General features: G+C 49.8%; 1 protein-coding gene across 1 annotated transcript; it reads left to right on the top strand.

Moving 5' to 3' along the window:
• Positions 1–36,366: 36,366 nt before the first annotated feature.
• On the top strand, positions 36,367–142,449 carry PRKCH (protein kinase C eta). Its single transcript, XM_077323920.1, has 14 exons — positions 36,367–37,340; positions 74,173–74,236; positions 85,943–86,093; positions 88,151–88,185; positions 88,955–89,043; positions 94,635–94,764; positions 96,015–96,142; positions 100,853–100,996; positions 102,576–102,749; positions 111,066–111,220; positions 132,832–132,970; positions 134,050–134,238; positions 140,135–140,278; positions 141,257–142,449. Exons 1-14 carry the CDS (start codon positions 36,993–36,995, stop codon positions 141,401–141,403), a joined length of 2,037 nt encoding a protein of 678 aa, XP_077180035.1. The 5' UTR covers positions 36,367–36,992; the 3' UTR covers positions 141,404–142,449.
• The last annotated feature ends 973 nt before the right edge of the window (positions 142,450–143,422 follow it).

The raw sequence follows: 143,422 nt of genomic DNA, 5'->3' as shown, positions 1-143,422 counted from the left end.
TTAATTCCAGCTAGACAGCCTCAGCTGACAACACCAGGTACCGCTGTGGCCTCAACCATACGAGAAGTGCGGGCTTCTGGAGATCCCGAAATGAGGGCATAAATAAGTCTTGGGAGGGAAGTCTTCCAACTGGGAACCAGGCAGTCTTTGAACTGACTCCCTGGCCAATCAGGGAAGACTGCTTGCCATCTCAGCGTTGGAGGCACAGAGCAGGAAGTTAATCCGGGAAAATTCAGAAGATCTACACTTATACTGAGGGCTTTAAAAGCCGGGTCTTCAAATGTAGTGACTTACATCCGCCCCTGGATATTGCGGGGGGAAGGTAGGGTCACCGCGGATCAATCATGGATGTTGCAGAGGGAAAATCTGAAGGGCCCAAAATCAAAATGGAAATTGAATACAGTGCAGAGGGGAGGGGTTTATTCGGGCTGGGCGAGGATAAAAAGCAAAGTGCAGACTCGACCCAGTTGTCATTCCAGGAGATTCCCCAAATGCCACCAGAAGGCCAGCAATGCTAAGTAGGTGTGTCATGCCCGAGGACATGAGACTCGAATACATGATGGGTTTCCTCCATCCAAACATTGTGCACTTATGTCCCGGATCTCAAGTTGTTGGCCTTGCTTCATGGCTGCCAGTAATAGGGCTGAACTTAGGTTTAGGAAATGCCGGGAGACTTTGAGGGTGGAGGCAGGAGTGGCTGACATTCGGGGCAGGGCGGGACCTCAGTGGAATATAATGCTGTGGAGTCCCTCCTCCATTTTCTTTAGGTGAATTGATCTCTTTAGTTTGGAGAGGAGATATAATTCCAGGGAATCTCCAGGTCTCACCTGGGGACTGGCATCCCTAAGTAGCACCTCACGTTCAGGAGTCACTGCAGTTTTTCAGAAGTGACAAACATGGCTAATCATCTCGATCTATCTCCATATGAACAGCGCAAAATGGAATGCAGTGCACTCCTGTCCTGACAGTGTGAAAGATTGAAACCATAGATTTTCTAGTGATTCCTACAGCTACGTATTGTCACTTCTTCTTCTTCTTTTTTTTTTTTTTTACAGAAAGTGACAACTGGATGCTTGCTCTTTTGTTCTTGTGGACAAAGACAAGTCCATCGACTTCAGTATTGTCTGCTCTGACTTGGTAGATGCTCTCTAGGACCTCAGATCTCCTTCGACGCTAGCTACTCCAGATCCTTCTATGGCAAATGTCTGGGTTCGAACCCAGAATCTTCGGCTTGCAAAACAAAGGACCTACCGTGGACCCACGACCACAAGAATGGAATGGAACTTTTTGTAAAATAAATACAACATAAAGATGATCTTCCATTGTGTTGGATTGGGTTTTTAGCTGGAATCAAGACCCTTTTGGGTCTGGTTTTATCTAAGCTGCTCTGAGATTCCTTTCAGTAGGGAAAAGTGGGGTATAAAAACCAATTCTTATTCTATCCCTGACAATCAGGATACAATCTAAACTAGGAGTCCCCAACCTTTTAAAGCCCCTCAGGCCGTTCAGAATTCTGACCCAGTGTGGTGGGCACAGTCTCAAAATGGCTGCTGCAGGAGACAGAGCCAGCCACAAAATGGCTGCTGCAGGAGACAGAGTCAGGCACAAAATTGCTGCTGCAGGAGACGGAGACAGCCACAAAATGGCTGCTGCAGGAGACAGAGCCAGCCACAAAATGGCTGCTGTAGGAGACGGAGACAGCCACAAAATGGCTGCTGCAGGAGACGGAGCCAGCCACAAAATGGCTGACTCAGGAGACGGAGCCAGCCACAAAATGGCTGCTGCAGGAGATGGAGCCAGCTACAAAATGGCTGCCACAGCTTACATTCATTCGCTCAGGGAAGATGCTTGCCATGTGGTGGCAGCTGTTGCCAAAGTAACATTAAAAGAAATCTGTACAATCAGGTCTCTCACAGCTGATCAGAAGCCCCACCAGGGCTTCCCATGTTCTGAAATATTTCGTGGGCTCCAGGGAAGGTGTCGGCGGGACCCCTGATTTAAACATATAATTTAAAAAGTTGGGAGGGGGGTTGACCTTCACTTCTGTCGAACCTGTGTGGGTGCGGATGTGGATGTACATCCATAGAATCATAGAGCTGGAAGGTACCCCCAGGGTCATCTAGTCCAACCCCAAGCACTATGCAGGAACTCACAACTACCTGCCCACCCACAGTGACCCCAATTTCATTCCCAATGGATCCCCCCCCCCACTAAAAAACAAAACAGAACAAAATCCAGTCTGGCCTGGAGGGAACTCACCTACCATCCCTCACTGGTGACCAGCAATTCCCTGGGTATGCAAGGAGAAGCCACTAGAGACAAAACAGGCACCCTGTGGGGTGGGTGAGGCTGAGAGAGCCCTGACATTACTGCTTGGTCAGAAGAGCTTTATCAGTGCCGTGGCGAGCCCAAGGTCACCCAGCTGGCTGCATGTGGAGGAGGAGTGGGGAATCAATCCCGCGTCACCAGATTAGAAGTCCGCGATCCTAACCAGGACCCCAAGCTTCATGCCCTCCAAATGACAATTAAAAATACTGACCTACTGATCTGCTGTCAAGCAGTGTGGCCATCTGAACTTGGGTCTTCCATTAAGGTTGCGAACTCTGGGTTGGAAAATACCTGGAGATTTTGGGGTAGAGCGTACAGTGGGTGAGGTTTGGGGTGAGGAGGGTAGAATGCCATAAACTTCACCTTCCAAAGCAGCCAGGGGGACTGATCTATTGAGATCAGTTCTCATTCCTGATCTCCAGGTCTCATCTGGAGGTTGGCAACCCTGTCTGTTGTGCTAACCATTTTACACACACACACACACACACACACCTCCCCACACACACATTACATCAATGGAAGTGCCTTTCCCTCATGTTGTGGGATTCCTAGAAAAAACTACATTACCTGACAGCCCATAGATCAGGAACGGAAGGGCTAATTTTTCTTCCTTTTGTAGAAAACAGCTCAATGCTGCTAAGGCTCTCACAGATTTATGGTGGAAAAAAACATCTGATTTCAGAGCCTTCTCGAACAAACTGGGCTATTTGTCTTGTTTTTAATGGCTACGTTTTTGAGCCGGGCAGGAGGAGAAGTGAGTCCCAGGGCGAGGTTTCTTTCCCCTCCAAGCTTTGATTAAATATCCGTGGATGTTTCCCGATGAGCGGTTTGCCGTTTTTGCAAAATGGAAATCCGTTTGGGATGAAAAAGGGCGATGCAGAGGGAGAATTGGCAGGGGACGGCTTCCGTCGGCAAAACAACAACACGCCTTTGAAGAGACTTCATGGCTCGGGTCAGAATTTGGGCTGAACGTATGTTAAAGAGAAATAAACAGAAATAAAGTCTCCAAAACGCCGGCTGGACTCTAATCCAGAGGCTTTCAGTTGCATTTGAAGACGAGCTGGGGGTTGTGTCCCCAACATTTTACTATCCGAAGGAGTCTCCAATTGACTTACAGTTGCCTTCCTCTTTTCTCAGCAGACAAGCTGCGAGGCAGTTGAGGCAGAGAGAGCTCTGGCAGAACTGTTCTGTGAGAACAGTTCTAACAGGACTGTGACTGGCCCAAGATCAACCAGCTGGCTGCATGTGGAGGAGGAGCGGGGAATCAAACCCAGCTCCCCAGATTAGAAGCCGATGCTCTCAACCACTACACCTCTCTCTCTCTTTCTCTCTCTCTCTCACACACACACACGCAGGGTGGGAGGGGGAAAGTGAAAGAGAGAGAGAGAGAGAGAGAGAGAGAGAGAGAGAGAGAGAGAGAGAGAGAGAGAGAATAACCTATTCTTCCTAGAAGAAGAAGAAGAAGAAGAAGAAGAAGAAGAAGAAGAAGAGTTGGTTCTTATATGCCACTTTTCTCTACCCAAAGGAGTCTCAAAGCGGCTTACAGTCGCCTTCCCTTTCCTCTCCCCACAACAGACACCCTGTGAGGTGGGTGAGGCTGAGAGAGCCCTGAGATTACTGCTCGGTCAGAACAGTTTTATCAGTACTGTGGCGAGCCCAAGGCCACCCATCTGGCTGCATGCGGGGAAGCACATGATCGAACCCGGCATGCCAGATTAGAAGTCCGCACTCCTAACCACTACACCAAGCTGGCCACGCAGAGGTAGGCAAATATAAACCACTTCTGAATGCGTCGAAAACCTGGATGACCCAGGCTAGCCTGATCTTGCAGATCTCAGGAAGTTAGCAAGGTCATCAGTGGCTCATTGGATAAGGGACTATCAAGGCAATCCAGGGTTGCTACACAGAGGCAGGCCGAGGCAAACCAACTCTGTCTGTCCTGACTTGGAGGGCGCCAGGTTAGCCTGATCCTGTCCAATGTGAGAAGCTAAGGAGGGTCAGGACTGGTTAGGACTTGGATGGGAGACCCCCCAAAAGCCCAGGGTTCCTATGCAGAGGGAGTCAACGGCAAGTTACCTGTTTTTCTCTGTCCTGACCTGGATGGCCCTGGCTACTGTGATCTTGTCCAATGTCAGAAGTTAAGGAGGGTTGGCCCTGGTTAGGACTTGGATGGGAGACCTGCAAAAAAGCCCAGGGCTGCTACCACAGAGGTGTTGTTGTTGTTGTTAGGTGCGAAGTCGTGTCCGACCCATCGCGACCCCATGGACAATGATCCTCCAGGCCTTCCTGTCCTCTACCATTCCCCGGAGTCCATTTAAGTTTGCACCGACTGCTTCAGTGACTCCATCCAGCCACCTCATTCTCTGTCATCCCCTTCTTCTTTTGCCCTCGATCGCTCCCATCATTAGGCTCTTCTCCAGGGAGTTCTTCCTTCTCATGAGGTGGCCAAAGTATTTGAGTTTCATCTTCAGGATCTGGCCTTCTAAGGAGCAGGCAGGGCTGATCTCCTCTAGGACTGACCGGTTTGTTCGCCTTGCAGTCCAAGGGACTTGCAAGAGTCTTCTCCAGCACCAGAGTTCAAAAGCCTCAATTCTTTGACGCTCGGCCTTCCTTATGGTCCAAATTTCACAGCCATACATTGCAACTGGGAAGACCATAGCCTTGACTAAACGCACTTTTGTTGGCAGGATGATGTCTCTGCTACGTAGAGATAGTCAATGACAAAATATCTCTCTGTATGTCTCTCACCTTGAACACCCTACAGGGCTGACATAAATCGCTACAGCTTGATGGGGGGGAGGGGAAGGTGTTAAAGGGGTTCACAGACTGGCAACTCATTGTCAACTAATTACCTTTAAGGGGGTGTCACCGCCACATCTTAATCACCGAGTAATCGCTGGGGGAGGGCTGGGGGAAGGCTGGGTTTTCCCCAAAACCATTAATTTCTGGAGGCGGCCTCTTGCCTCCTCCTCCTCCCTCGTCCCCCCCCCCTGCCGCCAGTCCCCAAATCAGTTCATTAACAGAAACCACCCCTCCGATGCTGAACTCTGGGCACATAAAGCTTTTTAAGGCACTTTCATCTTTTTTCAAAAGGGCAGGAGCGGAGGGCCGTGGACAATAAACTGGTAGCCTGGTTAGCCACAGGGGGCGGCTTAAGACACGGTGGGTGGCGGAGAAGTACGAGATCCAGATGGAAAAGCTTCGGGGAGGACGGCCCTTGCTGTTTACCGACAAACGAAGTGGGCCGGGGGGGCCGGCCGGCCGTTAAAAAGACATTGTCCAGTGTTTGCAGGCGAAAGCCGTGACAGCAGCGAGAGGCCAGGCCGTGGCAGAAATTGGCCACCACGGGGAGAAGAACATTGGGAAGGGAATTCTGTAGTTGATTCTGGAGCTTCAAGAACTGTGGGGCGGATCGAGGGAGGCGGTTTTTTAGTGGAACAGGCTTCCTCGGGAGGTGGTGGGTTCTCCATCTTTGGAGATTTTTAAACAGAGGCTGGAGAGCCATCTGACGGAGAGGCTGATTCTGAGAAGGTTCAACGGGGAGGCAGGTAACAGTGGGTGAGTGAGAGGGTTGGGAGTGTCCTGCATAGTGCAGGGGGGTTGGACTAGATGACCCATGAGGTCCCTTCCCACTCTATGGTTCTATTCTATGATTCTGAGGGCTTCTGGCATTCAATCTCCGCTGGCAGACCTCCTGAGGGCCCTTGAGTTTGGGCCCCTGTGGGACACGGAGCATTGGCCTGGATGGGCCATTGGCCGGATCCAGCATGGCTCCCGTCACGTTCTTTATGCTGAGTTCCCTTTTCTCCCCAAACTCCATCCTCCTCCAACACCACCCCCAATCCTGCAGGAATTTGCCAGGCTGGCTTTGGCAGCTCTCCCCACCCACCGTCAGCCTCTTGCCACGATGGAGAGGATCCGTTCCCAGCTGCTCCCGAATTTCGAGTATTATTCTGGGAAACTCCTTAGCATAAAAGTTAATCGTCCTTCCCTAGAACAACATGTTACTTTGCAACAAGAATGTCGCCAACCCGACAGAGAGGGAGGAGGGCAGACAAAAAGGATGCCTCCCTCACCTTCCCTTTGCAGAGCTCTGCACGCTGCCGTGAGCCTTTTGCTGGCCGCGCAGGAGGCCCGTTCCTCTGTTTTGGAGCTGACCTCTAAACTTTACAGCCCTTTTGTGGTGCATCGGGACTCAATGCAATGCATTCACAGCCGCTTAAGTGTTCGGGGAACTTGGCCCCCTTTGCTTGCATAACGGTACGGCCTGCCCTCTGTAAAATTTATATTTACAGTCTAAAGAGCCGTGTTATTACCTCTACATGGAGGGGAATGTTCCCCTAGGCTTTTTACGAAGCCCTAATAATTGATTACTGGGCCGTTGTGTTTGCGCGAGTCGTTAAAGAAGGGGGTGTGCTCGTCTGGATATACAACTGTATGCGGCTGCGTCCACAAAAGCTATAGCACCAAATGTTCCGCTGACGATTCCCAAGGGCCTAGAGGAAAACAATCAAGTCCTGTCCCTTTAATAAGAGCTTCACGGGGTGTGATTTATCTCCGTGCCAGGAAAAGCTACCCTTTCCCACACTTCAATGACGTCCGTGGTCAAGGATCTCCTTCCTCCAGGGTCCTGGACAGAGGGCTGAAATAGGAGAGGGCGCATCCAACCGTCATGAGCTCACATGTGGAGTCCCACAAGGAGCGGTCCTCTCTCCTATTTTATTTAGAAGAAGAAGAAGGAGAAGAAGAAGGAGAAGGAGAAGGAGAAGGAGAAGGAGAAGGAGAAGGAGAAGGAGAAGGAGAAGGAGAAGGAGAAGACGAAGACGAAGACGAAGACGAAGACGAAGACGAAGACGAAGACGAAGACGAAGACGAAGACGAAGACGAAGACGAAGACGAAGACGAAGACGAAGACGAAGACGAAGACGAAGACGAAGACGAAGACGAAGACGAAGACGAAGACGAAGACGAAGACGAAGAAGAAGAAGAGTTGGTTCTTATATGCCGCTTTTCCCTACCCGAAGGAGGCTCAAAGCGGCTTACAGTCGCCTTCCCTTTCCTCTCCCCACAACAGACACCCTGTGGGGTGGGTGAGGCTGAGAGAGCCCTGATATTACTGCTCAGTCAGAACAGTTTTATCAGTGCCGTGGTGAGCCCAAGGCCACCCAGCTGGCTGCATGTGGGGGAGTGCAGAATTGAACCCGGCATGCCAGATTAGAAGTCTGCACTCCTAACCACTGCACCAAACTGGCTCTAATTTAACATCTGCTTGTGCCCTCTTGCTCAGTTGGTGCGGAAGTTTGGGCTGGGTTGCCACCAATATGCACATGACACCCAGCTCTTCCTCCTGATGGATGACCGCTCTGATTCTCCCCCCCCCCCCCAAATGCCTGGAAGCAGTGACAGAATGGCTCAAACAGTCAGCTGAAGCTCAACCCTTCAAAGACGGAGGTCCTGTGGTTGGGCAGGAAGGGACCAAGTGAGGAAGCGCATCTTCCCATCCTGGACAGAGTACGGCTAACAGAGTAACTCTGCCAGAAACCTGGGGGTGATCCTCGACCCCTCCCTCTCCATGGAGGCGCAGGTCATGAGAGTACCATGGCAGGCCTTCTACCACCTACGCCAAGCTACTAGCGCCCTACTTGGCTCCAGAACATCTAGCCACAGTGATCCATGTGACAGTCATCTCTAGACTGGACTTCTGCAACTTGCTCTATGAAGGCCTCCCCTTATCCTTGATCTGGAAACTACAACTGGTGCAGAACGCAGCAGGCAGGATACTCACCAATACACTGTGGAGATCTCAAATCCGACCTATACTTCAACAACTCAGTTGGCTCCCTATTGAATTCCAGATCAGGCTTAAGGTTTTGGTTCTGACCTTCAAAGCCATACACGGTCTGGGCCCAGTGTACCTAAGAGACCGTCTCTCTGCCTATACCCCCAAAAGAGTATTGCGCCTGAACTCCCACAATTTCGCAGGGACTGCAAACGGGAGCTCCTCCACCAGGCACTTGCCTGAGACTGACCAAACCCAAATAACATCCACAGATCCTCCTCAGAGAATCCCCTCCATGGCCTGAACCAGCCTGACCTCTCTGAGGGCCTTAGCTAAGTTACTGTTATATTGTTGTTGTTTAAGACCACTGAAATTGTGTTATTCAGAACCACTGTTAGATTATTGTTGTTATATTTGACTATGTTATATATTAGGTCGTCCCATGTATCCCCCCTGATGTTATATGGGTAAGTTCCGCCGCCACTTGGGTCAGGGTTTGATTTTAGGCTTAACTTTTATTGTATAAGGGGTTTTTATTGGGGTTTTTATGTGTTGTAACCCACCACGAGCCTTGTGGGCTATAATAATAATAATAATAATAATAATAATAATAATAATAATAATATATGTAAACAGCCCTGGAAGGGTGGAATAAAAATCTAATAAATAATAAACAAACAACGATGACAGTAATAATCTTCGGATGTGCTCGGTGGGCCAGACTTATGGGTGACTTCCGTTTCACCAAGTGTGCCAGAAGATGTGTTCCACATCAATAATAATTATGAGGATGATGATTTCTGGTGAGCTGCAGAATAGCTCCTGGCCCAGACTTTTGGGCTAGGTCAAGAAACCTGGCCCTGTTAAAATTTATAAGGCAATGCTGCCCTCTGGTGGAATCATGGGGGAAGGTCAGCTGTTGAGGCGGGCCGTTCTGCTCCATGACCTGGAGATGTTACAAAAACGAAACCAGCAATTCAATTTCACCAGCTTTCTCTGCAGTGCCAATGTGGTGTCAAACACCTGATATAACTGTCTTGCCAAGGTGTGCAAAAGTCAGAGCATAAAGCATTTTTAGCTTCAAGTGGGTAGCCGTGTTGGTCAGAAGTAGCACAACGAAATTTGAATCCAATGGCACGTTTAAGACCAACAAAGATTTATTCAAGGCGTGAGCTTTCGAGTGCAAACACTCTTCCTCAGACAATGGAAGTGTAAATATAGAAGTGAAAGGTTTCGCATACTTTCAGCATGGCTGGCATTCAGGTTGCGGATGACACCCCCACTCAATTCATTGACTTGCTTGGGCAATGTGTGCCCCTGTATTGCACAACCTGGGCAGGTCATAGGGCGATAAAATCAATCTCCGTATTCAGAGGTAATAAATAAGTAATAAATAAGTCCCGGAGTCATCATGAAGCAACATCAGGGGAAGGCCTCGGCCTCTCTGCCCTGATTTGTCGTCCCTCCAGAGGACCTGGCTGGCCACTGGACTAGAGGGATTCCTCTAGGATGCTGGAGGGACCCCTGGTCTGATCCAGCAGGGCTCTCCTGATGTTCTTAGGAAGGCCTCGGCCTCTCTGCCCTGTTGCTGGCCCTCCAGAGGAACTGGCTGGCCCCTGTGTGAGACAGGAGGCTGGACTGCATGGACCCCTGGTCTGACCCAGCAGGGCTCTCCTGATGGTCTTAGGAAGGCCTCGGCCTCTCTGCCCTGTTGCTGGCCCTCCAGAGGAACTGGCTGGCCCCTGTGTGAGACAGGAGGATGGACTGGAGGGACCCCTGGTCTGATCCAGCAGGGCTCTCCTGAGGTTCTTAGGAAGGCCTCGGCCTCTCTGCCCTGTTGCTGGCCCTCCAGAGGAACTGGCTGGCCCCTGTGTGAGACAGGAGGATGGACTGGAGGGACCCCTGGTCTGATCCAGCAGGGCTCTCCTGATGTCCTTAGGAAGGCCTCGGCCTCTCTGCCCTGTTGCTGGCCCTCCAGAGGAACTGGCTGGCCCCTGTGTGAGACAGGAGGATGGACTGGAGGGACCCCTGGTCTGATCCAGCAGAGCTCTCCTCATGTCCTTAGGAAGGCCTCGGCCTCTCTGCCCTGTTGCTGGCCCTCCAGAGGAACTGGCCGGCCCCTGTGTGAGACAGGAGGATGGACTGGATGGACCCCTGGTCTGACCCAGCAGGGCTCTCCTGATGGTCTTAGGAAGGCCTCGGCCTCTCTGCCCTGTTGGTGGCCCTCCAGAGGAACTGGCTGGCCCCTGTGTGAGACAGGAGGATGGACTGGAGGGACCCCTGGTCTGATCCAGCAGGGCTCTCCTGATGTCCTTAGGAAGGCCTCGGCCTCTCTGCCCTGTTGCTGGCCCTCCAGAGGAACTGGCCGGCCCCTGTATGAGACAGGAGGATGGACTGGATGGACCCCTGGTCTGACCCAGCAGGGCTCTCCTGATGGTCTTAGGAAGGCCTCGGCCTCTCTGCCCTGTTGCTGGCCCTCCAGAGGAACTGGCTGGCCCCTGTGTGAGAGAGGAGGCTGTACTGGATGGACCCCTGGTCTAATCCAGCAGGGCTTATCTTCTGGAACAGCACATGGAGGCCTCTCCTCTCCTACCTGTAGAGATCCTTTATGGGATCCAAGCCACTTGATACAATGAATCACAAAACTCTTGGCTTTCATTGTAAGGCTGGGGAAGTACAATGGTCCAGGCGGGGATTGTTGAGAGAAGGTGCAGATAGAGTCCTCTTTTCTCCCTGGCAGGAGAAAAACAAGGAATCCACCTCAGATGTCTGGAGAAGATTTCGCCTTGATACCCAGTGTGGTGTCCTGCTTAAAGAGTGGCGGCCTCTAATCTGGAAACTGGTTAGATTCCCCACTCCTCCACGTGCAGCCAGCTGGGTGACCTTGGACCAGTCACAGTTCTTGAAGAGCAGTTCACTCAGAGCTTTCTCAACCCCGCCTACCTCATGGAGTCTGTTGTGGGGAGTTGAAGGGAAAGGAATTTGTGACGGACAGCACATTCAAGTCAGAGCTGGTTTCTGGCAACCTGATAGCAGTGGCAGGGGCTCATGGGAATTGTAGTCCATGGACATCTGGAGAGCCACAGTTTGGCCCCCTCCCTGCCATTGCCTGCCTCTGCACCGTAACCCCGGACTTCCTTCTTGGTCTCCCATTCCAAGGACTCCCCAGACAGACCCTGCTTAGCTTCTGAGATCAGGCTAGGCTGGGCCATCCAGGTCAAGGGATTTCCTTCTTGCCGAACCTGGCCTACAATCTCCCGGATAAACATCAATCACACTGCAGGTAATCTTATCTGAGGATGAAACTCAACTTAGTAGGACTCAAGCAAAGGAAAGAAACGAGCACCATTGAAGAAGAAGAAGAGTTGGTTCTTATATGCCGCTTTCCCCTACCTGAAGGAGGCTCAAAGCGGCTTCCATTCGATTCCCTTCCTCTCCCCACAACAGACACCCTGTGAGGGAGGTGAGGCTGAGAGAGCCCTGATATTACTGAAGAAGAAGAAGGGCTGTTCCGCGTTCGTCCAAAATAGCACAATGGTTACTAATTGAAATCGCTACAGTTTTGCCATTATGCACAACGTCGTTGACAATCTGCAACACTCCTGAAACCGATCTGCAAAAAGTGCTTCGTTGTAGCGCTTTCAGGGAAATCCCAAAAAGTGGATTCACCCTCCGGAAAGCGCTACACTCCTGCAACCAATCTGCAACACTAGCGGGAAAGTTCTGTGTGTTACCATTGTTGCGGTTTCTGCAAAGTCCCTCCCCCTGGCTCTCTCCTCTGGTCTTCCGGCGAAGCGATCGCCATTTTTTTTTCTCCGAGCAAGCGGAGGTCAACGCACCAGCGAGCCTTCGTTTACCCAGCGAGGCTTCCCTGGCTCCAGCCCCTCTGTTTAAAGTCACCAAGCACAAGCATCGCAGAGGCCTGTTTGCTGGTTTATTTTCACTTTATTTTTCACACTGTTTTCGGCCGAAAATTGCGCCTGTGAGGGGGGGGGATTTTTTTTTCACTCGGGGGGAGCGTGGCAACGATGAAACGGCAGCTCAAACACCACCTGCTAGCTGGATGGGTCTCTCCGTTGCAACGAATCAATGCATTTTCGTTGCAACGGGTGTGTGTTTTTTTTAAAAACCTTCCTTAAAGGGAAAGGGGCAGTTTGAGAGCATGATAACGGCCGCCCATTGGCTGCTTGACAGCTAGGGGCGGGACACAGCTTAGCAATAGCGCTTCCTGGCTAGCGATTTTTGCAGAGACCGGAACCCTGTGGGAAACGATAGAAACGCGACTGGATTCCACTACAAAGGCAGGTATGCGTTACGCCGAAATGGCGATTTTTCGTTCAGCAAACAATTTGCTACATGGATCCCGGTGCGGAATGGCCCGAAGAGTTGGTTCTTATATGCCACTTTTCCCTACCTGAAGGAGTCTCAAAGCGGCTTCCATTCGAACTTCCCTTTCCTTTCCCCACAACAGACACCCTGTGAGGTAGGTGAGGCTGAGAGAGCCTCACCCTCCTGAGAGAGCCTCACCCACTGACCTCAACGACCGTAATCCACGGCTTCCCCATTTGCCCCCCCCCCCCAAGAGTTCTGTGCTGCCTGCAAAGCTGCACAGCTTGAAAGGATGAACAAATATGTATAAGAGTCGGGTCTCCTTAGAGACCGACCTTGCGGCATCTGATTTGAAACGGTGCCAGCTCCTGCCACCTCGTGGTGAACGCTCAGATATCAAGCGAGAACCTCCATAGGCAGAACCTGCTCGGAGGATGGCGGGTTTCCAAATCTTACCTTCTCAGTCAGCACACCTACACCTGTTCCCTGCTGCCTACTCACCGGTATAATTGTCTCCACCGTCTGGATTTTCCAGTTCTGGCCGAGGGCGGCTCATTATAAAATTTTGACTACATAATTAGGCTCGGTCGACTGGTTTTGGCATTTCATAAAAACTGGGAGTGGATCCGAACGAAACCTTCGAGTAAACACGCCGGGCTGCATCCAGCAATTCTGCTTTATGGAGCGGCGTGGCCAGATTTGGTTCTGCTAAGTGATGTATTGTCCTGGCCCGAATGGCCCAGGCTAGCTCAATGTTGTCAGATATCAGGAAGGAGCATGTGGAATTCACTGCAGCAGGTAGTGGTGGCAGAACAAGCTAAGAGAGCCTCAAGAAGGCAGTGATTCTTCTTGGTGCTTGGGGGCCACCGTGGGAGGGCTTCTGGTATTCTGGCCCTGTTGGTGGATCTCATCATGTCCCCTGAGTTTTGGCCACTGTGGGACACAGAGCGTTGGACAGGCTGGGCCATTGGCTTTATCCAACATGGCTTCTCCTATGTTCTTCTGTCTGGGGCAGGGATGCTCTGTCTTCTTGGTGCTTGGGGGCCACAGTGGGAGGGCTTCTGGTATTCGGGCCCTGCTGGTGGACCTCATCATGGCCCCTGAGTTTTGGCCACTGTGTGACACAGAGCGTTGGACAGGCTGGGCCATTGGCTTGATCTTACACAGCTTCTCAAGTCAGGGGCAGTGATGCTCTGTCTTCTTGGTGCTTGGGGGGCTACAGTAGGAGGGCTTCTAGAGTTCTGGCCCTGATGGTGGACCTCCTGGTGGCCCTTGTGTTTTAGCCACTGTTAGACACAGAGTGTTGTGCTGGATGGGCCATTGGCCTGATCCAACATGGCTTCTCTTATGCTTCGGAGGGGGAACTCTCTGGCATTGTACCCACCTGAGGCCCCTTTCCTCGACGAAGAGCGATGAAGATGATCAGGGGCCAAGGGACCAAGGGACTATGAAGATAGGTTGAGGGACTTGGGAATGTTCAGCCTGGAGAAAAGGAGGTTGAGAGGGGACATGACAGCCCTCTTTAAGTATTTGAAAGGTTGTCACTTGGAGGAGGGCAGGATGCTGTTCCCGTTGGCTGCAGAGGAGAGGACACGCAGTAATGGGTTTAAACTTCAAGGACAACGATATAGGCTAGATATCAGGAAAATGTTTTTCACAGTCAGAGTAGTTCAGCAGTGGAATAGGCTGCCTAAGGAAGTGGGGAGCTCCCCCTCACTGGCAGTCTTCAAACAAAGGTTGGATACACACTTTTCTTGGATGCTTTAGGATGCTTAGGGCTGATCCTGCGTTAAGCAGGGGATTGGACTAGATGGCCTGTATGGCCCCTTCCAACTCTATGATTCTGTGATTCTATGATTCCTCCCCTGTCATCATCCCCAAAACTCTAGGAGTTCCCCAACCTGCATCTGGCAACCCTAATGCCCTATCCCCCACCAGTGGCCAGGAGGAAATTTGGCAACCCCAGTTTTGCTTGGAAATCAGGTGGCAGTGGAGTGCCCCCCCCCTCCTGTGGTGGATTCAAACTATGGCCAGGGGCCATGCCAAAGGTTTGAGCACAATCGATTTAATATTGGAATGAAATCCAGCTCTACTGTCTAGGAAATCAATCTGAGAAGCCATTTTCATTATTGTTTATTTAAATTTGTCAACTGCCCGGAGAAGCAAGGTTCAATAAATGTAGCAAACAAACAAGCAGGTTTCAATGGGAAATTTCCCCCTTTGAACTGGGATGAAATTCTCAGGGATGCAACTGGCTGTTTGGGGGGGGGGGTTACCCCTTCTCCTTGGAAGGAATGCTAGAAATTACTGCAACACGCTCACATGAACCGGTAGTGATTTAGACATGACAGTTACATGGGGGGGCACTCTGGTTTGGGGGCCAAAACTCTATGGTAGAAACTAATTCTATCATTGAATTTTGCCCCCAAATCAGAGCTTTCCCCCCCTGCCATGACTACTTCACTTCTGGGTCATATAGGCATGCCAGGTCAATTTCTGTCATTGCTCTTGGTAAATGTTCCACTTATCCTCCACTAGCTGCTCTTAGGGACCTGACAACCCTAGAAGGAAAGGTAGTTGTGGCCGAGGCAAACGCGCTCAGGTGTCAGACTCTCGGGTACATTCTCTACCTGTGCAAAGCAGCTAACTCCACCCAAGCAGCAGGTGAGCACATGAGATGAATCATCAAATCACAATCCAAACCACGGTTGAGCAGAGGCAACCAAAGCTTGGCTTTCATCCCGTCTCCCCCTGTTGGAGACATCATGCAATGGAAGCATTCCCCTTTGCCTCCTGCAGGGGGCTGCTGTCTACATCCTGGAAGAGGGGAACCTTCACCCTTGTCGACTACTGCTCAGAGAAACGGAGCTTCTTCCTGGCACGTAGGAATCCCCATTATCTCCAGTTAAAAAGTTCAGATGTTAGATGAGTTCTTTTGCTGTTGAATGGGATGCTTATAAAGCTGTTATCAGAGGGAGAATCATGGCCAGCTTGGTGTAGTGGTTTGGAGTGCGGACTTCTAATCTGATGAGTTTGGGTTGATTCCCCATTCCTCCTCCACATGCAGCCAGCTGGGTGACCTTGGGCTAGTCACCATCCTGATACAGCTGTTCTGACCAAGCAGTAATTTCAGGGCTCTTTCAGACTCTCCTCCCTCACAGAGTGTCTGTTGCAGGGAGGAAGAAAAATTGTAAGCCACTTTGAGACTCCTTCGGGTAGGCAAAAGCAACATATAAAAACCAACTCTTATTCTTCTTCGGTAATCTCAGGGCTCTCTCAGCCTCACCCACCTCACAGGGGGTCTGTTGTAGGGAGAGGAAAAGGAAGGCGCTTTGAGACAACTTTGGCTAGAAAAAAGCAGCATATAAGAACCAACTTCCTCTTCAATTACCTGTTGGCCTGATGGACCAAGAGTCTGATTCTGCATTAGGCAGCTTCTTGTGGTGTGCCTTTATCCTCCTGCTCCCTGTTTCCCTGCTTGCATATGCAAAATATCCCCTGATTTTCAATCCACCCCCTGGAGGGCACATGGGATGCCTTTGTCTTTTATAAATATATGTTAAATAAAGCAATAAAGAGGATAAATATTCCACCCACTGACCCAGTCTGTCTCCAGGGCAAGCAGACAGGCAAGCAGGCCAAATTTGGGTGTACCCCTCTATTCCCCTGCCCGCCCGCCCGCTTGTACGAGCAAATTGTTTTACCCTGCTCTCTGGCAGACATTCGTAATTTTGTATCATTAGTTCTTCATTTTGCAGACTGGGTTGGACCGCCTTTTTATGCTCCTTAAATGTCTCTCTTCTTAATGATGAGGCGATGGCTGAGGTATCAGAATATATTAATCTGAATCTTAATCGAGGAACACCTGGTTCTTTTGCGATTGAACGGGGTACTTATAGAACCTTTATGGGAGGGAGAATCATAGGATCTGCTTTTCATAAGAAGAAAATTAGAGAAATGAGAGGAGTAACTTTGAGCGATAGTTTTGAAATATCTCTTAAGCCAGTTTGCTAGATCTCTCACGCCATTTTTGTTTTAAAAAAAATCAGGAACTGCCATAGGTCAAATGTAAACTAAATAATATACTATTGGTGAAAGCAGAACATGCTTTAACTTTTTTGTACCGCTCATATTAGGAAAGGAGTGAGAGACCAGGTAAAATTTTAGCACATTAATTAAGACAGTTGTTGTTAGGTGCGAAGTCGTGTCCGACCCATCGCGACCCCATGGACAATGATCCTCCAGGCCTTCCTGTCCTCTACCATTCCCCAGAGTCCATTTAAGTTTGCACCGACTGCTTCAGTGACTCCATCCAGCCACCTCATTCTCTGTCATCCCCTTCTTCTTTTGCCCTCGATCGCTCCCAGCATTAGGCTCTTCTCCAGGGAGTCCTTCCTTCTCATGAGGTGGCCAAAGTATTTGAGTTTCATCTTCAGGATCTGGCCTTCTAAGGAGCAGTCAGGGCTGATCTCCTCTAGGACTGACCGGTTTGTTCACCTTGCAGTCCAAGGGACTCGCAAGAGTCTTCTCCAGCACCAGAGTTCAAAAGCCTCAATTCTTTGACGCTCGGCCTTCCTTATGGTCCAACTTTCGCAGCCATACATTGCAACTGGGAATACCGTAGCCTTGACTAAACGCAATTTTGTTGGCAGGGTGATGTCTCTGCTTTTTAGGATGCTGTCTAGATTTGCCATAGCTTTCCTCCCCAGGAGCAAGCGTCTTTTAATTTCTTTGCTGCAGTCCCCATCTGCAGTGATCTTTGAGCCCAGGGAAATAAAATACGTCACTACCTCCATTTCTTCCCCACCTATTTGCCAGGAATTGAGAGGGCTGGATGCCATGATCTTGATGTTGAGTTTCAAACCAACTTTTGCACTCTCCTCCTTCACCCGCACCAACAGGCTCTTTAGTTCCTCTTCACTTTCTGCCATTAGAGTGGTATCATCTGCATATCTGAGGTTGTTGCTATTTCTCCCTGCAATCTTGATCCCAATTTGTGACTCAGAGAATAAGAACTATGTTCCATTGACTGAAGACAAGTTTGCAGATGACACCAAACTCATCAAGTGTCGTGGTTCGGTCCTTGGTGGCTTGGGAACGGGACCGAACCCCGCCATCAGAGGCGCCCGCGATCACGGAGGTAGGGCATGGTGATCATAGGCAAGCCGGCAGCTGGGCGCCCCACCCGATCGTTGAGGTGGAAATGGCCGCTAAAGAACCTCAATGTCCCCCTCCACCTTTTGACAAGGGCCCGGAGATGGCCCTTTGTTCCAGGAAAATGGGCCATCAGGAACCCCGGAAAACCTCGCATATGTGCATGAGTCATGATTGTATCAGCATGTTCCCTCCGCAAGTACTGGGTGGGGCAATACAGCCTAAGGAGGTGGGTTTTGTATAAAAGGGAGCTTCCACCTGGAGTTCGGTGGAAGCTCTTACTCCATACCAGCGGACTCCACGTTGCTGAAATAAAGCTTGTTCCTGTTGTATCGTTCACCAGGCCTGGCGTGACGTTTTCTTCAAAGGGGCACCCTGTTTTTTCAGTTAGCAAGCGGGTTCCCGACATCGTAAGAGCTTCCCACCGAACTCCAGGGTCGGCATCGCATCCGAGCGCTTATCGGGACGGATCCAGAGATGGCGTTTTCAAGCAACGGGGCGGTCTCGACCCCCACGAACCCCGGGAACATGAGTTTAATGTCCCCGGGAGATTTCCTCCGAAAATCGGGGGGCCAGGAGCAGCTGTCCGGGACCCCGAGACCCTCGGCAGCGGCGGCCAAGGGAAGGCGCCGGGCCATGGGTTTCCCAAGCACGGCGGGGAGCGCGCCGAGGTCTGGGGGGTTGGCCCCAACCTGGGACACCCAGCTGAGGCAGGCGCTTCGCCCGGTAGGACCTGAGGAATCCCTAGAGGACCTGCGGCGGGCCATGGCGGACTTGGCCAGGCGCTTGCAGGCAGCTGAAGCCCGTGAGCAAGCTCGGGCCGGGCCCGGGGGGACTGGTAATACAACGGCGGAGGGGATCGCGTCGAGTGAGGACGTCTCCAGCGACGAGGACGAGCCCGGTACTGGTGAGCGGGCCCCGGACCCCGACCCGGAGCAGTTTTCAGTCCCGAGTAGGCGAGACGGCCAGCGGAGAGGCGAGATAGCAGAGGATCTCGGGGGAGCGGGTGAGCCGACGGGGCGGCGAGAGCCGGACCAACGCAGGAGCGACGTGCAAGGCAGGGAGCGGCACGGCGTCGTTGGGCAAGTTGGTAGCCGGTGGAGCGGAGCAGGACGAGACGGCGGACGCCGAGAATCCCGGATCCGGAGGGGGTCGGACTACTCTCCAAAACGTTCCCCCCCAGAGCTTAAGGCGCGTTTCGACGGGACGCCGGACGACCTCCCGCAGTTCCTCCTCCACGTGCTGACGCATGCCCGGAGGTATGGAGACCGGTATGAGGACTCCGAGGACTTGGTCTGGGGGGTGGCCTCGTGTCTCCAGGGCAAGGCGGGTCAGTGGTACCTAGGGTTGGCCGAGCGCGGCGACCCGGCAACTCGGGACCTGCAGGACTTCGTGGTCGCGCTCCGCTGACGATTCCAGGACCCCCAGGCTGAGGACAAGGCAAAGAGTCGGATCAAGGGACTTCGACAGGGTACTAGGGGGGTTATGGACTATATAGACATTTTCCGGAGGGAAGCAGGCAAGGTGTTCTCCTGGAACGAGGAGACCCAAATCGAGTACTTCCGGGAGGGCCTTAACCCGAAGCTCAGGGAATGGGCCGTGATCAAGGGGACGGAAGAAGATCTGTCTACACTGGAGGGGTGGTGTTTTGTGGTCGCCAAGTTGGAAGCCAGCCTGGGTTGGGCCGCCGCACCCCCCCGGGAGGCCAAAGGCGGGTCAGCCGAGGCGCCGAGACCGGGCCCCGACAACTCTCGCCCCAAACGACCCCCGAACCCCGAGCGGGAAAGGAGACGCCGGGAAGGTCTGTGCCTGAAATGCGGGGGGTCAGGACATTTCGCAGCAGCGTGCCAACGGCAAGGGGGGGAGGACCGCGGGCTCTCCCAGGGGGGAGGTGCGACACGCCCCCAGCAGGCACGCCGGGCGGAGGACCTCCGCAACGAACCGGGAAGCGCCCAGGCGACGGGAAACGGCCAGGACCTGCTGTAGACGGCGCCGGGCAGCAGGTCCCGCGGTGCGAGGGAAAACCCCTGCAGCATGAGGCGCGACCTCCGAACGTGGTAATTTTAGAGCTCCGGAACCCGGAGAACGGACTAAGTTGGGTGGGGGAGGCTCTTTTGGACTCTGGATGCGACCACAGCATGGTCCACCCCCAGATAGCCCGGGCTTTGGGGCTACCGAAGCGCATTCGGAAGGTTCCCCTGGTTTTCGTCCAGATGGACGGCAGCCCGATTCAGGGGGGACCTTTCGGGGAGGAGGTGGGTCCTATCGCCATCCACATAGGGGACCACCAAGAGCTGCGGTGGCTGATCCAGGTCCCCGTAGCGGGATATCGGGCGGTGTTGGGCCTGGATTGGCTGAAGGAACACAACCCCGTGGTGGACTGGCGGGCGGGGACCCTGAAGTTCGACTTGACGGTGGGTGCACGGCATCGGGTCCCCCACGAGAATTCCAGCCACAAGAGGACGGCGGCGCGTCCCAGGGGAGCGGCGGCGGCGCAGCACGAGAAACCAGAGCCCGAGGTCCCGCCAGAGTACCGAGACCTCGCAGCCGTTTTCAGCGAGCGGGAAGCGGACGAGCTACCCCCACACCGCCGCACGGACTGCGCTATCAACATCCCAGAGGGGGCGGTACTACCCAAAGGGCGCATCTACAAGATGAGTGAGGGTGAGCTCAAGGACCTCCGGGAGTTTTTGGATAAAAATCTGGCCCGAGGTTTCATCCGGCCCGCTTCCAGTCCCATGGGAGCTCCAGTCTTGTTCGTCCGGAAAAAGGATGGGTCCCGACGGCTGTGCCAGGACTACCGGGGCCTCAACGCCATCGCAGCGGGGAACGCTTACCCCCTCCCGCTGATCCCGGATTTGCTGGCCCGGCTGGGCAAAGGGACTCTGTTCACTAAGCTGGACCTAAGGGAGGCGTACTACCGGGTACGCATCCGGGAGGGGGATGAGTGGAAAACAGCGTTTAACTGTCAATTGGGACAATTCGAATTTAAAGTGATGCCGTTCGGCTTAAGCGGGGCACCTGGGGTTTTCATGAGTCTAATTAATGAGGTGTTGCAGGACCTTCTGTTTCAGGGGGTGGTGGTTTATTTGGATGACGTCCTGATCTACAGCCAAGATCCCCAAGAGCACGTGACCCTGGTGAGGGAGGTGTTAAAGCGCCTGCTGGCAAACCACCTATACGTGAAGCTGGCTAAGTGCGAATTCCACCGTCCCTCCCTGGACTATTTGGGCTACCGCATCTCAGCCCAGGGCATAGCTATGGACCCCGAGAAGGTGCAGGCGGTGCTGGCCTGGGAAAGGCCCCGCACCCGGAAACAGCTACAAAGCTTCCTGGGGTTTGCTAACTTTTTTAGAGGCTTCATCCCCAGATACTCCTCCGTAGTGGCTCCCCTCACGGACTTGCTAGGTACCAAGGGGAGAGGTCCTCGCACCACGCGGCCCAGCGCAGCGCTCGGCTGGAATGAGAAATCGGAGGCAGCGTTCCTGGCCCTCAAGCAAGCTTTCGCGTCTGAGCCCACGCTACTGCACGTCGACCCAACCCAGCCGATGGTGGTACAAGTCGACGCCAGCGACGCAGCAGCCGGGGCGGTTCTCCTGCAGCGAGACAAGGCGGGACAGCTGAGGCCGGCGGCCTACCTCTCACGAAAATTCGCCGAAACGGAGCGGAACTGGTCTACCTGGGAGAAGGAGGCGTTTGCGATTAAGTTCGCCCTCACCGAATGGCGGCATTGGCTGGAGGAAACAGAGGAGCCGTTCGAGGTCTGGACAGATCACAAGAATCTGGAGGCGCTCCGGCAACCGCGATCCCTGAACGCCAAGCAGATGAGGTGGGCGGAGTTCTTTTCGCGGTACAATTTCAAGCTTGGTCACATCCCCGGCAAAGAGAATTTCCTCGCGGACGCCCTCTCCCGTCTGCCGCATTATGGGGAGGGGTACGCTCCCTGCACCAGGTCCGTGTTTGGTGAGGAGCAGCTGGGACGGGGGGTCGTCACTAGGCGTCGGGCCAGGGAGGAATGGGAGCCCGACCCGGCGACCGCCCCGCTCCGAGACCGCCTAGTGGCAGCCTACGGGACAGACGAGGAGCTGGCTGAGCTCCGGGACTCTTTGATTTTGGACTCCGGTCTCTGGCGGAGGGGGGAGGCTGTCTACGTCCCGGAAGGGCTACGACGGGAAGCCCTCAGCCTCTGCCACGATGCTAAGACCGCCGGGCACTTCGGTTTCGTAAAATCCTGGAAGTTGGCCCGGCGGCGGTTTTGGTGGCCCAGTCTGCGGCGGGACACAAAAGCTTACGTCAGTGGTTGTCCTGTCTGCCTGACCTGCAAGCCGGGGGTTGGCAAGCCGAAAGGTCTGCTGCACCCGCTCGAGGTCCCGACCCGGCCGTGGTCAGTGATCTCCATGGACTTTATAACAGACTTGCCTCCCAGCAAGGGGAAAACGGTGATCTGGGTGGTGGTAGATCTATTTTCCAAACAGGCCCATTTCATTCCTTGCGCCAGTGTCCCCAGTGCTTCACAGTTGGCTCGGATGTTCCTGGATCACGTGTTCCGACTGCACGGGCTGCCGGACAAGGTGATTTCCGATCGGGGCTCACAATTCGTGTCCCGGTTTTGGCAAGCTTTCCTGCGCCTGTTAGACATCGAGCAAGGGCTGAGCTCCGCTTACCACCCCCAGACGGACGGGCAGACCGAGCGGGTTAATCAAGTACTGGAGCAGTACTTGCGGTGTTTCGGTTCCTATCATCAAGACACCTGGGTGCCCCTGCTCCCCCTGGCCGAGTTCGCGTACAACAACGCAGACCACAGCAGCACGGAGATGTCGCCTTTTGCCGTCGTCTACGGGACAGACCTGAGACACTTCCCGGAGCTTGGAGAGGTCCCCGCCCGGGAATCGGCCGACCTTCGCGAGTGGGGGAAGCGTGCCGGGAGCTGCTGGAAGTCGCTGTAGGAGCAGCTCCACAAAGTCAAGGCAGCGCAGAAAGAGGACGCCGACCGGAAGAGACGACCAGCTGAGGAGATCCGACCGGGGGATCGAGTTTACCTTTCCACCCGGAACCTACGGTTGAATTTGCCCAGCAAGAAGCTAGGCCCTCGGTTTTTGGGGCCTTTCGAGGTCTTGGCCCCGATCAACGAAGTTTCGGTCAAGCTCAAGCTCCCCAAGAACCTCCGGCACATCCATCCCGTCTTTCACGTGAGCCTTCTAAAAAAAACTCCGGACGGTGACGTTTGGCACCCCGTGTTTTCCCCGCCAGCGCCCGAGGTCCTGCCGGGGGGGGAGCACCACGAGGTGGCGGATATCCTGGACTCTAGACTCCACAGGGGGAAGTTGCAGTACCTCGTGGAATGGAAGGACTTTGCTTTGGGGGACCGGGAATGGGTCTGGGCAGCGGACGTCCTTGCGCCCCGACTCACTGAACGTTTCCACAAGCGGTATCCTGGCCGTCCCGGGGGGTTGGAGAATGGACCTTTGGGGGGGCAGAATGTCGTGGTTCGGTCCTTGGTGGCTTGGGAACGGGACCGAACCCCGCCATCAGAGGCGCCCGCGATCACGGAGGTAGGGCATGGTGATCATAGGCAAGCCGGCAGCTGGGCGCCCCACCCGATCGTTGAGGTGGCAATGGCCGCTAAAGAACCTCAATGTCCCCCTCCACCTTTTGACAAGGGCCCGGAGATGGCCCTTTGTTCCAGGAAAATGGGCCATCAGGAACCCCGGAAAACCTCGCATATGTGCATGAGTCATGATTGTATCAGCATGTTCCCTCCGCAAGTACTGGGTGGGGCAATACAGCCTAAGGAGGTGGGTTTTGTATAAAAGGGAGCTTCCACCTGGAGTTCGGTGGAAGCTCTTACTCCATACCAGCGGACTCCACGTTGCTGAAATAAAGCTTGTTCCTGTTGTATCGTTCACCAGGCCTGGCGTGACGTTTTCTTCAAAGGGGCACCCTGTTTTTTCAGTTAGCAAGCGGGTTCCCGACATCAAGTTTGCAGATGACACCAAATTGGGAGGACTGGCAAATACTCCGGAAGATAGAGACAGAGTTCAACGAGATCTGAACACAATGGAAAAATGGGCAAATGAGAACAAGATGCAATTTAATAAAGATAAGTGTAAAGTTCTGCATCTGGGTCAGAAAAATGAAAAGCATGCCTACTGAATGGGGGATACGCTTCTAGGTAACAATGTGTGTGAACGAGACCTTGGGGTACTTGTGGACTGTAAACTAAACATGAGCAGGCAGTGTGATGCAGCGGTAAAAAAGGCAAATGCCATTTTGGGCTGTATCAACAGGGGCATCACGTCAAAATCACAAGATGTCATAGTCCCATTGTATACGGCACTGGTCAGACCACACCTGTAGTACTGTGTGCAGTTCTGGAGGCCTCACTTCAAGAAGGACATAGATAAAATTGAAAGGGTACAGAGGAGAGCGACGAAGATGATCTGGGGCCAAGGGACCAAGCCCTATGAAGATAGGTTGGGGGACTTGGGAATGTTCAGCCTGGAGAAAAGGAGGTTGAGAGGGGACATGATAGCCCTCTTTAAGTATTTGAAAGGTTGTCACTTGGAGGAGGGCAGGATGCTGTTTCTGTTGGCTGCAGAGGAAAGGACACGCAGTAATGGAGGACATGCTAGGGCTGATCCTGCGTTGAGCAGGGGGTTGGACTAGATGGCCTGTATGGCCCCTTCCAACTCTATGATTCTATGATTCTATGATTCTAAGACAAGAAGAGTACAAACTGCTTCTAGTGAAATACATTTACGATTCTGTAAGTTTTGTTCTGAATGGTAAAGGCAAAGATTTTAGAGGAAAGAGTTTAGAAACATTTTCCTCTCACCTTGATCTTCCCCATTTAGCTAGTATTCAACAATAGATTGAAAAACCGTTGCTCAGGAATGGAATAAAGGTAGCGATAATGAAAATGGATAATGTCAAATCTCCAGGTCTGGATGAGATTGCCTATTGGAAGGTATAAAACCTTTTCAGATTTCTTAATTCCAAAACGCGAACAATTGTATAATGAGATTTCTGAGTTGGGCTTCTTGCTGTTGTCATCATACGATACCCACATGACTGTGATGCTTCAATCTGGCCAAGACTGTACTTAGTATGCAAATTTTCAATGTATTTATTTGATGAATATGGATGCTACAAGATTAACTGCTACTCTTGCTAACAGACTTCAAAAGGCAGGATGTACACGAGGTATTCTCCGATAATCTTTCTCTAAACCCCTTGTGCTCGTAGGATTTATTCTGCGCAGGGTGGATAATGCATTTTCAAAGTAGATTTTCCTGCTTTGGACAGGAAGATCCAGCTGCAAAAGAAAATCCAGCTGCAAAAATGCATCATCTGACATATGGGGAACGAGACTGAGTTAGTATTAAGGTGACAGTGGATGAGTGATAGGGTTGTTAGTGTCCTGCATTATGTGTGTGTGGGGTGGACTAGATGACCCAGGAGGTTCCTTCTAACTCTATGATTCTATGATTCTAGGTTATTATAAAACACTGATCCATGAACCTGCACAATTTTCTGTTATGAAGCATTTTCTTTTCTGTGAAGTAAAGATGAATTAGTTCCGACACTGGTTATGGACCTGATTGTTTTTAATAGCAGGAGATCTGATTGAGCTGTCATTCTCTTCCTTGCCATTGATAAAGCTTCTGACAAAATATACCGGGAAGGTCTCTTTGCTATGTTGACAAAATTCAGTTTTCCTCACGAATTCTCGAAGTGGATTACAGTTGTTCATTGATCTCCCAGATCTAGAGTTCTGACGATTGATGTATTTTCAGGACCATTCCCAAGACTGGTGATAAAGAAAATTATTGCAGCCTTCGAGCATGGTGGAGTGGTTAAGAGCGGCAGCTTCTAATCTGGTGAGACAGGTTTGATTTCCCACTCCTCCCTATGCAGCCACTCACTACTCCTTTGGGCAGTGAAAAGCAGGGTAGAAAACCAACTCTTCTTCTGCTTCCTAGGAAAGAACCCCGCCATGGCCCCTGGACTGACAAGGAGCACTAGAATCATAGAGTTGGAAGGGACCTCCAGGGTCATCTAGTCCAACCCCCTGCACTATGCAGGACACTCACATCCCTATCGCTCATCCGCCGTCACCTGCCACCCCCTTGAACCTTCCCAGAATCAGCCTCTCCGTCAGATGGCTCTCCAGCCTCTGGTTAAAAATCTCCAAAGATGGAGAATCCACCACCTCCCGAGGAAGCCTGTTCCACCGAGGAACCGCTCTAACTGTCAGGAACTTCTTCCGGATGTCTTAATATTTTTTTATTTTTTTATTTCAGAAAAAAAAAACGTGAATTGGAGTTTCAGGCTTTACAGACAATGTGGAATTAAAATTTATTCCAAAATTTGACAAAGTGCACAGCCTGCTGCCTACTGTATAAACGTTTTGCAAGGAAAGTGTTACTCTCTGCCTTTGCAGCACACCCGGAGAACGAGCGAATGGATTAAAGGGCACACAAAATGCTACAGGGATGCCTGCTTATTTTCTATTTATGTCGGGAACCTCTGCCTTGTGCCATTAGACAAAAAAAAATAGTGTTCAGGGCTTTGTGCATCACGTCCTGGAATTTAAGATTGCTCTTTATGCAGACGATCTTTTAGTATTTATTTTGGAACTTCAGTCTTCCATTGTCACATTCATTAACATGGTTATTACCTTTGAAGATTTACTAACTGGGCAAAATCTGATTTGATGCCATTGGGAGATGAGGCAACTGTCACAGGGCGTTATTTGCCTATGGGCTTTTTTGGTGGTTAGGATTTACCTTGGAATTTTGTTTCCTAGAGATATTATGCATGTGGTTACGCGAAATGTTAACAAGCCAGTTGCTGCTATGTATTCGGGCAGATGGACAAAGTCAATACACTCAAAATGAATATTACCCCTTTATGTTTTCTGTGCAATGCCTTTGCATGCATCTTGCAAATATATTCATAAAATTAATACTTCATTTCAGAAGTTTATGTGGGGTTTCTCACCACCTTAGATTTCTTTAAAGACGGTACAGCTTCCATTCAATGAAGGGGGATTTGGTTTCCCTGATCTTAGTTTAAAGGGGTGGCCAAACTGCAGCTCTCCAGATGTCTATGAACTACAACTCCCATGAGGCCCTGTCACCATCATGTTGGCAGGGACTCATGGGAATTGTAGTCCATGGAGATCTGGAGAGTTATAGTTTGACCACCCCTGGATCAGGCATGGAACCATAAAAACACACCTAGTAACAGTTAGGACCTTCAAAGGTTGAATGTCTGAATTATTGTTAAAATTATATTACTTTTATCATGCACAATTTTAAAAAACAACCTTAGGAATTAAAAACATATCCAGCTCATAGGCTATTGCAAACCAGTATGCTATGCACTATGCTAACCAATAGACTGATGCATTTCGGCCCTTATAGCAGGGGTAGTCAACCTGTGGTCCTCCAAATGTTCATGGAATATAATTCCCATGAGCCCCTGTCAGCAAATGCTGGCAGCGGCTCATGGGAATTGTAGTCCATGAACATCTGGAAGACCACAGGTTGACTACCCCTGCTTTATAGGAACTTCTTCAAGGGTCTGGTTTTAAGACACATAACTTCTTAAGACATATACAATATGTATAGCAGTCAATAAAAGTTCCAAGTAAGAGCTGTAAGGCAGTGGTCCCCAACCTGTGGGCTGCGGCCCAGTGCCGGGCTGTGAAGGCCATGGCGCCGGGACGCGGCTCCCCCCCGCCCCCCCCCCCGCAGTAAGAAACTTCCCAGGCCGCAAGTTTGCGGCCTGGGAAGCTTCTTACTGCGGGAGGGGGGAAGAGGGAATAAGGGCCGCACCCGCGCATGTGCGCATTCGCGGCCGGGCCGCGCATGCGCGGCATGGGCAGGCGGGCAGTTGCCCTGCCGGTCCCCAGCCTCAAAAAGGTTGGGGACCACTGCTGTAAGGTATCAGTCAATTAATAAAAGGTGTCTAATTTTCAGTCATTAGCTCCCTTCCAAAGGCTGCCCAAAATTTTCAACGGCGTGTTTCCTTATTAGTGCATGTATTGCAACAACAAGCATAAGCGTTAACCCATACTGTTGGAATTAGGGTTGTGTGCTTTGTCCGCGGTGCTGGCTGCTTCGGGCTGGAAGGGACAAAGTGTACAACCCTAATTAGAATGTCTCCTTGCAGCTGGATTTTCCTTCTTGGGCTCTCTTGGAATTGCCTTGTCAAGATGTGCCTCCTTCCTACAATTCCTACAGCTAGTGAAAATGGGTATAATATCATGACAATACCACTTTAATCCATTTTTCACATGCTAAATTTGTCGGCAGAGTTTCAGTGTGCTGTTGTTGTTGCTGTTGTTGTTGTTATTATTATTATTATTCGATTTATTTCCCGCCACTCCCTACAGGCTTGTGGCGGGTAACAGTAGTCTTAAAATCCCCCATTAAAACCCCCACGAAAAGACTATAAAAATACCCAACACGGCGGTAAATACCACTCTCCCCTATCCGAACAAGGGCATTGGGGGATGGAGGGTGATGATCATAGAATCATAGAATCATAGAGTTGGAAGGGGCCTTACAGGCCATCGAGTCCAACCCTCTGCTCAACGCAGGATCAGCCCTAAGCATCCTAAACCATCCAAGAAAAGTGTGTATCCAACCTTTGCTTGAAGACTGCCAGTGAGGGGGAGCTCACCACCTCCTTAGGCAGCCTATTCCACTGCTGAATTACTCTGAGTGTGAACAATTTTTTTCCTGATTTCTAGCCTATATCGTTGTACTTGTAGTTTAAACCCATTACTGCGTGTCCTCTCCTCTGCAGCCAACAGAAACAGCATCCTGCCCTCCTCCAAGTGACAACCTTTCAAATACTTAAAGAGGGCTATCATGATGATTACTTCAAACCCCCCCAGGGGGGGAATGTTCTTCCTCGCCAATCCCAGCCTCAACCATAGACCTGTTGGAAGAGCTCGGTTTTACAGGCCCTGCAGAACACCTGGGAGCTCATTCCACCAAGTCAGGGCCAGGACAGAGAAAGGGAGGAAGGATCCTCAAAAGAGCAGGAAGTCTCCAGCTGAGCTTGTCAGTACACAGGAGGAAATAATCTGAAAAATATCTGGAAGTTCCTGATCTAACTATGCCAAATGTACATCTCCTCTGACGGCCCCTGTAGGATATTCTTTATATTCTGCTCAGTCAAGCACCCACAGATCATGCATATTCCAAGAAAATTAACATCATGGGTGGATCCAGATCTAAACATGTAGTTATTTGTTCAATTTGTAGACCAACCCTTAACAACATAAAATCTCTTTCATACAGAGTTAAAATAATAAAACCATCAATCATAAAACAATGCATAAGAAGAGTAAATAGTTATTAATAGAAGAAGAGTTGGTTCTTATATGCTGCTTTTCTCTACCTGAAGGAGTCTCCAAGTGGCTCATGTTCTCCTTCCCTTTCCTCTCCCTACAACAGACACCCTGTGAGGTGGGTGAGGCTCAGAGAGCCCTGATATTACTGAAGAAGTTCTTATATGTCGCTTTTCTCTACCAGAAGGAGTCTCAAAGCAGCTTACATTCACCTTTCCTTTCCTCTCCCCTCAGCAGACACCCTTCTTCTTCCTTTGTTCCCGGAAACTCCCATTGAGTTGAGGCAGGAAACAAAACCTACCATATCTATTGATAAATATTTCCCGTTGATTAATAAGTATAGTATTCAAAGCCTCAGAAACAAATGGAATAAGGAGCTAAAAAGGTAAAGGTATCCCCTGTGCAAGCTGACCCTTGGGGTGACCCTTGGGGTGATGCCCTCCAGCGTTTTCATGGCAGACTCAATATGGGGTGGTTTGCCAGTGCCTTCCCCAGTCATCACCGTTTACCCCCCAGCAAGCTGGGTACTCATTTTACTGACCTCGGAAGGATGGAAGGCTGAGTCAACTTTGAGCCGGCTGTTGGGATCGAACTCCCAGCCTCGTGGGCAGAGCTTTCAGACTGCATGTCTGCTGCCTTACCACTCTGCGCCACAAGAGGCTCTCCAATCTATTTTGGCAAAGCAATGGGATACGGCCTTAAAGTTAATATCCAATTTTTCTATAGGTTATAATTTGAGACTTATCCAGCAAAAAATTATGTTTAGAACTCACAGGACCCCGACAGTCTTTTGCAAAGGCCTGAATTAAGTGCCTAATACGTGTCTAATAATAAAGTGTCCTATGTTTAAGTCACAGGACGTATGAATAAACTTCTGTTTTGGGCATGTCTAGTCATTCGGTTTTCCTGGAAAGAAGTTATTGCTCATATCAATTTTGTATTAGAATGCATATCGATCTCTGCCCTAGACCATTTCAAAAAGGTGTTAATGACTATATGCAAACATTTTAGCAGGAGTAACCGGACACAGATTCCTCCGAAAGCAACCAATCTTAAGCGCTGCATCAAAGAATGTGTGACCCTGGGGGTTCCTTGCTGTGTAATTTGTTGGCAGAGGTTAAATATTAATCAGGGATTTAAGGCCCGGGGGGATGAGCATTAGCTCTTCCCCTTAGGGTTGCCAGCCTCCAGGTCTGCAGAAGGTTCGACACGAAGGCTGATCAATAAACTTCTTGGGTGCCAAACCGATTGCGTCAATATTTATAGAGTCAAGTCAAAACGAGGTCCGGATTTCCATCCCGTTTCCTGAGCACACCCCTTTCCTCAGTCGCTTGGCCCTCAAATAAGTAATATTCTTATTTTGTTTGTTTGTTTATTTATTTATTCATTCCATTTTTAGCCCACCGCTCCAGGAACCGGCTCGCAGCGGGTTACATAAAAATTCAAGAAAATTCTACCTACAATCATAGAATCATAGAGTTGGAAGGGGCCACACAGGCCATCTAGTCCAACCCCCTGCTCAACGCAGGATCAGCCCAAAGCATCCTAAAGCATCCAAGAAAAGTGTGTATCCAACCTTTGCTTGAAGACTGCCAGTGAGGGGGAGCTCACCACCTCCTTAGGCAGCCCCTTCCACTGCTGAACTGACCTCTCTCTGCCTGGTGAAATGTGGCCTGGTCTGGCTGAGCCACCAAAGCATACCTAACTTGTGAAACACTCCCTCACAACACAGAGATCGCCCCAAGTTTAGAAAGAGAAAAAGAGAGAGAGAGAGAGAGAGAGAGAGGTAATGTGTATGATGACCGATAATGGGCAGTGGCCATGGATAGTATCAAAATAGGGCTTCCATCTTGAGAAGTATACCTTGGAAATGTCAGATACTGGGAGCGAAGACCAGGGATGGGGGGAAACGTTACTGTCATGTCAAATTACTACACTGAGAGGGGATCTAATAACCATCTTCAAGTATTTAGATGGGTGCCATGTAGATGGGATGAAATTAATGCAAAAGAAATTCCGTCTAAATATCCGGAAGAAATACAGTGGAGTGTCCTGTATAGTGCAGGGGGTTGGACTAGATGACCCACGAGATCCCTTCCTGACAGTTAGAGCGGTTTCTCAGTGGAACAGGCTTCCTCGGGAGGTGGTGGGTTCTCCATCCTTGGGGATTTTTAAACAGAGGCTGGAGAGCCATCTGAAGGAGAGGCTGATTCTGTGGGGGTTCAAGGGGGAGTTCACTATCTCCTTAGGAAGCCTATTCCACTGCTGAACTACTCTGATTGTGAAAATATTTTTCCTGATATCTAGCCTATATCGTTGTACTTGAAGTTTAAACCCATTACTGCGTGTCCTCTCCTCTGCAGCCAGCAGAAACAGCATCCTGCCCTCCTCCAAGTGACAACCTTTCAAATACTTAAAGAGGGCTATCATGTCCCCTCTCAACCTCCTTTTCTCCAGGCTGAACATTCCCAAGTCCCTCAACCTATCTTCATAGGGCTTGGTCCCTTGGCCCCAGATCATCTTCGTCGCTCTCCTCTGTACCCTTTCAATTTTATCGACGTCCTTCTTGAAGTGAGGCCTCCAGAACTGCACACAGTACTCCAGGTGTGGTCTGACCAGTGCCGTATACAATGGGACTATGACATCTTGTGATTTTGATGTGATGCCCCTGTTGATACAGCCCAAAATGGCATTCGCCTTTTTTACCACTGCATCACACTGCCTGCTCATGTTTAGTTTACAATCCACAAGTACCCCAAGGTCTCGTTCACACACAGTGTTACCTAGAAGCGTATCCCGCATCCACTAGGCAATAAAACGGATCAACCCAGTAAACGGATAAAACAGATAAAGGTAAAGGTATCCCCTGTGCAAACACCGGGTCATGTCTGACCCTTGGGGTGACGCCCTCCAGCTTTTTCATGGCAGACTCAATACAGGGTGGTTTGCCAGTGCCTTCCCCATAAAACAGATAAAACCCAGTAAAACCCAGTAAAAAAACCCCCAACATTACAAGATTCAAAATTCAAGATGGAAAAAAATCATATCCTTTACGTAGCTTCAGAGGCAACAGGGGGCCAGATGTTCGGAGCAGATGTAAATTGCCAACTTTCTTCTCGGCTTCACCACTTAGATTATGCTCAGTCGATTCTTGTACTAGCCATTGAGCAGAGGTTTGTAGAAATTTCACAGAGGATACACAGTTTCCCGCTTTCCCAAGATGGGTCCCCCCATCTTGAGAGCGCATGAAACTTTTGATCCTACAAAGTGTGCTTTGAAAACAGGATGTTAATCCGAACCCTCGTTTTGGCTCGACTCTATAAAATATTGACCCGATTGATTTGGTATTGAAGAAGTTTATTGATCTTTCTACTTTGTTCTTCGGTCTCTTCAGTCTCCAGGTCCTGGCTGGAAATCTCCCGCAATTAAAACTGATCAAGCAACAGAGATCAGTTTGCCTGGAGAAAATAGCCAGAGGAGGGCAACAAAGCTGGTGAGGGGTCTGGAGACCAAGACGTATGAGGAAAGGTTGGGGGAGCTTGGTCTGTTTAGCCTGGAGAGGAGACGACTGAGATGGGATCTGATAATCATTTTCAAGTATTTAAAAGGCTGCCATGTGAAAAATGGAGCAGAGTTGTTCTCTCTTGCCCCGGAGGGACAGACCAGATCCAGTGCAAAAGAAATTAATGCAAAAGAAATTCCATATAAACATCCGGAAGAAGTTCCTGACAGTTAGAGCGGTTCCTCAGTGGGACAGGCTTCCTTGGGAGGTGGTGGGTTCTCCATCTTTGGAGATTTTTAAACAGAGGATGGATAGTCATCTGACGGAGAGGCTGATTCTGTGAAGGTTCAAGGGGGTGGCAGGTGACGGCGGAGGAGCGATTGGGTTGGGAGTGTCCTGCATAGTGCAGGGGGTTGGACTAGATGACCCAGGAGGTCCCTTCCAACTATGATTCTATGATTCCCTTGGTGAATGTTTCATGTGGGAGGACCAGTATTTCTTGTTGTTATTGCACAATTAACGCCGGGGCGGTGTGAGGGTCGGAGAATTGGACAAGGAGCAGGGAGTCCCAGGTTCAAATTTCTGCTCTGCCATGGAAGCTCACTTTGGTGACCTTGGGCCAATCAGACATTCTCAGCTCGATCTACCTCAAAGGGTTGTTGTGAGGATGAATGGGAGAAGTAGAGAATGCTTGGGATCCCCAGTGGGGAGAAAGACAGAGTATATGAGCTGAAATATCTGATTAAGGGATTCCATGAGGGCATTTCTGATTGGGGGAAGAGTTACTGCCCTGGCTCAGGGAACCAATCACACAGAACTCCTGCCTGAAAAAAGCTATTCAACTTTTCTTACAAACCAGTCTTCACTTCACCCCCGGATTTGCAAAGGAAAAGCTGAACTCACTGGATTGCGCCATAGCTGGTGACCTCGTTCTGTCTCTCCTCCTACAGATGTTTCTATAATTGTGATTCTCATGACTGGGGGAGGCTGCACCAGTCGGATTTCTGCTTTTTGCAAAACTGTTTTCGGCTGTGCATTTTGACAGGGATGAGGTGTCGACCTGCATTCAACCAGGTTGCTTAAATGCAAAACACTGGTAGTTTGAGTCACAGAAATTCAACAGGTAGAGCTTCTCCAAGGCATGTTTCTTCAAGGCTGCCATTTTAATTGAATGTGAACCTTTTTCTTTCTTTCTTTCTTTCTTTCTTTCTTTCTTTCTTTCTTTCTTTCTTTCTTTCTTTCTTCCTTCCTTCCTTCCTTCCTTCCTTCCTTCCTTCCTTCCTTCCTTCCTTCCTTCTCATTCCACTTCCAATCTCCTTCCTTCCTTCCTTCCTTCCTTCCTTCCTTCCTTCCTTCCTTCCTTCCTTCCTCTCCCCTCCCCTCCCCTCCCTTACAAATGTATATAGGACTATAAAGAAAATGTAAACAAATAGATTTTTATTCTTGCATCCCAACCTTCCTGGTAGTTCAGGGCAGGTGACAACGTAGGTTAAATATTCAAACCAAACCCTGCCAGGAATTTGGGGGTGATCCTGGAGCCTTCCTTGTCTTTGGAGGCCCAGGTCTCCAAGGTAGCCCAGCTGGCTTTTTACCATCTTTGCCAGGCGTGGCTTCTAGCACCCTGTCTGTCTCAGGAGAACCTTGCCACAGTGATCCATGCGAGGGTCATCTCCAGATTAGACTCCTGCAATTCACTCTCTGCAGGCCTTGCATTGTCCTTGACCCAGAAGTTGCCACTGGTGTAAAATGCAGCTGCTCAGGTTCTCACTGGAAGACCACGGATAGCCCACATCCAGCCTGTCCACCCAGGTACGCAGGTCAGCCAGGTAGCTTGGTTGCGGAAGGGGGGGGGGGATATTCAGTATTGTTTTAAGCTTTACCTTATGACTTGTTGTAGGGTGCCACGGCTGGCTGGTTCCAGGAATGGTGGCGTATAAACCCAGTAAACAGACAGACAGACAGACAGACAAACAAACAAACAAACAAACAAATATACATTTTAAACCCAGTCAATTCATCAAAATGGGGGGCAGGGGAGGAGGATTCCAGATCTTCTTGAAGAGGCACGTCTTCCTTCTATTTTTAGCAGTGGGGACAGTTCTTGATATCCTGTCTGGCCTCATCTGTAGGCCTGGTAGAACAGCTCTCTCTTGCAGGCCCTGTAGTACTGGGAAAGGTCCCACAGAGCAGTGGTCCCCAACCTTTTTGAGGCTGGGGACCGGCAGGGCAACTGCCCGCCTGCGCATGCCATGCATGCGCCCCCGCGCCCCCACGCCTCGCGCAGGCACGGCTGGGCCGCGCATGCGCACATGCGCCATGCGCAGCCGAAATTGCGCATGCGCGGCACTTTCGCGCATGCACGCATGCGTGAAAGTGAAGCACATGTGCAGTTTCGGCCACGCATGGCGCGTGTGTGCATGCGCGGCCACGGCCCTGATTATGCTGAGATTGACCCTGAGCCACTAGGCTCTGTGTCCCTTCTGATACTCAATTGAGGAACGGGAGACCAGATGTCAGCCCCAGTTTGGGACCTGGGCGTGATGTCACAGCATCACAAAGCTCTAGCAATTTCCAAGGAATACAACGGAGAGTGTGCAGATTCCTAGACTGCTGCCATCGCCATGATGCCCCTTCCAGGTCAGAAACAGGAAGTGACATCATGGCCAGCTGGGAGCTCTCTCTGACCAGCCACTGCTCTCAGGGGGCTGAGGAAGAGAAAGGTCTTTCCCAGCCCTGTTATCAGAAAAGAGGCTTAGACTGATGTTATTTACCAAGTTATTTATTTACCTCAGAGACAGAAAAGTGGTGGCTGTCCGTTTCTAAGCCTCAGTTAAAGGGACAGAGCCCTTTCCTATAGGCCTGTTGGCAACCTTAGTTCTTCTGTGCCAGGGTGGTCAAACAGTATCTCTCCAGAAGTCCGTGGACTACAATTACCATGAGCTCCTGCCAATTGATCATCCTAGCAGGAGCTCATGGTAATTGTAGTCTATGGACACCTGGAGAGCCGCCGTTTGGCCATTCCTATGTTATTTGTTGGGGGCTTTCGCTTACTGTTTGAACTGATTTTAGTCTCGGGTACTCTACCATCTGGGTGACCTTGGGCGAGTCACCATTGTCTTAGAGGTGTTCTCACAGAGCAGTTCTCTTAGAGCTCTCTCCGCCCTTCCTACCTCACTGTGAGGAGAGGACGGGAAAGGTGCTCGTGAGCCGCTTTGAAATGCCTTCTTCTAGGTGCCACTGGACTCAAACTTTGTTCTGCTGCTTTAGCCGAACGAGGTGACCCATCTGCAAGTTAAAAAGAGCAAGAGTCTGGTAGAGCCTTAAAGGCAGCTTTCCTGAGTCACGGCTCCCTTCTTCAGACCCCCTAACGACGGAGAATTGCAAAGTGGATTCGACTCCAAGAAACCTCCCTTTCGGCCGCGGTCGCCCTCTGACGCCGTCTTAATTTGCCCGGATTGGAAACTCGAACCAAGTGGATTTCCCGGCTCCTGCCCTGAAAGGAAAGTGACCCGCAGACCTCAAAAAACTGGATTTGCGGAGACACACCTCGACGGAGGCAAGAGGGACCGTACACCTCATCTCCGTACCGGCCGGGGAAAAGTACCCTGTTGTGCTGGGCTTTCATGTCGTGGACTTGCGATGAATGAGCTGGGAAGACGATTGTTACACACAGACACACAAACACACGCACTGCCGTCTCTCGCCCTGGACAAGTCCTTGCACGGTTTTCCGGAACGCTCCGCCTCTTGGCCTTCCCTCCTCGTGGGTTTGTCAGATTCCCCCAGGTGTTTTCTCTGCCTAATAAGCAGTTAGTGGCTTTTCTCCCTCGGAAGGAAGCTCGGCCTCAGTCCAGAAAGAAGAACTGGAGAAAAAGGAGGATGGAAAAAAGAAGGGGGGGGGAGAGAGAGAGAGAGACAGAGAGAGAGGAAGAAGGCTGTTCTAAAGGGATTGGCCTGAACCGGGGCTGACGGTGTGAGCTCTCTGGGTGGCTGGTGAGTGTGTGAGTTTCCCAGGCGGTGTCTTGACACTGCTGTGTCTCCTTCCTGGATCGGAGAGCCGAGCTAGAAGAACTGGGGAGAGGAAATTCAAGCCGTTTGCCAACGGGGACCTGCCGGGGCTGCTTTGTTGGGGGTGTGTGGCAGGCAGCTGGATGCTGGGGAGCCCCTGGGGTTGGCTGGAGAGGCCCCCCTCGCTCTCCTCCCCCAATCTGGTGCATTTGCAAGGCTCCCGAGAGCTCCCCGAGGAGGTGAAGAAATCCGTCCCGGCCGCTGTAAAGTGATTCAGCAGCTCCTCGCCTTGGCTGCTGAGAAGAGGAGAAGGGAACCGGACTGGATCGGAAGCGGTGTTAGAGAGGATGGGCCGGAGTCGAAGAACTGCACACCGTCCTGGCCCCTGATGGCTTTCCTGTGCCAAGCTGCTGCGGAGAACGCCCGGGAGAGTGCTAAGTTTGCTCTTTTTTTCCCTTTGAACCAGTGTGCGATCGTGTGTGTTTCCACCCCTGCCTGGACGGTGGCGTTCTTCTGTCCGGAGGCATGAAGTTCAACGGGTACATGAAGGTGCGCATCGGAGAGGCGGTGGGGCTCCAGCCCACCCGCTGGTCCATCCGGCACTCGCTCTTCAAGAAGGGCCACCAGCTACTGGACCCTTACATCACGGTCAGCGTGGATCAGGTGCGTGTGGGGCAGACCAGCACCAAGCAGAAGACCAACAAGCCCACCTACAACGAGGAGTTCTGCACCACCGTCAGCGACGGGCACAAGCTGGAACTAGCGGTCTTCCACGGCACCCCCATCGGGTACGATGACTTTGTGGCCAACTGCACCGTGCAGTTCCAGGACCTGCTGCACAGCACGGGATCCTCGGACAGTTTTGAAGGCTGGGTGAGTAGCCAAAACTCTTTCAGAACCGTGTTGCTCCCATAGGATTTGCGGGCACACTATGCGCTGGTGCATGATCCGCTGGCGTATGATGCGCCTCTGTTTTTATCTATGCAATAACTGCCTTTTTGCCATCATATTCTGGTTCGTTTGATTACTGAATCAATTCATCTCTGCTGCATACCTCTTCCTCCCCCTGCTGTTTGGTTGTTACGACACCCCTGCGAAGTAGGCTAGGCTGGAGAGAGAATGTGACAGGCCCAAAGTCTCCCGTTGAATTTTATGGCAGCATGGGGATTTCAACTCTTATCTCCCATGTCCTTGTTCAACTCTCTAGCCAATAGGACATACTAGAGTGTCAGCAGCGGTTTTTCGGCAGTGATGGTACAAACCATGTTGCCTTGGGCATTGGGAAATTTAAGACTGACGTCTGAGAATTCAGAAGAACCTCAGAATTGCTCTGATTTATCATACTGAAGATCTGTCTAGTCTGGCACCCTCTTACTAGAATCATAGAATAACAGAGTTGGAAGGGACTTCCTGGGTCATCTAGTCCAGCCCCCTGCACTATGCAGGACACTCACAACCCTCTCACTCATCCACTGTCACCTGCCACCCCCTTGAACCTTCACAGAATCAGCCTCTCTGCCAGATGGCTCCCCAGCCTCTGTGTAAAAATCTCCAGAGAAGGAGAACCCACCACCTCCCGAGGAAGCCTGTTCCACTGAGAAACCGCCCTAACTGTCAGGAAGGGATCTCCTGGGTCATCTAGTCCAACCCCCTGCACTATGCAGGACACTCCACTGTATTTCTTCCGGATATTTAGACGGAATTTCTTTTGAATTAATTTCATCCCGTTCATTCTGGTCCGTCCCTCCCGGGCAAGAGAGAACAACTCTGCTCCATCCTCTACATGGCAGCCATCTAAATACTTGAAGATGGTTATTAGATCCCCTCTCAGTGTAGTAATTTGACATGACAGTAACGTTTCCCCCCATCCCTGGCCTTCGCTCCCAGTATCTGACATTTCCAAGGTATACTTCTCCTCAATATGGAAGCCCTATTTCGATACTATCTATGGCCACGGCCCATTATCGGTCATCACACACATTACTTCTCTCTCTCTCTCTCTCTCTCTCTCTCTCTTTCTAAACTTGGGGCGATCTCTGTGTTGTGAGGGTTTCACAAGTTAGGTATGCTTTGGTGGCTCAGCCAGGCCAGGCCACATTTCACCAGGCAGAGAGGGGTCAGTTCAGCAGTGGAATAGGCTGTCTAAGGAGGTGGTGAGCTCCCCCTCACTGGCAGTCTTCAAGCAAAGATTGGATGCACACTTTTCTTGGATGCTTTAGGATGCTTAGGGCTGATCCTGCGTTGAGCAGTGGGTTGGACTAGATGGCCTGTGTGGCCCCTTCCAACTCTATGATTCTATGATTCTAGGTCTTCCCCTAGACCCTGGAGGGCTGAGAACTTGCCCTCTGCTCCTAGCCGTTCCACGTGCAACCATATCTCCTAACCTTCCGAGCCACAAACCTCAGCTTCTGCAGTTGGAACGGAACAGCTGCGACGGAGAAGGAGCCAGTTCCTGCAAATATACATTGCGGCTACCCCGTCGTTTCGAGGAAAGCAGCGAAAACTTCCGTGCAGCTGTCCCGCACGTGGCTAAAAACAAGGTCACTGACCCACCACTGAATCTTGCGCACTGGGAAAGCTCGTCTTTCTTGTGTTTGCAAGCTCTGGGGGGGGGGGGAGAGGCAGCATGCAAAAGGGATTGGATAGATGCATAGATTAGATTGATTCCTGGAGGATGAATCGATCAATGGCTACCGGCCATCGTGGCTGACACTTTCAGAGGCACTAATCCTCTGAATCCCAGAGCCAGGAGGAAACATCAGGGGAAGGCTTCGGCCTCTCTGCCCTGTTGCTGGCCTTCCAGAGGAACTGGCTGGCCCCTGTGTGAGACAGGAGGCTGGACTGGAGGGACCCCAGGTCTGACCCAGCAGGGCTCTTCGGATGTTCTTAGGAAGGCCTCTGCCTCTCTGCCCTGTTGCTGGCCCTCCAGAGGAACTGGCTGGCCCCTGTGTGAGACAAGAGGCTGGACTGGAGGGACCCCTGGTCTGACCCAGCAGGGCTCCCCTGATGTCCTTAGGAAAGCCTCGGCCTCTCTGCCCTGTTGCTAGCCCTCCAGAGGAACTGGCTGGCCCCTGTGTGAGACAGGAGGCTGGACTGGATGGACCCCTGGACTGACCCAGCAGGGCTCCTCTGATGTTCTTAGGCCTCGGCCTCTCTGCCCTGTTCTTGGCCGTCCAGAGGACCTGGCTGGCCCCTGTGTGAGGCAGGAGGCTGGACTGGATGGGCCACTGGTCTGACCCAGCAGGGCTCCTCTGATGTTCTTAGGCCTCGGCCTCTCTGCCCTGTTCTTGGCCGTCCAGAGGACCTGGCTGACCCCTGTGTGAGGCAGGAGGCTGGACTGGATGGGCCACTGGTCTGACCCAGCAGGGCTCTCCTGATGTTCTTAGGAAGGCCTCGGCCACTCTGCCCTGTTGCTGGCCCTCCAGAGGAACTGGCTGGCCCCTGTGTGAGACAGGAGGCTGGACTGGATGGACCCCCATTCTGACCCAGCAGGGCTCTCCTGATGTTCTTAGGAAGGCCTCGGCCTCTCTGCCCTGTTGCTGGCCCTCCAGAGGAACGGGCTGGCCCCTGTGTGAGACAGGAGGCTGGACTGGATGGACCCCTGGTCTGACCCAGCAGGGCTCTCCTGATGTCCTTAGGAAGGCCTCGGCCTCTCTGCCCTGTTGCTGGCCCTTCAGAGGAACTGGCTGGCCCCTGTGTGAGACAGGAGGCAGGACTGGATGGACCCCTGGTCTGACCCAGCAGGGCTCTCCTGATGTCCTTAGGAAGGCCTCGGCCTCTCTGCCCTGTTGCTGGCCCTTCAGAGGAACTGGCTGGCCCCTGTGTGAGACAGGAGGCTGGACTGGAGGGACCCCTGGTCTGACCCAGCAGGGCTCTCCTGATGTCCTTAGGAAGGCCTCGGCCTCTCTGCCCTGTTGCTGGCCCTCCAGAGGAACTGGCTGGCCCCTGTGTGAGACAGGAGGCTGGACTGGATGGACCCCTGGTCTGACCCTGCAGGGCTCTCCTGATGTCCTTAGGAAGGCCTCGGCCTCTCTGCCCTGTTGCTGGCCCTCCAGAGGAACTGGCTGGCCCCTGTGTGAGACAGGAGGCTGGACTGGATGGACCCCTTGTCTGACCCAGCAGGGCTCTCCTGATGTCCTTAGGAAGGCCTCGGCCTCTCTGCCCTGTTGCTGGCCCTCCAGAGGAACTGGCTGGCCCCTGTGTGAGACAGGAGGCTGGACTGGATGGACCCGTTGTCTGACCCAGCAGGGCTCTCCTGATGTCCTTAGGAAGGCCTCGGCCTCTCTGCCCTGTTGCTGGCCCTCCAGAGGAACTGGCTGGCCCCTGTGTGAGACAGGAGGCTGGACTGGAGGGACCCCTGGTCTGACCCGGCAGGGCTCTCCTCATGTCCTTAGGAAGGCCTCGGCCTCTCTGCCCTGTTGCTGGCCCTCCAGAGGAACGGGCTGGCCCCTGTGTGAGACAGGAGGCTGGACTGGATGGACCCCTGGTCTGACCCAGCAGGTCTCTTCTGGTGTCCTTAGGAAGGCCTCGGCCTCTCTGCCCTGTTGCTGGCCCTTCAGAGGAACTGGCTGGCCCCTGTGTGAGACAGGAGGCAGGACTGGATGGACCCCTGGTCTGACCCAGCAGGGCTCTCCTGATGTCCTTAGGAAGGCCTCGGCCTCTCTGCCCTGTTGCTGGCCCTTCAGAGGAACTGGCTGGCCCCTGTGTGAGACAGGAGGCTGGACTGGAGGGACCCCTGGTCTGACCCAGCAGGGCTGATGTCCTTAGGAAGGCCTCGGCCTCTCTGCCCTGTTGCTGGCCCTCCAGAGGAACTGGCTGGCCCCTGTGTGAGACAGGAGGCTGGACTGGATGGACCCCTGGTCTGACCCTGCAGGGCTCTCCTGATGTCCTTAGGAAGGCCTCGGCCTCTCTGCCCTGTTGCTGGCCCTCCAGAGGAACTGGCTGGCCCCTGTGTGAGACAGGAGGCTGGACTGGATGGACCCCTTGTCTGACCCAGCAGGGCTCTCCTGATGTCCTTAGGAAGGACTCGGCCTCTCTGCCCTGTTGCTGGCCCTCCAGAGGAACTGGCTGGCCCCTGTGTGAGACAGGAGGCTGGACTGGATGGACCCCTTGTCTGACCCAGCAGGGCTCTCCTGATGTCCTTAGGAAGGCCTCGGCCTCTCTGCCCTGTTGCTGGCCCTCCAGAGGAACTGGCTGGCCCCTGTGTGAGACAGGAGGCTGGACTGGATGGACCCCTGGTCTGACCCGGCGGGGCTCTCCTCATGTCCTTAGGAAGGCCTCGGCCTCTCTGCCCTGTTGCTGGCCCTCCAGAGGAACTGGCTGGCCCCTGTGTGAGACAGGAGGCTGGACTGGATGGACCCCTGGTCTGACCCAGCAGGGCTCTCCTGATGTCCTTAGGAAGGCCTCGGCCTCTCTGCCCTGTTGCTGGCCCTCCAGAGGAACTGGCTGGCCCCTGTGTGAGACAGGAGGCTGGACTGGATGGACCCCTGGTCTGACCCAGCAGGGCTCTCCTGATGTCCTTAGGAAGGCCTCGGCCTCTCTGCCCTGTTGCTGGCCCTCCAGAGGAACTGGCTGGCCCCTGTGTGAGACAGGAGGCTGGACTGGAGGGACCCCTGGTCTGACCCGGCAGGGCTCTCCTCATGTCCTTAGGAAGGCCTCGGCCTCTCTGCCCTGTTGCTGGCCCTCCAGAGGAACTGGCTGGCCCCTGTGTGAGACAGGAGGCTGGACTGGAGGGACCCCTGGTCTGACCCAGCAGGTCTCTTCTGGTGTCCTTAGGAAGGCCTCGGCCTCTCTGCCCTGTTGCTGGCCCTCCAGAGGAACTGGCTGGCCCCTGTGTGAGACAAGAGGCTGGACTGGATGGACCCCTGGTCTGACCCAGCAGGGCTCTCCTGATGTCCTTAGGAAGGCCTCGGCCTCTCTGCCCTGTTGCTGGCCCTCCAGAGGAACTGGCTGGCCCCTGTGTGAGACAGGAGGCTGGACTGGATGGACCCCCATTCTTACCCAGCAGGGCTCTCCTGATGTTCTTAGGAAGGCCTCGGCCTCTCTGCCCTGTTGCTGGCCCTCCAGAGGAACGGGCTGGCCCCTGTGTGAGACAGGAGGCTGGACTGGATGGACCCCTGGTCTGACCCAGCAGGGCTCTCCTGATGTCCTTAGGAAGGCCTCGGCCTCTCTGCCCTGTTGCTGGCCCTTCAGAGGAACTGGCTGGCCCCTGTGTGAGACAGGAGGCAGGACTGGAGGGACCCCTGGTCTGACCCAGCAGGGCTCTCCTGATGTCCTTAGGAAGGCCTCGGCCTCTCTGCCCTGTTGCTGGCCCTCCAGAGGAACTGGCTGGCCCCTGTGTGAGACAGGAGGCTGGACTGGATGGACCCCTGGTCTGACCCTGCAGGGCTCTCCTGATGTCCTTAGGAAGGCCTCGGCCTCTCTGCCCTGTTGCTGGCCCTCCAGAGGAACTGGCTGGCCCCTGTGTGAGACAGGAGGCTGGACTGGATGGACCCCTTGTCTGACCCAGCAGGGCTCTCCTGATGTCCTTAGGAAGGCCTCGGCCTCTCTGCCCTGTTGCTGGCCCTCCAGAGGAACTGGCTGGCTCCTGTGTGAGACAGGAGGCTGGACTGGAGGGACCCCTGGTCTGACCCAGCAGGGCTCTCCTGATGTCCTTAGGAAGGCCTCGGCCTCTCTGCCCTGTTGCTGGCCCTCCAGAGGAACTGGCTGGCCCCTGTGTGAGACAGGAGGCTGGACTGGATGGACCCCTGGTCTGACCCAGCAGGGCTCTCCTGATGTCCTTAGGAAGGCCTCGGCCTCTCTGCCCTGTTGCTGGCCCTCCAGAGGAACTGGCTGGCCCCTGTGTGAGACAGGAGGCTGGACTGGATGGACCCCTGGTCTGACCCAGCAGGGCTCTCCTGATGTCCTTAGGAAGGCCTCGGCCTCTCTGCCCTGTTGCTAGCCCTCCAGAGGAACTGGCTGGCCCCTGTGTGAGACAGGAGGCTGGACTGGATGGACCCCTGGTCTGATCCAGCATCCAGCAGGGCTTTTCTTATATTCTTAGGGATTGCTAGGTAAGGTGTGTGTGTGTGTGTGGGGGGGGGGACTCTAATGATTTATGTTTTGACAAGAAAGGGGCTGGAGGAAGAGGCATGTTTATTGATCTCCCCGTGCTCCCCCCTCCCCCCGCCCCAATTAGAAGATGCATAAGAGCTTGCAGATTTCCCCGGGGGAATCTTAACTGTTGAAACCTAATAGCTTCCATTGCACAAGCCGGAGGAAGTGCTTTGACCTGGTAGGCCGGATGCAAAGGCTTCGGTGGTGGAGGAGGGAGAGGGCTGCTGCTTTCCATTTGAAGGGTGGCATCGGAGAAGGAAACGCGTAGGTGTGATTCAGCAGGGGTGAGAATTCGCACGCCTCACAAAAAAAACGCCTCCAAGTTAGCTCTTCCATGTTAAAGGGGCCCCTGGACACAAAATAAGTTCTATAGCGGCGAGTCCAGGAGAAAGACGTGGGCTTTGAAACAGTTCCAGAAACGTCAACTGGACCAGAATGCAGCAGCGAGGGCCCTTCCTGAGGTCTTGAGAGCCAGTTTGGCGTAGTGGTTAGGAGGGCAGACTTCTAATCTGGCAAGGCGGGTTCGATTCTGCACTCCCCCATATGCAGCCAGGTGTCTTTTGTGGGGAGAGGAAAGGGAAGACGCTTTGAGACTCCTTCGGGTAGAGGAAAGCGGCATATAAGAACCAACTCTTCTTCTTCTTCAGTAATCTCAGGGCTCTCTCAGCCTCACCCACCTCACAGGGTGTCTGTTGTGGGGAGAGGAAAGGGAAGGCGACTGGGAGCCACTTTGAGACTCTTTCGGGTAGAGAAAAGCAGCATATAAGATCCAACAACTCTTCTTCTTCTTCTTCTTCTTCTTCTTCTTCTTCTTCTTCTTCTTCTTCTTCTTCTTCTTCTTCTTCTTCTTCTTCTTGTGCTCTTCCAACTGCACTGAAGACAGGATCAGGTTCAAGGTTCTGGTTGTGATCTACAGAGCCCTAAACTGTCTGGGACCTTTATACCTCCGGGGCCTTCCCCTCCCTTACATCCCCCAAAGGAACTTACGATTAAGTGAGCAGAACTTACTCAAGATCCCTGGCCCCAAGGATGTCAAACTAGCCTCAACCAAAGCCAGGGACTTTTCAGCTCTCCCTTTAGAGACATGACTTGGGGCAATTCCGCAGGGCCTGTAAACCAGAGCTGTTGAACCAGGCCTAAGGTTGAGGCCAGAAATGACACTGGAATTCTGGCCTCCCTGTCCCAAACACCAGCGAAGCTTTCACCATATTTGGCATCTATACTGCCCCCTCCCCAGGAAATTAGATGTGGTGTCCTGCACAGTGCAGGGGGTTGGACTAGATGACCCAGGAGGGTCCAACTCTACAATTCTATGATTCTAAATTCCATCTCAACCTCCAGAAGAAGTTCCTGACAGTTAGAGCGGTTTCTCAGTGGAACAGGTGGGTTCTCCATCTTTGGAAATTTTTAAACAGAGGCTGGAGAGCCATCTGACAGAGAGGCTGATTCTGTGAAGGTTCAAGGGGGTGGCAGGTGACAGTGGATGAGCAAGAGGGTGGTGAGTGTCTTGCATAGTGCAGGGGGTTGGACTAGATGACCCTGGAGGTCCCTTCCAACTCTATTATTCTATGATTCTAATTAATCTGATTGTGGAATTTTTTTAATATGCCATTTATTGTCATTTTATGGTTTTTATATATATCTTCTTACCCGCCCTGGGCCTTTGGGGTAGGGCAGGTTACAAAGAAATTATTCCTATTCCTATTCCTATTATTGAAGACACAGGTAACCTGTTTTGCTGCCTGACGGAGGGAGTTTTAACTCTCAAAAGTTTATGCCCTGTAACCCTTTGTTAGTCTTCAGGATGTGACTGGTTTCGAATCCAGATGTCCCTTTGCAGCTCAACAGGGTTAACTGTTGAAATAGGAATTTCTGGGCCGGGTTTGTGATTTAAAGCAATATCCTTTTCTGAATAATAAATCTGTGCCATAGCCTTTAGATTTTACAGACTCCCAGGCAGAGAAAACGGGGAAGTTTAGCGTCAAGACAAATTTGCTCTGTCAGTTAAGATCAGGTTGTTTTTCACTTGGGCAGTTAGTCCCTACTTAAAATAATCGTTCTGTTTTCTTTGAAGGGCCATTATATGATTTTACTTACTTCGATCGCTAGTAACAATTGGAAGAACCATTCTCACAGGTCCGGCAGGCTCTTTTTCTGTTGGTTTCAAGCGGTTAAGTTGTAATAACAAATCAAATATAGAGGCAATCTCACATGTACTAAGTCAAGTAAAGTTTGATGAAAAGACACTTCTTTTACTACTGTGAATTGCTGAGATGTCGTTCTCAGGCATATAAATACAGGTATGTAAATACAGAGAAGGAGAGAAACTCATGGACTGCCTGTGAGATCCGGTTAATTTACAAAATGGGTCAAAAATTGATAGAATCATAACAGAAATTCTCCCAAGCATGCTCCCCCAACTTTGGGGCCAGTGGAAGGGGGGGGGAAAGAAATCCCCCCCCCCCCACAAACAACCACTTTTGCGCTGGTCCTTGCCCCCACCTGCACATCCCCTTTGCACTCACTGGGATCAGAATAACATCCTGATATGCTGACATTACCAGGAGTTGGAAGGGACCTCTAGGGCCATCTAGTCCAACCCCCTGCACAATGCAGGAGCTCACAACTACCTGCCTACCCATAGTGACCCCAATTTCATGCCCAAGTAATCCTTTGACCGAAAATTTCCAGAATCCAGCCTGGCCTGGAGGAAATACACCTACCATCCCACAGTGGTGGTCAGCAATTCCCTGGGTTTGCAAGGAAGGGCCAGAAGAGACAAACGCTGGCACATCCCTTCCTGCCCACTCACTCCCAATCTGTCTCAGTTCACAAAATCTGCATTTCTGCCAGACGGCTCTCCAGCCTCTGCGTAAAACTTCCAAAGAAGGAGAACCCACCACCTCCCGGGGAAGCCTGTTCCTCTGACGGACCGCTCTAACTTTCAATGCACTTGAGACGTAGATTTTCCTGTTCGGCACAGGAAAATCCAGCTGCAAAAGCACATTTGGGAGTGCATTGTCCAGCTGCCCAATGACTGTGACAGCCACTTCGGACTTCTGAATTGTACCTCTGACTGTAACCATAAATCAAAGCAAATCAAAACCGCCTGCAGAGAAAGAGAGAAGCACCCATCTTAATCGCCGAAGTCCAGCCTCCAGATCTCAGTTCCGCTCCACACAGCCTGGAGAAAACATCTGTAGGACTGAACATCCCATGTAGTTGGACACGCAAAGGAGATGGTCTTAAAGAAGACTGAACACAGAATCAGCAGGGGCCGTGGCTCAGGGGCAGAGCCTCTGCTTGGCGTGCAGAAGGGCCCAGGTTCAATCCCCAACATTTCCAGTTTTAAAAAAAGGCTAGTCAGGAGGGGATGGGAAAGACATTTCTCGGCCTGACACTCTGGAGACCCTCTTCCAGTCTGAACAGGCACTGCTGATCTTGGTGGACCAGAGGGTATGATTCTGTACATTTATTGTTATTATTGATTAAATCTATAGATAGCTGAGGTAGGTGGGGCTGAGAGAGCTCTGACAGAACTGCTCTGTAAGAACTGCTCCAACAGGACGGTGATTATTATGTTTATTTACTTTATGTCCCACCTTTCTTCCTGTAAGGGACCCAAAGCCGCTTACGTAGTTCTTCTTCCCTGAATTTTATCCTCACAACAACCCTGTGATGTAGGGTAAGACTGAGAGGGTGTAACTGACCCATGGCTTCTCTATCAGCTTCTACGGCACAAGTGGGGATTCGAACCTGGGTCTTTCTCGACCCTTGGACTGCGTCTATCCAGAAATGGTGGGATTGGGGGGGGGGACAGGGCAAATTTGGCAAGAGGATGATTAAAGGACGATGTTATTCATCAATGAATTGATTGATTGTATTTGTACCTGCCTCCCCCCCACCTCTCCATGGGTACCCAAATTAGGCCTCATTCGCCTTTCCTCCTTTTCCTCCTTACAACAACCCTGTGAGGTTTGCTAGGCTGTGAGCATGTGAGTGCCCACCGTCACCCAGCAACGAAACGTCGGGATTCGAACCCGGGTTTCTCAGAGTCTACATCAATAATAAATTCAAATGACCTAGAATTATTTCTTGCATATCCAGTTTCCCTTTTGTACTACAGTAGCCAGAAATTTGGCTACATGTTCTGTTCTTTCCAGGGACATCAGCAAATATATGTTGAGTAATTCTACTCGAAGAGCCAAGAAAATTTACAGGTGCAATGATTTGATGTCTAAGCCTAGAGTGCAATGGACAATGAAGTAAAATACGTGATAACTGAGTGGGGCTCCAATTGATTCATTCATTGATTTGTACCCTGCCTCCCCCCCCCCCGGGGACCCAAAGCGGCTTACGTAATCCGCTTCTCCTCTGTTTCATCTTCACAACAGCCCTGTGAGGTAGGTTAACTAAGAGAGTCTGACTGGCCCAGCTTCACCCAGCTTTCATGGCACGAATGGGGATTTGGCCTCAGGTCTCCCAAATCTCCGACACTTAGCCGCTCCACCATGCTGGCTTTCAGTTATGTGGCTGTTTCGAAAAACCCACCCAAGCTCCGGGATGGAAGGAAAGGCAGAGAAAACACCTGTATGGAAGCAACCTGTGTTATCTGTCTACGACCATTTTTTTCCTTTTGAAGACTCTTACAGGCAGATAGATAAGCTCACGTTTCATGGAGTCTTGGGACATGTTTTGGATGTGCAGCTTTCCCTCCTGGCGATCCGGGCTGAAGACCATCTCCGGTCACAACCTCCCCCGTGCAGTTTTTAGCCGGGGTTATAAATTATGGAGTCTAAATTTTAACTTTTGCGTTTGTTTTTATTCATTGATGTGTTGGATTTATTTCCCGCCGCTATCGGCAAAACCGTCTTGTGGCGAGTTACATAAATAGGACATAAAAACCACACATAAAAATTAAAACCAATCTTTAGGATGCTTAGGGCTGATCCTGCGTTGAGCAGGGGGTTGGACTAGATGGCCTGTATGGCCCCTTCCAACTCTATGATTCTATGACTCTATGATTCTATGGCCTGTATGGCCCCTTCCAACTCTATGATTCTATGATTCTATGGCCTGTATGGCCCCTTCCAACTCTATGATTCTATGATTCTATGGCCTGTATGGCCCCTTCCAACTCTATGATTCTATGATTCTATGGCCTGTATGGCCCCTTCCAAATCTATGATTCTATGATTCTATGGCCTGTATGGCCCCTTCCATCTCTATGATTCTATGATTCTATGGCCTGTATGGCCCCTTCCAACTCTATGATTCTATGATTCTATGAATCTCAATCCCCCCCCATACCAAACAAACACAGCGGAGAAAAATAACCCCAACCTCGTCCCCCAATTTCCAGCAGCCCCCTCCTGGTGCCCCAGGGAGGGTCCAGGGGTGCCGTCCCACGGTTGCTACCTGCTCCGAGCATTGGAAGGGCAGGATACAAATAACATTATTATTATTGATGTTGTTATCGTTATCCTTATTATTACTATTAAGAAAAGGATGCGGTTGGTTGTGTGCGGTTGGGTGAGCGATCTTGTGGACTTGTCATTCTTCGGTGTGTAGGGGCAAACCCAAACAAACATGCCGCTTTGGAATTACCGGTGATTACGTAACGTTACACGGTCGGAGCTAGGTGGGGCTTTGTTTCAATGTCTTAGTTTCGGGTTACGCACGCTTGACACAAAGAGCTCCGTTCTGGGGAAAGAAGCAGGGAAACCGGTTCTGCATCGAGGATAGAACAGGGGAGGAAGGACCAAAAGTCTTTCATGGGCTACTCTAGTCTCTCTCTGTGTGGCAGAGCACGTCCTTTGACCCCAGTCATTCCCAGCTGGAGCAATTCGGTTGGCAAGGGTCAAAACACCCCTGGCGGAGACTCTCACCGAGCGACTCGTAGAATTTGGTGGCGTCAAAAAAACAGAAAACAGTATATTTGGAAGTTACTGCACAGCCGATACAGGAATTGATATGCCGCCAGAAGGATGCTGAGATCTCCAAATACCAACATGTTGGTGGTTCCCAGCCCAAAATAAATGCTAGGGCCTTTTCGGCTGTGGCCCCAGTCTGGCCCCAGTCTGAGACCTGGGCCCCGACAGAACTCCGTGCAAAATTCCGCAGGGCCTACAAAGTAGTGCTCGTCTGCCAGGAATTTGGCTGAGCTCAGGGCAAACTAAACTAAACTGAAAACTAAGACTCAAACGGAGGGATGGATTGATAAATATCAATTAGCAGAGCGCTATCAAGTTTCATTGTGGTTTTAACTGCGAACAGCTCCCCACCTCCTCTCTCGTCCTTTTCCAGCATAAGGAGTACGCCAATGGATGACTACATTTTGGTTTTAGACATAATTGTACTTAACTTAATATTTCTATATTTTTATTGCTGTGTTTTATCTGGATGTGATTTTACTGTGAGTCACACAAGATCCATCCTGAGTCACATGAGATAGGGTGGAAAATAATAATAATAATTATTATTATTAAAAACAACAATAATAACAAGTCCTGAATTACAGGCTTTAGAGCAGGGGTAGTCAACCTGTGGTCCTCCAGATGTCCATGGCCTACAATTCCCATGAGCCCCTGCCAGCGTTTGCTGGCAGGGGGTCATGGGAATTGTAGTCCATGGACATCTGGAGGACCACAGGTTGACTACCCCTGCTTTAGAGAGGGATCAATTTCTTTCTTAGTATCAGAGTTCTTTCCACTGAGTGGCTTTTGTTCCTGTGTTTCCCTTGAGTCTTCTTGAACTCCCCTGTGTTTTTTCTTTGAAGATCGGAACACTCTTTGGTGCCCCAAACTTCCTTCCTTAGAATCACCATCCCCCTCTCTCCTGAGGCATCTTTCCACACCAGTCCAAGGAAATCCTCAACTTGCCTTTTTATCTAGGCAGGGATCCTTCGTCGCTCCCTAGAAGATTTCTCCCCTTTTGTTTGACTTGAATTGGGCGCCTCGCAACACTACACAAATCACTCTGCCAAATCTTTTAATAGAAAGGTGAGATGGAAAATCCTTTAAGGCAATTAATACCCTCGCTTACATGGATCACAGTTTCCAGGAAAGGTTTTTCCCCAAAAGGCCTTTTTTCTTAAACCATTTCTTTCAAGCCCTTCTGAAAGCTAGACAGGTTGGGAGTTGTCTAATTTCCTCCGAGATTCTGTTGCATGAACCGAGAGCTTATTGCAGTAAACATTTCCCTTCTCACACAGAATAGGTGCGATGCCTGGTTAGAAGGGACCGAGAGAGGAGGGATCTCCAGTTAAAAAGGACCAGGCAGGAGGGGATAGGAAAGACCTCAGCCTGAAACCCTAGAGAGCCATGGAGAGAAGCCATAGCTCAGTGGCAGAGCCTCTGCTTGGCATGCAGAAGGTCCCAGGTTCAATCCCTGGCTTCACTAGCTAAAAGGATCAGGCAGGAGGGGATGGGAAAGACCTCAGCCTGAGACCCTGGAGTAGGGGTTCCCAGGGAACACCCAGGGTTACATGAAAGCTCCCCAGGGGTTCCGCAGCCTTCCCCAGAAGTTTGGCTAGCCACTGACATCACTATATATCATTGGAGTGAACTTCCTCTGTTGCTCCACAGGTGAGGAGGGGCTGGGAGGTGCAATAATATTTAGCGCTACGCCATTCAGTTGGCATAATGCTATTTTTACCGATGTGCAGAAATGCCCCCATTGTTCATGTGTGTATATATGAGGGGTTCTTGAGGGGTTTCTCAGCTCAGCATTGCCTCTTATACCATCATGCTGAGATCCTAACAGAGACCTAATTGAACTCCTGGCTTCCTTCAAACACACAGATTTATCAGCCACCCTTCTTGGAAGTGAGCTGTGACTCTCAAAAGCTCTTTCCCTGCCACAGAATTTGGTTTTTCAGGTGCTAATGGACTCGTGCTTTTCAATGGCTACTAACAAAGCTACCATCTGGATCTTCTCCGGTTTGTATCAAGATGACTATGGTTTTACCCATGCCTGGTTGCTATATCTGAGGTCTGGGCGTTGTTTTCCTGTAGTTGAGGGCTAGACTTCACTTCTACCCCACCTTTGTCCTATGGGGGGGGGGCAAAGCACACATCTACTTTCCTCCATTTTCAATTCACAACAACCCCTTTGATATGGGATAAGCTGAGAGTTCGAGAGATTCACCCAAGATCCCCCAGTGAGTTTCTGTGGCACAGTGAGGATTCGAACTCAAGTCTCCCTGATCCTAGTCTGAGGCTGTAATTACCACACCATGCCGGCTGTATTTGCTTTAGCCTTTCCTTCTTGTATGCAGTTTAACTCATTTCCTAGAATCCTCGGCTGCAGTGGAAACAGGGGAGTCAGATACAGGGGACTGGTTTTACAAGGTCATTTCAGGTCTCACAGTCTGCAATCGCCAGATTTCTTTTATCCATAAGTCACCCTCCTATGGCTGGCGTTTGCCGCTTTCCAACTGAGATATGAGGATGCCCCTTGAATCTTATTCTCTTTGGTGCTAAGACTTTGATGTTCTCCAGGTTCAGATCTGCAGGTGAGCTTCAGACTACAGATGGCAGAGGGACAACGTTTTAAAAAATATTATTTTCCATGGGGGAGGGGGGATTCCCTTGAATGTGGACAACAAGCACAGCTCTCCTAGCGGACTAGCTTTCTGCTCACTGGGAAAAAAACAGGGCATCATTATTTCTCCCCTCCAGATTATGTCCTTATGGTCTGTGTATATATTGGACTCGATGGACCCCTTGTCGGATCCAGCAGGGCTCTTCTGATGTTCTTAGGAAGGCCTCGGCCTCTCGGCCCTGTTGCTGACCCTCCAGAGGGACTGGCTGGCCCCTGTGTGAGACAGGAGGCTGGACTGGATGGACCCCTGGTCTGACCCAGCAGGGCTCTCCTGATGTCCTTAGGAAGGCCTCGGCCTCTCTGCCCTGTTGCTGGCCCTCCAGAGGAACTGGCTGGCCCCTGTGTGAGACAGGAGGCTGGACTGGAGGGACCCCTGGTCTGACCCAGCAGGGCCCTTCTGATGTTCTTAGGAAGGCCTCGGCCTCTCTGCCCTGTTGCTGGCCCTCCAGAGGAACTGGCTGGCCCCTGTGTGAGACAGGAGGCTGGACTGGATGGACCCCTGGTCTGACCCAGCAGGGCTCTCCTGATGTCCTTAGGAAGGCCTCGGCCTCTCTGCCCTGTTGCTGGCCCTCCAGAGGAACTGGCTGGCCCCTGTGTGAGACTGGAGGCTGGACTGGATGGACCACTGGTCTGACCCAGCAGGGCTCTCCTGATGTCCTTAGGAAGGCCTCGGAGTCTCTGCCCTGTTGCTGGCCCTCCAGAGGAACTGGCTGGCCCCTGTGTGAGTGAGGAGGCTGGACTGGAGGGACCCCTGGTCTGACCCAGCAGGGCTCTCCTGATGTCCTTAGGAAGGCCTCGGCCTCTCTGCCCTGTTGCTGGCCCTCCAGAGGAACTGGCTGGCCCCTGTGTGAGACAGGATGCTGGACTGGATGGACCCCTGGTCTGACCCAGCAGGGCTCTCCTGATGTCCTTAGGAAGGCCTCGGCCTCTCTGCCCTGTTGCTGGCCCTCCAGAGGAACTGGCTGGCCCCTGTGTGAGTGAGGAGGCTGGACTGGAGGGACCCCTGGTCTGATCCAGCAGGGCTCTCCTGATGTCCTTAGGAAGGCCTCGGCCTCTCTGCCCTGTTGCTGGCCCTCCAGAGGAACTGGCTGGCCCCTGTGTGAGACAGGATGCTGGACTGGATGGACCCCTGGTCTGACCCAGCAGGATTCTGGTGTTCTTAGGAAGGCCTCAGCCTCTCTGCCCTGTGGCTGGCTCTCCAGGATTCGGTGAAACCCTGGGGTTTCTTGATGGCCTGGAAGGGTTTCCTGAACGGGTGGCAGTTAATTTTTTATGTATTTTAAAGATTTGTTCAACATTCATCGGCGATATGATCACAAATGGGCCAGTAGGGGGTGGGAAGGGGAGGGGTCCCAGGTGGGCCTGTCCACAGCTCTGCTTCCCAACCATATTCTGCACGATCGCTCCACTTCTGGGCATTCTCGACGCCCGAAGACTGCTTCAGGGGTTTCTCAGTGGTAAAGAAGCTGAGGAAGGCCGGGTTATATAAATAGCCCTTTGCGGCAAAGAGGGTGACGAGCTGAAGGCCCACCGGAAAATCGCAGGGCGAGAGGTGGAAAGAATTCGGTGTCTCACGTCGCTCAGAACACCCACACGTTTTGAGTGACTATCTGCAGGCCGTGGTGCGTCTGGAGACCAAGGGTTCCTGTGCAAAGAGTCGTCTCAAAAGCAGGCAGCCCAGATGTGGAGGCCCTGGCTTTGCAAAGCAGCAGCTTTTGGTGAACTAACAGGTTCATGTCGTCCTTTTAGAAAAGAGCGTTCACGTCTTGTTTCCCCCCCTCCCCGAGCCTCGTGAGTTTTAAACTGTTGCTTAAAAAAAGAAAAGAGAAACCTTTGGGGCCATTCAGCCTCGCAGGGATTGGGAAGGGAACGTCGTGGTCAACGGCTGCAGAACGCATTCGGCCACAATAGCTGTCTGGGTAGACGGGGTGGGTGGGGGGAAGCAGGTAGAGATTTTGTGGGGAGGTTTGGGAATGAGCTGGTAGATAAGGGGCGCCAACGAGCACGGTGGAGTGGTTAAGAGCGGCGGCTTGTAATCTGATGAGCTCCTCCACATGCAGCCAGCTGGGTAACCTTGGGCCAGTTACAGTCATGTTAGAGCTGTTCTCTCAGGACTCTCTCAGCCCCATCTACCTCACAGCGTGTCTGTTGTGGGGAGAGGAAAGGGAAGGAGATTGGAAGCCGCTTTGAGCCTCCTTCGGGTAGATAAAAGCGGCCTATAAGAACCAACTCTTCTTCTTCGGTAATATCTGGGCTCTCTCAGCCTCACCCACCTCACAGGGTATCTGTGGTGGGAAGAGGAAAGGGAAGGCGACTGTAAGCTGCTTTGAGACTCCTTTGGTAGAGAAAAGGGGCATATAAGAACCAACTCCTCCTCCTCTTCCTCCTCCTCCTCCTTCTTCATTTCTTCTTCTTCTTCTTCCTCACATGTGAAACCGGTTACACAGAGTGCTTGGCTATTTCTTCCAAAGCAAATGACTTAAATTATTAAATGTGAACTGTATCCATGTGGGTATATCCATACCTTAAGGCAGCCATTTTCAACCTTTTGACTGTGGAGGAGCCCCTGAAATAATCTTTCTGCCTTCGAAGTGCCCCCAAAATTATGTCAGCTGGCCACGCCTCCCCACCACGCCCCCTGAGAGTGAAATCACCACCCATCAAGGCTCAAAGAGAATCATAGAGTTGAAACGGAACCCCTGGGTCATCTAGTCCAACCCCCTGCATTGTGCAGGACACTCCCAACCCTCTCGCTCACCCACTGTCACCTGCCACCCCCTTGAACCTTCACAGAATCAGCCTCTCCGTCAGATGGCTCTCCAGCCTCTGTTTAAAAATCTCCAAATCTGGAGAACCCACCACCTCCCGAGGAAGCCTGTTCCACTGGGAAACCGCTCTGTCTGGAACTTCTTCCAGAGGTTTAGACGGAATTTCTTTTGAATTAATTTAATCCCATTGCTTCTGGTCCGTCCCTCTTGGGCAAGAGAGAACAACTCTGCTCCATCCTCTACATGGCAGCCTTTTAAATACTTGAAGATGGTGATCAGATCCCCTCTCAGTTGTCTCCTCTCCAGGCTAAACAGACCAAGCTCCCCCAACCTTTCCTCATCTGTCTTGTTCTCCAAACCCCTCACCATCTTTGCTGCCCTCTTCTGGACTCGCTCCAGTTCGTCTACATCCCTCTTCAACTGGGGTGCCCAAAACTGAACACAGGACTCCAAGTGAGGTGTACCAGAGCAGAGAAATAGGAAGTGGTTTAAGGTGGGGGTACGCATGCAGGCTCTGCCCCTTCCCAAGCCCAGAAACCATGAGAACTCACTCATTCACGTGGTTGAGGGGGCAATGGAAGGGGCCAGTTCTTCAACTTGTGGCTGAGTCCCCTAAGGCAGGAAGGGAAAGCTGTGGATCCCTCCCCCTGAGGCTCCCGCAGACGCCTGGGGATCCACAGATCCCTGGTTGGAAATCCTTGCCTTAAGTCAACTTGTGGTCCTCCATATGTCCATGGACTACAATTCCCATGAGCCCCTGCCAGCAAACGCTGGCAGGGGCTCATGAGAATTGTAGTCCATGGACATATGGAGGACCACAGGTTGAATACCCCTGCCTTAAGGACTACTTTTTCCCACATGAACCTACCCAACCACTATGCTCATGGTTGACAGCTCTGGGTTGGAAAGCACCTGATATTCTGGAGGTGGATCCTGGATTTTTGGTAGAGCAGGAACCTCAGCCTGGTGCTAAGCCCTAGAATCCACCCTCCCCAATAGCCTTTTTCTTCTGAGGAACTGATTTCTGTAGCTTGGAGATCAATTGTGAAAGTTGGAGAACTTCAGCCCCACGCCCTGGAGGTTCAAAACAACAGATGGAAACCACACCAGTTGAACTGGTTTTCTGATGGATTTCCTCAGCAGCCAATAGCTGCGTTAAATGTATAACACGTAGAATATGTCAAAGGTGTACAAAATCCAAAAAAATATAACATTTTGATATTCCATTTAGAAGTGGCATGGCGCAGAGTGGTAAGACATGCAGTCTGAAAGCTCTGCCCATGAGGCTGGGAGTTCGATCCCAGCAGCCGGCTCAAGGTTGACTCAGCCTTCTATCCTTCCGAGGTCGGTAAAATGAGTACCCAGCTTGCTTGCTGGGGGATAAACGGTCATGACTGGGGAAGGCACTGGCAAACCACCCCGTATTGAGTCTGCCATGAAAACGCTGGAGGGCGTCACCCCAAGGGTCAGACATGACTCGGTGCTTGCACAGGGGATACCTTTATCTTCAAACAGGTTTCTTTGAAAAGCTACCAAAACAGAGTGTCATTGGGAAACCGTATCATGCACGACACTTTCCGTCAAGAGCAAAAAGAATATAAATTGTCTAAAGAGAGACTTACCCCCAATGTAATGAAAACACAACCCAAGAGTAAGATATAATCCTGTAGCTTGAAATCTCTTCTGGGGAACTTGGTCTACTAGCAGAACACAATCCGGTCACAAAGTGACTTCCGGTCTATCCAAATTGTCACTACGGGTCACGGTTTGATAGACCATGTAAGTTAACCCTGTCATTAATATATAACAACGATTTAAAGGAGAAATAGCACATCGAAATTCTGAGTAGTTGAACGTACTGAGTGGTTTAATGTGGCATTCGAGCCTCCATTTAAAGGAGGGGAAATTCACAAAATTGTGAGTTTATTTTATTATTTATTTATTTATTGGATTCATAACCCACTGCCCTCAAAACTAGCTTGCGGCAGATAACAACAAAAATCCGACAATAAAACTCTATCTATCTATCTATCTATCTATCTATCTATCTATCTATCTATCTATCTATCTATCTATCTATCTATCTATCTATCTATCTATCTATCTATCTATCCATCCATCCATCCATCCATCCATCCATCCATCCATCCATCCATCCATCCATCCATCCATCCATCCATCCATCCATCCATCCATCCATCCATCCATCGGATTTAGACTTGGACCACCCACTGTGGTCTATGTCTCAACAATCCAGACCCAAAAAGGTGACATTCCCTCCCCTAGAGAGATTAGTCGTCCCCCCTTCTAGCATTGTCTCCCACCCGTGGGTAAAGGTTTTCCTGTTCTGTCCAATGTTTCCTCACTGGTATGTATAGATTCTCCTTCCTGTTCATGTCTCTATGTGTTTCGTTTGAAATGATTTTAACAGAGTCACTGGAAAAGATGGTGAAGAAGAAGAGTTGTTTCTTATATGCCACTTTTCTCTACCCAAAGGAGCCTCAAAGCGGTTCACATTTGCTTTCCCTTTCCTCACCCCACAACAGACCCCTTGTGAGGGAGGGGAGGCTGAGAGAACTCTGAGATTACTGAAGAAGAAGATGGTTCTTATATGCCACTTTTCTCTACCTGATGGAGCCAAAAATCGGCTTACAACCACCTTCCTTTTCCTCTCCCCACAACAAACACCCTGTGAGGTAGGTGGGGCTGAGAGAACTCGGACAGAACTGGGACTAGCCCAAGGTCACCAAGCTGGCTGTATGTGGAAGAGTGGGTAATTAGTGGCCACCACCCTTAACCACTACACGAAGCACTACACCAATGTCTTACATTTTTTTAAAATGTTACAAACGTGCAGTGGATAACACCAATTCTGCATTGAAACTCTTAGATACCCCAAAAGAGAGCTGTGGTTAAGAGTGGCGGCTTCTAATCTGGCGATCCAGGTTTGATTCCCCACTCTTCCACATGCAGCCAGCTGGGTGACCTTGGGCTCATCACAGCCCTGCTAGGGCTGCTTTCACATAGCAGTTCTCTCAGAGCTCTCTCAACCCCATCTACCTCCCAGCCCCTGTTGTGGGGAGAGGAAGGGAAGGTGATTGCAAGATGCTACCTGACTCCTTCAGGTAGTGAAAAGCAGAATGGAAAAACCAACTCTTCTTCTTCTAGCTGGTCTGACGAGAAATTCGAACCTGGATCTTTGTGGCGCAGGGAGACTCACACAGCAGGACAGGCTGGTATAATCACATCTGCTGCATCAAATGGCCCTCAAAAGCTCCCAAGTAGGAGAACCTGGATCCAAAACCTTGCCCTTACTAAGCCATAAATCTTGTTGGGCGGGTAAGGCTAATTTACCACTCACAGTTGTCGCCCAGCTTTTCTTGGCTCGCTTGTGGTGCAGACAAACTTCAGTATGTAAATCCTGGTAGCATCCTGGTAGCATGGCCACCTGGGTACGGATACTTGTGCAGGAAGGAGGATGAGGATGAAGAAGACTTGGTTCTTCTATGCTGCTTTTCTCTACCCAAAGGGGTCTCCAAGAGGCTTCCGATCACCTTCCCTTCTTCTCCAGACAACGGGCACCCTGTGAGGCAGGTGGGACCTCTCAGTCTCTAAGGGCCTAATCCAGGGATACACAGCTGGCTGCATGTGGAGGAGGAGTGGGGTGTCAAACCAGATCTCCAAATCAGAGGCCGCGGCTCTTAACCATGACACGGATTTATTAAGCTAGGGTTGGTCCAAGCTACTCACAGAGTGAGATGTAACAACAGAAGCATTACTTCCTCTTGAATTCAGATTTGTAAATCCTGAGTCACTCTCAAATACTTCATGGAACCCGGGAGAAACATGTAGAAATCAACCAAGTCCAAGACCATGTTCTACAGGTGAGGGATCCTCTGTGCTAAACCGTCTCCCTCTCTTCAAACAAAATCTTAGTTGTGAATTTCCTGCATTCTGCAGGGGGTTGGACTAGATGACCCCGGGGGTCCCTTCCAACTCTATCATTCTATATGATTCAGTGCGGTGATTGCGAATGATAGTGAATTTGGTGAAATGAATGGACATTTATAGGTATTTATGCAATTATCTCAGTATTAGATAGTTAGGTAAAGGTAAAGGTATCCCCTGTGCAAGCACCGAGTCATGTCTGACCCTTGGGGTGACGCCCTCTAGCGTTTTCATGGCAGACTCAATACGGGGTGGTTTGCCAGTGCCTTCCCCAGTCATTACCGTTTACCCCCCAGCAAGCTGGGTACTCATTTTACCGACCTCGGAAGGATGGAAGGCTGAGTCGACCTTGAGCCGGCTGCTGGGATCGAACTCCCAGCCTCATGGGCAAAGCTTTCAGACGGCTGCCTTACCACTCTGCGCCACAAGAGGCTCATTAGATAGTAGGGCCCTTCTATTTGTGTGAAGGGCAGAAATCCTTCATTCAGTAAGAGGATTTTTATATTTATCGTTTTGCGCTGTCTTGGCAGAAATTTATATAGCTTTGACCGTGATTCAGTATCAGGAAGCGACTCTTGTCCGTTAGATCTTAATGCCTCGGATAACCGTTTTTTTATGTCCCGTACCAATAACTCCCTGCAGTAGTGGCTGTTTATTGACAACTCAATAAAATTGGATGCTGGAAGAGGTGAGTGAAGAAGAGAATTTGGGCGGTAAATCAGAAAGCATCAAATGTAATTGCTGCCCCCTCAGGAAAAATGCAAAGGAGGGAACATTTCCACCCGTTACGATGAAATCCCAAATGAATAAATCAGAGCAGCCAGCTAGAAGGGCAACAAGGAATTTAATTCTGCAAAAATAATCAAATAGCACCATTAATTGCCCGGAACTCCTTAAATCAAGCTCTCTGCGTGAACAGGAGGGAGGTTACTTGCTCGCTGAATCAGTTTCTTCACATTGACCGTTTCCGCACTGGGAACTTCACTGCCCCAGCTCCTGTGCAGGAGCACAAATTGGGGATGTCTGAAGTGCACCAGGCCAAAGGCTCCCCCATGAGGGTGCAGGAAGTGATGGGGCAACCTGCCATGACAAAACTCCAGCCTGCAGCCCAGCATGAAACCTCCAATGCGTAAACGCACATTCTGTTGATTTTGCCCTGGCCTAGATAGCCCATCGGATCTCGGAATTTGCAAATTTATTTACAGATGTGAATAGAATTTACAAATTCTGTATGTATATTTAATACAGTGTTGGGAGCTACTGAGGAAAGTGGCTATCCTGAAAATGAAAGACAATCCAGACTTCGTTCTGCCTCTCATCATCTGTTCCACATAATATATTTCTGGTAAGGGCTTGGGGGAGGAGAGTGTCTCATGGTTTAAGTGCCACTCAGCACTTAACACCCACTCAGGGTGGCTGTCCCACCCCTGAGTGCCTCCTCCTCCAACCAGCTTGCCTGTCTGTCCATCAGCCAACCATTTGCCTTCCGTCTCCCACCCCGGACCTCCCCCTCCTCCTTCCACTTCCCTCTGAGGCTTGGAGGCTGCAGATCCCTGCCGCTTGAGAGCTGCCCCTGCCGTTGAGTTCCCTAACAGCTGCCTGCAGCCATTCCAGGTCCTGGAGGAACGGGAAGGCCGTCTGCAGAGTTCTTCCACCCCCAATCTAGCACCTGTTGTATTAAAGAATAGAATGTGCTTGACCCCTAATCTTCTAAAAAAGGAGGAATCAACGAACGTGTAGCCATCGCCATGAGCTTTTTTCTTCTCCAGATCTCGGAAGCTAAACAGGGTCAGCTCTGGTGAGCATTTGGAAGGGCAACCTCCAAGAAACACGAGGGTCATGACACAGGGGCAGGCAATGGCAACCCGACTCTTAACATCTCTTGCCCATCGGCCAGGCAATCTGAGGATCTCCTGGCTACATTTCACACATGCCTTACAATGAATAGCCAGCCTGGTTGGTTAAAAATGGCAGCCAGGTTTGATTCCCCACTTGTCCTCTGCATGCAGCCAGCTCCGTGACCTCCAGCCAGACACGGTTCTCTTAGAGCTGACGGTGCAGAACAGTTCTGTTAGAGTTCTCTCAACCTGGTCTAACTATGCTAACTACACACATTCTCTCCTTCACTCACCTCTTCAAGCATGCCCCCCCTTGCAGGATTTTCTTCATGTTCTGTTCGATCATGCACACTGTTAGGATCTGTCTGGTTGTCAGCCTCCTGCCGTGAGCATTTTGGTGTTGTTATTCTGTGTAGTAGTTCAGCATTGGAATAGGCCGCCTAAAGAGGTGGTGAGCTCCCCCTCACTGGCAGTCTTCAAGCAAAGGTTGGGTGCACACTTTTCTTGGATGCTTTAGGATGCTTTGGGCTGATCCTGCGTTGAGCAGGGGGTTGGACTAGATGGCCTGTATGGCCCCTTCCAACTCTGTGATTCTGTGATTCTGTTATCGGTAAGGCTGGCCTTGAGTCCACCTTGCACAAATGATGTCATGTGCTCCTGGGCACAAGACTATTTTGCATGCTTTTTCTGGGGACAGGGGAAACCGGCCTGTTGTCAGTTGTGGGTGGGGTTATAGTGTTGCCTATCATGTCGGTTTCAATAAGCATCATCATGAGCTTCGTATCGCTACCTCGATAAACTGATTTTGGTGCTAACGCCAAGGGAGGTCGACGGTGGTCTGATACACACTACTGCACTTGCTTATTCCAACACTTGGCAATCTTCAAGTAGCGGCTGGACAGATCCTTATCCGGGAAGCTTTAGGCTGATCCTGCACTGAGCAGGGGTTTGGACTAGATGGCCCATAAGACCCCTTCCATGATTCTATGATTTTTGTCCCCCTAGGTGTGTCATGTCGTGTCATGTTGGGCATATCCCTGAGCTTTTTTTACACACGAACCACTTAAGAGCTGCCTTCGTGTGCGTATGTGGATTGTGCTGCATGTGGTGAATAAACCGGTCAGGTCCCTTCTGCACACCATGTACTTTCCATGGCCAAGGACTGGTCATGAGGACAGGTTCCTTGTGCAATCCCAGAAACAGAAGCTGCCAGCAATAATATTTCGTTTCCCTCCTCCCCATTCTTTGCCTGGCAGCAAAATTCAACAAGAGTCCAGTAGTACATTAAAGTCTAATACAAATTAGTTTTAACACTATTCCTCCCAGTTGGGGCCTGGGGCTCCCCAGTTTTGGCACCTTTCTGCCTGCTTCAGGGCTTTAAGGAACTGAGGGAAATCCTCCCCCCCATAGGCAAGAAGCCTGGAAAAAAACCTGATGTTTTTACTTTACCAAGAAATTATATAGGACAGGTGACACTCTGGTTTGAGGGCAAAACTCTATGGTAAGAAGTTAATTCTACCATAGAGTTTTGCCCTTAAACCAGAGCGTTGCCACCTATGACGTTGGTGGCAACGCTCTGGTTTAAGGGCAAAACTCTATGGCAGAATTATGGGTGACAGAAGAAATGGGTGATAGAATATGGCAGAATTATGGGTGACAGAAGAAATGTCACTTTTTTCAGGCTCCTTCTGACTGACCTGGCAACCCCATTTGTCATGGGTAGTAAGGGACTGCCGTGAGCCAACCCTTACCCTGGTTAATTAATGCAGCCATAACTCTGCGGTCTGCCCTAGTGTAACTCCACCATGCCTCATGCTATATTTTCTATGACTGGCTCAAGAGAGACGGCCTATAAATATAAATACATAAGTAATAATAATAAGAGTTGGTTTTTAACATCCTACTTTTCACTACCCATGGGAATCTTAAAGCGGTTTACGATCATCCTCCCTTCCTTTCCCCTCAACAGACACCCTGTGAGGAGAGAGCTCTGTCAGAACTGCTCTGTGAGAACAGCTCTAATAGGACTGTGACGAGCCCAAGGTCACCCTGCTGGCTGCATGTGGAGGAGGAGCGGGGAATTAAACCTGGCTCTCCAGATTAGAGGCTGCCTCTTTTAACTACTACACCAAGCTAGATTTTATGTTTATTCTACCTGATTATCAATTAGCAGTGGGGAGCGGCACTTGCCCACTATGGAAGGTTGCTCCATGCATCTCAGGTATCTTTCAGGCGTGATGCACTAAATCAAGGGTAGTCAAACAGTGGCCCTCCAGATGTCCATGGACTACAATTCCCAGGAGCCCCCTGCCAGTTGGCAGGGGGCTCCTGGGAATTGTAGTCCATGGACATCTGGAGGGCTGCAGTTTGACTACCTCTGCTCTAAACACTAGGCCCAGGTTAACGGGTGCCATTTTCCTGGCCTATATGGTCCTATATGATCTTGGGGGCCGTACCCAATGGGGGAAATCCCAAGGGCTGTTTGGGGTCAGGAACAGGGTGGCCAGTCCACACACACACACACACAGCCACTGGGGGAAGGATGAGGGTTTGGCATTTCCAGCTCAAGGTTCGGAAACTCTTGGAAATGAGTAAGGTGGCTCCTTTGGAGAACAGACGCCTCAGTTGGGGGGCAAGACTGTAGGGCCCACCCTCCACAGCTGCCTTTCCTAACTTTCTTACCATTGGGAAACACCTGAAACATCCTTCAGGATTCGAGAAACCCCAGAAGTGGTGCAATCATGCAGAATATGGTGGGGAAGCAGAGCTGTGGACATGCCCACCTGAGGCCCCTCCCCTTCCCACCCCCTCCAGGCCTCTCATTGGCCATTTTGGGAGGGGAGGGCATGTTGACATGACCATATAAGGTCCTATAACCCGATTAATGTTTAATAAATTAAAAAAATTAACTCCCACCCATTTTGGAGCCCTTCAGGGCTTGTCAAGAAACCACAGGGTTTCACAAAACCCTGGCTGAAAAAGCCTACCCCTCAGCATCCACTTTCTCCAGGGAAACAGATCTCTGTAGTCTGTAGAGGAGCGGTAATTCCTGGGGATTACAAAGGAAGAAAAATGCTTTCAGCCGACACCAGTGTCTTAATAGGTTTGGCTTCACGCGACTGGCAGGTCCCTCGGTTGTTAGCACTCCCCTTGGAGGCTGGCATTCCTAGTAACTGGAAAAGTCTTTAATATAATTATATTCTATACATATAATTATATAAGGTGTTTGTATGCTGTTCTGGGACTCCTTCGGGTAGTGAAAAAGCGGGAAATAAAAACCCAGCTCTTCCTAGAATAATGCTCATTTCCATTATAATTTTTTTTGCTTTCCTTTCCCTTTAATGATGAGCCCCTGATGGCGCAGAGTGGTAAGGCAGCAGAAATGCAGTCTGAAAGCTCTGCCCATGAGGCTGGGAGTTCAATCCCAGCAGCCGGCTCAAGGTTGACTCAGCCTTCCATCCTTCCGAGGTCGGTAAAATGAGCACCCAGCTTGCTGGGGGGTAAACGGTAATGACAGGGGAAGGCCCTGGCAAACCACCCCGTATTGAGTCTGCCATGAAAACGCTGGAGGGCGTCACCCCAAGGGTCAGGCATGACTCGGTGCTTGCACAGGGGATACCTTGACCTTTACCTTTTACCTTCCCTTTAAATTTTCAGAAAGCACGGGTCAGGATTAATACACAACACACTCCAAATGGGGGCTTTTTTTCTGAATGAGTTTGCATTTCCGACCACTGAGAAAGGCCTCAGGGGCCAAAACGCTCGTGGTATTCGTTGGCCATTCGACATGTTCCTCAGCTTTGTACAGGAAATGTTTACAGCTTGCGTGAAGCTTATAGTGTGACATTCAGGCGCTTCATGTTTTTAAAATCTGGCATGTGTGCAGTCCATATAATAAATATTTAATGCATTGTTAGTTTATTGGATGCAGCTTGACCTTCTGCGTATTTATCCTTAGTCAGGAAACCTGTGCCTGGAACGTGGAAGATCTGTAACGTGGATGATTGAAAAGGATATCCTACAGGGGCATCGGGTGAGAGCTGCATTTAGCATGGTTAGATGAGGAACTTCCCAATGTTTTTCACATAACCCCTCCAGCCTCCTGATTGGCTCAGGAAAACATTTTTCACAGTCAGAGTAGTTCAGCAGTGGAATAGGCTGCCTCAGGAGGTGGGGAGCTCCCCCTCACTGGCAGTCTTCAAGCAAAGGTTGGATACACACTTTTCTTGGATGCTTTAGGATGCTCTGGGCTGATCCTGCGTTGAGCAGGGGGTTGGACTAGATAGCCTGTATGGCCCCTTCCAATTCTATGATTCTATGGCCTGTGTGGCCCCTTCCAACTCTATGATTCTATGATCCTGCGTTGAGCAGGGGGTTGGACTAGATGGCCTGTATGACCCCTTCCAACTCTATGATTCTATGATCCTGCATTGAGCAGGGGGTTGGACTAGATGGCCTGTATGGCCCCTTCCAACTCTATGATTCTATAATTCTATGATCCTGCGTTGAGCAGGGGGTTGGACTAGATGGCCTGTATGGCCCCTTCCAACTCTATGATTCTATGATTCTATATGGTGACTTCCTACTTCTTTGGGTACACTTCCTCCCAGTTTGCCTCTAGAAGAACAGTTGAACAGACTGAATGAAAAGACAGCAGAACAGTTAGACTGCTAGGTCTCTCTCTCTCTCCCCTCTCTTTTCCTATAGTAAATTTGTTTTCCCTGGAATTATAGCTAATCTCCCGACTAAAGAGACCAGCTTCCCTGGAGAAAATGGCTGCTTTGGAGGGTGGACTCCATCTCTCTATAGTCCTCTGAGGTCCCTCCTTGCCCCAAATCCCGCTCCCTCCCAGCTCCACCCGGAAAGTCTCCAGAACTTGCAGCCAGGTGTAGTGGTTAGAAGTGCGGACTTCTAATCTGGTGAGCCAGGTTTGATTCTCCGGTCCCCCACATGCTGCCAGCTGGATGACCTTGGGCTCCCTACAGCACTGATAAAACTGTTCTGACCGAGCAGGAATATCAGGCCTCTTTCAGCCTCACCCACCCCACAGGGTGTCTGTTGTGGGGAGAGGAAAGGGAAGGCGACTGTAAGCCACTTTGAGACTCCTTTGGGTAGAGTCTCAATGCAGACTCTTCTCCTTCGTCCTCCTAAACTCCACCTTCTAAAGCTGCCATTTTCTCCAGGGGAACCAACCCCTGTCACCCGGAAACCAGTCGCAATCCCAGGAGAACGCCAGCCCCTGCCTGGAGGTTGGCAACCCTGTTTGTGAGCCAAAGGAAACGTGTTTCCCAAGTGGTGTGTGTGTGTGTGTGTGTGTGTGTGTGTGTGTGTGTGAGGAAAACAGCAAAACAAGGCAGGATGCAACACTAGGGAATAAGGTCACACCCACAGAATTCCTCAGGTGGCACACGAAACGTACCCAGGTATGAAAAGCACGCAAGGGAAGGGGAATTCCGCACACGGCATTTCGCTGAGGCATCTTTACGCAATGGAGGAACTCTCTGCTATGGAGGGCTAGGCTTTGGGGGAAGGCCTGATGCTATTGCAAATATGATTTAATTATGCCCGCCTTCCCCCAATCACGCACACCTTTAAAAAAGAATGTGCCTCACCTATTACTATGTATACAATACCCTAGTCTGCACGGCACCACAGATTGGGAAATGCCTGAAGATTTAGGGCTGGAGCTTGGGGTTGGGGTAGAGAAGGAGGGCAGGGGTAGTCAACCTGTGGTCCTTCAGATGTCCATGGACTACAATTCCCATGAGCCCCTGCCAGCAAATGCTGGCAGGGTCTCATGGGAATTGTAGTCCTTGGACATCCGGAAGACCACAGGTTGACTACCCCTGAAAGCTCTGACAAAATCCATGCCAGAGAATCCACCCTCCAATCCTGTCTTTTTTTTTTTTTCCAGAAGAACTAAACTCCATCACCTGGGGGTCAGTTATAATCCCAGGAGATCTTTAGCTTCTGTTGGCAGAGTTTAATATGCAGATAGGGTGCAGCACCAGGCTGAAGAATAAAAACAGTTTTTATTCGGAAGAGAAACAAACTATGTACAAAAAGAGGAGAGGAGAGACCTAACTATTTGAGCTACCCGTTGTCTGCAGTCATTCACAACTGTTGTGGAGGGGAGCAGGGAGGAAGTCTGCAGTCATTCACAATTGTTGTGGAGGGGAGCAGGGAGGAAGTCTGCTCAAACAAGCAAAAAGTCTCTTGTTTAGACAATCAGGACACTGGAGGAGATTATTTGAAAATCGTCAGGAACTTTCTGTCTTAACTATGCTTAATACACATCTCTTACAATGCCCCCTGCAGGACACCCTTGACATTCTGCTCAATCTTGTGCAGACTCTGCATAATCCAACTGCTACCACCTGAAGCTGGACAACCCAGAACTTCAGAGGGGGCATCATCTGGGCATGGAATTGGGGTCACTGTGGGTGGGCAGATAGTTGTGACTTTCCTGTATTCTGCAGGGGGTTGGACTAGAAGACCCTGGAGGTCCCTTCCAACCCTTCGATTCTAACCCTGAGGGAAAGGTGAGGAAAGCACCGCTGTCAGGGGAATAGATTCATTGAATGCAGCGAGCATGTAGATATGAAATTCCAGGAGACGGGCACTGGCATTTTATAAACAGGACTGCAAGATAGTGCAGTGGATGCTAAATAAGTAAGTGAATGAATGAATGAATGAATGAATGAATGAATGAATCTTGCTCCTGCCGTCATGGCTGCACTAAAAACTTTTTAAACAAATCAACCTGTATTGGGGCAAATTCTAGATTGGAAAAGTAGAGTGTAAATATTTGAAAAATGAAATCGCTTTTTAAAAAAATGGGCTAGAGATGTTTTAAACAAGTCCTGTTCCAAATGCCGCCTTTCCTAGGAATTTGTGGCACAGACTTTATTCTCCTCCGCATGCCTGCCTTGCAGAACGTCCTCCCTCCCTCTTGCTGTTATGTCTGAAGGTTCGGTGAATACAGTCACAGAAAACAGGCCTCTTTATATTAGTAATAACAACTCCCAACTCCAGCAATACCGAACAAGAAACTAGGGGGGAAATTGCAACTTATATACGCTTTCAGATGGCCCGCCAAGAGCCCTGATTGGCCCTTAACGGAGCCTCCGGATTGGCCCATAAAGTTCTTTAGTTCTCAGTGTCTATCGGTAGGTTCTCTGAAGGACTGTTTTGCATCAGGTCTCTCATAACCCCGTTTTATCCACGTACAATCCACTCTCTCTTCTTGACAATGGATTCTTTGACCCAGAGAGAAAGCAAATTTTGTGGGAATGCAGCATAAATTTAATTCAGGCCCCAAGCGTTCCTTGGTTCTCCCTTTGTTTCCCTCCACATTGGTGAGGCGTAATTTTTTTAAAATGGAAAAGACAGAGCTACTCTTCACTTTGCCGTATTAACTGGATCAACCTGTCCTGCTGCTTTTTGCAGCTGGGTGTCGGTGAGCTCTCGGCAAGAGAGTTCTTCGCATCGTCTCGGCCGCTGTGGCTGAATCATCCACCAGTTTCTGTTGTGTTGACGTGCAAGTTTAAAGGTCCCTCTGTTTCGATCTCCCTCCACAAACCTGGAGTCCTGGGTGCAATTCTGGAGGCCTCACTTCAAAAAGGACATGGACAAAATGGAGGGGGGGGGGGCAGAGGAGAGCGCCAAGGATGATCCGGGGCCTTGGGACTAAGCCCTAGAAGGAAAGGTTGAGGGACATGGGGATGTTCAGCATGGAGAAGAGGAGATTGAGAGGGGACAGGATGGCTCTCTTGAAGTATCTCAAAGGTTGTCACTTGGAGGAAGGCACGGAGCAGTTCCCTGTTGGCAGCAGAGGACAGGACCTGCCGAATGGCTTTAAACTACATTATTTTATTATTTATTTATTTTGTTACATTTCTATACTGCCCTCTATTATTATTATTATTCTATGATTCTATGTTATACTATTTATACCAGCACAAATATTTCGGGACAAAGGGCTAGTATGATGTAGAGAACACATGTGTATATATGCTTACCTGCTAAGCAAGGTGGGGGAAAGGTGGGTAGACGTGATAGAATGGAGGAAATTTAGATGTTGGTGGGACAGAGTGATTTTATTGGAAAGGGAAGCATTGGATATATGACCTTTGACCTGGATGTGACATCAGAGTCCTGCTGCAGTCCCGCCTGTCCTCAAGCTCCACCCTCACCAGACTCCGCCTCCAATATCTCCACCACTGCTGTGGTGGCTCTGCAGCGCCAGAACTGAAGGTGGCCAAAGGTGGTACTGCAGTTCCACTTCTGAAAATATTTGGAAGTATAACTCTGGCAGATTCTCAGAAGGTATTTAGATGACTGACTACAAATTCTATGAGTCAGGGATAAGAGTTCCCTGTGGCACAGAACTGCTGACTTCTCCACACGTGAGCAAATTATGCAGAATAAAACTGATCTCGGTGATACCGCACGTGGGTTGCGAAATCCCACTCATCTTGCAGAATTTGGATTGCCTTGGCACAGGAACAGGGCTTTTGATTTATTCATCGATGGATTTATTTTGGTGCAAAGCACAGACATCTCTGTGCATGGATTTTGTGTGACTTAGCGTGCAAATACATGCATGTATGGGAAACAGGGCTTCCTCATTTCAGCTTTTTGCCTTGTAAGAGCAGAAAGGCAGGATAGACATTTTGCAATTTAAATAGAATCTCTTTTTCGATATCACTGGTGGTTGTTTTTAGCAGAACGATTTAAGACCAATGGTGCTCAAAGGGACATAAAAGCTCTTATAGGTGCTGAAAGAAGGCCAGGATTCAGGAGAATTTATGCACACAGATACTCTGCTTTTCTCTAAGGAACCCCAATGCAGTGTACAGTAGCCTTTCCCCACAAAAGGAACCTTGTGAGACAGGTGGGGCTGAGAGAACTCTTGAGAGAACTGAGACTGGCCCAGGGTCACCCAGCTGGCTCCACATGGAAGAGAAGTAGGGAATCAAAACTGGTTCTTCAGATTAACCCACTCTTAACTCGTACACCACACTGGCTCACTCCACCATAGGAACGTGATGCAGATGGGGCTGAGAGAGTTCTCAGAGCTGGTGACTGACTCAAGGTCACCCAGCAGGCTTCATGTGCAGGGGATTGCCTGGTTGGGAGCCCCCTGAAGATACAGGGATGGGGCCTGGGGAGAACAGGGGCCTCAGTAGAGTACAATGCCACAGAGTTCATGCTCTCAAGCAGCCATTTTGTGTAGGGTAGCGGTCCCCAACCTTTCTCAGGTCAGGGACCGCCTCTGGGGTGAGGGGAGAGCCGACGGCCCGGGTGCTGTGAAAACGTGCATGCGCAGTTGCCACACATGCGCGTTTTCGCCACCAGGGGGTGCTACCAGGGGGGAGGCAGGTGCAGCTGTCGGTGGCCCGGTATCGTGGCCTTTGCAGCCCAACACCGGGCCGCAGACCGGGGGTTGATGACCCCTGCTGTAGGGGAACTGGTCTTTGTAGTCTGGAGATGAGCTGGGGAACAGGAAGCTGGGCTGGAGGGACTACCCACTCCTGAAGTTGGCATGCTCATTCCCCTCCCTCTTTGATTCCCTGCTATGGGATCATTTGTGCTCAGTTGTTGTGGCTCTTTCTTCCGGGCCACTGGACTACCCTTCGATAATAAGAACCATTCTGTGGGAAACTGAGTTGTGTAAAGAAGTGGGGGGAAGATTTTGCTTCTATAATTGCTGTGCGTTTATGCTCGCGTTTGTCTTCGACAACACAGGAGCCTATTTGAACCCTCCTGAGGAAACGTCCAAGTTTCCAGCCAGGATGCCTTTTTCTGGAAGATTTGCCATGGAACAGGACTCCTACAAGTTACTGCAGAGATCATTCATGACATTAAATATTGAGGGGAACTGGAGAGAGATCTCTCAGAATTAGAACTGTAAGAAGAAGAGGAGTTGGTTTTTAACCCCCCCCCCTTTTCACCACCCGAAGGAGGCTCAAAGCAACTGACGATCGCCTTCCCTTTCCTCTCCCCACAACAGAGGGAGGTGGGGCTGAGAGAGCTCTGAAAGAACTGATTGGTGAGAACAGCTCTATCAGGGCTGTGAGGAGCCCAAGGTCACCCAGCTGGCTGCTTGTGGTGGAGGAGTGGGGAATCAAACCCAGTTTGGCAGATTAGAACTTCCGCTCTTAAACACACTACACCAAACTGGGTCGCTAAACAGATCAGACCCCTTGGGGGAGGCTGCTTTGAGAGGTGGACACTGTGGCATCATAGTACACCCAAGTCCCTCTTCTCCCCACCCTTCCTAGGCTCCACCTCCCAAAACTCCATGAATTCCCAAATTTTTTACAGTCGGATTAGTTCACCAGTGGAATGGGCTCCCTAAGGAGGTGGCGACTCCCCGTCATTGGCGGTCTTCAAGCAGCAGCTGGACAGATCCTTCTCCTGGATGCTTGAGGCTGATCCTGCATTGATCAGGGGGTTGTACTCGATGGCCTGTCTGGCCCCTTCCAACTCTATGGTTCTATGATGATATAAGTAGCAGCTGGACAGATCCTTCTCTTGGATGCTTGAGGCTGATCCTGCACTTAGCAGGGGGTTGGACTAGATGGCCTACATGCCCCTTCCCACTCTAGGATTCTATGAACGGAGTTGACAACCCTGACTATACTGGTTAATTTTGGCCCCCAGATTGTTAAAGACAAAATGCTTCTTCCAAATGTGGTGGAAAGTTAAGTCATTGAGGGAAGGCGGATCCAAAAACGCTTAGTTGATCCTTCAGGAGTCTCTATTTTCAGGACTTTCCACCTCTGGCAAGCCTGACGGGATGTGCAAGGTGCATGTTTGCATTTAGCAACCACTGCTTAAAAAAGAAATCACTTGGGGGCTTTTTATAGCTTTCCTGTGATGGGGTGACTGGAACTTCGGGAGATCTTGTCAGGAGGGCTGAAAGGAAGGAAAACAAAAGCTCTCCTCAAAGGCTGACCTACATTTTGCACACGGGAAGGAGGAAGAAAGGCTTCCATAAAGACCCAAGGAAGATAAACAAATATTTCTTTTAAGAACATAATGTGAATTGTGGTGGGGGAGATGCAGTGTTTTGTGGTGAGTGGAGGGAGCAAGGTTACCGCTGGAGATTTGCCAAAGCACACTGCTAAATAACAGTATAACAGAAGAGCCCTACTGGATCAGACTGGTGGGCCATCTAGTCCAGCCTCCTGTCTCACCCAGTGGCCAGCCAGTTCCTCTGGAGGGCCAGCAACAGGGCAGAGAGGCAGAGGCCTTCCTAAGAACATCAGGAGAGCCCTGCTGGGTCAGACCAGGGGTCCATCCAGTCCAGCCTCCTGTCTCACACAGGGGCCAGCCAGTTCCTCTGGAGGGCCAGCAACAGGGCAGAGAGGCCGAGGCCTTCCTAAGAAGACCAGGAGAGCCCTGCTGGGTCAGACCAGGGGTCCATCCAGTCCAGCCTCCTGTCTCACACAGGGGCCAGCCAGTTCCTCTGGAGGGCCAGCAACAGGGCAGAGAGGCCGAGGCCTTCATGAGAACATCAGAAGAGCCCTGCTGGATCAGACCAGGGTCCATCCAGTCCAGCCTCCTGTCTCACACAGGGGCCAGCCAGTTCCTCTGGAGGGCCAACAACAGGGCAGAGAGGCCGAGGCCTTCCTAAGGACATCAGGAGAGCCCTGCTGGATCAGGCCAGGGGTCCATCCAGTCCAGCCTCCTGTCTCACACAGGGGCCAGCCAGTTCCTCTGGAGGGCCAACAACAGGGCAGAGAGGCCGAGGCCTTCCTAAGAACATCAGGAGAGCTCTGCTGGGTCAGACCAGGGGTCCATCTAATCTGGCATCCTCTCACACAGTGGCCAACCAGGTAATCTCTGTGCATGGATTTTGTGTCACTTAGCATGCAAATACATGCATGTATGGGAAACAGGGCTTCCTCATTTCAGCTTTCTGCCTTGGGGATTCAGAGAAGGTTTCCCCACAGTCGCCGTTGCTAGTGGCCATTGTTCCTCCATGAAACTATTGAACCTCCTTTTTAATCTGTTTATGGTTTAGCAGACTGTCCCTTGGCAACCCAAGACGCTTGGCCCATCCAACAAGGAAATGGGCGATGGCCCCAGAGATGCTTGGGTATCGGGTTTCTAGCTTGGTTTGCTGTCTCTAGCTTTGGAAATACCTGGAGATTTTAGGAGTGGAGCCTGGGGAGGGCATGGTTTGGGGAGGGGAGAGACGTTGTCCATATACGATGTCATACAGGCCACCTCTACCCCCTCTCCCAACCAGCCATTCTTCTCCAGGGAAAAAAGATCTATTGTCTGAAAATCAGTTGTAATAACAAGAGATCTCCAGATCCCACTTGGAGGTTTATCCAATTGATTGGTTAATTGGTTGATTGATTGATCAATTGATTGATTGATACCCCACCACTCCCAGTGTGCTGGCTCAGAGTGTCTGCCAGCATTGTTGTTGAAATATACACAATAAACATCCAGAATAAGTTCCTGACAGTCAGAGCGGTTCCTCAGTGGAACAAGCTTCCTCGGGAGGTGGTGGGTTCTCCTTCTTTGGAGGTTTTTAAACAGAGGCTGGAGAGCCATCTGACGGAGAGGTTGATTCTGTGGAGGGGTGGCAGGTGACAGTGGATGAGCGATTGGGATGTGAGTGTCCTGCATAGTGCAGGGGGTTGGACTAGATGACCCAGGAGGTCCCTTCCAACTCTATTATTCTATGATTCTAAGTTCTGTCTAAACCTCTGGAAGAAGTTCCTGACAGTTAGAGCAGTTCCTCAGTGGAACAGGCTTCCTCGGAAGGTGGTGGGTTCCCCATCTTTGGAGATGTTTAAACAGAGGCTGGAGAGCCATCTGACAGAGAGGCTGATTCTGTGAAGGCTCAAGGGGGTGGCAGGTGACAGTGGATGAGCGAGAGGGTTGGGAGTGTCCTGCACAGTGCGGGGGGTTGGGCTAGATGACCCAGGAGGTCCCTTCCAGCTCTATGATTCTACGATCCTATGATTCTAACAGAATTTTACATATAATATTAAAACTTTAAAAGCAGGTTAAAAACAGCCCTCCCAGTCGCAGCTGAATAGCCGAGTTGTTTCATTTAAGAGATTTCAGTGGACAATCCTTTGCTAGTTCTGAGTTGGGAAGTCCCTGTAGATCAGGAAGCGCATACCAGGAAGTTCCTATTCCAACTATGCTAAATACATGTCTGCTCTGATGCCCCTTGCAGGATTCTGTTCATATTCAGTCATGAGTACTATAGGTCTTGCATCTCCTAACGCCTTGCTGGTGGCCAAAGGGGACCTGGTAGCCTACATGGCAGGCCCCTCCCCATTTAATGAATTTGCCATTTGTGGCTATGACGGATACAGCTCGGTAATTATTTAGGAAATGGAATATAATTCTGCGTACTTAATGCAGCCCGCACCTTGCAGGTAACACATGAATGATGATATTCTCCATCTCTTGCAGGTTGACCTGGAGCCAGAAGGAAAAGTATTTATAGCAATTACCCTTTCGGGCAGCTTTACTGAAGGTAAGAAGAATGCATCTCTGCTCTCCTGCCTTTATTTGGCCATTTGTTTGTTTTTTTAAGCATGTCCTAATAGGTAAATGTAAGAGCTTCTTGTGGCGCAGAGTGGTAAGGCAGCAGACATGCAGTCTGAAGCCCTGTCCATGAGGCTGGGAGTTCGATCCCAGCAGCCGGCTCAAGGTTGACTCAGCCTTCCATCCTTCCGAGGTCGGTGAAATGAGTGCCCAGCTTGCTGGGGAGTAAACGGTGATGACTGGGGAAGGCACTGGCAAACCACCCCGTATTGAGTCTGCCATGAAAACGCTGGAGGGCGTCACCCCAAGGGTCAGACATGACTCGGTGCTTGCACAGGGGATACCTTTAATATCTGAGGTTGGCAACATCGACCTACTGCCGAGAGACAGACAACCCATGCCAAGGCTCAGCATTGTGCAATCGGAGATGTTTCCATTCATTCCCCCCTCTCTTTTCACATATTAGGGAGGATACAGCTTAGGTCTGAGCAGATCATGGAGGAAGGGTCTATCAATGGCTGCTAGCCATGGTGACTAAAGGGAGCCTCCATGTGCAGAGGCAGTCAACCTCTGAATTCTAGTGCCCGGAGGTGAAATCAGGGGAGTGTCTTGACCTCTCTGCCCTGTTGTTGGCCCTCCCGAGGAAATGGTTGGGTGGGGACAGGTGACTCTTTTAACCAGTAAGGCTTCTGATTAGCCAGTCATTTGATTACCCATGCATAAACAACGTCGTTGCCGTGGTTAAGAAAAGAAGAAGAAGAAGAGTTGGTTCTTATATGCCGCTTTCCCCTACCCGGAGGCTCAAAGCGGCTTACAGTAACCTTCCCATTCCCCTCCCCACAACAGACACCCTGTGGGGTAGGTGAGGCTGAGAGAGCCCTGATATCCCTGTCCGGTCAGAACAGTTTTATCAGTGCTGTGGCGAGCCCAAGGTCACCCAGATGGCTGCATGTGGGGGACCTTGGAATCAAACCTGGCATGCCAGATTAGAAGTCCGCACTCCTAACCACTACACCAAACTGGCTCTCTAAAAAAGCAGCCTCTAATCTAGAGAACTGGGTTTGATTGCCTACTCCTCCTCCACATGCAGCCAGCTGGGTGACCTTGGGCTAGTCATGGTCCCGACAGAGCTGTTCTTGCAGAGCAGTTCTGTCAGAGCTCTCTCAGCTCCACCTCCCTCGCAGGGATAGGGCGTCTGTTGTGGGGAGAGAAAAGGAAGGTTGTGGGGAGAGAAAAGGAAAAAGCACTATGAGACTGCTTTGGGTCATAAAAAGCGGGGCACAAAAAACAGCTATTCTTCATCCTCGACCTCCCACCCACCCAAACAGTACCTCTCTTTCCCCGTCTTGTACCGTTTCCGAATCACTCTTTGAGAGTTGAGCATTAAAGGTGAGTCATTTGCAGCCTCAGCGGCTCCATCACACCTTCAGTGCCCTCCGCAGGAACTTCTGATTCAGCTGGGGAAGAAAATGAAGCACAAGTCTGGACCTGTTCCTTTTTTCTTCTTCCCCTCTTGCTCCTGCTATGAAATCCCAGGAGATTTCTAGGAAGCCTGGCAGAGGGTTCTGGGTACAAGAAGCTGAAGCCGCCACGGGTGTCTCTTGGTGGTAGTTTCCACCCCGGGTTATGCTATTAAGGTGGGCTCGGAGTTCTCCAACTATTATAAGCGCTATCGAGAAAACAGAGATGGGAGAATGGCTGCTTTGGAGGGCGGACCTCCCCAAGCCCCGCCCTCTCCAAGCCACACCCACCAAACTCCAGGCCTTCCCCAAGCCAGAACTGGCCGCCCTACGTACTGTGCGGCATTCCCTTCCACAACCAAGCTAAAGAGAGCTCAGTTCTCTGCGGAGGCTCTCTCTCTCTTAAAATCCTTCCAGGATAATATATTCCGGACTTCATGCAGGAAGACTCAGCATTTCCAGAAGACACGTGCGAGGACTACAGAACCGGCACCCCTTTCCTGAGCACGGCAGAGCCTCCTGCATGAAATATTCAGGACCCGGTGTTATAAAAATTGCATTAGCCACCTCCCCTGCTTCCCTTCCGAGATCACCCTCTTGGCTCTGTGTGTCGCCAAGAACGCCGGTTCGCCTTGGTCTTCAGCCAGCCACGGAACGCAGAGTCGAAAGTCGACCCCACCCAAAAACGTACATTTGCATATCCTAGCAAGGAGGTTCATGAGAAAGCAGCAGTCACCTGGGAAGCTTCCCTTTCCAATTGCAGCTCAATCATTGGCTTACTGGGAAATGAGGGTGCTTTGGAATATTCAAAGGCTTTTGCATACCCTGAACAGACACAAAACTACCCTGCTGAATCAGAATCTTGCTCCATCAACATTCTGGAAGTTGCTCCTCAGCAAAATGAAGAAGACCCCGCTTTTTAATACCCAAAGGAGTCTCAAAGGGGCTTACAGTTGCCTGCCCTTCCTCTCCCCATAACAGACACCCTGCAAGGCAGGTGAGCTTGGGAGAGCTCTGAGAGAACTGAGACTGCCCCAAGGTCATCCTGCAGGCCTCAAGTGCCTCAAAGGAGCTTATAATTTCCTACCCTTCTTCTCCCCACAGCAGATAGGCTGAGGCTGAGAGAGCTTTGAAAGAACTGGGGCTGGCCCAAGGTCTCCCATTGCACCTCATGTGTCTCAAAGGGGCTTACAATTGCCTATGCTTCCTCTCTCCACAACAGTTTGTTGTTATGTGAGAAGTCGTGTCCGACCCATCGCGACCCCATGGACAATGATCCTCCAGGCCTTCCTGTCCTCTACCATTCCCCGGAGTCCATTTAAGTTTGCACCGACTGCTTCAGTGACTCCATCCAGCCGCCTCATTCTCTGTCGTCCCCTTCTTCTTTTGCCCTCGATCGCTCCCAGCATTAGGCTCTTCTCCAGGGAGGCCTTCCTTCTCATGAGGTGGCCAAAGTTTTTGAGATACTCTGTGAAATAGGTGAGGCTGAGAGAGCTCCAAAAGAACTGGGACTGCCCAAGGTCAAGCAACTGGATGCATATGAAAACATGGGAAATCAAGCCCAGTTCTTCCAATTAGAGCCTGCCGCTCTCAAGAGGGCCTCCCCCCCCCCCCCATCTTCTGGGATATCCGTAGGGGCCAGACTCTAACTAAACCTTGGACTCACTTATACCAAGATGATTTATGGGACTCAAACCGAGTCCATTTTAAAAACTCAGAGAAGGACTCAACGTTCGAAGTCCTTCCCAACCCGGAGCTTGCAACCCTATGCATCACTGAATACTCACCTCACCCAACCTGGTGATATAATAAATTTTGTTGGTCTATAAAGTAGCTCTGGATTGCAGTTTAATTTTACTGCAACAGACTAATAGGGCTACCCGGTGGGAATTCATATTCTTTATTTATCTCCTGAAAGGCATACTAGATGACTTATAAACTGAAAACGCAAGGCATCAACTTCCATTAGTTTGTAGAGCTCCAGGGTGAGAAGAAGAAGAAGAAGAAGAAGAAGAAGAAGAAGAGTTGGTTCTTATATGCCGCTTTTCCCTAACCGAAGTAGGCTCAAAGCGGCTTACAATTGTCTACCCTTTCCCCTCCCCACAACAGACACCCTGTGAGGTGGGTGAGGCTGAGAGAGCCCTGATATTACTGAAGAAGAAGAAGAAGAAGAAGAAGAAGAAGAAGAAGAAGAAGAAGAAGAAGAAGAAGAAGAAGAAGAAGAAGAATTGGTTCTTATATGCCACTTTTCTCTACTCAAAAGAGTCTCAAAGTGGCTTACAGTCGCCTTCCCTTTCCTCTCCCCACAACAGACCCCCTGTGAGGTGGGTGAGGCTGAGAGAGCCCTCATATTACTGAAGAAGAAGAGTTGGCTCTTATATCAAGAGTTGATTCCTGCAAAGCCGTTCAGAAAGTGGGACAGGTTTGTGTGTTTGTGGACACCCCGAACGTAGCTATAGAAGCAGGCAATGCATCTTGAGCCATGAAGGAAGCATCACACCTACGCCAAGATTATGGAAACGAGTCCCCAAAGGTTTTGATCTAAATATGAAAGTGGATCCGGGGTGGTGGGGAGAGAGCGGCTGCTTTTCCTCTCGTGTGTAGGAGTCGATGCCGGGGAGGGAAGAGATAAACAGCACGCAGCCACAGAAACCTGCGGTGCATTCTTGTCTTCCCTGTCAGATAGAAATGGCAGCTAACCAGTGAGAAATATGCGGCTGTGCTATCTGGGGCAGGGCACGTTTGGGAGTTGGGCTCCCTGGGAAGAGCTCAGGTGTGGGGAAGAGGCTTGGTGAGTCAGGTGGAAGGCATTGGCATTTTGTAAGGGGCAGGTGAGGCCGTTTCCCCAACTAGGCAGAAGCAACAGAACCAAGTTTCAGGCCAGTGTCACCTTTAAGTCTCATACAGTTTAATTCTGGCTGTATCTTCTTCTTCTTCTCCTCCTCCTCCTCCTCCTCCTCTTCCTCTTCTTCTTCTTCTTCTTCTTCTTCTTCTTCTTCAGGAAAAAAATTGTTCACACTCCGAATAGTTCAGCTGTGGAATAGGCTGCCTAAGGAGGTGGTGAGCTCCCCCTCACTGGCAGTCTTCAAGCAAAGGTTGGATACACACTTTTCTTGGATGCTTTAGGATGCTTTGGGCTGATCCTGCGTAGAGCAGGGGGTTGGACTAGATGGCCTGTATGGCCCCTTCCAACTCTATGATTCTATGATTCTATGATCCTGCGTAGAGCAGGGGGTTGGACTAGATGGCCTGTGTGGCCCCTTCCAACTCTATGATTCTATGATTCTGCGATTCTTCTTCTTCTTCTTCTTCTTCTTCTTCTTCTTCTTCTTCTTCTTCTTCTTCTTCTTCTTCTTCTTCTTCTTCAATTTATTGCCTGCCACTCTCAGCATGCCAGCTCGTGGCAGGCTGCATGAAGAGTTCAATACAATAAATACGATCCCCAATAAAACCCCCATTAAAAAGCCTTACACTCTGCTAGTACCAACTGCTTAGTGATCCCTGGCCTCAACCAGGGCCACAGGTTTCTCCATCCTGGCCTCCACCTGGTGGAACGAGCTCCCGGAGGAGATCAGATCCATGACGGAACTTTAACAGTTCTGCAGGGCCTGCAAAAGGGAGCTCTTCTGCCAGGCTTTTGGTTGAAGTCGACCTGAATTGAATCACTTCCCATTGGCCCCTGAGCCCCCCTCCCATGAGAACCACCACCGTCATGGCCACCCTAGAGGTCCTTCAGTATGTTACAGTTAAAACTGGATGTTCATGTTTGTTCCTTTATGTTAATGTTCTCCTGTTATGACTCTTTCACTACTGTTCAATTTATCATGTTATCTGTAATGCTTTTATTCCAGTTCCATGTAAACTGCCCTGAGCCTCAGGGGAGGGCGGTATATAAATATACATATGACTAGATAGATAGATAGATAGATAGATAGATAGATAGATAGATAGATAGATAGATAGATAGATAGATAGATAGATAGATAGATAGATAGATAGATAGATAGATAGATAGATAGATAGATAGATAGATAGAATCATAGAATCATAGAATCATAGAATCATAGAGTTGGAAGGGGCCATACAGGCCATCTAGTCCAACCCCCTGCTCAACGCAGGACTAGCCCTAAGCATCCTAAAGCATCCAAAAGATAGATAGAATCACAAAAATACAAAACCATCTGACGGAAATAATAACAGACTATCTTAACAACCCCACACAGCCGGGGTGGCGAGGGGAGGGGTGTGACAACCAGCCACGCCAATAGATGGATTGGCATGGGAGCATATCTTCAAGGGGGGAGCCCCATTCTGATCTTCTACTGGCACCAGCCTCAACCATAGACCTGGTGGAAGAGCTCAGTTTTGCAGGCCCTGCAGAAAGCCGAAGGCTCTTTGTTGGTCTTAAAGGTGCCACTGGGCTCAAACTGTGTTGTGTTGCTTCAGACCAGCACAGCGACCTGCCCACTGCTGAGTTAATGGGCCAAAAACTGACACTCCCCATTAGACTTATTGTTACAGTTAAAGCAAGGTGGACCATCTGCAGTAGTAGAAAACAGCAAGAATCCAGGGCCTATTCTGCACGCAATAGATAATGCACTTTAAATGCACTTTAGAAGTAGATTTTCTTGTTCTGCACAGGAAAATACAGCTGCCAAAGCACATTGAAAGTGCATTATCCAATGTGTGTAGAATGGGCCCAGAACTCATTACGCATACATTGAATAATGCACTTTCAATGTGCTTTTGCAGTTGGATTTTCTTGTGCAGAACAGGATAATCTACTTCTACTATGCATTGAGTGAGAGCCTCTTGTGGCGCAGAGTGGTAAGGCAGCAGACATGCTGTCTGAACCTCTGCCCATGAGGCTGGGAGTTCGATCCCAGCAGCTGGCTCAAGGTTGACTCAGCCTTCCATCCTTCCGAGGTCGGTGAAATGAGTCCCCAGCTTGCTGCTGGAGGGTCAACGGTCATGACTGGGGAAGGCACTGGCAAACCACCCCGTCTTGAGTCTGCCATGAAAACGCTGGAGGGTGTCACCCCAAGGGTCAGACATGACTCGGTGCTTGCACAGGGGATACCTTTACGTTTACCTAATATGCATTGAAAGTGCATTGCCCAATGTGTGCATAATAGGCCCAGGAGCACCTTTAAGACTAACAAACATTGTAGTAAGGTAGGAACTTTTGTGAATTACGGCTCATTTCCAAGAAGAAGAGAAGAAGAAGGGTTGGTTCTTATATGGTGCTTTTCTCTCCCCGAAGGAGTATCAAAGCGGCTAACAATCTCCTTCCCTTTCCCCTCCACACAACAGACACCCTGTGAGGGAGGTGAGGCTGAGAGAGCCCTGATATTCCTGCTTGGTCAGAACAGCTTTATCATTGCTGTGGTGAGCCCAAGGTCACCCAGCTGGCTGCATGTGGGGGAGTGCAGAATCGAACCTGGCATGCTAGATTAGAAGTCCGCACTCCTAACCACTACACCAAGCTGTCTCTCCTTTCCTGATTTACAGAGGCACTTGGGTCGCCATCTGCACGATCGAGGCAGAAATCGAAATCTCCTTACAGTGTCCCTTCAGCTCTTGTCGGAAATGTCATATGAATATTCAGCACGGCCGTGACTTGGCATTTGTGGGCAGTACCCGGTGTTAAGAACAATCCAATATTCTCTGCCGCGTCAAGAGGACCATTCAGGCTCTTGTGTAGGGGGCCGTCTCTGTCATTTCTCCTATACTCTCTCATCATCCCATCCTATTAGGTTTTAGAAGGTCGCTGCTCTTATACGATGGGCACTTCCAGTAGTTTTGGGGGTTGGTGCTGAGAACTCATTCCTTTTGTGGGAAGAATGGATCTGAATGTTGGAATTGCAATCAGCAAGTAATTTGGCGAAAGCAACCCAGGAGGGCTGCCGTTAAGCTGTTTAAGCAGTTGAGCGGCACCTTTGTGCTCACTAGTGGTGCCGGGTGGTCAGTGCTGGGAACTGCAGCCATGAGCAGTGGTAATTTTCATCATATGCTCTGGGGATTCCTTTGTTTACCGTGGGCTCCCACCCACTTCCCCTTTCTTTAGGAAGAGCAGCTCAGTGTGTATGCCTTGCAGGGAAGCAGGCAAGCAGCCATGAAGTTTAGATCTCTGCCCCTGCTGATATGTGACATGTAGTCTGCCTTCAGCCTAGCCACAAGAGGCTTGCAATGTACTCCTTTTGTAGGGAGACTGAAGCAGACGAATATGATATATGTTTGCAAATAATCTTTCCTAGTAAAGATTACATGTGGAACTATATCTGCTAGATATCGGGGGGGGATTTCACAGTCAGAGTAGGTCAGCAATGGAATGGGCTGCCTAAGGAGGAGGTGAGCTCCCCCTCACTGGCCGTCTTCAAGCAGCGGCTGGACAGATCCTTGTCCTGGATGCTTGAACCTGATCCTGCCTTGAGCAGGGGTGGGACTAGATGGTCTGTATAGCTCTCTGATTCTATGAAATCAACAGCTGGGGAGGAAAAGAGACACCTATAATGCATGCAATTATCTCCAGACATTTCACAATGTGTCGGAGAGGAGCCCTGCAATTTTAACATGTTGTTCTGAACAGTGCACCTCGAAATTTGAGCTACAGGTCTGGATGGGAGGAGCCACGGATGTGGCTGACGCTGTTCTAAAAGCCGTTCCTTGTTTACTCAATGCAAATATTTAATCAATAGAAATAGTTAATATTCAATTGATTTAACTGAACGGTGCCCTTGCATTCGAGCCTGTGGCAGCTTCCCTGTCCGAACGATTTATTGCATCCTGAGAGCAGCACTAATAATCCTGTTTAGGATTGCTCAGCAAATCAGGAAAAGAGAGCTGCCCAATCAGTGCCTAGAAACCAGTGTGAGGATTGTGAGTGGGGACAGGGGAGGCTGCATTACTTTGCACAAAAAAGGAAATGACACAGGTCATAGAGTTTCCAGTAATTTTTAGAGCTACCTGTTGGTGACTCTAGGTTTGCAGAAATCCCAAGGAAATGATATGCAAGATCCAGGTTTGCTGACAAGGATATTTTAATAAGCAGTGATCGAGCTTTCAGAAATGGAATCACAGAATCCTAGAGTTGGGAGCCACCTCATGAGAAGGAAGGACTCCCTGGAGAAGAGCCTAATGCTGGGAGCGATCAAGGGCAAAAGAAGAAGGGGACGACAGAGAATGAGGTGGCTGGATGGAGTCAATGAAGCAGTCGGTGCAAACTTAAATGGACTCCGGGGAATGGTAGAGGACAGGGAGGCCTGGAGGATCATTGTCCATGGGGGCGCGATGGGTCGGACACGACTTCGCACCTAACAACAACAGAGTTGGGAGTGGCCATCTAGCCTGACCCCCTGCTCAAGGCAGAATCAGCCTCAAGCATCCAGCCGCTGTCCAGCCACTGCTTGAAGATGGCCAGTGAAGGGGACATGATCCCTGTAGTCCGGAGGTGAGCTGTAATTCTGGGAGATCTCCAGGCCCCACCTAGAAGCTGACATCTCTGTCTTCAGACCAGGTTCTCCGTGTACATCCCTCCCTCCCACATCCACGCTCTGTCCTCTAGGAATGCAGAGGGCAGCAGGATACGGAGAGGGGGGGGAGAAACCAAAGGGTCATGTGCTGATCAGTTGTATTTACGACCTTACAGATGAATTCATCATGTGATGAATTTCTCTCTTTGGGGAGGAAACTATGGAACTTAAGAGATCAATAGCGGCCTGAGCTTATGTGCAGAATCGGTCAGAATGACCCCCTTATAAGCCCGTTGCAGTCTTTGGAATTAGTCAGAAGTAACTCTGTTTAGGATTTCTCTGCAAGTCTCTCTCAAGTGTGGGATTTCTCATGCCCTCGGGTTCTTATTGCAGACAGAGACTTTTAGCTGCCAAGATCATGTCTCACAGTTTGATATCTAGGGTATGTTTGTTTTTCTGAGGTAAAAAAGAGAGTTTGTAGAGAAACGTTTCGAGGCCACCATATTACTGAAGAGGCAAAATGTATTTCCCAAACAACATGAGTTTGGTGGCTTACAAACTTTTGTTGTGTCTATAAAGGTACTACGTTACCTACCGTACTACGTTTGTTAAAGGTGCTCCTGAGCCTATTATGCACACATTGGATAATGCACTTTCAATGCATATTAGGTAAAGGTAAAGGTATCCCCAGTGCAAGCACCGAGTCATGTCTGACCCTTGGGGTGACGCCCTCCAGCGTTTTCTTGGCAGACTCAATACGGGATGGTTTGACAGTGCCTTCCCCAGTCATTACCATTTTATGCCCCCCAGCAGCAAGACCTCGGAAGGATGGAAGGCTGAGTCAACCCTGAGCCGGCTGCTGGGATCGAACTCCCAGCCTCATGGGCAGAGCTTTCAGACTGCATGTCTGCTGCCTTAACACTCTGCGCCGCAAGAGAGCAGTATAGAAATTTAATAAATAATAACAAATCCAGGATCCCTTCCCCAGCCTGTCCCGATTTGTGGGGTTTTCTAGCCTGACTTTCCAAGCATGACTTAGGACCCCCCCCCTCCCTCCCTGAGCTTTTTAAGCAAACTGGTTTGCAAACTAGTCATCCCCTGGATTGATGCCTGGGTGTCTCTCAAGGTGTCCGCAGACACAATGGCTCATTGTGGAAAGGGGAAGTATGGACAGGGCGGATTAAAAATAGCCCCTCTGTGAGAACAGGGAAGGGCGTAATGATGGGGGATAACAGCCATCGCTCAGCCCCATCGCAGCCGTCTGGCTCTTCCTGTGAATTCTAAGAAAAACCCAGATGAAGGATGTCGTCCGTAAGATTTCAGAGACTTAAATGGATGAGACGGAAATCGTGGCCCAGCCCCTCTTAAGGCAAAAGTCCAGGAGTCAAGGCAGGGAGCTGGAACCAGCAGTAATATGGATGACAGCCAGCTGGGCATAGCGGTTAAGAGCAGCTACGGCCTCTAAAATGACTAGGCTCCAAAGCATTTTGTTTGGATACACACTTTTCTTGGATGCTTTAGGATGCTTAGGGCTGATCCTGCGTTGAGCAGGGGGTTGGACTAGATGGCCTGTATGGCCCCTTCCAACTCTATGATTCTATGATTCTATGATTCTATGGCCTGTATCGCCCCTTCCAACTCTATGGTTCTATGATTCTATGGCCTGTATGGCCCCTTCCATGATTCTATGATTCTGTGGCCTGTATGGCCCCTTCCAACTCTATGATTCTATGATTCTATGTTTCCTCCTACCCCTCCATCGCTCCGCCTGGCAGATTGCAGAGGCAAATTATACAGAAGAAGCACAATGAAATCAGAGTCTAGTCGCACCTTTTTAAAGATCAACGAAGATTTATTCACGGTGTGAGCTTTTGAGTGCAAGCACTCTTCGTCAGACTAAAGCTCACGCCCTGAATAAATCTTTGTTGGTCTTAAAGTTGCTACAGGACTCTGATTTTATTGTGCTACTTCAGACCAACACGGCTACCCATTTGAATCATAGAATCATAGAGTTGGAAGGGGCCATACAGGCCATCTAGTCCAACCCCCTGCTCAACGCAGGATCAGCCCTAAGCATCCTAAAGCATCCAAGAAAAGTGTCACTTTACATATTGTTACCAAGGCCAGCTTGGTCTTTGCTAGGAATCAGTAGCTAAAATATAGGTCCAACATTCATGACTAGCTGAGATTTCCAGTTACCTGCCTCTTCTGCAGCAGACAGGAAGAAAAAATATAGAATCATAGAATCATAGAGTTGGGCCATCCAGGCCATCTAGTCCAACCCCCTGCTCAACGCAGGATCAGCCCTAAGCATCCTAAAGCATCCAAGAAAAGTGTGTATCCAACCTTTGCTTGAAGACTGCCAGTGAGGGGGAGCTCACCACCTCCTTAGGCAGCCTATTCCACTGCTGAACTGAATTTTTCCCCCCTGATATCTAGCCTATATTGCTGGACTTGTAGTTTAAACCCATTACTGCGTGTCCTCTCCTCTGCAGCCAGCAGAAACAGCATCCTGCCCTCCTCCAAGTGACAACCTTTCAAATACTTAAAGAGGGCTGTCATCTATACAGAAGAAGCTTTCACACCGAGTTTGGGAGCCCTGGGTGTCAAAAGGGGATTGGGGGGCTGGGAGAAGAGGAGAAAGAAGAGAAGATGGGAGAATTTTCCAGGGCTGAGCTACGTTGGAAAAAAATAATGTCAAACTACGAGATGAGCCGTTTTTCTTCGCTGTCCCATTAAAAACAAATGTCTTTGTGTCCACAGGAACACTCCAGCGGGACCGGCTTTTTAAAAACTTCACCCGGAAACGCCAACGGGCCATGCGCAGAAGAGTCCACCAAGTCAACGGACACAAGTTTATGGCCACGTATTTGCGACAGCCCACGTACTGTTCGCACTGCCGGGAATTCATCTGGTAAGAACGGCTTAAGAACTGGCACCGGCCTTCCCCTCTGCCATGATCCCTATTCATCCCGAATCTGATGCCCACATGCATGTTTCACTTTGCAAGTCTTAGCGGAAGCCAGGGGTGGCTACACTGTGCTTCTCCAGATGTCTATGGACTTCAATTCCCATGAGCCATGCTGATACAGGCTCATGGGAGTTGTCGCCCATGGACATCTGGAGAGTCACAGTTTGGCCAACCCGGGACGAAGCGCTCCGTCTGCCCTCCTGTCTTGAGATTGGAAGTCACCAGTGGAAATTTCACTGATGCAAGTTGTCCAAACTATTTTTTTTTTGGGGGGGGGGAGAAGTAACAAAGAAGTTGCTTCTTCTCACATCAAAATCACAAGATGTCATAGTCCCCTTGTATACGGCACTGGTCAGACCACACCTGGAGTACTGTGTGCAGTTCTGGAGGCCTCACTTCAAGAAGGACGTAGATAAAATTGAAAGGGTACAGAGGAAAGCGACAAAGATGATTTGGGGCCAAGGGACCAAGCCCTATGAAGAGAGGTTGAGGGACTTGGGAATGTTCAGCCTGGAGAAAAGGAGGTTGAGAGGGGACATGATAGCCCTCTTTAAGTATTTGAAAGGTTGTCGAAAGGCTTCGTGCACTGCAGCCAAATAGCCCAGCTCAGCCTGGACTCATCTGAGCTCGGGAGCCAGCAAGATTGGCCATGATGAGACTGCCAGGGAAGGTGATGGCAAACCACCTCTGAACTTGTCTTGCTGGGGGTCACCATCCATTGGTATGCCTTGACTGCACCTTCTGCTTCCTGTTCAGGGTGACAGAGTGTTTCATAAGAACCTAAGAGAAGCCATGCTTGATCAGGCCAATGGCCCATCCCATCCAAGACTCTGTGTCACGTAGTGGCCAAAATCCAGGTGCCATCAGGAGGTCCACCAGCAGGCCCAGAATTCCAGAAGTCCTCCCACTCTTGGCCCCCTAAGCACCAAGAAGACAGAGCATCACTGCTCCAGACATAGGAACATAAGGGAAGCCATGTTGGATCAGGCCAGTGGTCCATCCAGACCAATGCTCTTGTCACATAGTGGTCATAGCCTGAGAACGTGAGCGTTCAAGTTCTTTCTTTCTTTCTTTCTTTCTTTCTTTCTTTCTTTCTTTCTTTCTTTCTTTCTTTCTTTCTTTCTTTCTTTCTTTCTTCTTCCTTCCTTCCTTCCTTCCTTCCTTCCTTCCTTCCTTCCTTCCTTCCTTCCTTCCTTCCTTCCTTCCTTCCTTCCTTCCTTCCTTTTTTCTTTCTTTCTTTCTTGCGTTCTGTTCTGTTCTGTTCTGTTCTGTTCTGTTCTGTTCAAAGTGCTTTAATGGCATGTGATTTACAAGGTGATGTCATTTACCTCCTGCCCATTTAGTTAAACCTCCCTTAAAAACAAAGTTACATTTACCTCCAGGTGTGCTGGCACATGGTGTGTGTGTGTTTTTGTTTTACACATTTTACCCCCTCTAGTGGTCAATTGTGTATTACATTGCTTCATGTCTGGCATAATGGTTAAGAGCAGCAGACTCTCATCTGGAGAACCGTGTTTGATTCCCCGCTCCTTCCCATTCTGACAGCTGGGTGATCTTGGGCTAGTTACAGTTCTCTTAGGGCGGTTCTGCTAAAGCTCTCTCAGTTGCACCTACCTCTCAGGGTGTCTGTTGTGGGGAGAGGAAGCAAAATGTGTTTGTAAACCTCCTGGGACTCCTTTGGTAATGAAAAGTAGGATATTAAAAAAAAAACAGCTCTTCTCTTCTTTCATGTTGGCCATAAAGCAGTGTAACATAAAACTGAGTGCTAGAGGGAACAAAACACCTGCTTGTGAAACTCCTGCAGATTTGGTGGAGGTGCCCAGGAAGGGTGGAATTTGGGGAGGAGAGGGGGCTCCATAGAGCCCACCTTAAGGAACTGCTGTTTCCTCCAGGGGAACTGACCTCTGTAGACTGGAGACCATCCAGGTGAAAGAGAGAATTTGCATCTGAGCCTTTATATTTATCAAACTCACACATTATCTGTTTTTCCTCTTGTCCAGGGGCGTATTTGGGAAGCAAGGATACCAGTGTCAAGGTACAATGCTTTATTGATTAAAGTACATATTGCAAGTTTGGCATTTTCTATCCCTACTGAAATGAATTGGAATCTGGAGCTTGTCTTTATTCTCATTTTTCTCAGTTAGCCGTTCCTGATGCTTCTGGAGTACGTCGCTATTCTACATGTGTTTGGTTCCCTCTACTGGTCAGTTCTATAATACATTGCTTCATGTCTGGCATAATACTGTGGCTTTTATGTCAGCCATAAAGCAATGTAAGACTGAATTGGCCACTAGGGGGAGCAATACACAGGAGGAATGGGAAGAGGGGGGGCAGAGGCTCTGAATTCCCAGGTTCCATTTAAATAAATACACCATTCTCTTGCCCTTTTTGATGCAAAGATGTAAGGGCAAGGCATTAACACTGAGCTATAAAGGCCAAGATGTATGTTCGCAACGAAAGGGACAACAAGCTTCCTTTTGGGAAATGAAAGCTAGGAATCGGATGGACCCAATAGACAGATTATTATTGTGGTATGGCTCAACACAATCAATCACCAATTTAAAAAATACCCTGAAAATCCTTAGTGGTACAGGTTGGGGGAATGAAGACGGTTGCCGGAGTCCATGGCAGGGAAAATGCAGGGAAAGCTACAATCTGGGAGCCAGACAGCCATTATGCTGTATCGGCAACTGCAGCAGCTGCGGGGTAAACACACCAGCCTGTCCCTGTGTACTAAGTCCCTTACCGCTGAATGTTCGTTTCCATGGCTTCCAGTAAAACTTCTGTGTCCTTTTGTGTTCCAGTTTGCACATGTGTTGTGCACAAGCGTTGCCACCATCTCATTGTTACTGCTTGCACGTGCCAGAAGAACAGCAAGAAGGCAGACACGAAGGTAAAAACCAACAATCACAGCAGTGGGGTATTTGTGGGTGGCATAGGGGGTAATTCTTAGCATCACTGTAGGACAGCAGTTCTCAAACTGGGGGTCGGGACCTCTTTGGGGGTCGAGTGACCCTTTCACAGGGGTTGCGGCAGGGCGAGCAGCCCTTCTCTCCAAGGGGGTCCCAAAGTGGCTGACATCGCTCCTCTTCCATTTCATCCACACAGCAGCCTTGCGGGGTAGATAGAAATAGAGCGTTCATCTGTCTGGAGCAGCGGAAAAGAGCGAGATGGGCTTGGTGGGACAAGAGGCAGAACTGAACTGAGAAACCCAGGAAAAAACCAATTAATATACAATCCTGAACAATGGATCTTCATGCCATTGGCCAGTTTTGGTTTAATTTCTGCGAAAGAACCCTTGCATAATTTTATGGTTGGCATAATTTTACCATAACATGAGGAACTGTATTGAAGTGTAGCAGTATTAGGAAGGTTGAGAACCACTGCCGTAGGATAATATTTACTATTTAAAGGTATACTTTATATCAGGGGTAGTCAACCTGTGGTCCTCCAGATGTTCATGGACTACAATTCCAATGAGCCCCTGCCAGCATTTGCTTAACCCTATTTCTTGCGCACTTGCCTTCAGGACAAGGTAGGTCAATATGAATTCCCTTTTTTGAAAGAGGAACACAGTAGGAAAGGAAAGGAAACCTAATGATTTTGAGGCTATAGTAATGTCGTGGTTCGGTCCTTGGTGGCTTGGGAACGGGACCGAACCCCGCCATCAGAGGCGCCCGCGATCACGGAGGTAGGGCATGGTGATCATAGGCAAGCCGGCAGCTGGGCGCCCCACCCGATCGTTGAGGTGGCAATGGCCGCTAAAGAACCTCAATGTCCCCCTCCACCTTTTGACAAGGGCCCGGAGATGGCCCTTTGTTCCAGGAAAATGGGCCATCAGGAACCCCGGAAAACCTCGCATATGTGCATGAGTCATGATTGTATCAGCATGTTCCCTCCGCAAGTACTGGGTGGGGCAATACAGCCTAAGGAGGTGGGTTTTGTATAAAAGGGAGCTTCCACCTGGAGTTCGGTGGAAGCTCTTACTCCATACCAGCGGACTCCACGTTGCTGAAATAAAGCTTGTTCCTGTTGTATCGTTCACCAGGCCTGGCGTGACGTTTTCTTCAAAGGGGCACCCTGTTTTTTCAGTTAGCAAGCGGGTTCCCGACAAGTAACCCTTGAACCGGGGTTTTTCCAAGTTATGCAAGGGAGCATGTTCAGTAAACATGTGGCTCTGGGCTTGTCAGGCAGAAAGAATATTCAGATTGCCCTGTTTTGTTTTGTCCCCCTGTGCAAGCACCGGGTCATGTCTGACCCTCGGGGTGACGCCCTCTAGCGTTTTCATGGCAGACTCAATACGGGGTGGTTTGCCAGTGCCTTCCCCAGTCATTACCGTTTACCCCCCAGCAAGCTGGGTCCTCATTTTACCGACCTCGGAAGGATGGAAGGCTGAGTCAACCTGGAGCCGGCTGCTGGGATTGAACTCCCAGCCTCATGGGCAGAGCTTTCAGACTGCATGTCGGCTGCTTTACCACTCTGCGCCACAAGAGGCTCTTTTGTTTTGTCCATTGTCCTTTTAAAATGCATTTAATTTTTTTTGCATTTGATTTGTCAACTGGGCTTTAAAAAAGCAAGGTTTAAAAAAATTAAATAAATACCACCTGGACTTTGGAACGTGACCTCAAATCCCTGCCAGCTTATGGTGACTCTGTAGGGTTTTCAAGGCAAGAGACCAGGGGTAGTCAAACTGCGGCCCTCCAGATGTCCATGGATTACAATTCCCAGGAGCCCCCTGCCAGCGAACGCTGGCAGGGGGCTCCTGGGAATTGTAGTCCATGGACATCTGGAGGGCCGCAGTTTGACTACCCCTGCAAGAGACGATTAGAGGTCATTTGCCATTACCTGCCTCTGCTGATGATAGAATTACTGGACTCCCAATAACTGCAGTTTTGTTCTCCTCCATCCCCCAAAAAAGCAATTTGGCTTTTTAAAGGGATGGTTAATTAATATGTGTTCAATGCAATAGAAATATATACAAAATAAAGAAGAATATATATGAGATGATAGCCCTCTTTAAGTATTTGAAAGGTTGTCACTTGGAAGAGGGCAGGATGCTGTTTCTGTTGGCTGCAGAGGAGAGGACATGCAGTAATGGGTTTAAACTTCAAGTACAATGATATAGGCTAGATATCAGGAAAAAAAATTTCACAGTCAGAGTAGTTCAGCAGTGGAATAGGCTGCCTAAGGAGGTGGGGAGCTCCCCCTCACTGGCAGTCTTCAAGCAAAGGCTGGATACACACTTTTCTTGGATGCTTTAGGATGCTCTGGGCTGATCCTGCGTTGAGCAGGGGGTTGGACTAGATGGCCTGAATGGCCCCTTCCAACTCTATGATTCTGTGATTCTATGATAGGTACAAGGCCTACATTCCTGGGTGTGTCACCATCAATGCAATGGTAATATTTCGCTCCTGGAGAAAACCCAGGCATGGTATATTGCCTTTCTAGGAATGGCTGGAAAAGTTATAGTAAAACCATAGTTTCCAACATGTTCTGGAGCCATGTGATGCTTCTTCTGTGTTTTCTCCAGGAGTGTCACAACGCTATTACATAATATTTTTTCTTCCTGTCTGCTGGAGAAGAAGAAGAAGAAGGAGTTGGTTCTTATATGCCGCTTTTCCCTACCCGAAGGAGGCTCAAAGTGGCTTAAAGTCGCCTTCCCTTTCCTCTCCCCACAACAGACACCCTGTGGGGTGGATGAGGCTGAGAGAGCCCTGATATTCCTGCTCGGTCAGAACAGTTTTATCAGTGCCGTGGCGAGCCCAACGTCACCCAGTTGGTTGCATGTGGGGGAGCGCAGAATCGAACCTGGCATGCCATATTAGAAGTCCGCACTCCTAACCACTACACCAAAAGAGGCAGGTAACTAGAAATCTCAGCCAGTCATGAATGTTGGACCTATATTTTAGCTACTGATTCCTAGCAAAGACCAAGCTGGCCTTGGTAACCATATGTAAAGTGACCGCTTGAAGGATTTTAGATACATCAGCTACATAACTGAACAGTAATGTCTCTGGTTTGTGGGTGGGGTGGCCAGCTCTGGGTTGGAAAATACCTGGAGATTTGGGCAGGGTGGGTGGGGGGGAGCCTGAGGAGGACAATTGGTGGGGCCTCTACCTTCCAAATCAACCATTCTGGTGATCTCTGTCACCTGTAGATCAGTTGTAAGCTCAGGAGATCCCTAACCACTATCCGGAAGCTAGCTGCCATATAGCAAATCTGTCTCTCTAACCTGATTTATGTAGATGCAAATGGGTAGCTGGGTTAGTCTGAAGTAGCACAAGAAAATCAGAGTCCGGTAGCACCTGTAAGACCAAGAAAGATTTATTCAAGGCGTTCGAAAGCTCACACCTTGAATAAATCTGTGTTGGTCTTAAAGGTGCTACTGAGTTTGCTGATTAATCTAATTTCTATCAGTTGTTTCCAATGATCTTTTGCCCATAGCATGGGAGGGTGGAAATCTCATTTTGCATTGTTTCATTGGTGAATTTTTACCAGTAGCAGAAATGCTAAACCCTTCTGCTGAGTAAATCATAGAATCATAGAGTCATAGAGTTGGAAGGGACCTCCAGGGTCATCTAATCCAACCCCTGCACAATGCAGGAAATCACAACTACCTGCACACCCACAGTGACCCCAGTTTCATGCCCAAGTGATCCACCCCACACACACCAAAAATCTCCAAAATTTAGCCTGGCCTGGAGAATATTCATCTACCATCCCACAGTAAAGGTAAAGGTAAATATATCCCCTGTGCAAGCACCGGGTCATGTCTGACCCTTGGGGTGACGCCTTCTAGCGTTTTCATGGCAGACTCGATACGGGGTGGTTTGCCATTCCCTTCCCCAGTCATTACTGTTTACCCCCCAGCAACCTGGCATCCCACAGTGGCAATCGACAATTCCCTGGGTATGCAAGGAGGGGCCACAAGAGACAAACACTGGCACATCCTTTCCTGCTCACAATCTGCCTAAATTCCTGAAGTCCTTTTGATTAAAAAGGAGTCCACCCTTTCCAAACCAGCAGCTTGGACTGAAACCCATTGTTCCATCTATCTGTTTGTTTGGGGGAGGGAAAAAAAAAACGATTCTCTTTTCTCTTCTTTACCTGCCAAAGTGAGATAAAGGTCAAGGGATTAACCAGAGGGACAGGCATTCATTGAAATGCAAATTACAGAAGAAGGGGTCCTGTCATTGTTCAGGTTTCTTCCCCTGGAGGTTATTTTTGTTTTCCTGAGCAGAAGCTGTGGGGCGTCATGCGGCAGGGGCCTGCAGTGCAAAAGTATTCCTGTATCTTGTTAAAAGGGGAAAACCACACACACCTTAAGTGAGCCTTGACATCCTTTGACTCAATTTTTCTTAGCCTTTAAGATGCTACCGGACTCTTTCTCTTTTCTGTTGATAGGGTCTTGTGATGACTTAAAGATTTAGAGCACAATTCTAAGTATGTTTACATAGAAGTAAGGGGCTACAGTTTACAGTGGGATTTTCCTCCTAGCATTCGCTGGCAGGGGCTCATGGGAATTGTAGTTCATGGACATTCTGGAGGGGCGCAGTTTGACTACCCCTGCTCTAGGGTTTCCAGCAGAAGTTTTTCACATTACCTACTTTATGATGCTTTCAGCTGGATGTGCCGGGGATAGAACCTGGAACCTTCGGAATGCCAAACAGATACTCTACCACTGATGCTTCCTAGTTATTTCAGCCATGATGTGCTTGTGCCGAGTGCTTATAACCAAAGGGCGGCAGGAGAACATTAGCAGCATGGTGGTGTGTGCAGCTAGCTGGTCTTGCAGGTGAACCTCTTGATGTTACAGGGGTTGGCCTGGATGAACCATTGGCCTGATCCAGCATGGCTTCTCTTATGTTCTTATGTCTGGGGCAGTGATGCTTCGTCTGGAGAGCCAGTTTGGTGTAGTGGTTAGTAGTGCGGACTTCTAATCTGGCATGCCGGGTTCGATTCTGCACTCCCCCACATGCAGCCAGCTGGGTGACCTTGGGCTCGCCACGGCACTGATAAAACTGTTCTGACTGAGCAGTGATATCAGCGCTCTCTCAGCCTCACCCAACCCACAGGGTGTCTGTTGTGGGGAGAGGAAAGGGAAGGCGACTGTAAGCCGCTTTGAGCCTCCTTCGGGTAGGGAAAAGCGGCATATAAGAACCAACTCTTCTTCTTCTTCTTGGTGCTTGGGGGGGGGGGCATTGTGGAAGGGATTCTGGAGGACTGCTCCTGTTAGTGGACCTCCTGACGGCCCCTGGGTTTTGGCCACTGTGTGACACAGAGTGCTGAGCTGGGTGGGCCATTGGCCTGATCCAGCATGAGTTCTCTTATGTTCCTATGTTCTCTTAACTCTTGCATTTGAGACCATTTATAAATCAGTTGGATGCCAACTGGGGGCAAAACATGAACTCCCTCCCTCTCTTTTACTTGATTTATGCCTTCCTGTGTGACCATCCTTCCCGGCTTTTCCTCTTTCCTCCTCAGATTTCCGAACAGAGGTTTGGAATTAACATTCCGCACAAATTCCGGATCCACAACTACAAAGTGCCGACCTTCTGCGACCACTGCGGCTCCTTGCTGTGGGGCATCATGCGGCAGGGCCTGCAGTGCAAAAGTAAGCTGGGAACTCTCCGTTTTGTGCCTTTCTCCTGCCGGGTCAGCCTTTCCATCATGTCCATTTCAGCTGAGGCAATGAAGTGCTAAATTGTAGGCTGTTGCACTATGCAGACTAGCGTCAGCCTGGGACACAAACTAGAGGTTACAAACCGCAATTTTTATTGCAGAGTATGCAAAGGAGGAGCAGTACATCAACTGCAAGGTTTTATTGAGAAGAGAAATAACGATGTAAAGAAGAGAGGGGAGAGAGAGAGAGTCCTAACAGTCTAACTGACTCTTGTTCCAGAGGCAATCAGGGAGGAAGTGTGCCTAAAGGATCAGGAAGTCTCCTATTGAGCTAACCAGGACACAGGAGAGAATTTGAAAATGCTTAGGAAGTTCCTGATCTAACTATGCTAAATACACATAGCCTCTGATGCCCCCTGCAGGATGTTCCCTGTATTACGTTCAATCGTACGCACTGCAGATCTTGCATAGTCCCAACACGCCCGTCCCCAAGCGGGCCACCTGATGATGACAATTGTGGTGCATGCTAAATGTGTTGCCACTGTGTCACCAGTGAGAAGCTATAGGCATGGCTGCCAGCTCTGGTTCTGGAAATACCTTGAGATTTTTTTGGGGGAGGGGGGTAGAGCATGGGGAGGGGGGGCTTGAGGAGGGGAAGCACCACAGGGGGCCCTAAGGTTCACCCTCCTAAGGGGCCATTGTCTCCCGGGGAAGCTGATCTTGGTCAACTGGAGATCAAAGGTCATACCAAATCTCCAGGTGCTACATGGAGGTTGGTCCTAGGCCTAAGCCTCCTTTCTACTCCCTTCATCACTGCGGATTACCAGGAAGGATCCAGCAACCCTTGCCATTAAAACCCTCCTTTTCGCTTCCCCCTTTCCATAGAATCATAGAGTGGGAAGGGACCTCCTGGGTCATCTAGTCCAACCCCTTGCACTAAGCAGGACACTCCCAACCCTATCACTCATCCACTGTCACTGATATTCCTGCTCGATCAGAACAGTTTTATCAGTGCTGTGACAAGGCAAAGGTCACCCATCTGGCTGCATGTGGGGGAGTGGGGAACCAAACCTGGCTCACCAGATTAGAAGCTGCCACTGAGCCATGACACAATGCTGGGGTACAGCAAACATAGGGATTGACTAGGAAGTCTCCAGAATTCTCTAGCAGTCAGGCTGGCAGAAGCGTCGTCTTGGGGGCTGCTCAGTTTGACTCTCTGGTTTTGCTGTTGTTGCTTTTCAGTATGCAAAATAAATGCACATATACGATGCGAAGCCAACGTAGCACCTAACTGCGGGGTCAATGCAGCAGAGCTCGCCAAGACGCTGGCATGCATGGGTTTGCAGCCAGGGAATATTTCGCCTAACGGGGTGAGTCTGTGATTCCCTTTTTATTCTTTCTCCCCTTATTATCATAGAATCGTAGAATCATAGAATCATAGAGTTGGAAGGGGCCATACAGGCCATAGAATCATAGAATCATAGAGTTGGAAGGGGCCACACAGGCCATCTAGTCCAACCCCCTGCTCAACACAGGATCAGCCCTAAGCATCCTAAAGCATCCAAGAAAAGTGTGTATCCAACTTTTGCTTGAAGACTGCCAGTGAGGGGGAGCTCACTACCTCCTTAGGCAGCCTATTCCACTGCTGAACTACTCTGACTGTGAATTTTTTTTCCTGATATCTAGCCTATATCGTTGTACTTAACGTTTAAACCCATTACTGCGTGTCCTCTCCTCTGCAGCCAGCAGAAACAGCATCCTGCCCTCCTCCAAGTGACAACCTTTCAAATACTTAAAAAGGGCTATCATGTCCCCTCTCAACCTCCTTTTCTCCAGACTGAACATTCCCAAGTCCCTCAACCTATCTTCATAGGGCTTGGTCCCTTGGCCCCAGATCATCTTCGTCGCTCTCCTCTGTACCCTTTCAATTTTATCTACATCCTTCTTGAAGTGAGGCCTCCAGAACTGCACACAGTACTCCAGGTGTGGTCTGACCAGTGCCGTATACAATGGGACTATGACATCTTGTGATTTTGATGTGATGCCCCTGTTGATTCAGCCCAAAATGGCATTTGCCTTTTTTACCGCTGCATCACACTGCCTGCTCATGTTTAGTTTACAGTCCACAAGTACCCCAAGGTCTCGTTCACACACAGTGTTACCTAGAAGCGTATCCCCCATCCAGTAGGCATGCTTTTCATTTTTCTGACCCAGATGCAGAACTTTACATTTATCTTTATTAAATTGCATCTTGTTCTCATTTGCCCATTTTTCCATTGTGTTCAGATCTCGTTGAACTCTGTCTCTATCTTCCGGAGTATTTGCCAGTCCTCCCAATTTGGTGTCATCTGCAAACTTGATGAGTAGTCCCTCCACCCCCTCATCTAGATCATTAATAAATATGTTAAAAAGTACTGGGCCGAGCACCGAGCCCTGAGGTACCCCGCTACTCACCTCTCTCCAGTCTGATGAAGCACCATTGACAACAACTCTTTGAGTGCGGTTCTCTAACCAATTCCCTATCCACTTAACTATCTGAAAATCCAGATTGCAGTCCTTCAACTTATCCATCAGAACATCATGGGGAACCTTGTCAAAAGCTTTACTAAAATCCAAGTAAACGACATCAACTGAATTTCCATGATCCAGCAAACCTGTTACTTGGTCAAAAAAGGAAACCAGGTTGGTCTGGCAGGACCTGTTGGAGACAAATCCATGCTGACTTCCTTGGATCACCAAATTGTCCTCCAGATGTTTGCAGATCGCTCCCTTTAATATCTGCTCCATTATCTTCCCCACAACAGAGGTCAGACTCACTGGTCTGTAGTTTCCCGGGTCATCCTTCCTCCCTTTTTTGAAGATCGGAATAACGTTTGCTCTCTTCCAGTCCTCCGGGACATCTCCAGTCCTTAAAGAGGTTCCGAAGATGATGGACAAGGGCTGTGCAAGTTCTCTGGAAAGTTCTTTGAGTACTCTCGGGTGCATTTCATCTGGACCAGGGGATTTGAACTCATCCAGTGCAGCTAAATACCTCTCGACAACCTCTCTATCCATGTTAAACTGCCACCCAGACACTATCCTTTGGCTACGGCCATCTCTAGATGTGCCTAAACACTTTGACCTGTGGGAAAAAACAGATGTAAAATAGGCACTAAGCCTTTCTGCTTTCTCTGCATCCTCCGTTAGAGTTTGTCCATCCGCACCCAAAGGAGGCCTATTGCCTCCTTTACTTTACGTTTGCTCCTCACATAACTGAAAAATCTTTTCTTGTTACAATGGGCTTCCCTGGCCAATCTTAGCTCACTCTCAGCTTTGGCCTTTCTGATGATTGATCTACAGTGCCTAGTAACCTGTAGGTACTCTTCTTTAGAGCTCTGTCCTTCCCTCCATTTCCTGAACATTTTCCTTTTCTTTCTTAGTTCCTCTTGAAGTTCTCTGTTCATCCAAATAGGCTTCTTAGAGCTCCTGCAGTATTTTTGTCTTTCTGGGATAGTCATTGATTGAGCATACAATAGCTCTTGTTTGAGTAGCGCCCACCCTTCACATGCTCCCTTCCCTTCCAGCATTCTCGTCCATGGTATGACACTCATCATGTCTCTGAGTTTATTAAAGTTTGCCCTACGAAAATCCAACATCCGTGTCTGGCTACAAGCTTCCTTGGCTCTCCATCTCAAAAGGAATTCTATGAGGACATGGTCACTTCCCCCTAGGGTCCCCACCTCCTTCATCTCATCCACCAACTCTTGCCTGTTGGTCAGTATTAAGTCCAGTATGGCTGAACCTCTTGTGGGTTCATCTACTATTTGATAAATGAAATTGTCAGCCAGGCAGGTCAGAAACTTGCATGACTGAGGACGCTTTGCAGAGTTTGTTTCCCAGCACACATCTGGGAAATTGAAGTCACCCATGATGACAAGGTCCTGCCGCGTGGATATTTTCTCAATCTGCTCACAAAGTGCAGCATCCACATCCTCTCGTTGGTCAGGCGGTCGGTAGCAGACACCAACCACCACACTGTTTGTTTTCCCCTCGCTTATTTTCACCCAGATGCTTTCCACTGTAGATATGCTCTCCTTCACTAGAATTTCCTGACAGGTAAGCCCTTTCCTCACATACAGTGCCACTCCTCCACCTCTTCGATCTATTCTGTTTTTTCTGAACAGTTCATATCCATCCACCATTACATTCCAGTCATGAGAATCATTCCACCAAGTTTCTGTGATGCCTACTAGATCATAGCTTTCCATCAGCATGAGAAGTTCCAGCTCTTCCTTTTTATTGCCCATGCTTCGGGCGTTAGTATAAAGACATCTGAATCCTTTTACTTTTGGTTCCCTATGAGCTGGCCTTGCCGGTTGTATAACATAATCTAATATCTTCCTGTACCCTGCAGGGGGTGGAATCAGATGCAGGGAAATACATGGACAAGATCCAACATGCACCGCCACTGATTTTATTGTAGGGAAATCCTACAATGATGCTCCATCATCTGAACATACAGCTTCAAATAGAGCCCTGCTGGGTCAGACCAGGGGTCCATCCAGTCCAGCCTCCTGTCTCACACAGGGGCCAGCCAGTTCTGGAGGGCCGACAACAGGGCAGAGAGGCCGAGGCCTTCCTAAGAACATCAGGAGAGCCCTGCTGGGTCAGACCAGGGGTCCATCCAGTCCAACCTCCTGTCTCACACAGGGGCCAGCCAGTTCCTCTGGAGGGCCAGCAACAGGGCAGAGAGGCCGAGGCCTTCCTAAGAACATCAGGAGAGCCCTGCTGGGTCAGACCAGGGGTCCATCCAGTCCAGCCTCCTGTCTCACACAGGGGCCAGCCAGTTCCTCTGGAGGGCCAGCAACAGGGCAGAGAGGCCGAGGCCTTCCTAAGAACATCAGGAGAACCCTGCTGGGTCAGACCAGGAGTCCATCCAGTCCAGCCTCCTGTCTCACACAGGGGCCAGCCAGTTCCTCTGGAGGGCCAGCAACAGGGCAGAGAGGCCGAGGCCTTCCTAAGAACATCAGGAGAACCCTGCTGGGTCAGACCAGGGGTCCATCCAGTCCAGCCTCCTGTCTCACACAGGGGCCAGCCAGTTCCTCTGGAGGGCCAACAACAGGGCAGAGTGGCCGAGGCCTTCCTGAGAACATCAGAAGAGCCCTGCTGGGTCAGACCAGGGGTCCATCCAGTCCAGCCTTCTGTCTCAAATGGTGGCCAACCAGTTCCTCTGGAGGGCCAACAACAGGGCAGAGTGGCCGAGGCCTTCCTGAGAACATCGGAAGAGCCGTGCCTGGATCCGACCAGGGGTCCATCTAGTCCAGCCTCCTGTCTCACATGGGGGCCAACCAGTTTGGAGAGTCAACAACAGGGCAGAGAGGCCGAGGCCTTCCCCTGATGTGGCCTCCTGACACTGGAATTCAGAGGTTTTTCTGCCTTGGCAGATGGAGGCTCCCTTCCGTCATCATGACTAATAGCTCTTGATGGACTTCTCACCCATGAAGCTACCGACCTACCTTTTAAAGCTATCTGTGCTTGCAGCCATCACTACTTCCTCTGGCCTGGATTCTAAGCTCCCTGCCTGCTTTCAGTTTGCTACTGAGCAAGTTACTCTCTTGTCTTTATTTATTTACTCTATCTGTATCCTGCCTTTCACTCCAATGGAGACGCAAAGCTGCTCACACCATTCTCCTTCCTTCCATTTTATGCTCACAACAACCCTGTGAGGTAGGTTAGGTTGGGAGAGAGGTCATGCAGCAAGCTTCCATGGCACAAGCAGGGATTCAAACCTGGATTTCTCAGATTGTAGTAAGACCCTTTGAAGCTGGGGTGGCCAAACTGGTTCTCCAGATGTCCATTGAGAGGGGCTCATGGGAATTGTAGTCCATGGACATTTGGAGATCTACAGTTTGGCCACCCCTGCTTTAAACACAACACCACACTGGCTCTCTCTCTCTCTTTTTCTTGTCCTTATGGTTGCAGTTACCTGGGAACGTCCACCTGCAGGACGGTAGCCAGAGTGATCAAAGAATAACTCACCTGGGCTACTCTCTTGAAGGGATCCACCCATAACTTCCTGCCCTTCCCTTTGCGTTGTGCAGAAACTTGTCAACCAGTCGACGCTGAAGCGCCAGAAGAAAAAGAGCACCATGGATGAGAACGGCGTCACTGAAGTTTCCGCCAGTCGGCTGAAAATCGAGGACCTGCTCTTTATCCGTGTGCTGGGGAAAGGCAGTTTTGGCAAGGTGAGATTTCAGCCAGGCTTTTGAAAACGTTCCCCAGGATGTTCTGATGTGCCACCTACCCCCTATCCTCTTCCATCTGTGGTGCTATGACCCTACCAATGTCTGTGAAGAATGGGATGTTACTCTCACCATCTTAATTATTGATTGTTAACTGTTAATTGTTTAAACGCCAACTGTATTGTTGTTTTACTTGTTGTTATAGGGCTTTTGTAAGGGGTATGATTTTAGGGGGATTTTATTGTATGTTGGGAATGTTGAAATATATGGAATGTTTTATGGAATGTTTTATATGATGCGGATCGCCGTGAGCCAGCTTGCTGGGAGTGGCAGTATACAAATATAATAGATGATACATCGATGATAGAATGATAGCTGATAGCTGATAGTTGATAGATGGATGGATGGATGGATGGATGGATGGATGGATGGATGGATGGATGGATGGATGGATGGATGGATGGATGGATAGATGGATAGATGGATAGATGGATAGATGGATGGATAGATAGATAGATAGATAGATAGATAGATAGATAGATAGATAGATAGATAGATAGATAGATAGATAGATAGATAGATAGATAGATAGATAGATAGATAGATAACCTGGAGAGCAGCAGACTGGATTTTCAGGTGGTTAGGTGAATAGGGAGCTGGTTAGAAAACCACACCCAAAGAGTGGCCGTGAATGGTATCTCATCCGATTGGAGGGAGGTGAGCAGCGGGATCCCACAGGGCTCGGTACTGGGTCCGGTACTTTCCCACATTGTTATCCATAATCTGAATGAAGGGTACAGGGCCTACTCATTAAATCTGCGCAGGACACCAAACTGGGAGGAGTAGCAGACACCCCAGAAGATAGAGTTGAATGAGGTCTGAACATGCTGGGAAAGTGGGCAACTGAGAACAAGATGCAATTCAATAAGGAGAAGTGCAGAGTCCAACATCTGGGTCCCAAAAATGAGAAGCATGCAGACCAGGTGGGAGAAGAGCAAAGGTTCTTCCACTGAGTCAGGGTCCTTTCCAATGGTACATGAACACATTCAGCTGTCTTATACTGAATTAGAACCTCTACTCAAGCATGTAGCACCTCTCCAGGTTCTCAGGCAGAGGTCTTCCCCCTCACCTGTTACCTATTTTGTTTTAACTGGTGATGCCCAGGGCCTTCTGCATGCCAAGCAGTGGTTTTACCACTGAGCCACAGCCGCTTCCTAATAAATCTGAATCCAGGAAGCTGCTTATCCAAAGTCAGATCATTTGTCTATCAAGGTTGGTCTTTCCCATCACCCCCTGCCTTGTTCTTTTAACTGGAGATGCCGGGGATTGAACCTGGGACCTTCTACATGCCAAGCAGAGGCTCTGCCACTGAGCCACAGCCCCTCCCTAATAAACATGAACACAAGAAGCAGCTTATACCAAGTAAGATCATTGGTCTTCATGGTCAGTCTTTCCTATCCCCTCCTGCCTGGTCCTTTTAGCTGGAGATGGTGGGGATTGAACCTGGGACCTTCGGTATGCCAAGCTGAGATTCTTCTGCTGATCCTTCTCTTTGGTCTCTTCCACTTCCGGATGCATTTAGGTGATGCTGGCTAAAACCAAAGACACAGGCTATCTCTACGCCATCAAAGTGCTGAAGAAAGACGTGATCCTCCAAGACGATGATGTGGAATGCACCATGACTGAGAAACGGATCCTGACACTGGCCAGGAACCATCCCTTCCTCACCCAGCTCTTCTGCTGCTTTCAGACGCCTGTAAGTATCAGCTGCCATCCTTCCTTCCTTTTTATTTATTTCATTTATATTTATATACCATCACTCTCAAATATCTCACGGCAGTTTACAAGATCCTTCCTTCCTTCCTTCCTTCCTTCCTTCCTTCCTTCCTTCCTTCCTTCCTTCCTTCCTTCCTTCCTTCCTTCCTTCCTTCCTCTCTCACTCTCTCTCTCCTCATCTTTCTCTTTCTTTCTTTCTTTCTTTCTTTCTTTCTTTCTTTCTTTCTTTCTTTCTTTCTTTCTTTCTTTCTTTCTTTCTTTCTTTCTTTCTTTCTTTCTTTCTTTCTTTCTTTCTTTCTTTCTTTCTTTCTTTCTCCATGCCTCCCTCCCTCAATTTTTAGACCACGCTCCCAGCAAGCCGGCTCAGGGCACTGTACAAAATTATGGATAAAATACAATAAACAAACAAATAAAAATTTGTATTTAAGATTAATTTTAATTAAAAATAGCTAACAAATGAAAAATTAGCAGCAACAGGTTCTCCACAAAATATATATTTTATAACTATCCCCCCAAACCAGTTTGGTCTGGGGATTTACAGAGGGATAAAGGAAAAGGGTGTTAACTTTGGTCCCAAGCAAAAAACCTGGCAGAAAAGCTCTGTCTTACGGTCCCTGAGGAACTGCACCAATTCCAGCAGGACCCGGATGTGCTCTTGGGGCTCATTCCACCAGGTAGGGGCAAGGATGGAAAATATCCTGGCCCTGGTTGAGGCCAGATGTCCTTCTTTAGTGCCAGGGACCACCAACTGGTATTTGACGAGGGTGGTGTTCTTCGGGAGGGTATAGATAGAAAGGCGATCTCTCGGATATACAGGACCCGGACTGCGGATGGCCTTGTGGGTGAGTACCAGTACCTTAAACTTGATCCGGAATTTAACTGGGAGCCAGTGCGGTTGTTGGAGCATAGGTCGAACGGTGTCAGCATGGTGACAATTACTAGAAGGCGAAGCCTGTGGATATGGAAACTATCTGGATGTGTCCTAGTCTGGATTCTGAGCTGCCTAAAGGAGTCCCAAAGCAGCTTACAAGCATGTAGCCAGCTGGGTGAACTTGGGCTAGTCACAGTCTAGTCACAGTCCTGTTAGAGCTGTTCTTACAAAGCAGTTCTTCCCGAGCTCTCTCAGCCCCACCTACCTCACAGGGTGTCTGTTTTGGGGAGAGGAAGGGGAGGCGATGGTAAGCCGCTTTTGAGACTCCTTCGGGTAGTGAAAAGCAGGATATAAAACCAACTCTTCTTGGCAAACCAACTAGAATCATAGAATCATAGAGTTGGAAGGGACCTCCTGCGTCATCTAGTCCAGTCCCCTGCACTATGCAGGACACTCCCAACCCTCTTGCTCATCCACTGTCACCTGCCACCCCCTTGAACCTTCAGAGAATCAGCCTCTCCATCAGATGGCTCTCCAGCCTCTGTCTTAAAATCTCCAAAGATGGAGAACCCACCACCTCCCGAGGAAGCCTGTTCCACTGAGGAACCGCTCTAACTGTCAGGAACTTCTTCCGGAGGTTTAGACGGAATTTCTTTTGAAATAATTTCATCCCATTGGTTCTGGTCCCTCCCTCCCAGGCAAAACCTGTAGACATCCCTTGCCTTTCCGCCAGATAACCCTCAGATCTCCGGTCGGGTACACACCACCCCGGGCCTGATGGAGAGGGCGGTTCATAAATTAAATTAAATTATTATAGTACAGACAAACGCCATACAATAAATAAATTAAATCTGTGATTTTGTGATTCTGTGATTAAATACATGTAGTGGTCAGCTTTGACCCAGCTAAAAATAATAATTCCTGTATGTTAGTCCGAGATTAGAAGTCAGGGCTGTGTCTCCCTTGCGTAATAAATTTGATGTCCTCAAAAGCTGATCTTTCTGCAATGCTGAGTAGAACAGCCCTTCACCTTCCCACCTTCCCAGCTGCTTTCAATTGCCATTCCCCATTGAAATGCTACTCAAAGCTTCTATGTTGTTGTTCCACCACGGGGTGTTAGGCCATCAAATCACTTCAGGCTCTGATCTATCTCTTTACCCAATCAAGCCAGAGAGCCTGTGGACACCAGAGAGCCTGTTAAATTCGGAATACCAGGGAGGTGGTGGGTAGGGGAATATTTCATCCTTCCGGGAGGTCAACATTGCCATGATTCAAGAAGAAGTCTTCAAGGGGGAGACTGCAGCTTGACACTGCAGGGTGGGAGTTGATTTGCATTGTTGATGACTGATGCTTCAGTAAAGAGCCATGGAGAGCTTGCACCAGCTTCACTGGGATGTACTCCATGTTTTCCTCCATATCCCTTGGTCCCTGCATATTAAGGGGCCGCCTTTCTACAAGACCTTCTACAACACCACGTAGAGCCTCTTGTGGCGCAGAGTGGTAAGGCAGCCGTCTGAAAGCTCTGCCCATGAGGCTGGGAGTTCGATCCCAGCAGCCGGCTCAAGGTTGACTCAGCCTTCCATCCTTCCGAGGTCGGTAAAATGAGTACCCAGCTTGCTTGCTGGGGGGTAAACGGTAATGACTGGGGAAGGCACTGGCAAACCATCCCGTATTGAGTCTGCCAAGAAAACGCTAGAGGGCGTCACCCCAAGGGTCAGACATGACTCGGTGCTTGCACAGGGGATACCTTTACCTTTTTTTACAACACCACATGTTGGTGGTCCCCAGCCTGGAGGGAGCACGTCTGGCCTCAACCAGGGGCAGCTTGAGGAAGTACAAGAGAGCACTGTGACTTTAAATAATGTTTTAACTGCGATTTTATGAGCAATGTTTATGAATGTTGTGAACTGTCCCAACCCTACTTGCAGGGAGAGACATCCAAACATATCATCATCATCAACAACAACAAGAATGACGATGATGACAATAAATAATGATAGTGATAATGATAATAAACTTCCTCATACTCTCCCTTATTGCCAGTTCTGGATCGGTAAATCCTTGGCAATCTGAGGCTGGAGCCAGGGAAAGGCATGGCTAGGCAGGGTTCTCATCAGGGTCTAAGTGGCCTGCAGACCAGTTTCCCAAGCAGCCCTTATCCCCAGTAGAACCTTAAGGACTAACAGCATTTCTGGCAGGGCTGGAGAATTCCTGACTCACGGGTGCCAGATGTTTAAACCTAATCACCAGCAGGAAGACACATCAAGCTGCTAGGTCAAAATGGGTATGAGCCTTTTAAGACAGCCCCAGAGGCTGCCTTATACCGAATCCAACCTCCAAGATCTCTTTTTATGTTCTTATCTCTTCTCATTGTAAAAGGGGATTAGCTGAAATGAACTCCCAGTGTCTTATCTGCACTGGGCTATTCAAGCTCATTGTGCTTAGTTAAAAAAAAAAAAGCCATTTGCACCTGACCCTGATTTCCACTCTGATGTTGCTCAGGTTTTTTTCTCCAATCGGCACAGCTGAAGATTGGCTCTGGAGTCAAACTACTTATTCAGCAGCATCAAAGAGTTGATTTTCTCCACTTCAGCAATGCAGGCCAAGGGTATTCGGCTCCAGGTGCAGAGGCCTTGCCTATTTCGGAGTTACTTCCCCCCACCCCCACTCAGGCCTCCAACAGGGACATTGTGCCAAGCCCATGCTAATTGGTTGGCTCCCAGCAATAGCAGACCTTTTCAGGTCTGGTTCTGCCTAAAATCCATCTGAGCTAAACTGTTTCCCCTAATGCAGCTCCCAACTTGAATAAAACTTTGTGTGTCTTAAAGCTGCCTTTGGACTCAAATTAAGTCCTCTAAGTTAGCGGTCCCCAACCTTCTTGTAGTCGGGGACCGCCTCCAAGGGTGGAAGAGAGCTGGTGCCCTGTAGCTGCACGTAAACGCGCACACGCAGTTGCCGCGCATGCGCGTTTTCGCCACTAGGTGGCGCTAACGCGCATGTGCAGAGCTGCTGCGCATGCGCATTTTCGCCAGCAGGGGGTGCAAACGCGCATGTGCGACAGCTCTGAGTGTGCGCGTTTGCGTCGCTGGTGTGCCGGCGGCCGTGCCTGCCTCTTCCCCCCCCTCTCACTGCGGGGGGGGGGAGGCAGGCGCGCCGCTGGTGGCCCGGTACCATGGCCTTTGCGGCCCGGTACCGGGTTGAAGACCCCTGCTCTAAGTAATGCAAGAAGCACTCATACAAGAGTTAAAGATCAGCCCACACACAGGGATGGGGGTTGCTTTCTCTTTCCAAGCTTGGCAATTTGTTTCTTAAAGTGAGGAGACAACGATATAGGCTAGAAATCAGGAAAAAAATTTCACAGTCAGAGTAGTTCAGCAGTGGAATAGGCTGCCTAAGGAGGTGGTGAGCTCCCCCTCACTGGCAGTCTTCGAGCAAAGGCTGGATACACACTTTTCTTGGATGCTTTAGGATGCTTAGGGCTGATCCTGCGTTGAGCAGGGGGTTGGACTAGATCGCCTCTATGGCCCCTTCCAACTCTATGAACCCCACGGGAAGGCCTCGGCCTCCCTTAACTGTGCAGCTTCGGCCTGCCCCTACAACCTTTGGCCACTAGATGGCAGGCAAGGCAAGCCTAAAGTCACTGAAGGTCCCATCTGTCTGCCTGCTGGGCAGCAGGCGGCCAAGTCACGTGATCCCAAGTCACGTGCTCCCTTTCAGTCCCGGGAAAGGTTATTTGAGGCCAGGCGGCAGCCGCAACCTTACAGGACCTCAGCAGGATTAGTATGGATGGGCGGCTGAAAGCCTCTTTTGAATCTTTGCCTTGGATTCTGACAAGGCTTTTTCCCTGTGCAATCGCGTATAGGTTTTGCAAGGGCTCTGCTTAGCCACGCAAAGTTACTGGGATAAATTATTAGGGACTAGGGTTAGGGTTGGGGAGAACGTGGAGACTTCCGCCAGGCCAAGGCCAGGATCATGGACCTCTTTGAGGCCAGTTTTACTTCCGTGCATATCACAAAAAATGGGGAGGTAGACTAAAAACTAGCCAAAAAGAGGAGAGGAATATCCCAGTGCGCCTACACAATAAACAGTCCAGGATAACGCACAATAGTGAGATTGTATTGACACTTCAAAGCAGTAATGGTACAAATATAATAGCATAATAAAAACTTTCCTCCCAGTTATTCCTTTTCATAACTCTCCTATGATCCATCCGATTTAAACACGGAGAAAGCACTGACACAACGGATGCTAGCTGAAATGTTTGTTTTGCAAAGAAGATGCTTTCTCCATGCAGAAGAAAAGAAGAAGAAGAAGTGTTGGTTCTTATATGCCACCTTTCTCTACACGAAGGAGTCTCAAAGTGGCTTACAGTCGCCTTCCCTTCTTCTCCCCACAACTGACACCCTGTGAGGGAGGTGAGGCTGAGAGAGCCCTGAGAGAAATGCTCTGCCAGAACAGCTTTATCAGTCCTGTGATGAGCCCAAGGTCACCCATCTGGCTGCATGTGGAGGAGGAGCAGGGAATCAAACCCGACTCACCAGATTAGAAGTCCGCACTCCTAACCACTACACCAAGCTGGCTCTCATGTACTGATGGATACTGAAACCAAAATTGTGTTCTTGGCTTGGAAAGACCTGATTACATGGATCTGGTCTCCAACTTAAATCAAGGGGCACAATTGCCCTCCTCGCTTTTTGGCTCTTACTACAAAGAAACCTTGAAACTTTTGGGGGAATAGACAACTGGAGGAAAGCCCACAAAGTTTTGTTCTGGTCAGAAGCTATCATAAGCACACGCAGCTCTTCAGAGTCTCCCACATCATGCTCATCCTTGGAGTTTTGCACACAAGGGAAAACCGTGTGGCTCCATAAATCCTGTAAGTTTCCAAATGACCTCTTTTCTGTTAATCAAGAGACTTTGAGCTCTGCCTGAATGTATTGGTCGTGCACATACAACTGAGGAAGTTCAACAACGAAACTAGCTGTTATCGAGGATACTAATCCGGTTGTGTTTGATGATTACTATTACAGATATTGAAGACAAGATACGTTTCTTCTTGCTCGGCTTCATATTGCCCTCCTGTTGAAATATGAGGCTACATTCATGCAGTCACTTTTTTCCTTCGGAAAATTACAGTGTTTATTGCACCACATGTTCCCCCCCCCTTGTCTGTGCACATCCTCCCTTGTATATTTCTACCTTGCTATCCTTCCTTGGACTTCGGCAGATTTTCGAGGAGATCCATTACAAAAACACTGACTGCATTTGCAAGAGAATTAAGAACAGTTGGCAGAACAGTTTGAACGTTTGGCGAGATTCGGGGACCGATTCCCATGCAGCCACAAATCTCACCAGGTTTCCTGGGAGGTTGACATTCCTAATTTGACCCGTGGCAGTTCTGAGATGAGAAATGGTCTTTTGAACCCGGCCTTGAAGCACATGAGGGGGGCATTTACTCCTGAGCAGATCCCTGTGCAGGACCTTGGTGGCTTTTGTCCTTCCACCCAACCCTGCTTCTACAATTTCCTCGGCAACCGCCTCGAAGGGGAACGCTGAGGAACAATCCGGTCCCATCTTCTCAGCCCATCTGGCCCAAACCTCTGGACAAGAGCCAGCCTGCTGCAACCCACAACGTCGGTTCTCATTTCTTTGAAAGCGTTTGTCTCATTTACAGTAACACGTCTCTGTCTGGCTTGGCCCTGATCCAGCACAGTTGTGCAAGTGAGATTTTTCTTGGTAAAGCCGCCAGCTTTAGACGTCACTGTTTCGCTTGGCTCCTCCTGGCCACTTCTTAGATGCGCCAGCCAGGGCAAGGGATCATGGCCAAGCGTAGACATGGATTCTGGTTTAGATGCATCTCCCCTCGGCCCTTATGGGTCACCCAGGATAGCTGGCCTCCGTGACCTGACAGGATCAGTTGACTGGCACTGTGGACAATGGGAAACCCAGAATACACAGATTTGTGTGTTTCAGAACACACTCGTGAATACCCAGTAGGGTGAAGTGGTTAAGTGCAGCGTACTTCAATCTGAAGAACCTGGCTTGATTCCCCACTTCTCGTCCACATGCAGCCAGCTGGGTGACCTTGGGCTAGTCACAGTTCTCTTCTTGCAGACCAGTTCTCTTAGAGCTCTCTCAGCCCTACCGATCTCGCAGGGTGGGAAGTGGAGGGAAAAGGTGCTTGTAAGCCAATTTGGGACTCTTTTGGGTAATGAAAAGCGGGATATAAAAACTCAGCTCTTCTTCTTCTCCTCTGGCATTCTCCAAATTACATGCTTTGATATATATGTGCACACGCAGCTTGCAAAGCCCTGCTTTGGCCAGATATTGCTCACATCAACACATGAAGCTGCCTTATGCTGAATCATACCATCAGTCTGTCCGCTAAAGGTCCTGCATCGTGCTGACCAAGTGTTTATGTTGCATGGCAAACCGTTTGGAAAATCAGCCTATAACTAGGCTGTTAGCCTCATAACTATTATATGTGTGTGTAATGCAGCCTTTACCAATATCTTGACCATGGAGGAGCCCCTGAAATAATTTTTCAGACTTCGAGGAGTCCCTGAAGTGGCATCAGCTGGCCACATCTCCTGCCACGACCCCGGAAGTGACATCACTGCCTGTCATCTTAGCCCTCCTCTTGCTCCATCTGCCTGCCTTTACTACTACTATGGTAGTTCTGCCTCGTGTAGACCGAAACGAAGAGTAAGAGCTGAGAAGACAGCCCAGACCCTCCTATAACATGCCACTTCAGCTCCCATGGACCGCCTTCAGAACTCCCATGGACCCCGAGGGGGCCACAAACCCCTGGTTGAGAATCCAGGGGCCATCAAGTCACAACAGGCTTCAGGCATCCCCATTGGCAAGAGGCAAACAGGCGAGACATGTTATTGCCTGCCTCTGTGGGTCCCTTGAGTGTCTCCCATCCAAGTACTAAGCAGGACTGACCCTGCTTCGCTTCTTAGATCTGATGAAATCAGAGTAGCCTGGGTCGTCCAGGATACGGCTTCCTGCAGTTGACAGTCTAAATATACAAAGGAGCAGAGCACCGGCTGCTTAAAGAATGAATACCTTTCCTGAGAACAGAAACAACTTTGTAACCAAAGAGGAGAGGGATAGTCCTAACAATCTAACTGACTAATATTTTTCTTCCGGAGGCAAACAGGGAAGAAGTGTGGTCAAAGGAGCAGGAAGACTCTAACTGGGCCAATCAGGACCCAGGAGGAGATGATTTGAAAAACATCAGGAAGTTCCTGATCTAACTATGCTAAATACACATCTCCAATGATGCCCCCTGCAGGATATTCAGTATATGCTGTTGAATCAGGCACATTGAATGTAGGCTTGCCAAATCATAGTATTCTGCATCTTTGACTGTTTTCGGCACTTGGATTTGTTTAAAAAGAGAACATTGTTTTTTAATAGGACCGCCTCTTCTTCGTCATGGAGTTTGTGAACGGAGGGGACCTGATGTTCCACATTCAGAAATCCCGTCGGTTCGATGAAGCCCGGGCCCGGTTCTACGCCGCAGAAATCATTTCCGCTCTCATGTTTCTCCACGAGAAAGGCATCATTTACAGGTGAGTGGGTGCAAAATCCATGATTCCTGACCTGTGATTGATTATTCTCAGCCTCGGCAGCTCAAAACAGCCAACCGGCAATCATGGATTTGTGAGGCTGCATTCTACACAGAGATGCTGCTGTCACGTTAACAGGCGCCTTCAAGGGAAACCATTTCATGAGAGTTAGAGCAGTTTCTCCGTGGAACAGGCTTCCTCGGGAAGTGGTGGGTTCTCCTAGAATCATAGAGTTAGAAGGGACCTCCTGGGTCATCTAGTCCAACCCCTGCACTATGCAGGACACTCACAACCCTCTCGCTCATCCACTGTCACCTGCCACCCCTTGAACCTTCACAGAATCAGCCTCTCCGTCAGATGGCTCTCCAGCCTCTGTTTAGAAATCTCCAAAGATGGAGAACCCACCACCTCCCGAGGAAGCCTCTTCCACTGAGGAACCGCTCTCACTGTCAGGAACTTCTTCCGGAGGTTGAGACGGAATTTCCTTTGAATTAATTTCATCCCATTGGTTCTGGTCCGTCCCTCCGGGGAAGTTCCTCCTTTGGAAGTTTTTAAGAAGAGGCTAGATATCTGACAGAAATGCTGATTCTGTGGACTTAGACCGATTTTATATGAATGGGCAGAAGGGATTGTGTCGGTGCTTGGCTCTTGTGGCCCTTTCTCACATGCCCAGGGAAATGTTGATGGCCACTTTGGCATCAGGAGACGAATTTCTTCTGGGCCAGATTGGCCAGGGATTCTGATTTTGGGGGAGGCATTATGTGGGCATTGAGCTGGGTAGGCAGGTGGTTGTGAATTTCCTGCATTCTTCAGGGGGTTGGACTAGATGACCCCGGAGGTCCCTTCCAACTCTATGATTCTATGATTGTGAGATCACCCTTCAAAGCAGCCATGTTTTCCAGGGGAACTGATGTCTGTCTCCTGAAGATGAGACGTAAAACCAGGGAATCCCCAGTTCTCATGCAACTTCTTCCAGAGACACAGGAGCATATTGGGGAAAGACATATTCTCCCAAAATCTCCCTTTTACATATAAAAAAATACATTTTATTTATATTTTCCAGATATAGTTGGGTGTCTGGATGGTATCTGGGATTTCCTGGGATACAGGGACATGGGGCCCTGGAAATATTCAGGATTAGCTCTGAATATCGTGAGCCAGCATTTTAACTTTCCCAGGGATGTCCTCCCCCCCTCCCCCCAATGTCTGCGTCTCCCTGGGTTTAGTATCGGCTTGCTGTGTTGGTTTTGCTTTGATTCCGTCCTTTGAACTCGGCTTTGTTGGTCTTGCAGTTGTATTCTTTGTGCGAGTTGGTTTGTGTCTGGTTCCCACGGGGGAATAATGCAGCAAAATTATATCAGGATCCTGGAGGGGGAGGGGGGGGGCTTGATCCAAATACCAAACAGGTCCTTGGAACATGGAAAACCAGCAATACTGGTATTTTTCATCTCCCTGATATTCAGATTTTTTTCTTGACTTTCTTGACATCCTAGTCAACATACAGAGATTTACAGCTGTAGATCCCACTGAATCTGACAACGTGAGTGATTAGGAGTGCGGACTTCTAATCTGACGAGCCGGGTTTGATTCCCCGCTCCCTCACATGCAACCAGCTGGGTGACCTTGGGCTAATCACTGTTAACATATTAAACATTGGTTGTTGTTGTTAGGTGTGAAGTCGTGTCCGACCCATCGCGACCCCATGGACAACGATCCTCCAGGTCTTCCTGTCCTCTACCATTCCCCAGAGTCCATTTAAGCTCACACCGACTGCTTCAGTGACTCCATCCAGCCACCTCATTCTCTGTCGTCCCCTTCTTCTTTTGCCCTCGATCGCTCCCAGCATTGGGCTCTTCTCCAGGGAGTCCTTCCTTCCCATGAGGTGGCCGAAGTATTTGAGTTTCATCTTCAGGATCTGGCCTTCTAAAGAGCAGTCAGGGCTGATCTCCTCTAGGACTGACCGGTTTGTTCGCCTTGCAGTCCAAGGGACTCGCAAGAGTCTTCTCCAGCACCAGAGTTCAAAAGCCTCAATTCTTTGACGCTCGGCCTTCCTTATGGTTCAACTTTCACAGCCATACATTGCAACTGGGAAGACCATTGGTATATCACTGTTTTTATAGATGGTGTGACCCGCCCTGAGTCTTTGGAGAAGGGCTGGTTAAGATTATTTTTTTTAAATTATTAATTCATTATTATTATTATTATGGCGGGTGTCTGCAAAATTCCAGGGGCCTAACACCCTATCTATAGACCTTAGATGTGTTGGGTCTCCACCTTATTCAGCCAGTTTCTTTCCTCTAGGGATAATAACTAACCAATCATATTTCTATCTCTATCTTTTTATTAGCTCCCTTGTTTTTTGCAAGTAGGAATCATCTAGAACCGGCTGGTTGCCGGGATCTTATAGGATGCCGGGATCTTATTCTTTAGGATGCTTAGGGCTGATCCAGCGTTGCGCAGGGGGTTGGACTAGATGGCCTGTATGGCCCCTTCCAACTCTATGATTCTATGATTAGGATGCTTAGGGCTGATCCTGCGTTGAGCATGGGGTTGGACTAGATGGCCTGTATGGCCCCTTCCAACTCTATGATTCTGTGATTAGGATGCTTAGGGCTGATCCTGCGTTGAGCACGGGGTTGGACTAGATGGCCTGTATGGCCCCTTCCAACTCTATGATTCTATGATTCTATGGCCTGTATGGCCCTTTCCAACTCTATGATTCTGTGATTCCCCTTCCAACTCTATGATTCTATGATTCTATGGCCTGTATGGCCCCTTCCAACTCTATGATTCTAGGACCATGGAGCTAACCCACCGCCAGATACCCTTTCATTATTTTAGACAATTAGTTACAACCCCATCACTATTCTAGTTTCGTTGTTCAAAGTAATAGTGATTCTTTCCGTTCAAGAGGGAAGCCTCTCCCCTCCTTGTCCTTTCCCCCTTCAGAATACAGAAGTGGTTGTGATCCTGGAAGCTGCACAGATCTGTGGCTTCTCGCAAGTTTGGTACGACAGTCATGAAAGGCCAGAGGAGAGACAAAACAGTAGCTGGGCAACCCTCTGGGAGGGGCTGGAAATTTTGCAGAGGAAGTGCGAGTGGAGTCTGTCGGTAACAGACCACCACTTCCTTCCCTCTGTTGGCAGAGTTTCAATATGCAAAGAAGGGGCAAACCATCGGCTGCTTATGTCATAAAAGAGTTTTATTGAGGAGAAAAAACTCTGCAAGTAAGAGAGGAGATAGTCCTAATCGTCTAACTCAGTGGTCCCCAACCCCCGGTCCACAGACTTGTACCGGTCCGTAGATCAGTTGGTACCGGGCTGCGGTTCTTCCTCGTCCTCTCCCCAGCTGCTGCCTCGGGGGCTGCCCTGCCACTCTGCTGGTGGCTCACCTTTGGTGCTCTCCAGTGGCTGCCATGGCTGGGGCTCCCCCTCGGCACGGCACTGCGCAGCTGCTGCTGGTAGTGCCCCCCAGTGGGTGGCGGGAAGTCAGAGGCACTGGTGGGAAAGCAAGTGGAGCAGGGGCTCAGGTGGCAACGTCCTTCAGCAAAAGACTCCCCCCCCTCCCCGGGCCTCAGTAAAATTGTCAAGCATTGACCGGTCCCCGGTGATAAAAAGTTTGGGGACCACTGATCTAACTGACTAATGTTCTGGAGGGAAAAACAGACAGGAAGTGTGCTCCAAGGAGCAGGAAGTCTCCAAATGAGCCAATCAGTTCTTCATCAAACTATGCTAAATCCACATCTCCTCTGATGCCCCCTGGAGGATGTTCTTCATATGCTGCTGAATCATGCACACGACAGATCTTGCATATTCCAAAAGAGAATTCCATGCTCTATGGACTTTACTCCCTGGGAGTAATGCCCCTCCCTAAATGAGCCCACCTATATCAGAGGTTTGACCTTTGCCTAACATAAAACATTCCCCTTTAAGCCTTGTACCAGCCAGAGTCTGTTTTACAAGAGAAACAATTGGCATCTCTTCTGCCATAATCTTCGGCCTGCAAACATGAATAGAATGCCACTCATCTCCGGCCTGTGGCCCCTCCGGCAAGGCCAAAATATGTCCGCTTACTTCCCCAGCTGCGCTCTGCTCCAAAGTTCTCCCCTCGCAAACCGTGCCCTGCTCCAAGGGAGAGAAAAAGCCAGTGAATTATGCAAGCAGCATTTCTTCCCCCAGTGACAACAACAACCCCGTGGCCATTGTCAGTCAGCGCTCCGAAGGACACTATCTGCACTTTCCCCCCGTCTTTAATGTCTTCTCCTCAAGACTGTGGCTTTGCAAGAACAGTCCAGTCCAAAACAGGGTTACCCACTTTCGTGTGCATTGAAGTCAGTAGAGCCAGTTTGGTGCAGTGGTTAGGAGTGCGGACTTCTAATCTGGTGAGCCAGGTTCAATTCTGCGCTCCCCCACATGCAGCCAGCTGGGTGACCTTGGGCTCGCCACGGCACTGATAAAACTGTTCTGACCGAGCAGCTCTGTCAGAGCTCTCTCAGCCTCACCTCCCTCACAGAGTGTCTGTTGTGGGGAGAGGAAAGGGAAGGCGACTGTAAGCCGCTTTGAGCCTCCTTTGGGTAGGGAAAAGCGGCATATAAGAACCAACTCTTCTTTTTCTTCAGTAATCTCAGGGCTCTCTCAGCCTTACCTCCCTCACAGGGTGTCTGTTGTGGGGAGAGGAAAGGGAAGGTGACTGTAAGCCACTCTGAGCCTCCTTCGGGTAGAGAAAAGCGGCATCTAAGAACCAACTCTTCTTCTTCTTCGAAAGGGGGAACCATAACCCTGTAAAAGCCCCTTCTGCTACACCCCCCACCCCCAAAGAGCACTACGATCCAGTGAACAGCACTTACTCAGGATCCGTAGCCTGAAAGAAGTAAAACTGACCTCAACCAGGGGCAGGGCCTTTTCGGTTCTGGCCCCAAACCTGGTGGAACGCTCTCCCTGGAGAGATCAGGGCCCTCCAGGACCTTCAACAGTTCCGGAAACCCTGCAAGGCAGAGCTGTTCCGACAGGCCTATGGCCAAGGCCAGGAAATTTAAAAAGCCGTGCTCCATCCATAAAGCGCCAGCCCGTCCAACAGAAATTGATCCCCCCTTTGTAAGGTTTAAAAGAGACCATTTGATCTTCTAATTTAACTAATATATGTTCATTTAAAGCATTTATTAAAATGTAAGTTAATTACTTCTACACTTCCTGTTGCTACTCACCCTGAGCCAGCTGGAAAGGGCGGGCTCTATGAAAAAAGCGATTATTATAATAAATGTCTTTATTTTCAGATGTCTCTTCAGACTCCCACTTTGGCTCAAGTGGCCTTTGAGTGCAGGCTTTCTCAGTCTGGGTTTTGGGACACCCTGGGGTTTCTTGAAGTCCCTGGAAGGGTTTACTAAATGAGTGGGAGTTAATGAATTTTGCATATATCTTTTAAATGTGTTAATTGAGTGATGTGACCTTATATCAGGGGTAGTCAAACTGCAGCCCTCCAGATGTCCATGGACTACAATTCCCAGAAGCCCCTGCCAGCATTTGCTGGCAGGGGCTTCTGGGAATTGTAGTCCATGGACATCTGGAGGGCCGCAGTTTGACTACCCCTGCCTTATATAGCCATGTTAAACCTCCCCCCCCCCAAATGGCCAATGAGGGGCCTGGAGGGGGTGGGAAGGGGAGGGGCCTCAGGTGGGCGTGTCCACAGCTCTGCTTCCCAACCATATTCTGCACGATTGCACCACTTCTGGGGTTTCTCAGAGCCTGAAGAATGTTTCAGGGGTTTCTCAGTGCTTAGAAATCTGAGCAAGGCTGGTCTAGTGTTTGGGAAGAGCCTGGGAGGTGAAGATTTTAGGAAGCCGGGAATAAGCGGATTTCTTGCAGCTTCGTCGGACGGTGACTAGTTCCAGATGCACAGCATTCTCTCAATATTTACAAGAGAAGAATGCAGTGGTGGAACGGGAAGAATTCATCCCACGATTTCTCTTGTCGAATTATTTCTGGATGTTACAAGGCTGCAGCAGCAAGGTTTGCTGAAGGGGGCACAGGACAAATGTAGGGTTTGGTGGCACCTTTAAGGCCAACCAAGTTTCCTTCAAGGGATGAGCTTTCGTGCGCATGCTCACTTCCTCAGATGCAATGGCACAGGATGGGAGCAATCAGTTCATACGTGTGAGAGTAAAATAACATGCAGCATAATGAGAACGCTTCACAGATTTTTCCAGAGATAAATAGGAAAAAACAACAACAACAATTTGGATTTGCTTGTATTCACTCAAGTATTGTATTCACAAATCCAAATTGCTGTTTTGAAGGACGATGAGGAAGGGGGCGTTCCCAAATGGCTGGGAATGGCGGGTGTGGGGCAGCCCTGAATTAGACCCCTCTTGAAAAGATGAAATCGGGTTTCCTGGAGGTTCCTTTGCTGCTGGGCAAGTGAGGGGGTGATTCGGGACTCCACCTGAAGAAGCAAGTGTAGAAATGGGCAGAAAAGCTGACCCTTTCAAAAGCGCAAATCCAACGGTATCACTGGTGCAGAAACAGTCTCAGAGCTCTCTCAGCCCCAGCGACCTCACAGAGAGGAGATTGTAAGCCACTTTTGAGACTCCTTTGGGTGGTAGAAAGTGGGGTATAAAAACCAACAGTTGTGAGTTTCTTGCCTTGTTCAGGGGGTTGGCCTAGATGACCTTAGTGGTCACTTCCAACTCTGTGATTCTTCTTCCAGATTGCCCAGGCCTTCCTCTCTCTCCTCGTAACCAACCCCCCAATCCCTGTCGGTTACCAGGAACAACCTGGCAACCCTATTGAGGTGGCTTACAATTAAAGCCACAGCACTAAGAAAAGTCTGTGCATCTTTCGGAACATGGTAGTGAGGAAGCCAAAGGTGAAAGAAGAAGAAGAAGAAGAAGAAGAAGAAGAAGAAGAAGAAGAAGAAGAAGAAGAAGAAGAAGAGTTGGTTCTTATATGCCGCTTTTCTCTACCTGAAGGAGGCTCAAAGCGGCTTACAGTCGCCTTCCCTTTCCTTTCCCCACAACAGACACCCTGTGGGGTGGGTGAGGCTGAGAGAGCCCTGATATTCCTGCTCGGTCAGAACAGTTTTATCAGCACTGTGGCGAGCCGAAGGTCACCCAGCTGGTTGCATGTGGGGAAGCCCAGAATCGAACCTGGCATGCCAGATTAGAAGTCCACACTCCTAACCACTACACCAAACTGGCTCTCCAAACTGGTGAGGATACACCAAACTGGTGAGGATGCAACCAGGCATAAAGTTGCTTCTCCAGGGGACGTCACGAAGGGCCACCAGGTGTGCCTTGGGAAATTCCTGGAGAAATCCCAGGTTCCATCCCCAAATCTCCCTATTATCAACATCATCATTTGATTTATTTGATGTATTTGATTTATTCCCCGCCACGCTCGAAGCCGGCTCGTGGCCGTTGACAATCGTCCGATAAAAAATCCGATCAATACCCCTGTTAAAAGGACACAATATTGCAGCGGACGCAAAATCACATTGGCACAGACAACATGGCAGAATACCCCCCCCCCACACACACACACCCATCCCTCCTTTTAGAGGGGAGAGGAAGGAGGGTCAAGATAACTCAAGTCGCTGCTTCCACCGGAGCTGGGAAATCTAAGCAGGTATAACGCCTGCATCTTGGCCGGAGGTTGCCCGAAGAGAAGTTTATTTGTCTGCTGAGCGTTCCCATTCTGCGGGGCCGACATGGAACTTTTCTCTGCGGTCATTTCCTTGAATGGATATCCCTTCTCTCTTGCTGGTTTTACAAGATCTCTCCCTCTTGGGTTTATTATACGACCTGGCAAAATCCAGCCAGGCTCGGGGCTTTTATAGGTTTTCTCTAGCGACAGGTTCATAAGCCTGACATTTGAGCTGGCAGCCCCTGACATTTCGAGGGCGGCTTACATAACCTGGCTTCTGGAGGCAGGAGGTTTTCCACTCAGGCCAAAGTCGTTCGAAGGCAAGCCATGAGAACAAAACAGGGGAATCCTTTTTTTTTTTTTAATAGCTGATTTCTTGCAGGAAAAGAGCAGTTGCCTTTGTTGCTGACATTTCAGACTTTTGCTGTGCTGGAAACATCTGGCAACAGCTGGAATGATGCATGCTTACTGGGAACTAAACTGGAATAGAAGAAGAGTTGGTCTTTATACCCCGCTTTTCACTACTCCAAGGAATCTCAAAGCGGCTTCCCTTCCTCTCCCCGCAACAGACGCCCTGCGAGGGAGGTGGGGCTGAGAGAGCCCTGAGAGAACTGTGACTGGCTCAAGGTCACCCAGCAGGCCTCATGAGTCTCAAAGCAGCTTACAATAACCCACCCTTCCTCTCCCACGATGGGCAGCCTGTGAGGTAGGTGGGACTGAGGCCGCTCTAACAGGACTGTGACTAGCTCAAGGCTGCCTAAGGAGGTGGGGAGCTCCCCCTCACGGTCTTCAAGCAGAACTGCACACAGGACTCCTGGTGAAGTCTGACCAATGCAGTCTATAGTGGAACTATGACATCTTGTGGTTTTCTTGGTGCTATCATCCAGCCAAAGGGAGAATGCAACCGAGAAATCTGAAGGAGACCGAGGCTGGGAAGGTCAAGCCATGAAGAAGCTAGGAAAGATCTTTACGTGTATGAATGTGTCCTTGGCAACCGAGATCAACATTGGTCACACCCTAGGCTTCCTCTATTCCATATGGGTCAATGAAGACAGCTGACAATAAGAAAGTAGATTCTCTGGAAATGTGGGGATGAAAGAGCATTTTGTAGATCAGTCAATGGGTTCTGGATCCAATCAAGGCTGAAGTCTTCCTAGGAACCAGAATGACTAAACGGAGGCCATCTTGCTTTGGTCACATTCTGAGAAGACCAGACTCCCTGGAAAAGATGACGATGCTTGGAAAAGTGGAAGGCAGCAGGAAAAGAAGACCACAAATGAGGCAGATGGACTCCATCAAGGAAGCTACAGCAAGACCTGAGCAAGGCTGTCAGTGATTGGCCATTTGGGGGCTCCTTCATTCATAGGGTCGCCATAAGTTGGAAGCGACCCGGCGGCATATAGCATAACCCAACATAACATTCAGAATCATAGCATCATAGAGTTGGAAAGGACCTCCAGGGTCATTTAGTCCTACCTCCTGCACTATGCAGGACACCCACAACCACCTGCCCAACCTCAGTGACCCCAATTCCATGCCCAGATGATGCACCTCCCCCAAAAAACCAGAATCCCTGAGTGGCCTGGAGGAAATTTGCCTCCCGACCCCAAAGTGGCGATCGGCATTTCCCTGGGCATGCAAGAAAGGGCCACAAGAGCCAAGCTCAGACATGACCTCCTCCACCCACCCACCCACCCACAATGTGCCTAAGTTAATAAAATCAGCATTTATGTCAGATTGCTCTCTAGCCTCTGCTTCAAAACTTTCAAGGAAGGAGAACTCACCACCTCCCGAGGAAGCCTGTTCCACTGAGGATAGAATCATAGAATCATAGAGTTGGAAGGGGCCATACAGGCCATAGAATCATAGAATCACAGAATCATAGAGTTGGAAGGGGCCATACAGGCCATCTAGTCCAACCCCCTGCTCAACGCAGGATCAGCCCAAAGCATCCTAAAGCAACCAAGAAAAGTGTGCATCCAACCTTTGCTTGAAGACTGCCAGTGAGGGGGAGCTCACCACCTCCTTAGGCAGCCTATTCCACTGCTGAACTACTCTGACTGTGAAACATTTTTTCCTGATATCTAGCCTATATCGTCCAGAGAATGAGGTGGATGGATGGAGTCACTGAAGCAGTAGGTGCAAACTTAAAAGGACTCCAGGGAATGGTAGAGGACAGGAAGGCCTGGAGGATCATTGTCCATGGGGTCGCGATGGGTCGGACACGACTTCGCACATAACAACAACAACAACAAGCCTATATCGTTGTACTTGTAGTTTAAACCCATTACTGCGTGTCCTTTCCTGGATCTGTCAGAAACGTCTTTTGTAGTTTGGCCCTTGGTCTTATCCTCTTCATGTTTGGTAACTGAACCTATTCAGTCCTGTGGGTTCCCCCCCCCCCCTACTAAAGCAGGGATCTGGGGATCCCCGGGAATTACTGCTGATCTCCAGTCAACAGAGGTCCTCTCCCTTGGAGAAAAGGGCTGCTTGGGAGGGTGGGCTCCACAGAAGCACGAATTCAGGAAAATGAAGCTTTACCGGGTCTGTGTGTACACAACGGCGTGACATCTGAAATCAGAAATCAACCGCAATCTCCAGGTGGGGCCTGGATTTCTGGAGTGACAGCTGGTCTTTGGGGGGGGGGGCTGTTGCAGATCCCCCAGGTAAGGGGGATCTCCTCCGTTTCCAGCAAGCGGTTTTGAACCTTGCCTCCGTGCCTGCCAAAATATCATCTGGAGCAACCTCAAAAAGAAATTTCAGATCACAAAATCACCTTCCGTTCTGTAGCAGATCCTGAAAAACACGCCAACCTCACTTGCAGCACGTCTTAGCAGGAAAGCAGAAGGCAGCACCTGTTCCCAAATCCTGTCGGCCACAGGTCTGAGCACGTCTCAGCCAAGGGCTGAGCTGAAAGAGGCCACAGAACGCCCTGCTTTGACCCGTCGAGGAGGAGGAAGGTCAAGGGATCTTTTGGGAATCAAGATGAAGCAACCCACTGGGCCCTCCACGTAACTTGCATAGCGACTCTTCTCTCCTCCAGAAAAGTTAACGTCACTCTGATTATCTCCTGTCATTCTGATGCAACCCATGCATCGGTCTTGACAAGATGGCTTTGAAACTTTGCTTCAACCAGAGCTTCGAATGGCTCTGTTGATTCTTGTAGCTAATATCTCTCACCTGCCCTTATTTGGCAGGTTCTCTTTCATAACAGCGCTGGCTCGGCACACCGAACTTGGACGTGGCTGGCAACGCACGAGCATTTTGGGAAAGCTGCCCGGTGCAGAATATCTGCTAGATCACGAGAGCCTCACAAGGACCTCGCTGGAGGGGGAACTTCCCTCAGGCGCATTGACAAGGGACCTAAAAGTGTAGTAAAGGTGTTTGAACAGGTGCAAGCACCAAACTGGAATAAAGAGGAAGAGGTGGTTCTTAGATGCCGCCTTTCTCTACCCGAAGGAGGCTCAAAGCGGCTTACAGTCGCCTTCCCTTTCCTCTCCCCACAACAGACACCCTGTGAGGGAGGGGAGGCTGAGAGAGCCCTGAGATTACTGAAGAAGAAGAAGAAGAGGAAGAAGAAGAAGAAGAGGAAGAAGAAGAAGAAGAAGAAGAAGAAGAAGAAGAAGAAGAAGAAGAAGAAGAAGAAGAAGAAGAAGAAGAAGAAGAAGAAGAAGAAGAAGAGCCTCACAAGGACCTCGCTGGAGGGGGAACTTCCCTCAGGCGCATTGACAAGGAACCTAAAAGTGTAGTAAAGGTGTTTGAACAGGTGCAAGCACCAAACTGGAATAAAGAAGAGGTGGTTCTTATATGCCGCTTTTCTCTACTCAAAGGAGCCTCAAAGCGGCTTACAGTCGCCTTCCCTTTCTTCTCCCCACAACAGACACCCTGTGAGGTGGGAGAGGCTGAGAGAGCCCTGAGTTTCCTGCTTGAACAGCTTTATCAGGGCCGTGGCGAGCCCAAGGTCACCCAGCTGGCTGCATGTGGGGGAGCGAGGAATCAAACCTGGCATGCCAGATTAGAATTCCACACTCCTAACCACTACACCAAGCGATCTTATATGGCCACCATTTTGGGGGGGGGGGGGTTAAGTTTTTTTTGGGGGGGGGAATTTGGTGCTAGTTTCTGCCAAACAATTTTATCAAGCTGCACGCTAGACTTTCTAAACCTGGGTTTTGTAGAGTTTCTTGACAGCCACGGAAGGGCTTCAAAAATGGGTGGCAGTTAAGTAATTAAAAAAAATATTTTAAAAATTTGTTATACACTTATTGGGTGATAGGACCATATCCGGTCATGTTGATCTCTCCCCTCCCCCCCCCCCCCGAAGTGGCCAATGATGGGCCTGGAGGGGGTGGGAAGGAGAAGCGCCCCGGGTGGGCGTGTTCACAAACACATCCCTGCTTTGCTCTGAGCTGAGAAATGCCCTGGAAGGTATGACTGGAAGGGAAGAAATCAGAGAAGCAGAGAGGGTCGTTGGAGCATCCCCTGACCTTCTAAGTACCGCATGTTCGTGAGTCACAAACGGAAAGATTTCTCGGGGACTTTGTGATTGATTCATGTGCCACACTTACTGTAAAAATGATCAAGTAAGTCACATGTGGGTGAAAACGTGCTTCTGGAAGGCTGGTTCAGGTGGGTCACAGCATCGGTCGGAAGCAGCAGAATCATAGACTCATGGAGTTGGAAGGGGCCACACAGGCCATCTAGTCCAACCCCCTGCTCAACGCAGGATCAGCCATAAGCATCCTGAAGCATCCAAGAAAAGTGTGTATCCAACCTTTGCTTGAAGACTGCCAGTGAGGGGGAGCTCACCATCTCCTTAGGCAGCCTATTCCACTGCTGAACTACTCTGACTGTGAAATTTTTTTTCTTGATATCTAGCCTACATCGTTGTACTTGTAGTTTAAGCCCATTACTGTGTGTCCTCTCCTCTGCAGCCAACAGAAACAGCATCCTGCCCTCCTCCAAGTGACAACCTTTCAAATACTTAAAGAGGGCTATCGTCCCCTCTCAACCTCCTTTTCTCCAGGCTGAACATTCCCAAGTCCCTCAACCTATCTTCATAGGGCTTGGTCCGTTGGCCCCAGATCATCTTCGTCGCTCTCCTCTGTACCCTTTCAATTTTATCTATGTCCTTCTTGAAGTGAGGCCTCCAGAACTGCACACAGTACTCCAGGTGTGGTCTGACCAGTGCCGTATACAATGGGACTATGACATCTTGTGATTTTGATGTGATGCCCCTGAACAAGGAGTCTGGGGCACCTTGAAGAGCAACCAAGTTTAATTTGAGGTATAAGCTCTCGTGTGCAAGCTCCCTTCGTCAGAAACAGCGAAACGGGCAGGGAGGGCGCTGAGCGGAAAAACTGGCCGAGATGGTTATTCAGTTTGGAAACCTGGAACGAATGAGGCATGTGATCACCCGCAGCTTGTCTCCCTTTGAACAGAAATCATTTTCCAACTAATTTTCCAAAGGGGATTCTCGACATATGGTGGCAATTCTTCCCGCAGTTCTTCCGGGTGATTCCTCCGTTTCTCATGGCTGATGTGATTTATTCCAGGGGAAACAAAGAATTTGAATGCCTGGAAGGAAAGAACCCTTCCGACCATGGAAACGATGAATAATCCGACCCACTTTAGCGCTGCTTCCGCTTGCCCGGCTGGTTGAGGAACACTTAAAAACACGGGTTATTCCCATGACTGCTTTGTTCTGACCAGGCCCGGGGCTTGTGCTGGTTTGAATCTGGATTCACCCAGTGACGGATACTCCATAGAACAGGGGTAGTCAAACTGCGGCCCTCCAGATTTCCATGGACTACAATTCCCAGGAGACCCTGCCAGCGAATACTGGCAGGGGCTCCTGGGAATTGCAGTCCATGGACATCTTGAGGGCCTCAGTTTGACTACCCCTGCCATAGAAGCACGCAACCAGGTTCTGCAGGACCTGGGAGAGCTCCCAGTAAACCTTCCTGAGCTAGGCGGATTCTCCTTTGCGTGAGAAAAAGAAAAGGCCATCCGGCCACGTTAGCCTCCCATGCAATTTTCAGTGGTCAGAGCTCTGAGGGCTAAACTGCACATTACATGCAGCAGTTGCATTCTAAAAATCCACGGAAACCCAATTTGGCTCAGGATGAGAGCGACGGGGGCGGAGAAGACCCTGTCTCCCCCACCCAGATGTTTTTCTGAACTGAAATGTCTGGGAGGGCGTGATTTGACCATCCTGGGAACTGCTTGTCCACTGTGCATGTAGCTCCAAAGGTGGGCAGATTACTCCCTTGCTCAGCCATTTCAACTTGGAAAATCACAGGGAGGGAGGGGCAGCTGGGATCCTCTGCTCTCCCCCTGCCAGCCTCCCAAGCCATATTGGGCTCCTGTGGACTTTGAAAATGTCTGTCTCCATAGTTATTGCGTGATGGTGAAAGCATCTGAGACCAGGGAGCCTAGACCTGATGCGTTAAACATTATGTGTTGTTTGACCTTTGTTTTACAGCAATGGAGGCCTGCTGGGTGTCCAGAGACTTCACAGTACACATTACAGGCTACAGAGGTTGGAGCCAGAATCTCTACCCTGTGTCTGGTTGTGGGTTCTCCTCCATTTCCCCATGCATGGGGCCTGATTCGGATTGTGATTGGCATACACAGATCAGGGGGCACAATCTTCTATTCTGTGTCTTTTTACGACTCAGAATGCTCCCAGGAAGGGGGAATCAACTCATTGGCCTGTTGAGGTAACCTAGAAGTGTCCACAGGTGGACTTCCTGATGGTACCTGGATTTTGGCCACTCTTTGACATAAGAGTGTTGGGCTGGATGGGCTATTAGTCTTAACCAACATGGCTTCTCTCATGGTCTTATGTCTGGGGCAGGGATGCTCTGTCTTATTGGCGCTGTTGGAGGCAAGAATGGGAAGGCTTCTGGAGTTCTGGCCCTGCTGGTGGACCTCCTGATGGCCTCTGGGTTTTTGCCACTGTGCGACTCACAGTGTTTGACTGGATGGGCCACTGGTCTGATCCAACATGGCTTTTTAAATGGCTTGGGCAGTGATACTCTGTATTCTTTGTGCTTAGAGGGCAACAGTGGGAAGGCTTCTGAAGTTCTGGCCCTACTGGTGGACCTCCTGATAGTCCCTGGGTTTTGGCCACCGTGTGACACAGAGTGTTGGACTGGATGGGCCATTGACCTTATCCAACATGGCCTCTCTGACCTTCTTATGTGCATGTGATTTTCTCTATTGGGCCATGCTGGCTATGGTTGTGTTTGCTCATGGTCAATTGTTTCACAGGGCAGGTACCAAGCTCCCAGCCCATGTGCCCCATAAGAAGCCCCAAGCTCCTTTCCCCAAGCCAGAGTGGGAAATAACTTAAAAGGGCAGAACACGGAATCTGTTGACATCCCAGATACATTCTCCGGCCGCATAGGGTCTCAGGTAGGGCTTGGAGGTGCACAAAGTGAAAACCTTAGCAAAGCTCAGCCAGTTGTGGCTCAATCAGTACCTGGATGCGATCTCTCCTAGGAATTCTCTGTCCTGTAGGGTCCATGATGTGGTCAAATTGCAGCAATATTAATTAATAATAATGAGCAGGGTGATACTCTGGCCTGGCTAGGCCAGGCTAGCCTGACTTTATCAGATCTCAGAAGCTAAGCAGCCTCACTCCTGGTGAATCCTGGAATGGGGGACCACCAAGAGAGTCCAGGATTGCTACAAAGAGGGAGGCAACGACAACCATCCCCAGTTGGTCCCTCAACTTGGAAACCCTATGGATGTGCCATAAATTGGCTGCGGCTCGACGGCCCTTCCCACCACCAACTGGGAGCGTATTGGAGAACGATTGTTTCAGAGGGATCTGCAGTAGAACAGTTAGATTCACGTCCAGTAGGATCTGAGAAACCACCAAGAGGTCCTAGGTCTCTACAGAGCTACTGGACTCGAATCTATAGGAGAACGAGAAGCTCTGAGTTGTGGATTGAGGTCCCTACCCAAAAGAGGAACCTGGACGTTGTCCTCTTCTTTGTGGGAAGCCTATTGGTCTTCCTAGGGTCAGCATTCAGAAATGCCGGGTTCCTCTGGTGGGGATCCACCACTATCTGAGATACCCGAGGGATGGGACTGAGACATTCCGAGAAGGCTCAGAAGAGCTCCCATGAGCAGAGCTGGCAGTCTTCAAGCAAAGGTTGGATCCACACTTTTCTTGGATGCTTTAGGATGCTTAGGGCTGATCCTGCGTTGAGCAGGGGGTTGGACTAGATGGCCTGTTTGGCCCCTTCCAACTCTATGATTCTGTGATTCTAAGATTCTGTGATTCTATTATTCTAAGATTCTAAGATTCTATTATTCTAAGATTCTAAGATTCTGTGATTCTATTATTCTAAGTTTCTAAGATTCTAAGATTCTATGATTCTAAGATTCTAAGATTCTATGATTCTATGATTCTATGATTCTAAGATTCTAAGATTCTAAGATTCTCGGGCTCTCGCCAGTCTTCTGCAGCAAAAGTTGGGTGTGTTTTTAGTTGAAGCAGAACCACAAAAAGCTGGAGGAGGACTGCAGAGAGGGGAAATCGTCTCCTTGTGGGATTCGGCCTTCTGCACTCCACTTGTGTGGTTCTCCCTTCAGAGAGAGAATCCCTCAGCTGACATTTTTGATGAGTCACTTTCCCCACACCTCCCGAGGGGCGGAGGGAGGCGTCTTGCAAGGCTTCCTTTATTAACTTTGTTTCCACATCAAGGAGAAATAGTTGGATTCCGCAGGAGGCAAGAAGCGACACGCGTTGAAGGAAGGAAAGGGGAGGGAAGGAAATAAAGGAACTTTTGTTGATTGTCCTCCCAGGACTTGGCAAGTTAGGCTCCAAATCTCTCCCCCTTCCATTGCCCGGACTTGAAAAAGGAATATCGCAGGGATTCTCCTGCTCTCTCCTCCAAATAACTGAAGCCACAATTTGAACTCCTATTACTTATGATGCTGCAGCATCAAATCTGGAAAATGCTGGATTTGGCAAAGGGCGTGTTTTCTTTCACAAAATAGGACACGGAAGCTCTGAAAAGTTCCTTTCTCACTCTTTGTATAGTCAGTGAGCCAGTGTAGTGCTTATGGTTAAGTGTGGCTGAATCTAATTTGGATATCCAGGTTTGAATCCCCACTCCTTCACCTGCAGCCAGTTGGCTGGCCTCTGGCCATCCCCAGTTCTCTCAGAACTCTCTTGACCCCACCTGCCTCACAGAATGCCTGTTGTGGGGAGATCCAGTGTGGTGTAGTGGTTAAGAGTGGCAGACTTTAATCTGAAGCATGGGGTTTGATTTCTCATTCCTCCTCCAGAGGAAGCCTGCTGGGTGATCTTAGTCTGGTCTCAGTTCTCTCGGGACTCTCTCAGCCCCATCTGCCTCACGAGGGTCCTATTGTGGGGAGAGGAAGGGAAGGCAATTGCAAGCCACTTAGAAACTCCTTAGGACAGAGAAAACCGTTTCTTCTTCTGTGTATAGAATCATAGAATTGTACAGTTGGAAGGGGCCACCCAGGCCATCTAGTCCCACCCCCCTGCTCAGTGCAGGATCAGCCTCAGGCATCCAGAAGGATCTGTCCAGCTGCTGCTTGAAAATCACCAATGAGGGGGAGCTCCCCACCTCCTTAGGCAGCCCCTTCCACTGCTGAACTAGACTCCTAGAATCCTCGAGTGGGAAGGGGCCATCCAGGCCATCTAGTCCCACCCCCTGCTCAATGCAGGATCAGCCTCAAGCATCCAGGAGAAGGATCTGTCCAGCTGCTGCTTGAAGACGGCCAGTGAGGGGGAGCTCCCCACCTCCTTAGGCAGCCCCTTCCACTGCTGAACTAGACTCCTAGAATCCTAGAGTGGGAGGGGTCATCTAGTCCCACCCCCTGCTCAATGTAGGATAAGCCTCAATAACATCAAGTTGCTTCCGACTCATGGCAACCATGACTGTCCCATCCACTTCCCTCCCCCAGAGGCAAGATTTTCCCTGTGTTTCTTTCCCCCTTTACTGACTGAGCTGCCTACCCAAATAATGTGTTTTCTTCTCTGCTGGAGGACTCTGGCTGTCCCATCCTGACACAGTACGAATTTTGACTGTTGGCTCAGCCCAAGAACAGCTTGCATGGTAGCAGGTTGCACAGTAGTGAGTTGTCTCGTGTTTGTTGCCAGTCTTGGTCCTCATCAGTCCTCCCCTATATTCCCAAGCAGACCTGGAAATGGCCTTGCTTTCTACTGACAGAATCCAAGGCTCAAAACTTGGCAATACTGTTATGGTTGCCTAGCAACGGCCACTGAGGGCATCTGCTTCTGAAATCTACAGGTGCTCCTATGATTGTTTGGGATTTTCAAACCCTGAGGTTTGTAGAAAGAAGAGTTGGTTCTTATATGCCACCTTTCTCTACCAGAAGGGGTCTCAAAACGGCTTATCGCCTCCCCTTCGAGGTAGGTCAGGCTGAGAGAGCTCTGAGAGAACTGTGACTGGCCCAAGGTCACCCATGTGGAGGAGGAGTGGGGAATCGAACGCGGCTCCCCAGAATAGAAGCCACTTCTCTTAAACACTGCACCCAACTGATAGACCTGTCTACCATACGGGTGCCTGATCAGGTTTCAAAACCACTGGAGCTAGTTACCGGCTTGTCATGACCTGTGCCAATGGAAACATTAGTCTAAGGTATCATTTTCTTCTTCATTAGCCACGACTGTCTGGGCAAGAAACAAGCTTTTGCTCAACCAGGTCGCAGTGCGAGCCAGGAATAATCTGAACCCACAGCATTGCAAATTTCTGGAAGCCAGGCCCTGTCTTCCGGCTTGGAGACGGTTTCTGGTGTGGCTGCGTTGTATTCACCGGCCACAAAAGCTGTAATTCTCAAACATAACTCTCTCTTTGATGCACGGTGTCGAAGTTTCCATGTCCTGGCATGTTCCTTGTTTGTTTTAGCTGGTGGAAACCTACAAAGTGTGCAGATCTTAAAAAAAAAATTTTTTTTTTTACAGTGACTTCTTTGTGTCTGTTGCTCTATTTTCTCTCACACCCGTTCAACTTAGATTCTCTCTCTCTCTTTCTCTCTCTCACACACACACATCCACGAACACAATGGTCCCTGCATCTCAGGACTACCCATAATAGGTCCATCTTCCTTCTCGCTACGCCTTCTCATGAACAGCCCCATCAGTGTAGTTTGAGGACATCTTAAAAATACCAAAACCTCTGCGCAGTTGGAATGTTCACAAACGTTCCGTAGCACCTCAACAGCTGACCCAAAGACTAGGGCTCAGATTTAAAAGTTGAGAAAGGCAGCTCTAGGGATGTCCCTGATCAGCAACCCCAGAAGAGACATTGCTCCATCCCGGGGGACTTTAGACCAGTGGTTCTCAATCTTCCTAATGCCTCAAACGTTTAATACAGTTCCTCACGTTGTAGTGACCCCCAACCATAAAACTGTTCTTTCCCAGAAATTAAAAAAACTGACCAATTGCATGATGATCCATTGTTCATAAATGTAGAAGAATAAGAAGAAGAGTTGGTTCTTATATGCCGCTTTTCTCTACCCGAAGGAGGCTCAAAGCGGCTTACAGTCGCCTTCCCATTCCTCCCCCCACAACAGACACCCTTTGGGGTGGGTGAGGCTGAGAGAGCCCTGATATCACTGCTCGGTCAGAACAGCTTTATCAGTGCTGTGGCGAGCCCAAGGTCACCCAGCTGGCTGCATGTGGGGGAGCGCAGAATCGAACCCGGCATGCTAGATTAGAAGTCCGCACTCCTAACCACTACACCAAACTGGCTGTATACAAATTGTTTTTTTTTCCTGGTGTTTCTCAGTTCCGTTCTGCCTCTTGTCCTACCATGCCGATCTCGCTCTTTTCCGCTGCTCCAGAGAGACGAATGCTGTATCCCAATCTACCCTGCAAGGCTGTTGTGTGGATGGCACCCCCCCCCCTCCGGCCAAGCAGCTTGCCCTGCTGCGACCCCCATGAAAGGGTTGTTCGACCCCCCAAAGAGGTCCTGACCCCCAGGTTGAGAACTGCTGCTCTAGACCAGGGGTAGTCAAACTGCGGCCCTCCAGATGTCCATGGACTACAATTCCCATGAGCCCCCTGCCAGCGAATGCTGGCAGGGGGCTCCTGGGAATTGTAGTCCATGGACATCTGGAGGGCCGCAGTTTGACTACCCCTGGTCTAGACTGAGAGTCCACTTCCTGATAACCGCTTGCAGATCACACTGATTGGGAAAAACAGTGAGAGTGGGGTTGCCAGCTCCAGGTGGGGAAATCCCTGAAGATTTGGGGACGCAACGTGAGAAGTGCAGCGTTTGGGAGGATGACGGACTTCCCTGGGACACAAGGCCACCGAGCTCACCCTCCAAAGCAGCCCTTTTCTGCGCACAAACTGATCCCTGTCACCTGCCGATCAGTTGTAAGAGCAGGAGATTTCCAGCCACCGCCAGGAGGTTGGCAACCCAGCTCCACACGCTCCAGGGCCATCCCCCCTACCCTCACCGGGATCCATAGCAGGAGAATTTCCGTGGAAACCGTCCAGGGGAGATTCCGTTCCCACCGTGTTTCCCTCCGCTCAAGGACACAGCTCTGCCCTTGGCGGCCTCAGTCGGGAACAGCTTCCTGGTGGTTTCCCCATGGAAGAGGGCAGGGGTGATTCACCTTCCACCGGGGGCTGACTCTGCTTCTTTCCAGTGCAGCTGCCTTGCCCACGAGCTCTATCACGGGAGTGGCTGGGTGGTTACTTTTCCCTGGAATTCCACAGGAAGGAAAGGAGAGATTCCCTTCTCCCCCCCCCCCAAACATACACACCTGGAACTACCTGCAGAACTCCACTGTCCTCCTCAGGGGTGCTTCAGCCTCGGAGGAGCATTTGGGCGGCAATCAAAAGGGCTGCAAGGCATTCTACCACCTGGTGACTGTTGTGCGGGTGGTTTTCAAGGGACCTTTCAAGGGCCTTGGACTCAAGGGCCGAGGATCCTGAGCTCTTGCTTGGGATTTGCCGGTCCCGCCCCCCTAGGCAATCACATGACAGGCTTATGGACCAGTCACGGGCCTCTGTTAAGGGCCAATTGCGTGTCTTGGCGGGAGCCTCAAAGTGTGTGTCAGTTCCGCCATTCTGATGGTTGGAGTTCCCGTAAATTTGTTGGTTGTCGGAGCTGAGTGATTCCCCCCCCCCTCCTTATTGTGCAAAAAGCTGGGAGACTTTGTGCTAATCACAGAGCTGATCTTGGAGAGCAGTTCTCTTAGAGCTCTCTGAGGCCCACCTCCCTCCCAGGGTGTCTGTTGTGGGGAGAGGAAGGGAAAGATGTTTGTAAGCTGCTTTTGGACTCCTTTGGGCAGTGAAAGGCAGGGTATAAACAACCCCAGTTCTCATCTTCTTAAGCATAGGATTTGGGAGATTTCCCTTTGCAATGAGTGCGGGCTTTCTTATTGGAACTGAATGCTTTTCCATACTGACTCCAGCCATTCTTGCAAGAGGTGGAGTAACTGCCTTCTCCTTCTTGGTTTAACATTATTCATGCTGCAGATCGGGAGATGTTCTTAGCAGGCGACCTGCCGTGGGGGGATCCTGAGATACAGGGGGGAAAAGCAAGCCTATGACTATTTTAAATAAATATCAGTTGCGAAAGTATGAAAACATAAATAGCAGCAACCAACAGGAGGTTGAAGAATGGAGACATGGGAAGGGGTATGTAACAGAACATGCCGTGATGTCACTTCCAGGAAAACCTGGATGTGACATCACGTTTCTCTAGGAATCACCCCCGAACTCTATGGTAAAACCATAGAATTTCTGGTGATTCCTACAGCTACGTGATATCACTTCCATGCTTTCCCCGGAAGTGACATCACGGCCCATGTGACTTAAAAAAAAAAGTCCTTCTGACAACCCTAGGGGGTACTCTGTTTGTATGCGTTGGTCCCGGATTTGTTCACCTTCCATGCCTTTCAGCCCTAGTTTTTCCACCCCCAAACCAAGACACGCCCTTATCATTACCGCAGGGACCTCAAGCTGGATAACGTGTTACTGGATCACGAAGGCCACTGCAAGCTTGCTGACTTCGGGATGTGCAAAGAAGGTATCCGGGACGGAGTCACCACGGCAACGTTCTGTGGAACGCCGGATTATATCGCCCCGGAGGTAGGGGAGCCCGTTCCAGTGCGGCCCTGTCATATGACCCGCGCCATTTCCCAGCACCACTGTGTAAATTAGATGAGAACTGTGCATAATATGTCTCTTTGGCTGATGACTTAGGTTTGCATTTTCCACGTCGGCCGCCTTGAATACAACAGAATGTGGTAGGCGGGGCAGGGGGCCTGGAGATCTCCTGGAATTACAACTGATCTCAAGGCTACAGAGGAAATACCACGCAAAAAAAGGAAGCTTCACAATAGAATGCCAACAGAAAAACAAGGAACCTATCCAAGGCAATATTCTTGTAATAATATATATATATATATATATATATATATATATATATATATATATATATATATATATATATATATATATATATATATATATATATATATATATATATATATATATATATATATATATATATATATATATATATATATATATATATATATATATTCAATTCAAATACTTTGGCCTCCTCATGAGAAGGAAGGACTCCCTGGAGAAGAGCCTAATGCTGGGAGCGATCAAGGGCAAGAGAAGAAGGGGACGACAGAGAATGAGGTGGCTGGATGGAGTCCCTTAAGCAGTCGGTGCAAACTTAAATGGACTCCGGGGAATGGTAGAGGACAGGAAGGCCTGGAGGATCATTGTCCATGGGGTCGCAATGGGTCGGACACGACTTTGCACCTAACAACAACAAATATTCAATTTTAATACAATCTTTATATAAATGAAGAATCAACCATAACAGTTATGGTTGATTCGTCATGTATATACAAAATTGTATTAAATTTGAATATATATATTGTTAGGACAAGAATATTGCCTTGGGTAGGTTCCTTGATTTTCTACAGAGGAAATACCAGCTTAGGAGGATGGGCACTGATACAACATCCCTGTTTAGCACACTTCCTCTCTCCAAACTCTGTCCTTCCATCAGCATCATCCCCTAATCTCCAGGAATCTCCAGAGCTAGAGTTGGCAGCCCTAGGTGTTGCAGTCCTCATGTGCTGGACAAACAGGGGCCTGGGATAGCTGACAAGAGACTCCATTCCAACCCCTTCCTCTTCTGGCAGATTTTGCAAGAGATGCTGTACGGTCCCGATGTCGACTGGTGGGCCATGGGGGTGCTCCTCTACGAGATGCTCTGTGGCCACGCCCCCTTTGAAGCCGAAAACGAAGACGACCTCTTCGAAGCGATCCTCAACGATGAAATCGATTACCCGTCTTGGCTCCAGGAAGACGCTGTGGCCATCCTGAAGGCAGTAAGTTAGGCCCCCTTGGGGCTTTGCAGATCTGGACCGCACAACCTCTCCTCTGGGTTGGTAAAGGTTGGTGTCGTGGTTAAGAGCCGCAGCTTCTAATCCGGCGAGCCAGGTTTGATTCCCCACTTCTCCTCCACATGCAGCTGGATGACCTTGGGCTAGTCACAGTCCTGTTAGAGCTGTTCTTGAAGAGCAGTTCTCTCAGAGATCTCACAACCCCTCCTACCTCACAGGGTGCCTGTTGTGGGGAATCATAGAATCATATAATAATAATAATTAATAATTAATTAATAAATAATAATAATATTAGGATTAGGATTCGGATTAAGATTGATACAGGCCAAAATCCCATTTGCCCTTTTAGCCACTGATTCACACAGCTGACTCATCTTCAGTGTTCAGGACTAAGACTCCTAGATCCTTTTTGCACATGCTACTGCCAAGACAAGTCTCCCCCATCTTATATTGGTGTATTTGGTTTTTCCTACCTAAATGCAGAACTTTACATTTGTCCCCATTGAACTTCATTTTATTCAGTTTAGCCCACTTCTCGAGCCTATCAAGATCATCCTGTCTTCTGATTCTGTCTTCTGTTGTGTTTGCTACCCCTCCCGGTTTAGTATCATCATCTGCAGATTTAATAAGTACCCCCTCTAATCCCTCATCCAAATCTTTTATAAATATGTTGAACAACACAGGCCCCAGGACAGATCCAGGGGAAGGAAGGGAAGGCGATTGGAAGCCGCTTTGAGACACCTTCAGCCAGTGAAAAAAACAGCTCTTCTTCTTAATAGTTTTGCAGGCTTTCATCCGCCTCCCCGGGTCCCAGAGCATGCCGGTACACGAAATCCATGGCCTTCATCCTTTTGCAGTCCCACGCAGCCTCTGTTTTGGCACTGCCTGCTAACCTCTGCCCTTATCTTTTCCTGTTGTAAGGAAACCACAAAGTAAACTCCACCTGCATCCCGGTTTCTGGCCCCGGCCTCTGAGTCATCCCGGAAGGGAGAGGGGGGGAAACACCTTGACACGGTGACCGCCATCGCCTAGCCGGCCGCGTAACAGTCCCTCCTGGACTCCGGCAGGTGACCGGCGGGAACTGCCTCGCACAAAGCCCTGCCGGTGACATGGCGTTCGAGATTAGACTCAAATATTTACAGTCTGGGCTACGCGCACCACCCCGCGATACACAATAGTCCGGGGATTTACGCTGCTGCCACCAGGAAGAAAAGGAGCGTTTTTATAAACAGTGTGTCGGCCAAACACATTTTGCATCCCTGTGGCCTTTCATCATTTGGATTCTCCCGGAAATTTTGTGAAGGAGGCTCATGGGGCCTTGCCTTGGAGATCCCGTGTAGCTCCTGGAGGGGAATAGAAGGTGTGCGTCCCAGGAAAAGTGTGGAACGTGAAAATTAACGTGATTTGCTCACATCACCCGGAATCGATGTCAGTGAAGGGATAGGGGGGATGTTCCAGTTTTGGGCAAAAACTCTATGGTTGAATGAGCTCATCACCCCCTAGCCAGAGCATCACCAACCTACGTCACCGGTGTTCCTGCATTGCTTCCAGCAGGTGATCTCGGCACGTCAGGTTGGCTTCTTCCTTCCTGGGCCTGGTGAGTTCCCCCCGTTTCAGAGAGCCGTGAAACAGGGGGAAAGGCTCTGAACCAGGGGGGCCTTCAGGGTCTACCTGGATATTGGCAACTCTAGCAGGGCCAAATTGGGAGGTAACCAGAAGCCATGATTTATTTGCACTGTAGTCCAGCTAGATTTGAGTCCAATAGCTCCACAGGGTTAGAGAGACTGCAGCTTCCACTTAAGGATTAGTGGGGGTAGTAGTGGGGCCCATGGCATTGGAGCCGGTTCGTTCATTCGTTGGTTCGTTGGTTCGTTGGTTCGTTGGTTCGTTGGTTCGTTGGTTCGTTCGTTCCTTCCTTCCTTCCTTCCTTCCTTCCTTCCTTCCTTCCTTCCTTCCTTCCTTCCTTCCTTCCTTCCTTCCTTCCTTCATTCATTCATTCATTCATTCAGTTTCAGATTATATCCCACTACTTCCACGCAGTGGCTCATGACAGGTAATGATAATAAACCAGCATAACCCCCCTAAAAACAGTATAAAACCCTCCCATAGCAGCAAAGTTCCCCCCTCCCCCTGGCCCGACAGACCTTTCACTGTGCTCTAGGGGGGGCCGACTTACGCTTTACACTCGACTAGAGCCAGGGCCTTTTCAGTCCTGGCCCCGACCTGGTGGAAGGAGCTCCCGGAGGATCTGCAGAACCTGCATTCCTTAGGACCTGTAAGACAGAACTCTTCCGCCAGGTCTATGGGTGAGGCTGGGCGGCCAGCTAGATTGGGGCCCCTCCTACAGAAACAGCAGTAGTGAATTCGATCTGCACCCTCTTCCCCCCCGCCCATTCTTAGATGATTAGGATATTATTAGTATGGGGTCGTGTTTGCCGCCGTGTCTTATGGTTTTATGTTTTTTGTAGTAATCTTTTAATTGTTGAGGGGTTTTTATCAGAGGTTGTGACCTGCCACAAGCCTCCAGGGAGCGGTGGGCAATACATTCAACAACCACAACAACAACAATAATACACGGCTTGTGGTCCACATGCGTGTTACTAACAGAGCTGCATAAGTATGAACCACAGTGGGAAAAACCCCTGACCGTACAGCAAGGGCGCCTGGACCTGCAGGACCCCATAGCAATGCTACAAGTGTGACCAGGATAAATCACACCTCCCTGCCACACTGTCTCAGCCTCGCCTACCTCGCAAGGATGATGTGAGAACAGAGCAGAGGAGGGGAGCAAGGACGTCAGCCGATTGGAGTCTGCATCCAAGGCAGGAAGTAAACGAGTAAAACAAACGACTAAATAACAGGAGCCCGAGAGTCCTTTCCCTCTCTCTCCGTTTTATTACCACGGATCACTCTCCTTGCGCAAGCCTTGCTGCACGTACCACCCCCTCCTGCTCGAGGGCTCATTCACGGAAGCCTCAATTAGAGTAATTACTCTGTTTCAGTCATTACGGCCTCCTTTGTTAGACAGATCTTGGGGGGGGAGAATCAGAACGGCACAGAGCTGGAAGCCGCCACAAAGGGCCGTCCAATCCAGCCTCGCCCCCTCACTTTCATGGGGATTTTAAAATCACACCCTCCTGACAGGTGCTCCTCCAATCCCTTCCTTATACCTTGCAGCAAAGGAGGCTCTACCACTCTCCAAGGCAACATATCCCATCACTGGCAGTCTTCAAGCAAAGGTTGGATGCACACTTTTCATGGATGCTTTAGGATGCTTAGGGCTGATCCTGCGTTGAGCAGGGGGTGGGACTAGATGGCCTGTATGGCCCCTTCCAACTCTATGATTCTGATTCTATGGCCTGTATGGCCCCTTCCAATTCTATGATTCTGTGATTCCCCTTCCAACTCTATGATTCTGTGATTCTATGGCCTGTATGGCCCCTTCCAACTCTATGATTCTATGATCTACAAAAAGCCCTCACCTTCAGAAAATGCTTTCCTTTCCTGGAATTTGAACCCGTTGCTCCTAGTCTCTGTCATTAGAGCTGCAGTCAACAACTCTACCTTCAACATGTCTACCTTTTATGTAGTTAAGTACAAATCTCCTCTCACTCCTCGCCTTGCTCTTTCCAAGCTGCACATCCCCAACTCTCAGCTTCTCCTTGTAAGGCCTGGATTCCAACCCCTCATCCATCCCAGGCACCCTTTTCTGAACACCCTCTAACTTGTCCATCTCCTTCTTGTACTGCGGCATCCAGAAGCCTTTCCCGCTCTCCCTCTTAGGGTTCATTCCGCCTCTCATTCTTTCAGGCCACTCATGATAGGAAGCCCCCTGGGCAGACGAGCATGTCCAGAAGAGGGCAACCAAGATGGTGAGGGGTTTGGAGACCAAGACGTAGGAGGAAAAGTTGGGGGAGCTTGGTCTGTTTAGCCTGGAGAGGAGACGACTCAGAGGGGATCTGATAACCATCTTCAAGTATTTAAAAGGGCGTCACATGGAGGATGGGGCAGAGTTGTTCTCTCTTGCCCCAGAGGGCTGGACCAGATCCAATGGGATGAAATTAATACAAAAGAAATTCCATCTAAACATCCGGAAGAAGTTCCCGACAGTTAGAGCGGTTCCTCAGTGGAACAGGCTTCCTCGGGAGGTGGTGGGTTCCCCATCTATGGAGATTTTTAAACAGAGGCTGACGGAGAGGCTGATTCTGTGAAGATTCAAGGGGGTGGCAGGTGACAGTGGGTGAGCAATAGGGTGGTGAGTGTCCTGCATAGTGCAGAGGGTTGGACTAGATGACCCAGGAGGTCCCTTCCAACTCTATGATTCTGTGTTTCTATGATTCTCCATCCCTCTCTTTGCTGCGAGGATAGCTGGATTCTGTTTGTCTCCTTCATCACCCCGCTGACTTGTCTCAGGGAGGGTTTTCTGCACAGCACCAACCACAGAAGGGAAACCTGTCTGCTCCTTCTCTTTTTTTACCTCGGTGGAAGCCTTGCAAAATACCTCACCCGAGCCAGGTTTGCTCAAAGCATGCAAAGAGACCGGGCCAGGTTCTAACAAGTGCTGTAGAAGCCCTAGAGAAAGTGGGGGAGGTGAGATAATGAGGGACATTGTGGGAACGCTGGCTGAGTTTGTAGCGTGCTGTGCTAGTTCTCCGCACTTAATGGAGAGGACGCAATGACCCCTCCCCTGCAGCCTGAAACAGGACAATCTGTCCTCCAACTTCAGGCATCGGCCAGCCCTTGGCAGGGATCTCTTGGGGTTGCAACGGATCAAAAATGAAGAAGAAGAAGAAGAAGAAGAAGAAGAAGAAGAAGAAGAAGAAGAAGAAGAAAACTTCTAGATTTTTTTTTAGAAGTGCTGTACATTGATTTAGTCCCTCTAATACACAAAACTCCATGTGGGAATATCCACGTGATTGCAGTTAAGTCTTCCTTCTAAGCTGGCTGCTTTCTTTCATACCAATCAAGAAGAAGAAGAAGAAGAAGAAGAAGAAGAAGAAGAAGAAGAAGAGTTGGTTCTTATATGCAGCTTTTCTCTACCTGAAGGAGTCTTAAAGTGGCTTACATTCGCCTTCCCATTCCTCTCTCTTTCCTTTCCCCACAACAGACACCCTGTGAGGGAGGTGAGGCTGAGAGAGCCCTGATATTACTAAAGAACAAGAAGAGTTGGTTCTTATATGCTGCTTTTCCCTACCTGAAGAAGGCTCAAAGTGGCTTACATTCGCCTTCCCTTTCCTCTCCCCACAACAGGGAGGTGGGTGACGCTGAGAGAGCCCTGATATTCCTGCTCGGTCAGAACAGCTTTATCAGTGCCGTGGCGAGCCCAAGGTCACCCAGCTGGCTGCACGTGGGGGAGCACAGAATCAAACCCGGCTCGCCAGATTAGAAGTCCGCACTCCTAACCACTACCCCAAGCTGGCTCTCACTTAGAAGGGTAGACTCCCTTGCACAGTCTTTCTCAACCAGGGTTTCTTGAAACCCTGGACGGCTATCCCGAAGGGGTGGGAGTTAGTTAATGTTTTTTTAATATTTAAAAAACGTGTTAAACATCTATCGGGTGACATGACCATGTATGTCATGTCCACCTGCCTCCTCTCCCAAAATGGTGAATGATGGGCCTGGAGGGGGGGGGAGGGGGGGGGAAAGGGGCCCTGGGTGGGCGTGTCCACAGCGATGCCTCCCAGCTGTTTCCTGCACACGGTTCGCCAGATTAGAAGCCACTGCTCTTAACCACTCCACTCCACTGAGCCAAGCGGCATTTTGGCTCATGCATAGATGTGCCAGTGCATAGGTATTGGAAGAAGGCTGATAGGAGCATGCCATCTGGAGAACAGCCCATGCTACTCTCTTCCATGCTCTTACCTTTTTTTCCCTTTTCTAGTTTATGACGAAGAACCCCCAAAAGCGCCTGGGCAGCAGCGCCTTGGGTGGGGAGAGAGCCATCCTGCTGCACCCGTACTTTAAGGAACTGGATTGGGACCTGTTGAACCTGCGCCAGATCGAGCCCCCTTTCCGGCCTCGGATCGTAAGTCCATCGGAATTTGCTCCCTGTGTGCGGCAGCAATGGACATGCTGCCTCCAGTTCCCTGTTTATCTGGGAGTTTGTGTCTGTGTGTGTTTGAAGAATAATGTGTAAGTTAGCCTGTATGATGCCCACTCCCCAAAGACCCATAGTCAGAACTCACGTTTGCAGTGGATCTTCAGAAAAAGAGTTTTCTGTTTTTATTCCCAAACAGTTCTGAGTTTCCTGCATTGTGTAGAAGGCTGGGCTACATGATCCTGGAGATCCCTTCCACCTCTATGATTCTATGATCCTACCCGCTTTTCACTACCCAAAGGAGTCTCCAAGCGGCTTACAATCGCCTTCCCTTCTTCTCCCCACAACAGACGCCCTGTGAGGGAGGGGAGGCTGAGAGAGCCCTGAGATTACTGAAGAACAAGAAGAGTTGGATCTTATATGCCGCTTTTCACTACCTGAAGAAATCTCCAAGCGGCTTATAATCGCCTTCTCTTCCTCTCCCCACAATAGATGCTCTGTGAGGCGAGGCTGAGAGAGCTCTGAGAGAACTGTGACTGGCCCAAGGTCACCCAGATGGCTGCCTGTGGAGGAGGGAATCAAAGCTGGTTCTCCAGATTAGAGGCTGCCACTCTTAAACTCTATACCAAGCTACCCTAAGAGGGAAGTTGTTTTGTTAAAATGGTTTTGCCACCCTCCAGGTGGTAGTTGCAAATCTCCTAGGGTTAGAACCGGTCTCCAGGCCACAGAGATCAGTTCACCTCGAGCAAACGGCCGCTTTCGAAGTTGAGCTCTATGGCATGATGTCCCAAACCCTGCCCTTCTCATCCTCCACCCCCAGAATCTCCAAATTTCTCCCACCCCGGAGGTGGCAACCCTTGTTAAAAAAAACATTCTAGCACTGCCGTTTTTTTAACCAATGAACAGCTGGGAAACAAATCAAACCCTGGAGACGCCTAATATGTGTTTTCTCTTTGTGTCTGGCAGAAATCAAAAGAAGACGTCAGCAATTTTGACCCGGAATTTTTAAAGGAGGAACCTGCCCTGACCCCAATCGAGGAAGGAATGCTTTCAATGATCAACCAAGAAGAATTTAGAAACTTTTCTTATACGGACCCAGAACTGCAGCCGTAGCCCTGTCTGGGAGATCAGTACCTATTGGCCCCTGTCTGTGCGGGGAAGAACTGCAATTTAGCGCTGCCTGGAAATCTGCAGGGCTAGACCCTCCGGCAGATGTTTTCGCCTCACGAGCGAGAGGAGCACAATTAATTTAATGCGGAAACGGAGGGCGTTGGAATTTGTGAAGCGCAGAGAACAAATATTTACAACAAATCTCCGTCTGAGAATGCGGGATGAAGAATTCATTGGAGCTCGTTGCTTCGGGGCAGCTGGATTTTGCAGCGCAGTCCGAGAACTCGCTGGAAACCAGAAAGCAAACTCTGAGCCCGGCAGACTTTTTCGACAGAGCCGGTACTTTTTGGGAGCAAGGCAGCGAAAGGAGCCATGCGCACTGGCCAGGTTGACCTAGATCAGGGAAACGGGACACACAGCCTCTGCCTTGCTTAATTAATATATTCTCCCTTTCCATAAAGGCACACGGGACTCTTCAAACACTTGGGGATTCTGTGATTATTTCGTTACGCAAACAGAACAGAAATGGGAGGGGGAAGAATCAAAATAAATAAACTCGTCTTCTTCAGCGCCCCGAACCAGACTAGTTGCATGTGGCGACAATTCCCAGGTGGAGCGGCACCGTCCCCTTCAGTGCCAGACGCATCCAGCAAGTGAAAGGGGAACCAAACGAGCCCCGCACCGTGCATCCCCTTCAGGGTGTACACATCAATCTCAGGTTCATGGATTGGGGTGAAAGTCTTCCAGGACCCGGCAAAACCTCCTTCTACCTCTCTGTTAGTCTTCCCAGGACGAGAGAAAGTGTCTTTCCTGTGTTCGGCGACAGGCCAGGATGATGCCCTGCTTGTCTGAGCATGTCTCCTGCATCTTCGGTGCTTCTTCCTTGGCATTCCTGTTTCCAACCGCAAGTGTACCTCCCCTCCCCCTCCCCCTACTCCCGCCTCTGCCTTTTACCTCGACTGGACTTGGTTTTGGATGGCTTTTCCGAAACGGTTGTTTTATCGTGAACTTTGAGAGCTCGTTTTAAAAATAAACAAAACTCAAAATGGTGCCATTGGCGTGTTGGTTTGAGGGTGGGTGGGGGAGAATGGCGGAGAGATCTGAGGACTTCAGATAAATTTGCAGTGCATGAAATCAGGAAACGCCCGTGGAAAAACATGAAGCTGCCTTATACTGAAAAGGTAAAGGTAAAGGTATCCCCTGTGCAAGCACCGGGTCATATCTGACCCTTGGGGTGACGCCCTCCAGCGTTTTCATGGCAGACTCAATACGGGGTGGTTTGCCAGTGCCTTCCCCAGTCATTACCGTTTATTTTATTTATTTATTTTTATTTATCATACTTGCTGGGTTTACCCCCCAGCAAGCTGGGTACTCATTTTACCGACTTCGGAAGGCTGGAAGGCTGAGTCAACCTTGAGCCGGCTGCTGGGATCGAACTCCCAGCATCATGGACAGAGCTTCAGACTGCATGCCGCTGCCTTACCACTCTGCACCACAAGAGGCTCTTATACATGCCCTATCAGACATTAAAATATAGACAGGCTTCTTAGCTTAGGAATCTGCACATCTACCAACCTCGGAACTCCCAGCCTCATGGGCAGAGCTTTCAGATGGCTGCCGTACCACTCTGCACCACAAGAGGCTCTGCTTATACTGAATTAACCCAGTATTGTCAGTATTCTAAGTTATTAGCCCGTTAGCAGCTCTCCAGGGTCTCAGGTCAAGTTCTTTCCCATCACCTTATCCTTTTAGCTGACGATGCCAGGGGTTAAACCTGGGACCTTCTGCATGCAAAGCAGATGTGCTGCCACTGAGCCACGACCCCTTCCTAACTGCCTTATACCATTGGTCTGTTGTGATGGGCATTGTCTGTTCTGACTTCTTGTGGCCCTCCGGAATCTCAAGTAGGGGTCTTTCCCATCGCCCACTACCTGATCTTCTTAGAAGAAGGTTGGCAGGACCATAGAGTTTCCAAGGCAAGAGACATTCATAGAATTATAGGATCATAGAATCATAGAGCTG

Source organism: Paroedura picta, chromosome 2, assembly GCF_049243985.1.
Source record: "Paroedura picta isolate Pp20150507F chromosome 2, Ppicta_v3.0, whole genome shotgun sequence".
Taxonomy (NCBI): Eukaryota; Metazoa; Chordata; class Lepidosauria; order Squamata; family Gekkonidae; genus Paroedura; species Paroedura picta.
This window is presented reverse-complemented; position numbering and strand designations above follow the sequence as displayed.

What these genes read in the sequence shown, in the direction of transcription:
- PRKCH (XM_077323920.1), top strand. Translation starts at nt 36,993, where the DNA reads ATGAAGTTCAACGGGTACATGAAGGTGCGCATCGGAGAGGCGGTGGGG. An exon ending in TTCGGGCAGCTTTACTGAAG is followed by an intron (nt 74,237 to 85,942) that starts GTAAGAAGAATG and finishes TTGTGTCCACAG; the next exon opens with GAACACTCCAGCGGGACCGG. An exon ending in CACTGCCGGGAATTCATCTG is followed by an intron (nt 86,094 to 88,150) that starts GTAAGAACGGCT and finishes CCTCTTGTCCAG; the next exon opens with GGGCGTATTTGGGAAGCAAG.